Source organism: Sminthopsis crassicaudata, chromosome 3 (assembly GCF_048593235.1).
Source record: "Sminthopsis crassicaudata isolate SCR6 chromosome 3, ASM4859323v1, whole genome shotgun sequence".
In the NCBI taxonomy this organism is placed as follows: Eukaryota; Metazoa; Chordata; class Mammalia; order Dasyuromorphia; family Dasyuridae; genus Sminthopsis; species Sminthopsis crassicaudata.
In genome coordinates this window covers 651,136,683-651,239,659 of record NC_133619.1, presented here as the reverse complement: position 1 = coordinate 651,239,659, position 102,977 = coordinate 651,136,683, and the positions used below count along the sequence as shown (strand labels likewise).

General features: G+C 50.7%; 5 protein-coding genes across 14 annotated transcripts; all 5 read left to right on the top strand.

The window, feature by feature from the left end:
- The first annotated feature begins 29,500 nt into the window (after positions 1-29,500).
- Positions 29,501-34,632, top strand: MYADM (myeloid associated differentiation marker). Of its 8 annotated transcripts, none has more exons than XM_074308108.1 (4): positions 29,527-29,665; positions 30,441-30,653; positions 32,444-32,521; positions 32,830-34,632. In XM_074308108.1, exon 4 carries the CDS (start codon positions 32,832-32,834, stop codon positions 33,795-33,797), a length of 966 nt encoding a protein of 321 aa, XP_074164209.1. In that variant the 5' UTR covers positions 29,527-29,665; positions 30,441-30,653; positions 32,444-32,521; positions 32,830-32,831; the 3' UTR covers positions 33,798-34,632. The 8 variants fall into 8 exon arrangements, with proteins under 8 accessions (XP_074164217.1, XP_074164216.1, XP_074164209.1 ...); XM_074308111.1 differs by having other exon boundaries at positions 32,441-32,521; XM_074308109.1 differs by having other exon boundaries at positions 29,639-29,665; positions 30,452-30,653.
- Positions 34,633-37,486: 2,854 nt separating this feature from the next.
- Positions 37,487-52,785, top strand: PRKCG (protein kinase C gamma). The gene is made up of 18 exons (XM_074308107.1): positions 37,487-38,345; positions 38,660-38,691; positions 40,154-40,236; positions 43,412-43,523; positions 43,751-43,882; positions 44,070-44,226; positions 45,473-45,607; positions 46,314-46,401; positions 46,561-46,590; positions 47,366-47,512; positions 47,634-47,822; positions 47,905-47,996; positions 48,086-48,148; positions 48,306-48,444; positions 48,655-48,735; positions 48,815-48,922; positions 49,635-49,775; positions 52,013-52,785. The coding sequence occupies exons 1-18, from the start codon at positions 38,176-38,178 to the stop codon at positions 52,211-52,213; spliced, it is 2,100 nt and encodes a 699-aa protein (XP_074164208.1). The 5' UTR covers positions 37,487-38,175; the 3' UTR covers positions 52,214-52,785.
- Positions 52,786-55,231: 2,446 nt separating this feature from the next.
- CACNG7 (calcium voltage-gated channel auxiliary subunit gamma 7) lies at positions 55,232-60,867 on the top strand. Of its 2 annotated transcripts, none has more exons than XM_074307377.1 (6): positions 55,232-55,996; positions 56,649-56,879; positions 57,294-57,380; positions 57,489-57,629; positions 59,625-59,770; positions 60,469-60,867. In XM_074307377.1, the coding sequence occupies exons 2-6, from the start codon at positions 56,684-56,686 to the stop codon at positions 60,724-60,726; spliced, it is 828 nt and encodes a 275-aa protein (XP_074163478.1). In that variant the 5' UTR covers positions 55,232-55,996; positions 56,649-56,683; the 3' UTR covers positions 60,727-60,867. The 2 variants fall into 2 exon arrangements, with proteins under 2 accessions (XP_074163478.1, XP_074163477.1); XM_074307376.1 differs by having other exon boundaries at positions 55,232-56,107.
- Positions 60,868-67,509: 6,642 nt separating this feature from the next.
- Positions 67,510-72,183, top strand: CACNG8 (calcium voltage-gated channel auxiliary subunit gamma 8). The gene is given in 5 exon segments (XM_074307380.1): positions 67,510-67,858; positions 69,625-69,708; positions 70,031-70,171; positions 71,438-71,971; positions 71,974-72,183. Coding segments are annotated over 5 exon segments (1,140 nt in total). The 5' UTR covers positions 67,510-67,677; the 3' UTR covers positions 72,174-72,183.
- CACNG6 (calcium voltage-gated channel auxiliary subunit gamma 6) lies at positions 71,298-80,542 on the top strand. 2 transcript variants are annotated; one of them, XM_074307379.1, is made up of 5 exons: positions 71,298-71,531; positions 74,062-74,359; positions 78,548-78,622; positions 78,889-79,026; positions 79,464-80,542. In XM_074307379.1, exons 2-5 carry the CDS (start codon positions 74,167-74,169, stop codon positions 79,715-79,717), a joined length of 660 nt encoding a protein of 219 aa, XP_074163480.1. In that variant the 5' UTR covers positions 71,298-71,531; positions 74,062-74,166; the 3' UTR covers positions 79,718-80,542. The 2 variants fall into 2 exon arrangements, with proteins under 2 accessions (XP_074163480.1, XP_074163479.1); XM_074307378.1 differs by lacking the exon at positions 71,298-71,531 and having other exon boundaries at positions 72,472-74,359.
- The last annotated feature ends 22,435 nt before the right edge of the window (positions 80,543-102,977 follow it).

Genomic DNA, 102,977 nt, shown 5'->3' with positions numbered 1-102,977 from the left:
GTGCCAGGGCCCCGGTCCGGCTGGTTCTCAGGAGATAGTGGGGGTGCCAGGGCCCCGGTCCAGATGGTTCTCAGACTATAGTGGGGGTGCCAGGGCCCCGGTCTGGCTAGTTCTCAGGAGATAGTGGGGGTGCCAGGGCCCCGGTCCGGCTGGTTCTCAGGCGATAGTGGGGGTGCCAGGGCCCCGGTCCGGCTGGTTCTCAGGAGATAGTGGGGGTGCCAGGGCCCCGGTCCAGATGGTTCTCAGACTATAGTGGGGGTGCCAGGGCCCCGGTCTGGCTAGTTCTCAGGAGATAGTGGGGGTGCCAGGGCCCCGGTCCGGCTGGTTCTCAGGCGATAGTGGGGGTGCCAGGGCCCCGGTCCGGCTGGTTCTCAGGAGATAGTGGGGGTGCCAGGGCCCCGGTCCAGATGGTTCTCAGACTATAGTGGGGGTGCCAGGGCCCCGGTCTGGCTGGTTCTCAGGAGATAGTGGGGGTGCCAGGGCCCCGGTCCGGCTGGTTCTCAGGCGATAGTGGGGGTGCCAGGGCCCCGGTCCGGCTGGTTCTCAGGAGATAGTGGGGGTGCCAGGGCCCCGGTCTGGCTGGTTCTCAGGAGATAGTGGGGGTGCCAGGGCCCCGGTCCGGCTGGTTCTCAGACTATAGTGGGGGTGCCAGGGCCCCGGTCCAGATGGTTCTCAGGAGATAGTGGGGGTGCCAGGGCCCCGGTCCAGATGGTTCTCAGACTATAGTGGGGGTGCCAGGGCCCCGGTCCGGCTGGTTCTCAGGAGATAGTGGGGGTGCCAGGGTTGGTTTAAGAGTACAGGATACCCAGAGGGTACATAAAGGGGAAGGTCCCTGGGAGTCCCGTAACTGGACGTCGATAGGAGCTGGTCTGAGCTGGCCCGGCCCAGCAGACGGATTTGGGGCTCGAGAACACTGCAAAGGGTTTCCGGTGCGCTCAGCTGAGGGGACGCTCAGTCTCCTTTCTGCTTGGCCAGTCTGACCACTTCCGGGGATTCGGGAGCTGGAATAAATCGAGGGAGTAAAAGTCCCCGTCCACCACACTCTCCTGACCTGAGAGGTCCCGGCAGACTGGGGGGGGGGCACCGACATTTTTCATCTCTGGGCCTGGGTGGGGCCAAGATAAACTAGGGAAGTATTGGGAGGCAGAGATGAGAGACCTGCCGCTGAATGGCAGGCCAGCAAGAGAGCCTCCGCGCCGTCCCTATTGGCCAAAGCCCCCCTTCGGAGGCGCCGGGTGTCCAGTGCGGCAAGACCTGCCCGCACTGGAGAGAGCCCCTCGTCCCTGGAGGGCCGGGTCATCCCTCGGGCAGGGGTCCGCGGCCCATCGGTCTTTGAATCTTCAGCTGCTGCTCAGAGTAATCGGGGTCTTGGTGAAAAGGCCACGCAGGGCTGCGGCTGGACAGGACCCTCTCCCCCCATTCCCACCCGGGCCATTGAGTGGGATACAGACCGGCCCACCCGGAGGGCTCCCCATGGCCAGTTCAGAGAAGGGAACGAGAGAGTGTTCATCTGCATTGTCTCTCCCGTTATTTCTCAGGATGTGGATGGCAATTTCCTTATCTTTTAGAATTGTTTGGAATCTCCTGAATCTCCTTGTGGAGAAGAGCTAAGTCCATCAGAGTTAATGATCACACCGTGTTGTTACCAGGCAGAAAGTTTTCCTGGTCAGGTCCCATCTGAGGTGTGGCTAATCTTGACTTTTTTCGGTGGCATTTTTAGTACTGCTGCTACGACAACTATTAATTACTACTGTAAAAATCAGTACTATCGGTATCAGTATATAAAAATATTAACAGCTCAGGAACTTTTTTTTCCAATAGTATCTTGGGTTTTTTCCCTAATGACATGTAAAGATACAATCAAAATGTATTTTTGTAAGATTTTGAGTTCCAAATTTTTCTCCCTTTCAGCGTGGCGATCAGATATAGGTTATACATGCACAATCATGTCAAACATAGTTCCACAAGAGTTATGTAAAGAATCAGAAAACAGGGAAAAACCACAAGAAAAAAATTTCAATGAAAATAATCTGCATTCAGTCTCTCTGGTTATTTCTCTGGATGTGGATGGCGGTTTCCACAAGTCTCTTAGAATTTTGAATTTCCTTATTGAGAAGAGCTAAGTCTATCATAGTTGATCATCACACAATGTTGCTGTTACCGTGTAGAAAAGTTTCCTGGTTGTTCTCATTTCACTCAGCATCAGTTCATGTAAGTTTTTCTAGGTTATTCTAAAATCTGCCAGCTCATTTTTTAAAAATTAAAGCTTTTTATTTTTCAAAACACATGCATAGAGAATTTTGCAACAGTAGCTCTTTTAAAACCTTGTGTTCTAGTTTTTCCTCCTTTCTCCCATCCCCTCCCATAAATGGCAAGTAGTTCAATATAGGTTAAACATGGTAGAAATATGTTAAACCCAATATATGCATACATAGTTATATAATCTTGCTGTACAAATAAATCAAACCAGAAAATAAAATGCAAGCAGAGAATGCTATGTTGTGGCCCACACTCAGTTCCCACAATTCTCTCTCTGAATGCAGATGGCTCTCTCCATCATTAGATCATTGGAGCTGGCCTGAATCATCTCATTGTTGAAGAGGGCCAAGTGCATCAGAATTGATCATCATATAGTATTGTTGAAGTGTCTAATGATCTCCTGGTTCTGCTCATTTCACTCAGCATCAGTTCCTGTAAGTCTCTCCAGGCCTTTCTGAAATCCTCCTGCTGGTCATTTCTTACAGAGCAATAATAGTCCATAATATTCATATACCATAATTTACCCAACCATTCTCCAATGGATGGACATCCATTCATCTTCCAGTTTCTGGTCACTACAAAGAGGGCTGCCACAAGCATTCTTGCACAGGTAGGTCCCTCTCCCTCCTTTAAGATCTCTTTGGGATCTAAGCCCAGTAATAACACTGCGGGGTCAAAGGATATGCACAGTTTTATAGCCTTTTTGAGTATAGTTCCCTATTGCTCTCCAAAATGGTTGGATCTGTTCTCAACTCCAACAATGTATCAGTGTCCCAGTTTTCCCGAATCCCCTCCAACATTATCTTTTCCTTCATCTTAGCCAATCTGAGAGATGTGTAGTGGTATCTCAGAGTTCTTAATTTGCATTTCTCTGATCAATAGTGATTTAGACAATTTTTTCAGAAATGGTTTTAATTTCTTTGCCTGAAAATTGTCTTTTCAAGTCCTTGAACCATTTATCAATTGAAGAATGGTTTGAATTCTTATAAATTTGGATCAATTTTCTATTTAAAAAATGAGGCCTTTTTTTCAGAACCTTTGAATGTAAAATGTTTTCCCAATTGTTTCCCTTGTGCATTAGTTTTGTTCTTATAAAAATTTCTTAATATAATCAAAATTATCCTTTGTGATCAATAATGATTTTTAGTAGTTCTTTGGTCCCAAATTTCTTCCTCCACAGGTTTGAGAAATAAACTATTTTATTCTCTTTAATTTGTTTATAATCTCATTCTTTGTCTAGATCATAACCCACTTCTACTTTTATCTTGGTATGCAATGTTAGGTGTGGGTTGATGCCTAGTTTCTGCCATACTAACTAGTGCTTTCTTATCCCAAAAGTCGGGGTCTGTGGGTTTGTCAAACACTAAGTTGCTATATTATCTTATCCTGCGAACCTAACCTATTCCACTGATCAACTAGTCTATTTCTTAGCCAATACCAAATGGTTTTAGCGAGTGCTGCTTTTATAGTTTTTGATCAGGTACAGCTAGGCCACCTTCATTTGATTTTCTTTTCATTAATTCCCTTGAAAATTTTGATCTTTTCTTCTGGAAAAAGAATTTTAATTTTTCTAGGTCATTGAAATAGTTTCTTGCGAGTTTGATTGGCATAGCACTAAATTAAGTAGATTAGTTTAGGCAGTATTGTTATTTTATTCACCGGACTTATCCAAGAGCATTTGATATTTTTCCAGTTTTTATCTGACTTTGTGTGGAAAGTGTTTTGTAGTTATGTTCATATAGTTTTTGACTTTTCCTTTCTGCCTTCTCATTTCTTACAGAACAATAGTATCCCATTACAATCATACAGCACAGCTTGTTCAGCCATTCCCCAATGGGTTTCCCCTTGATTTCCAGTTCTTTGCCACCACAAAATAGCTGCTAGGCATCTTTTTGTCAATGTGGGTCCTTTCCCTTTTTTATGATCTCTTTGGGAAACAGAAGTACTCATGATTTTCCTGGATTGAGGGAAGCACACAGTTTTGTAGCTCTTTGGGCATAGTTCCAAATTGCTCTCCAGAATGGTTGGATCAGTTGACCATCAATGCATCATTGTTCCAATTTTTCCATATCCTCTCCAATGCTTATCATTTCCCTTTTCTGTTATCATAGTCTTATAGATGTGAGATGGTACCTCGGAATTTTTAAATTTATGTTTCTCAAGAGTGATTTAGAGCATTTTTTTAGATGACTGCAGATTGCTTTAATTTCTTCACCTAAAAACTTCCTGTTTATATATATATATATATATATATGTATATCCTTTGATCATAATTTATCATTTGGGTGTGGGGATTAAAATCATCCCATCTATAATAAAATGCTGAGGTAGAGCTCTGAGCCAATGGCATTTTATTAGAGGGTTACCATGACAGATAAAGAGGGCCCTTAGTTAACTTCCTGAAGTTAAGTGAACCAAGAACCTGCAGCTCACAGCTTTGATATGATTTTATCAAATTGGTTAAAACTGATTTAAATGGAGTAGGGATCCAAATGAATTACTTCTCACATGGGGAATGACTTGTACTCTGTTAGATTTGACTCAGTTCTCTCTTCATTTGAGAAATGAGACTTTCATCAGAAACATTGGCTGTAAAAATATTTTCCAGCTTTCTACTTCCCTTTTACTCGTGGTTGCATTGGTTTTCTTTGGGAAAAAATTTTTTTTAATGTGATCAAAAATATCCATTTTAGATTTCATAATATTCTCTTTTGTTTGGTCATAAATTCCTCCCTTCTCCAAAGATCCGAGAGGTAACGTATTCCTTTCTCTTTAATTTGCGTATAGTATTACCTATTATGTCTAAATCCTGAACCCGTTTTGATTTTATCTTGGGATAAGTTGTGAGATGTTGGTCTGTGTCTACTTTCTGCCATACTAGTTTAATTTTCCCAGCAGTTTTTGTCAAATAGTGAATTCTTATCCCAGAAGCAGGGGCCTTTGGATTTGTCAAACACTAGATTATTATAGTCATTGACTATTGTGTCTTGTGAACCTAACCTGTTCCTCTGATCCACCACCATATTTCTTGGCCAGTACCAAGTGGTTTTGAGGACCACTGCTTTATAAGACAGTTTCAGGTCTGGTTTGGCTCTTAGCCTGTGGTGGCAGGGGGGAAAGGCCAAAGCCAAAACAAAGCAGGCAGGAACATTTGGTGAGGGGGTCAGAGGATGCAGAAAGGGTAGTCCCAGATGTTTCTCATCCGGTCCCCAGATATCTCTTCTTAGACAATATGCTTGTTTTGTTTCTCGGATTCCAAATCTGGACATTCTGACTGAAACTAATATAGTCACTTCAATTTCGGTCTCTAATTTTGATCCTTCACAAAGAATTTCAGTTCCTATTCTTACCTAAAGCCTGTCCCTGATATGTTTGAGAGAATATACTTCTAAATCTGTCTTGTTTTAGTGCTTTTTTGGTAGAAAACTCACTTTTGACCTGTTCTTCCATTTTAAATGATCAATCTGTGGATAGTTCTTAAAGAAAATATATTAGTCCTCCTGCTTTTCCCACATTTTCTGAAAATTCATTATTCCATTTCATTAGAAATTTTTTCACATTGCTTTGTGAATTCATCCTTCAGAAGAGATATTTTCTATATTATAATTTGATCACAAATGCAGGTTAAGATTATAAGGTGTTTATGCTTGTGTCCTATTAAAAAACTCAAGAGATGTTCAGTGTCAATCTATGAGTTAATAGATTTAGTATTGTACTTTGTAATTATAGAAATTTACTATGAAGGAATAGTGACATAAGGGAAAGATTTCCTTATTTTGATATCAATTCTAGACAAAAGTGGTATAGATGACCAATGGTACTGACCAAACTTGTCAGGCAGGTGGAATATATCATGTTGGGGAAACTGAGTCAGAATTCTACCTCAGCTCATGTTAACATGAAACAGGCTTTTCCATGAAAACTCTACCTACTCTATATGTATATAAAACCCCATAGAGTTGCTGAAATCATGGACCATTGGTGCAATAGCATTCCTTGATGAGCGTACCTAAAATCAGACTCAGAATAATATCATTTACCAATTCCATAAGGTCTTTTTTCATTTAAAAATTATTTAGTACTTTTATTTACCCCCAGTTAAATGCAAAAACAATTCTTAACATTTGCTTTCAAAACTTTGGAGTTCCAAGTTCTTTCTCTTCCTCTCTCCCCACCCCGTTCCCACTGAGAACGTAATCAATTCAATAGAGGTTATACATGTGCAGTCATGAAACTATTTCCATAATAGTCATATCGTGAAGGAAAACATAGACCAAAACTTAAAAAATGCTCAAGAAAAAATTTAAAGTATGCTTCAGTGTGCAGCAAGCCCATCAGTTCTTCCTCTGGGTATGGGTAGTGTTTTTTGTCACACGTCCTTCAGAGTTGGCTTGGATCATTGTATTGCTGAGAACAGTTATGTCATTCACGGCTGATCATCTTACAACGTGGTGTTATTATTCACTTTGTCTCAACTCATGGACCTCTTTTGGGGTTTTCCTGGGAGCTTCCTGCTCATTTCTTCTTGCACAGTAGTATTCCATCATAATTACATACATAGTTTATTCAACCATTCCCTTTGATAGCCCATTGATGAGCATCCACTCAATTTCCAATTTTGACTCCCCACTCCTCCCTTCTAGTCTGATCATCCTTAACCTCTTCCCTCCCTACCATCCTACAGATTTATTTCCATACATTCTCTCTTTCAACAAATTCAGAACTGAATAAGGTTCACTCACTACCTCTTATTTTCCTCCTCTTCCCCACCAGTGTAAAAGCTTGTTCTGGCCTCTGTAATCTTTGATAATTTATCCTATTCTACCTCTCACTTTCCCTTTCTCCCACTAAATTTCTCTCTCATCCAGTAATTGAATTTTTTAGATATCTTTCCTTTATATTCTCATGCCTCCTATTTATACATACACTCCTTTGAAGTGTCCTAATGATGAGAAAGTTCTTATGAGTTACAAGTATCATATTCTCATGTAGTAACATAAGCAGTTTAACCTTATTAAATTCCTTATGATTTCCCTTTCCTGTTTTCCTTTTTATGCTTCTTTAGAGTTTTGTTCTTGAAAATCAACTTTTCTGTTCAGTTCTAGTCTTTTCATCAAGAATAAGTCTTTTCCCCGGAAGGATTATACTCAGTTTTGTTGGGTAGGTTATTCTTGGTTGTAATCATAATCCTTTTCTCCTCTGGAATATCATATTCCAAGCCCTCCAATCCTTTAATGTAGAAGCTGCTGAATCTTGCATTATTCTGACTGTGGCTCCACGATATTTGAATTGTTTCTTTCTGACTGCAGTATTTTCTCCTTGACCCGAGAGCACTGGAATTTGGCTATAATATTCCGGGGAATTTTCATTTTGGAATCTTTCAGTAGAGGATCAGCGGACTCCTTCAATTTCTATTTTACTCTCGTTCTAGAACATGAGGGCAATTTTTCCTGGATCATTTTCTGAAAGATGATGTTTAGGCTCTTATTTTGAGCATGGCTTTCTGGTAGGCCGATATATATATATATATATATATAAATTAATTTATTTTTTTCAATTTATTAATTTTTATAATTATAACATTTTCTTTGACAGTACATACCATAGGTATTTTTTTTTTTTTTACATTATCCCTTGTACTCCCTTCTATTCCAAAATTTTCCCCTCCTTCCCTCCACTCCCTCCCCTAGATGGCAGGCATTCCCATACATATTAAATATCTTATAGTATATCCTAGGTACAATGTATATGTGCAGAACCGAATTTTGTTGTTGTTGTTGTTGTGGCAAAGGAAGAATTGGATTCGGAAGGTAAAAATAACCTGGGGAGGAAAACAAAAAATGCTCACAGTTTACACTCATTTCCCAGTGTTCCTTTTCTGGATGTAGCTGATTCTGTCCATCATTGATCAATTGGAATTGGATTAGCTCTTCTCTTTGTTGAAGATTTCCACTTCCATCAGAATACATCCTTGTACAGTATCATTGTTGAAGTGTATAAGGATTCCCTAGTTCTGCTCGTTTCACTCAGCATCAGTTGATGTAAGTCTCTCCAGGCCTCTCTGTATTCCTCCTGCTGGTCGTTTCTTACAGAGCAATAGTATTCCATAACCTTCATATACCATAATTTACCCAACCATTCTCCAACTGATGGACATCCGTTTATTTTCCAGTTTCTAGCCACTATGAAAAGGGCTTAGGCCGATATTTTTTGAATTAAGTCTCCTGGGTCTAGTTTCAGGATCCAAAGAGATGCTTCCCCTTGTCTTCTGTTTTTTCATTCTTTTCATTTTGTTTTATTGTTTCTGGATGTCTCATAAAGTGTGAGCTTCCATTTGTTCAGTGAACATTTACACCTTCTTTTCCAAGTTATCCAATTCTACTTTTAAAGGAATTTTTTTCTGTTTTTTTTCCCCCATCTGTTCAGTTCTGATTTTAAGGCATTCTCTTCATTAGCTTTTTGTCCTTCCTTTACCAGTTGGCTTAGGTTATTTTTTAAGAAGTAATTTTAAAAAATCATTTTTGACATTTACTTTGATAAGATTTTGATTTTCACTTTTTTTTCTCTTTCCCCAAGATGGCACTAAATCTGATCTAGGTTATACATGTACAATCATATTAAACATATTTCCACATTATGTTGTGAAAGAAGAATCAGAAAAGAAAAAAAACCCAGAAGAAAGAAATAACAAAAAAGTGAATATAGTGTGCTTTTATCTATATTCAGACTCCATAGTTATTTCTCTGGAGGTAGGTAGCATTTTCCCACCATGTGTCTTTTAGAATTATCTAAAATTGTCTTTTAGAATTGTTCATTGTATTGCGGGGAAGAGCAAAGTCTATCAAAGTAGACAGCTGTTATTTACTATGTTCTCCTGGCTCTGCCCCTTTCACTAGCCATCAATTCATCTAAGTCTGTCTAGGCTTTTCTGAAATCTTCCAGTGTAAAGATCTTGTTTGGTTTTCTGGAGGTCTTGAGGCAGCCTTCAGTAATCACAAGAATAGCCAGATGTTAAAGTCCAAAAGTCTACTGTTTCCTTGCCAGGGGCTGAGCAGCTTTCTGGAGAGCCTTTCAGAGGGTCCTGGGTCTCGGTGGGGGAAGCAGCCACCAGGGTGGTGTGAGATGAGGTGAATGAATCTGGCTCTGCCCCTTCCGAGTCTGTGTCTTGCCCTTCTGAGTCTGTCTCCGGCTCTGACCCTGAGTTTGTCCCAGCTTAAATGCTCTATTATAATTAGATCATTTACAGTATACTGAGTACAAACCAATCATATCACTAGGAAACCATTATTTGTGGTAAGATTAAATCAATCATACTGAACTAGAGAACTATTAATCACCACGCTAAACTAGATACCCATTGTCTCATCAATTCCACTGAGTTAACATCTTGTTGTAAGAATCCTTGTTTCACGTTTCAGAGTTCTGGTCCATAACATTCCAGCTTATTTCTATAGACCAATAGTATTCCCTTGTATTCATAGGGCACAGTTTGTTCAGCCATTCCCCAATTGATGGGCATCCCCCATTTCCAATTCTTTGCCACCACAAAGAGAGCTGCTACACATTTTTGTATATGTGGGTCCTTTCCCCTTTTGTATGATGTCTTTGGGAAACAAACCTAGTAGCAGTATCACTGAAAAAAGCAGTTTTCTACCCTTTGGGCACAGTTCCAAGTTGCTCTCCAGAATGGTTGGATGGGTGCAGAACTCCATCAGTGATGCATCAGTGTACCAATTTTCCCATATTCTTTTCAGTATTTATCGTCTTCCTTTTCCTTCCTCTTAGCCAATCTGATAGATGTGAGGGGGTACCCCAGAGTTATTTTAATTTGCAGTTCCCTAATCAATGGTGATTTAGGGGATTTTTTCAGATGACTATAGATTGCTTTAATTTCTTCATCTGAAAAATGCTTGTTTATAGCTTTTGACCATTTATCCATTGGGGAATGACTTTCGTTATTTTCAGTTTGACTCAGTTTTCTCTATATTTCAGAAATGAGGCCTTTATCAGAAATACTTTTTGTAAAAATTGTTTCCTAGCTTCCTGCTTCTCCTCTGTTCTCGTGTTCATTGGCTTTATTTGTGCAAACCCTTTTTAATTTAATGCAATTGAAATGATTCATTTTCTGTTTTATAATGCTCTTTCTTTTTTGGTCATAAATTCTTTCCTTCTCCAAAGATCTGAGAGGTAAATTCTCACTGGCTCTCTTAATTTGCTTATAAGTGTCATTTTTCATGCACATTAACTCATGATCCCATTTTGACCTTATCTTGTTATAGGGTGTGAGATTTTGGTCTATCCCTAATTCCTGCCATGCTATTTTCCAGTTTTTCCGGCAATTGTTGTCAAAGAGTGAGTTCTTATCCCAGAAGCTGGAGTCTTGGGGTTTATCAAACTGTAGATAACTCTAGCCATTGACTATTGTGTCCTCTGCACCTACGCTATTCCTCTGATCCACCACTCTTTTTCTTCGTCAATGATGACCACTGCTTTAAATACAGTTTTAGGCCTGGTTTGGCTCTTAGCCTGTGGCGGCAGGGGGAAAAGGCCAAAGCCAAAGCAAAGCAGGCAGGAACAACAGTTGGTTAGGGGGACAGAGGATGCAGAAGGGTTAGTTCCAGATGTTTCATCTGGTCCCCAGATACCTTTTCTTGGACGATATGATTTATTCCCAGCAAAACTCTACCTACTTCTCAGGTTCCACATCTAGAGGTCCTGACTTAAACTAATACAGTCACTTCATTTGGTTCTCCAATTTTAAACCTTCAGAGAATTTCATTTCCCATATAACCTGCTGTTTCTGTTCTTACCTAAATCCTATACGTGATATACTGTTTGATAGAAGATACTTGTAAGTCTGTCTAGTTTTAGTGCCTTTTTCATAGGAAGCTCATTTATGGAATGTTCTGCCATTTAAAATGATCAATCTGTGTGCAGTTCTTAGAGAAACAGTCTAGTTCTGCTGCTTTTCTCAAAATTTACTATTCCGTTTAATTAGAAATTTTTCACATCCCCTTGTCTAAGGGGAGACCTTTCGGTGGATATTATCCCTACATTATCATTTGATCACAAATCAGACTGAAAGTATAGGGTATTTATGCTTACATTCTATTATAAAAGCTCAGAGATGATCCCGTATCAATCTCTTATTTATTTAGTGTCGTACTTATAGAAAGCTGTATGATTATAGACATTTTCCATAAAAGAATGGAGACACCAGGAAAATGTTTCCTTATTTTGATGTCAGCTCTGGACAAAAGTGATATAAATGATCAAATGTTTTGACTTAAGTCAGCCAGGTGGTATATTGATATGTCATGTTGGGGAAATTGAGTCAGGAGAATCCTATCTCTGCTCATGTTAACAGTCATTCTCCCAGCCTTTCCCATGAAAATTCTACCCACCCTTTATGTATGTAAAACCCCATAGGGTTGCTGGAGTTATGGATCATTGATTTATGGGATTCCTTGATATTCAGATTTAGAATAATCAATCCCATAAGATCTTATGTATAAAAATATTAATATAAATATAAAGATGTTTTATTTTTCCTCCGTGAAATGCAAAAATAACCTTTAAAATTCACTTCCAAACATAGTTCCAGATTCTTTTTCTTCCTCCCTGCCCACTCCACACCCCTCATTGAGAATGCAAGCAATTTGATGTAGATTATACATGTGCAATCATGAAAAAAACATTTCCATTACAGTCATGTGATGAAAGAAAACATAGACCAAAAAAGAACAAACCCTCAAGAAAAATTTATTTAAAACGATGCTTCAGTTGCACCCAGATACAATCAGTTCTTGCTCTGGGTATTGGTAGCATTTTTCACCATCAGCTCTTCAGAGTTGTTTTGGATCATTGAATTGCTGAGAAAATGTCTTTCACAGATGATCATCTTAACCACATTGTTGTTACTTTGTGCACAGTTCATTTCACTTTGCATCAATTCATGGAAGTCTTTCCAAGTTTTTCTGAGAGCATCCTGCTCATCGTTTCTTACGGCACAATAGCATTCCATTATAATTACATACAACAGTTTATTCAATCATTACCCTTGAGCCCCATCTACTCAATTTCCAATTCTGACTCTCCACTCCCTCAATCTGTCCTCCCTTCTCTTTCCTCTTTTCCTACTATCTTATAGGGTAAGATAAGATTTCTACGGCCAACTGAGTGTGTGTGGTATTCCCTCTTTTGGCAATTTCAGAATTGAGTAAGATTCACCCATAGCCACTTAACCTCCATCTTCCAATGTAAAAGCTTTTTCTTGCCTCTTTAATGCTTGATAATTTACCCCATTCTACCTCTCCCTTTCCCTACATTTCTCTTTCACCTATTAATTTTATTTTTTGGATATCAGTTCATCCCATTCAACTAATACCTGTGTCCTCAGTCTACACATACTCCATCTGTCTTAATAGTGAGAAAGTTCTTATGAGTTACAAATATCATCTTTCCATGTAACAATGTAAACACTTTAACCTTATGAAGTTACGTAGGATTTTTCTTTCCTGTTTTCCTTTTTATACTTCTCTATAGTCTTGTAACTGAAAGTCAAATTTCTATTCAGTTCTGGTCTTTTCATCAGGAATGCTTGAAAATCCTTTAGTTCCTTGAATATACATTTCCCCCTGAAAGATTATCGTCAGTTTTGTTGGATAGGTACTTCCTGATTCTATGCTCTTTTGCCCTCTAGAATATCGTATTCCAACCCCTCCACTCATTTAATGTAGAAGCTGCTAAGTCTTGTTTGATCCTGTAGCTCCACAGCACATATTCCATTTTTTATTTTATTTTTTTTTATAACATTATCCTTTGTACTCCATTTTTCCAAATTTTCCCCTCCCTCCCTCTACTCCCGCCTCTCGATGACAGGCAATCCCATACATTTTACATGTGTTACAGTATAACCTAGATACAATATATGTGTGTAAATCCAATTTTCTTATTGCATGGTAAGAATTGGATTCCTAAGGTATAAGTATCCTGGGTAGATAGACAGTAGTGCTAACAATTTACATTCGCTTCCCAGTGTTCCTTCTCTGGGTGTAGTTGTTTCTGTCCATCATCGATCAGCTGGAAGTGACTTGGATCTTCTTTATGTTGAAGATATCCACTTCCATCAGAATACATCCTCATACAGTATTGTTGTTGAAGTGTACAGTGATCTTCTGGTTCTGCTCGTTTCACTCAGCATCAGTTCATGTAAGTCTCTCCAGGCCTCTCTGTATTCCTCCTGTTGGTCATTTCTTACAGAGCAGTAATATTCCATAACCTTCATATTCCATAATTTACCCAACCATTCTCCAATCGATGGACATCCATTCATCTTCCAGTTTCTAGCCACTACAAAAAGAGCTGCCACAAACATTTTGGCACATACAGGTCCCTTTCCCCTCTTTAGTATTTCCTTGGGATGGATATAAGCCCAGGAGTAGCACTGCTGGGTCAAAGGATATGCACAGTTTGATGACTTATGGGGAATAGTTCCAGATTGCTCTCCAGAATGGCCGGATTCTTTCACAACTCCACCAACAATGCATCAGTGTCCCTGTTTTCCCACATCCCCTCCAGCATTCATCATTATTTGTTCCTGTCATCTTAGCCAATCTGACAGGTGTGTAGTGATATCTCAGAGTTGTCTTAATTTGCATTTCTCTGATCAGTAGTGATTTGTTTCACTCTTTCATATAAGTGGAAATAGTTTCAATTTCATCATCTGAGAATTGTCTGTTCGTATCCTTTGACCATTTATCAATTGGAGAATGGCTTGATTTCTTATAAATTAGGGTCAGTTCTCTATATATTTTGGAAATGAGGCCTTTATCAGAACCTTAAACTCTAAAAATATTTTCCCAATTTGGTACTTCCCTTCTAATCTTGTTTGCATTAGTTTTGTTTGTACAAAAGCTTTTAAATTTGATGTAATCAAAATCTATTTTGTGATCAATAATGATCCCTAATTCTCCTCTGGTCATAAATTCCTTCCTCCTCCACAGGTCTGAGAGGTAGACTATTCTCTGTTCCTCTAATCTATTTATGATCTCATTCTTTATGCCTAAATAATGGACCCATTTTGATCTTATCTTGGTATAGGGTGTTAAGTGTGGGTCCATCTAATTTATCTGGCTGCTTATTCCAAATTGCTCTCCAGAATGTTTGGATCAGTGCAGAACTCCACCAATGATGCATTAGTATTCCAATTTCACCATATTCTTTTCATTTATCTTTTTTTTTTCTGTCTTCTTTGCCAACCTGCTAGATGTGAGGTGGTATTTCAGAGTGGTTTTCATTTGCATTTCCCTAATCAACAGTGATTTAGAGCATTTTTTTTTCAGCTGACTGTAGATGGCCTTAATATCTTCATCCACTGATCTACCACTCTACTTCTTATCCAGCATCATATTGCTTTATGACTGTTACTCTATAATACAGTTTTAGGTCTGGTTTGGCTAGCCCCCAACATTCTCCTAGCTTGTAGTGGCAGGGGGGAAAGGCCAAAGCCAAAACAGCACATGCATGAACAGTTGGTTTTGGGAACAGATATGCAGAAGGGAAAGTCCCAGATGCTTCATGTAGTTATTTGATCTTTAGATATCTTTTTCTTGGACAAATCTGTAGTTGTCCTTTATTCTCGGCAACAAACACTCAGTTGGGTTCCAAATCTAGAGAGTTTAACCTTCTAATACAATCACTTAAATTTGGTTCTCCAATCTTGAATCTTCAAAGAATTTCAGTTGCTATATAAATTGCTGGTTTTATTCTTACTTAAATCCTGTACCTGATATGCTGTTTGATAGAATATACTTGTAAATCTATTTCTAGTGCTTTTTAAAGGAAGCTCATTTATGGCCTCCTTTTCTGCCTTTTAAATTACCAATCTGTGTGTAGTTCTTAGAGAAAACAGTCTAGTCCTGCTGCTTTTCTCAAAATTTGCTATTCTATTTAATTAAAAAAATTTCACATTGCCTTTCTAATCATTCTCCTCTTTGGAAAATATTGTCCCTATATTATATTTTGATCATAAATGCAGATTAAAACTGTATGGTGTTTATTCTTGCTTGCTATTGTAAAAGCTCAGAGTTGTTCCAGTACCAATCTATTATTTATTAGATTTAGTATTGTACTAATAAAACTTTAAATTTTCCTTAAAAGAATGGGGACAGGAGGAAAATGTTTCCTTATTTTGATGTCAATTCTGGGCAAAAGTGATATAGATGGGCAATTGCATTGAGTCAGGCTTAAGTCAGCAAGATAGCATGTAGAAATGTCATGTTGGGGACACCGAGTCAGAAGAATCCTACCTCAGCTCATGTTAATAGTCATTCTCCTAGCCTTTTCCATGAGCGTTCCACTTACCCTTCATGGATCTAGAACTCCATAGAGTTGCTGGCATCCTGGATCAATAACATTCCTTGATTATCATATGTAAAGTCAACCTCAGAATAATATCAGTTATCAATGTCACAAGGTCTTTTTTATTATAAAAATTATATTTAGTGTCTTATTTTTCCCAGTTAAATGCAAAAACAATATTTGAAATCACTTTCAAAACTTCTGAGTCCCAGATTCCTTTTCTCCCTCCCCACTCCACACCCCTCATTGAGAATGCAAGCAATTTGATATAGATTATACATGTCCATTCATGAAAAAAACAAAAAACAAAAAAACATTTCCAGTCATGTGGTGAAAGAAAACATAGACCAAAAAAGAACAAACCTTCAAGAAATTTTTTTTTTAAATGTGCTATAGTCTGCACCCAGAAACCATCAGTTCTTCCTCTGGGTATAGATAGCATTTGTCATAAGTCCTTCAGAGTTGTCTTGGATCATTGTACTGCTGAGAATAATTATGTCATTCACAACTGCTCATCTTACAATATTGCAAAAACAGCACAATAGTATTTTATCATAATTACATACAACAGTTTATTCAATCATTCCCTTGATGTCCATTGATGGGCATCCATTCAATTTTCAATATTAATCCTCCTCAATCTTTCCTTCCTTCTCCCCTTGCCTTTCCCCTCCTACTATTCTGTAGGGTAAGACAGATTTCTATACCACTTGAGTATGTATGGTATTCCTTCTTTGAGTCAATTCAGATGAGATTCACTAACTTTTAACCTCCCTTCTGTTCTCCTCCAGTGTAAAAGCTTTTTCTTGCCTCTTTTATGTGTGTTAATTTGTCCAGTTCTACCTCTCCCTTTCCCTTTTTCCTACTACTTTTTTACCTGTTAATTAAAAATTTAAAATTTTCCTTCACATTTCACCATCACCTGTACCCCCCATGCTCCTTATAACTGCCCTAATAACAGGAAAGTTCTAATGAGATATGTCTTCCCATGTAGCAATGTAAATAGCTTTTTTAATCTAATTAAATTCCTTATGATTTCCCTTTCCTGTTTTCCTTTTTATGCTTTTTCTAGAGTCTTGTATTTGAAAGTCAACTTTTCTCCAATTGATAAATGGTCAAAGGATATGAACAGACAATTTTCAGATGATGAAATTAAAACTATTTCCACTCATATGAAAGAGTGTTCCAAATCACTATTGATCAGAGAAATGCAAATTAAGACAACTCTGAGATACCACTACACCCCTGCCAGATTGGCTAAAATGACAGGAACAAATAACGATGAATGTTGGAGGGGCTGTGGGAAAACTGGGACACTGATGCATTGTTGGTGGAGTTGTGAAAGAATCCAACCATTCTGGAGAGCAATCTGGAATTATGCCCAAAAAGTTATCAAAATGTGCATACCCTTTGACCCAGCCATACTACTACTGGGCTTATACCCCAAGGAACTACTAGAGAAGGGAAAGGGTCCTGTATGTGCCAAAATGTTTGTGGCAGCCCTTTTCATAGTGGCTAGAAGCTGGAAGATGAATGGATGTCCATCAATTGGAGAATGGTTGGGTAAACTATGGTATATGAATGTTATGGAATATTACTGTTCTATAAGAAATGACCAACAGGAGAAATACAGAGAGGCTTGAAGAGACTTACATCAACTGATGCTGAGTGAAACGAGCAGAACCAGAAGATCATTATACACTTCAACAATGATACTGTACGAGGATGTATGCTGATGGAAGTGGATTTCTTCAACATAGAGAAGAGCTAATCCAATTCCAATTGATTAATGATGGACAGAACCAGCTACATCCAGAAAAGGAACACTGGGAAATGAATGTAAACTGTTATTTTTACCTTCTGAATCCAATTCTTCCTGTGCAACAAAAAATTCGGTTCTACACACATATATTGTATCTAAATTATACTGTAATATATTTAACATATATAAGACTGCTTGCCATCAGGGGGAGAGGGTTGGGGGAGGAAGGGAAAAAATCTGAATAGAAGTAAGTGCAAGGGATAATGTTGTAAAAAATTACCCATGCATAGGTACTGTCAAAAAATGTTATAATTATAAAATAAAATAAAAAAATTAAAAAAAAAAAAAAAAAAAAAAAGAAAGTCAACTTTTCTATTCAGCTTTGGTCTTTTTATCAGGAATGCTTAAAAATCCTGTATTTCACTGAATATATATTTTTTTCCCTGGAGGATTATACTCAAGTTTTGTTGGATAGGTTATTCTTGGTTGTAATCATGGCTCCTGTGCCTTCTGAAGTCTCATATTCCAGGACCTCCAATCCTTTAATGCAGAAGCTGCTAAATCTTGTTTTGTGGTTCCATAATATTTAAATTTTTTTTCTTGGCTGCTTGTAATGTTTTCTCCTTGAGTCAGGAGCTTTGGAATTTGGTGATATTACTGGGAATTTTCATTTTGTGATCTCTTTCTAGAGATGATCAGTGGACTCTCTCAATTTCTATTTTACTTTCTGGTTTTCCTAGACAATTTCCTGAAAGATGATGTGTAGGTTTTTATGACTTTCAGGTTGTCCAATAATTTTTTAATTATGCCTTGTGGATCTATTTTCAGGCTCACTTGTTTTTCCAATGAGATGCTTCCTATTGTCTTCTATTTTTTCATGCTTTTCATTTTGTTTTATTGTTTCTGTATTTCTCAAAGTCATGAACTTCCATTTGCTCAATTTTAGTTTTTAAGAAATTCTTTGTTTAGTGAGATTTTTATCTCCTTTTCCATTTGCCCAATTCTACTTTTTAAAGGAGTTGCTTTCTTAAGTGAATTCCCCGCCCCCCCTCACAATTTGGCCAACTTAGCTTTTTAAGGCACTCTTCTCATTAACATTTTGTACTTACTTTACCATTTGGTCTAATCTGCTTTTTAATGTGCTATTTTCTTTAGGGGTGTGTGTGTGTGTGTCTGTGTGTGTGTGTGTGTGTGTGTGTGTGTGTGTGTGTATCTTTCCCCAAGTACTGACCTATTTTTCATTATTTTCTTGCATCATTCTCATTTTTCTTCTCAATTTTTGCCCTTTCTTGATTTTGAAAATCCTTTCTGAACTCTTTCATGACTTGAAACCAATTTATATTTTTCTTGGAAGCTTTGGGTGTAGGAGATTTGATTTTGTCACCTTCTAGTTATATGTTTTGATCTTGTCACCAAAATAACTTTTTATGATTAGAATCTTTTTCTGCTGCTTGCTCATTTCCCTAGTCTATCCCTTCACCTTTAACTCTTTACTAAAGTTGGATTCTGATTCTTGGGTGGAGAGTACATTGTCCCAAGCTTCAGGAGTTTTGTGAAGTTTTCAGAAATCCTCCTAGGGACCTGTAAATTTTCAGTTTTTCTATATATTTTTAATGATAGGAAGAACAACCCAGCAAAAGACCACATTACTGATAGCACCTCAGTGCCTAAGTGGCTCCAGAAAGGGATACTGAGTTCTTGTTCCTAAGTGAATTTGAATTTATTGTACTGACAGAATTACCTTGAACACAATTACTGTATACAGTCATTAGGAGGCCACAGTAAAAATGACATACCCCAAGCTAGAAATCCCTTCTTGGGTTACAACAGCAATACAAGCTGTTCTTCTGTAAATGGATAAAAGAGAACCCATCTCCCAGGATTATTTAGAAGATCACACAATTGTAAAAGTGCTTAGTGTAGGACAAATACTACATGAAAGTTGCCATTTTGGGATATTTAACTGCTTTATACTTGATAACTTTATATGGATTTTTAGATTACCAATTTATATTGATTTTTTTTAGTTTAATTTGGTTTAGATAGCCAATTTATAATAGCGATGTTGAGGTAAGGTAATTGTGTGTGTGTAAGGTAATTTGGAAGTACAGGCAACTCACTTAAAAGTCACCTGATCAGTAATTAATGGAATCCCCAAATCTGGGCTTCTGTGGACTAAACAGATAGTGCATAAAGGCAAGAGCATCTCTTTCTCTTTCTCCCCCCGCCCTTTCTCCCTCCCTGACTGTAACAAGGGTGGGTGGTTAGGAAAGTGAAAGAAAATCAAGAGGCAGGTCTGTTAGGTTGGGGGGCTGTCAGTGAAAATTTTAGGGTGAAAGCCTCACTTTAGAATAAGAACTGACCCTTAAATCCCAGCTCACAAAAAGAGAAAAGTTCTTTGTGAATTGGGAAACAACCAAAAGGTAATCAATTTTGATTGGAACATTTAGCTAGAATTTAGGCTTCTTACAAACCAAAGTTAAGTGCTAGTCAATTTTAATATAGCTTATAAAATTGGTGTATGTTCTATTTCAAAGTCCAATTCTTTTTGTACAGCAAAACAATTATTTGGACATATATACATATATTGTATTTAATTTATATTTTAACATATGTAACATGGTCAATCTGCCATTTGGGGGAGGAAGATGGGGGGAAGAAGAGGAAAAATTGGAACAAAAACATGGTCAATCTGCCATTTGGGGGAGGAAGATGGGGGGAAGAAGAGGAAAAATTGGAACAAAAGGCTTGACAATTGTCAGTGGTGGAAAATTACTCATGCATATATCTTGTAAATAAAAAGGTATAATAAAAAAATAAAATTAAATTTTAAAAAATTGGTGTATCCTGTCAGATTGGCTAAAATGACAGGAACAAATAATGATGAATGTTGGAGGGGATGTGGGAAAACTGGGACACTAATACTTTGTTGGTGGAGTTGTGAAAGAATCCAGCCATTCTGGAGAGTGATTTGGAACTATGACCCCAAAGTGATCAAACTGTGCATACCCTTTGATCCAGCAGTGCTGTTATTGGGATTATATCCCAAAGAAATACTGAAGAGGGGAAAGGGACCTGTAAGTGCCAAAATGTTTGTGGCAGCTCTTTTTGTTGTAGCTAGAAACTGGAAGTTGAATGGATGTCCATCAATTGGAGAATGGTTGGGTAAATTGTGGTATATGAAGGTTATGGAATATTATTGCTCTGTAAGAAATGACCAGCAGGAGGAATACAGAGAGGCTTGGAGAGACTTATATCAACTGATGCTGAGTGAAATGAGCAGCACTAGGAGATCATTGTACACTTCAACAATGATACCGTATGAGGATGTATTCTGATGGAAGTGGAAATCTTCAACATAAAGAGCCAACTCACTTCCAGTTGATCAATGATGGACAGAAATAACTATACCCAGAGAAGGAACACTGGGAAGCGAATGTAAATTGTTAGCACTACTGTCTATCTACCCAGGTTACTTATACCTTCAGAAGCTAATAATTAATGTGCAACAAGAAAATGGTATTTACACACATATATTGTATCTAGGTTATAGTGTAACACATGTAAAATGTATGGATTACCTGCCATCGGGGGGAGGGAGTGGAGGGAGGGAGGGGATAATTTGGAAAAATGAATAAAAAAAAAATTGGTGTATGTTATTGCAAACTTGATCATAACTGCTATGGCTCTTATTCATGTTCGTGATAGATCATTGTATCCAGATTTTAAGGATTGCCTTGTTTTCTCTCTTAAACAAAAGGGAACTCAATTAAGGAAATGGGAATGGGGAACCCAAGCCCTTCTGAGAGCCCCCAGAATTGCAACAGGTTGGAAAAAGAAAATCCCACCAATTTGATCCACTACTGAATGATGAGACTTAGTAAACAGTAATTGACAAGTAATAGGTGGGTTCTTTCTGAATGTAGAACCCAGATTTGGCTTGTTATCCAGCAACTTGCATGTTATGAACTGAACTAAAAGGTGGAATCTGTAAAACCTGTTATCAGTCCTGCTAACTCCGTTTAATAGTGTTTTGTAGCTGTGGTTTTAGGGAATTGGATATTTTCACCTTTGCTTGTAAGTTTAGAGCAACTTATAACTAAGAAAATTTGACTATCACTTATAAAAATGGCAAGATTCTTAATTAAGTCACTTGAAGGTATTGTCATAATGTTAAAATCTAAAATTGGTGATTTCTGCTTATTCAAAGTATTTGCCTTAGTGGGTAAGGATGTACCACAGAAGTATTGTCTTCTCTATTCCACTTCACGGGGTCAAAGAGCACAGACCCTAACAGCCCGGAAGACAGATAGGGTAAGCAGGCAAAAGCAGCAAGCTTAGCCCCTTCTCCAGAGCCCCACTGATACCCTTTCATTTGTAAGCTTTCCAGGTTTCTTGCAAGCAAGGTCATCAGCTGTGGGGAAAAAAAGGTCTCTTATAGGGGATGAAATTCCCAAAGGATGGATTTAATGAGGATTTGAAAGTCTGCTTATTATATAGAAGTGATTTCTAATGATTGATTTTTATACAAGAATGAGTTTAAACTTAAGAAAAAGTAAAAACAGGGCAGCTAGGTGGCGCAGTGGATAGCGCACCAGCCTTGAATTCAGGAGGACCCGAGTTCAAATTTGATCTCAGAGACTTAATACTTCCTGGCTGTGTGACCCTGGGCAAGTCACTTAACCCCAGCCTCAAAAAAAAAAAAAAAAAAAAAAAAAAGTGAAAACACGTTCATCTTGTGTGTGAAACCTGGCAAACTTTGTTATTGTGATAAGGCTAATTTAACTAGTATTTTTCTTGGTGGCTTATAAAAATCTCCCTATTGTAAATACCATTTGACTATAAAGAAAGATGGCAACTAGGTTGTTGGTTATTGAACATCTTAAAGCAAAATTATTTGTGTAATGTTGAACTTAGAGCTAGATATCAAGATAAAGTGGGAATTTTCTTGTAAAGAATCTCTGTTACCAAAGGTCAATCCTATTTAGGGGATGTGATCCTTTAGAGCTGAACCTACCTGAAACTGTGATTAGTGAAACTCGCCATTTGAAATAAAATCTCTTGGACTAAAACTTATATTGTTTTGAGTTCTGAAGTCCGGTAGGGTTATCTGCTGGATTAATCAGTAACCGCCATTCGAACAAAGCTCGCACAGAAGCTGCTGCTCAGAAGGATGTGATCCTGAAGTGTTACAGGTGAAGGTCTGCATCTGAGCAAAAGCTGGGGAAACCCCCTGTGGCTTCACTTCAGGTGGGAACCTTCTGGCTCAGTTTCCCACGTGTTACTGGGGTTTCCACCTGATTATTTCTAACTATGAGGTGATGTTATTGCATTGTTGTGAACTTTCACTCTTACCTGAAGGCAAACAGAGCTAAGGATGCTTGATGCTGCCATGTGTGTTCCTTTAGGCTTAAGCCTGAAGAACCAGTTTGCTGCCTTTATAATCCTGTCCCTGCTTCCTCTTTTAGAGCAAATTTCCATAATCAGAGCAAATAGTCAATTGAATAAATGAGCAAGTATGCAATATCTCGCTGATTTCAATCTGAAAATATGTCATATCACAATCAGGTAAATACTCATATATATATATGAAATAAGGTCCTTAATGCTTCAAAATGTTACATTATTTGACCTAGTCAATAACATACCTATTTATATATATATGAAATAACGTCCTTAATGCTTCAAAATATTACAATATTTGACCTAGTCAATAACATACCTATATATATATATATGTGTATATATATATGAGAAATAAAGTCCTTAATGTTTCAAAATATTACAATATTTGCCTAGTCAATAGCATACCTATTTATATATATATATATGAAATAAGGTCCTTAATGCTTTAAAATATTACAATATTTGACCTAGTCAATAACATACCTATATATATGTATATATATATATATATGAAATAAAGTTCTTAATGCTTTAAAATATTACAATATTTGACCTAGTCAATAACATACCTATTTATACACACACACATGTACAGGAAATAAAGTCCTTAATGTTTTAAAACGGTACAATATTTGACCTAATCAGTTATATACTTGTTACTAATATATAATCTGTATGAAATAAGGTCCTTAATGTTTCAAAATGAGGCAAGAATAATTGGATATAGGCAGCTAGGTGGTGCACTGGACAGATCACCAGCCCTGAAGTCAGGAGGACCCGAGTTCAAATCTGGTCTCAGATACTTAACACGTTCTGGGTGTGTGACCCTGGGCAAGTCACTTAACCCCAATTGCCTCAGCAAAATAAATAAGAATAATTAGGTATTGATAGTTCTCTTTGTGGGACCTAGTTATTGTTCTCTTGATTACTGAAATTAGATCAGAAACAAATTCATTGTTGTTTGCAGAACATATTTTTTAAAAATATAGTTGGAATAAAGTCAGCTCTTTATAAGTGAATTCGTTTATCCAATGATTGAACCTAGGGGTGGAAAGTCTCTACCTACAAGTATTGCTATTCCTGTTTCCATGCCAACTGGACTCTCCCCATCCCCAGCTCATTATCCTCTCCACCCAATGTCTAAACTCCTTTAAACACTTTGGCACGAGTACCTTGGCCACCCACCCTTTACCGGCTCTCTCCCTTCTCTCTGGATTTGTCTCCTCTCTGTTCCAGCTGACACTTTCCTATGATGGCCAACACTACATACCGTATTATTTCTCATCCTGACACTGGCCACCCACCGGCTGCGGCTTCAATCAGCTTCCAGGTCCCCAAACTCATTCTCCAGTGGGCCCGTAAGGCCGAGCCAGGCCTCTTCCCAGTCCTAGCAGGAAGAAGCTTCTCGACGTAAAAGATTTGGGGTTCCTTTGCTTGAATGACGAGTTAAATGGATCCAGCAAAAGACCATGTCCCTGGTAGCAGTCCAGTGTCTAGGTGGGCCCCAAGGAAGGCTGCTGGTAGGCTGATCCTGTCCCTAAGTGGGCCTTTGTGGAACTCACACACTTAACAGCTACAGTTATTGTACAATCAGGAAAGAATGTGGAGCCCAAAGCCCAAGACTGATTTGTAGAAACTCACCTTATTCTCCAGTTCAGTTTCCGAGGTAAGGGCTGCTGGAGACAGAATACCTTGCTTTGAGTGCTTCCAGATGGAAGATCCCACTCAGAATTTTCTGGCCCAGAACCTCCAGGAGGGTCCCTGCCCCACTGCAGCTGCAAGCTCTGGTTGGCTCGAGCAGCTCCTTGCTGGATCCGAGTATGGAAAAGCAACATCCTCAGAGCTGACAGAGCCCCTCAAACATCCTCCCAAACAGTTATTTGACCCTTTACCATCTGCGGGCTGCGAGTTCGAAACGCTGATGTTCTAGGTGCCCATTCGGCGGCTCCTACAGTCTGATCCCATTGTCCTCCACTTTCATGTGGGTGCGATGGACCTTTCCTACAGACCTAAGTTGTCCCAGGCTGGAAAATTGCTTCACTCCATCTTTCTGGGGGTTCTGATGCTCTAAAATTTGCTTAGAGTCACCGTTTCCAAGTACTTGGAGGTGTTGGCGGGACAGCTCACAGACTTCCCGCCTTTACTTTGCCAGCTCGGCTCTGCTCCTCCCTCCCAAGGTCTTAAATAGCAAGCATAAAAACTCTAGAAAGTTCAGAGTCCTGAAGTCTCACCAAAAGCAGCAGGTGTGGACATAATCATTATCAGTCTCAGATAATTTTTTCAGTAAAGTCCCTTACAAATGAACATTTAATAGGCCACCTAAACTCACACAAAAGTTTTTTACAAAAAAAATTTTTGTAAACTGTAATGTTCTCTTCTCTAAAAATATAATCATTCTCTGGGAGCAGGTTTCCTGGGGAGCTTCTGGAGGCAGCCTTAGTTTCAGTTCAGTTCAATAATCCCAAATGGAGCCAGGAGTTAAAAGTACAGATCCTTTATTGTGTCCTTCAAAATCCTGAATCTTTTCCTGGGCCCGATTAGCTTTAATAGAGGCCTAGCTCTTCCAAAGTCTCTGAATCCAAAGGTTTGTCCCTCAGCCTCCAGCCAGCACAAAGGTGGAAAATGGAATGAACTCTGCCTCCAAAAGAGTGGGCTTCTGGGTTCTCTGTGGGCTTGTGGGAGCTCCTCCTTATATATGCTCTCTTAAAGATGTGAATCTTGTGGAATTCTAGTAAGTACATTACTGAACTAGAGAACTGTTAAGTACCAAGCTAAATTAGATAATTATGCCTATCCATTCCAATGCCTTAGCACCTTGTAAGAGTTCTAACAATAAACATTTCTTCCTAAAAATATTTCCCCTTTTCAAAAAGTTTAAAGTTTAAAGAAATAATCATTTATTTCGCAGTGGATAGGGAGAAGCCCAGAAGTCGGGAGGACATGAGTTCAAATCTGGTCTCACACTTAATCCTTCCTACCTGTATGACCCTGGGCAAGTCACTTAACCCCAATTGATTCAGCCAAAAAAAAAAAAAAAAAAAAAAAGGAATAATCACTAAGTTTTTGTGAAGTAAATTAATTGGGAATCTTTAAAATGACAGATTTAGTTCAAGCACTTTTTCAATTTTAAAGCAAAAATATATCTTTAAAATTGGAATTTATCAAAATTAAGTTGGTATAATATTTTAAAATAACATCAATTAATCCCCAAAGTATTGTGACAAAATAAATTCCTAATTATTACAAAATTCCTAGTTACCTTCCTTTAATCAAAATGTGTTTACAATGGGGAGGAAATTAAACTTTTATAGATGAAAAAGAAAAAGATAACCATTTAAATTAGCCTTATCACCATAACAAAGTTTGCCAGGCCTTTAAACATTTACTCAATCTTTTTCTTCTCTTTCTCTTTAAATATATCCACTGTACATTAGAAGTAGGCCTGAAAATTTTAGTCCCATTTTGTGAAAGGATCCTCATTTTGTATCTCATTTACTTTTAACAGGAATATAGACGACCCCTATAAAGAATTGATAAGAATTCATGAATAGATGGTTCTAGGAATCCTTGTAGGCTTATAAAGGAGATTTTATAATGGGAGCTTTCTTTCTAATTGTACAAATGACCAGTTTGCCCTTTCAAAATACCTATGTATTAACTAAGCTAAACTAATTACACTAAAATTAACTTAACTAAAACAATAACTCCAAATACCTATGTATTAAACTAAACTAAAATTAGCTTTTTAAAAAAAATTATTTTAATTTTTTTTCCTAATAGCTTCTTAAGTCATTTATTCTTTTATCAAATTATACAATATAAAAATTTTAGAAATACAATACTAAAACCAATATTATGTATTTAAAACTTGAGACACATTCATTACTAATCAGGTGACCTTAATTTAGTTAAATTTCCTTCCATATGATCTTCCACAGAAAATAATTCATCTCAACATTGGTATTATATACTAATCACATCTAAAAACCCATCTAAAGTTATCAAGTTTGAAGCAGCTACATTCAATAATAAGAAAATTTAAAAGTTAACATTTGTTAACCCTTATACATTAGAACTACCTATAGTCTGAGGTTTTGGACATGCATCAAATAAGTGATAAGTTATTTTTAGTAGAAATATTATCTGTTCTATAACTAAATATAACTCAAATTTAAGTTTTCAAATATCTATTTTAAAAATCACATTTTTTTAAAGGCCTAATTCATACACAACAACATCCAGATGAAAAGGGAAGTTCTGTCTAGTAACGTTTCTGGTTTGCAATGGTCTTTTAAATTTCACAATAAAGATTTAGAAATCCAGTACAATGTAGAACTAAGAACACAAGCAATAAACTTAGATACCAATTGCATTTCCAAATGATCACATAGAAAAATCATTGATTTACCTTTGGGCATTTTAAAACCACTTTAGAGATATCAGGTATGTTATAAGTAAATTCAATTACATAATGTAATACACAGCATACACTAACCACAATGATAAACATTTTAACAGGAATAGGGCTGCAAGTCAAAGAGACAGACATGGAAAGTGTGAGATGAATAGAGAAGTAGGGTCCATGGATTTTGTTCTCTGGGCAGCGTGAAGCCATTATCAGTCCTAGAGCTAAGGAGGTCTTGGTGGTGCATTAAGTACAGGGGGAAACACTAGTAGCACTAGTAGAAGGGGCAAGGGAGAGAGGAAGTGGGGCTGTTGAGGAGGGATGGATGGGGATGCTATGGCAGCTTCTCTTAAGGGAGGAAGCCTCTTTCCTCAAACCAGGGGTGGAAACACCCCTACTCTGATTTAGACATCATATAGGCCTTTTGACTTAATTTGTTTTAAAGATAAACTAATTTGGACTGATCATAAAAATTCCAATGGGGCCAGCATGATTCAGGGCTCTTTAGTCAGCTACCGCCATGCTGGCCATATGGTCATCAGACTGATACAGAGGAGGGGATTTGGCTAGCCAGATTTCTAAAGGGCAAACTTGGGAGCTAATATTTGCCCTAGGGCAATAGGGAGCTGGGGAGCTCCTTAAGCAGGAGAGGGGTGAGGTCAGACGAATGCTGGCGGACTTCGCTCACTTTGGCAGCCAATTTTTTTGTGGTTATATATGTACATTTATTTTTAAAGAAAAAAAACCTCACAATTCTTTATGAATCATGTTAGAAGAAAAAAATCAGAACAAAAGGGAGAAACTATGAAAGGAAAAAAGTCAACATAGCACGTGTTGATTTACATTGCCTTCATATTAATCTCTCTGAATGCATAGGGCAGGCGTTTTCCATCCCAAGTTTATAGGGACTGCTTTGGCACTGAGCTACTGAGAAGAACCAGATCTTTCATAGTCGATCAATGCACAATCTTGTTACTGTATACAGGGTATTCCTGGTTCTGCTTGTTTCACTCAGCATCAGATCATGTAAGTCTTTCCAGGCCTTTCTCAAATCAGCCTGTTCATTTTTTATAGAACATTCCATTACTTTCATATAACTTATTCAGCACTTTTTTGGCCTCTATAAAAACCTGCTAGAAACATTTTGTGGTCCTTTTCTGGTTTCTGACTTCCTTGGGATACATACCCATTAGTGACACTGCTGCATCAAAGTATGCTGAGTTTGACAGCCCTTTGGGCATAGTCCCAAATTGCTCTGCAGAATGGTTGGATCATCACAACTCCACCCACAATGCATCAGTGTCCCAGCTTTCCCACATCCCCTCCAACTTTTTCCTGTCATCTTAGTGGTATCTCAGAGTAGTTTTAATATGCATTTCTCTAATCAATTTAGAGTATTTTTACATGACTCTAGATAGCTTTAATTCATCTGAAAATTGTTCATGTCCTTTGACCATTCTCAGCTGGGGAATGACTTGTATTGCTATAAATTTGACACAGTTTATGTTTTGGAAATGAGGCCTTTGTGAGAAACACTGGCTAGTAAAATTCCCCCCCCCCCAAGCTTTATGCTTCCCTTTTAATCTTATTTGTGTTGATTTTGCGCAAAACCTGCTTAATGTAGTCAAAGTTGTCCATTTTGCATTTCCGAATGTCCTCTAGTTCAGGGAGGTGAACCACCCCTTTTGGCAGCCATTTTTAACTGGGACTACCTGAGGACAGGCTCTTTGGTGTGGGCCGGCCCAGGGGGGAAGGAGATGAGTCCTGGGCCAGTCAGAGGAAAGCGTTAGTGGGAGAGCTGGGGCGAGGGGTAGAAGCCCCTGGGCCTGGGGAGCACTAAGGGAGATCTGTCTTGTTCCTCCTTCCCTGTGCAGGAGTGTTCAACCCCAGAGCGCCTGAGGCCTGCTAACGGGAGCCAGGGCTCCAGACACCCCTAGGCCCCAAATCTGGGGGAAATGGGCAGGAAGTGGCAGAGGGCCAACAAGGCTTTATTCAGCCCCAGCCCGTCCAGGCTCTCCACAGGTGCCCCAAGGGGAGCCTCGGAGTGTGGGCTGGGGTCCTGGGGGGCTCCTGACATGTGTCTTTGCGGGGTCTCTGCCCGAGTTTGCCCGGGAGGTGCTGAAGCCCCCGCTTCTCGGAGTCTCCTCCCCTGCTCTGCTCCCCCGCCCCCCAACATCACCAGCGGTATTCTGCGGCCCCTCAAGTCCCGCCCTGGCCCCAGACTCCAGACATCTGCAGGCTGACCCCGTTCGGCCGGGACGGGCAGGCAAAGCCACCCAGACAACGGCCCTTGGCCGCCTCAGCGGAGGTGAGCGGAGGGGCGGGGCGGAGAGGCGGAGCCGGTCCAGTCCTGGTGTCTCGGTTGGCTCCACCGGGCTCAGCACTCCCTGCTCCAGCCGCAGCCCCCCTCCCAGTCCCACCCTCCAGCAGGGCCAAAGCGAGGCCCAGACGTGGGACCCGAAGGCAGCGCAGTAAGTGACTGGGATTGGGACAGGGAGGGCAGGACTCGGGCAGCCCAGGCCGCCGCCCCCCCCCCCATCCTGTCCGGAGGACCCTTTAAGCTCCGCCCTTCTCCAGGACCCAGGTGTCCGGTTCTAAAGCCCCGCCTGGCTCTAGGGCCAGGCGTGCTCTTCCCATCCCCCCTTTCTCCGGAACCCAGGTGTCTGGCTTTAACAAGCCCCGCCTTGCTGAAGGACCCAGGCGTGCTCTTCCCAGTCCCCCTTTCTCTGGGCTCCGGGCAGCCCCGCGGGGACCCGGGCCAGGCCTTCCCCACCAGCCTCGCACGCAGGCGTCCCTGCCCCGACATCCCTTTAGGCAGAGCGGAGGCATTGGGAGGCTCGGGCCTCTGGACTGGCCCCCCCCCCGCCTCCCCCAGCCTTGGCTTCCTTTGGGATCCAGGTGGCTCCGGGATCTCAGGGCCTTTAGCCCTCTAGCTCTCGGAGGATGAGACCTGAATAGTAGGGGACATCATTCCCAAATAAGGAGTAAATACGCCCGTTGCTATAGCTACGCCCCCGCCCACCCCACCCTCACATTCCGGACTCGAGGACCCCCCCCATCCCCCTCCCATCTTCCCCTTCTGTTGTCGCTTCCTGTTTGTCGTCACCATGGAAATAGTGACTTCAGTCTCCCCCTTCCCTCCCCAGCTTGGGCTGGGGGAGACGCCTGGTGGGGGCGGGGCGTGGCCAGCAGAAGGAGTGGGGAGGTTCCCGAGGGGCGGAGATTGGGATTTTTACTTTGCCTCAGTGTCCCCATAGGAGAGTCTCTCTAGCTTGACCCGCCCGCGGCTAGGGTCTGGGAAAACCCTAGCGTCCTCTCGGAGAGTTCCCGGGGCCGACCCCGCCTCCGCCTTGGGCCCGCCCCAGAAGAGCTCTCACTCCCTTCCTCCCACCCCAGCCCCAGACCTGGGCTCTCCCACACTCACCACAAGGACCCGAGAGGGAACCCGTGGACCTCGAGGTGAGCCGCCCCCGGACCTGGGCCCCGTTTAACCCTTCAGGGTCCAAGCTTGGGGACTTCTTTAGCTCTCTGGGACCGCGGGCTCTTGGGGGGCTCTGAGGTAGATGGAGGGGACGCCTGTGTCTCAGTCCAGGACCCCCTAGGAGGGCTTGTGCCTGGATCCCGGAGGGGCAGGAGACTCGAACCGTCTGCCTGAGCCCCTGAAGGGCCCTGGTGCCTTTTAGCCGGAGGAGGACTAGGGGTGCCCTGGGAGAGCGGGACCACGGGGGCCCTTGGGTGGTGAGGGGGGTCCGAGATGTCAATGGGAGGGGGGGCCTGGGGTTCGGATCTGGCAAAGATGCTATCTAACGGACTTCGGAATGCGGCTGGGGAAGCCCCGGCCCGAAAGGGGTTAAGGGGCGTTTCCCCCGGCCCTCGGGTCTCCCCTCCCTCCAGCTGTGCATTCCAGAGCCGTTACCTCAGGCGGGGGCGGTGCCGCCCCCTCCCTCCCTCCCCCGCGTCCGTCCGGGACACCTAGCTCACGTCCTCCTCGCCGCCGTTGGAGGAGTGGATCGGGAGGAGGCGGACCGGGCTGGTGACCCAGGCATGGATGCCCCTCGGCACGTGGGAGGGCCGGGGAGGCCGCGGGCTAGGCTGGGCAGGACGGCCACTTACCCGCCGGGAGCCTCCTGCCAATGTGGTTTCCAGCGGGCGTGGTGGGAAGCGGAGGGTAACCTGACCCCGGGCCGGGGAGCCCGCCCAGATCCTTGTCTGGCACCCCGGGGTCTGGTCCCCCGAGGGGATCCCGCCCCCGCCGGCCACAGCCCCGGGAGGGGGAGGGGCGGCAAATCCCGAGTTTAAGACGGCCCTTATAAGGACCTTATAAGGCGAGCTCTGGCTGCTGGCCTCCTCTGCGGCCCACTCCCTGGTCTGAGGCTCCCGCCTCGGTCCCTCCGGCAGCCACGCCCTTAACCCTTCCGCTGCCACGCTGGCCCCTCCACAGTTCCCCTCTAGGATGAGGGCGGGCCCTGAGATGCGTGGGGGCCGAGGCTTTGTGCCTGGCAGGGTCCCAAGTGGCCACTGGGTGATCTTCCCACCCCCTGTAGCTTCGCAAAGTAGCCGGGCTGTCACCTGTGTCCATGGACAGTGTGACCCCAGATTGCAGCTGGGGGGGCCCCTATAAACCCCAGTGCCTCCCGGGGCTGGAGCCTGGACACACTCACATATACACACGTGCACGCTGATACACACACGGACACACTGACACATACACACACACTGATAGATGCACATGTACATACACACTGACACACATGCACACTGACACACACTCACACACACACATGCACACTGACACACATGCACACTGACACACATGCACACTGGCACATACTGACACACATACACGACATACTGACACATGCACACTGACATACATACACACATTCACATATACACACATGCACACTGACACACATACAGGTACATACACACTGACACACACACACTGACACACTCACACATGGACACACTGACATGCACACACAGACACACCAACATATGTATATACACATGCACTGACACAAGCTCACACACGTACGCATAAATACACACACTGATAAACATGCACACATACACAGACACACGTGCACACTCACACTCTCCCTCTGAGAGGAAGTCCAGATGTCACTTTGGAGACTTTCTGGGCCAATGGGCTGAGGTAGCTGCCTGTATAGACAGCAGCCCAGCGTGGGCCGGCCCGCCCCCGGGTGACCTTCCCATTGTCTCTCTCTGTCCCTTCCTCCCAGTAGCTTAGGGAGCAGCCAGGCCACCACCTGTCCGTCCATCGGATCTGCCTGCCCTGGAAGGAGTGTGACCGGAGCTTGCAGGTAGGGGGGCCCCAGCACGTGTGAGGTGGGGGCTCTACAAACCCGGAGTGGCTCCCAGGGCTGGAGGCTGCACACACCCACACCCACACCCACACCCACTCACACAGGAAGTCTGGATGTCAATGTGGGGACTTTCTGGGCTGCCTGAATGGACAGCAGCCCCCCCCAGGCAGGGTGGGGCCCCTCCTGAGATGAGGTCACCTCTAAAGTCCAGTCCAGCTTCCCCAGGGCGGGATCTCTCACACACTGGGGAGGGGAAGTGGACTGAACTGGCCAGCCTCTTATCTGATCAGCCTCCTGTCCCCCAGCCATGCCGGTGACTGTGACTCGGACCACGGTGACCACCACCACCACCAGCTCTGGCCTGGGCTCCCCCACCATAGTGGGCTCTCCTCGGGCCCTGACATCCAAGCTGGGCCTGCTGCGGCTGCTGCAGCTGCTGTCCACCTGCGTGGCCTTCTCCTTGGTGGTCCACGTGGGGGCCTGGGTCGGGGTCATGGGCAACTGGACAATGTTCGCCTGGTGTTTCTGCTTTGCCATGACGCTGGTGATTCTGTTGGTGGAGATGGCCGGCTTACAGCCCCGGTTCCCGCTCTCCTGGCGCAACTTTCCCATCACGTACGCGTGCTACGCCACCCTGCTCTGCCTCTCGGCCTCCATCATCTACCCCACCACTTACGTGCAGTTCATGAGCCACGGCAGAAGTCGGGACCACGCCATCGCGGCCACTTTCTTCTCCTGCGTGGCCTGCCTGGCCTACGCCACCGAGGTAGCCTGGACCAGGGCCCGGCCCGGGGAGGTCACAGGCTACATGGCCACCGTCCCCGGCCTCCTCAAGGTCCTGGAGACCTTTGTCGCCTGCATCATCTTCGCCTTCATCAGCGACCCGCCCATCTACCAGCGCCATCCCGCCCTGGAGTGGTGCCTGGCTGTCTACTGCATCTGCTTTATCCTGTCCGCCGTGGCCATCATCCTGAGCCTGGGCGACTGCACGGGCCAGCTGCCCATCCCGTTCCCCACCTTCCTCACCGGCCTGGCCGTCCTGGCGGTGGCGCTCTACGCCTCGGCCCTGGTGCTCTGGCCCCTCTATCAGTTCGATGACCGCAGGGGGGGCCGGGCCCGCAGGCGGGAAGACTCGAGCTGCCCCTACCGCCACGCCTACTTCGTGTGCGACTGGGATCGCCGCCTGACGGTGGCCATCCTCACGGCGGTCAATTTCCTGGCCTACGTGGCCGACCTGGTGCATTCGGCCTGGCTGGTTTTCATCAGGGTGTGAGCCGGGCACCGGCCTCTCCACTTCACTCCTCCTCATCCCGTCCCGTCCCCCGCCTGCTTCTCTCCCCACCGCCCTCTCCTGCTCTTGGCCAGCTCTCCCCGACTCTGCCCTTCTGCCTGCCCCACCCCCTTCTAAGGTGCTGAGCTTCTTAGCCCTGGCCATCCCACCAGAAGCTACTCGGGGTTAGGGCCACACATCGCCCCCCCCCTCCCCGGGCCACGGGTTCCTACTGCCAAAGCATGTTGGTCCGCCCGCTCCCCTCCCCAGTCCTGTGTGCCTTAGCCCGCGTGAATGTTGAAAGAGCTGGAAAAGGCCGTGGCCGCCTTCTCCATCCTCTTCCCGCTTGACTGGAGGCGCCGGGGCAGCCTCTCTGTGCCAAATGCACCTTCGCTTCCACGTGCGAAATGTATTCTTGGAGGTGTGTAGGATTCTCCCGTGGGAGGGCCCAGATCCAAGCCCTGCTCCACCTTGGGCTCTGTCATCCCAACACCTGCTGCAGCTCTTCCCCCAGAGAGTCCTCGTCCTCCCAGGGAGGCAGCAGGGGAGCACTGGGCTCCCCATCTGCTCGCACGGTTTCCTTCAGACTGTGGGGCAGTGGGAGGGATCTGGAGGAGCCGAGAGAAGGGAGCAGAGGGTCCTTGCTTGCGCCCCGTTGCTGTGTGTGTGTGAGAGGGTTCTGCCGCCCCTTCCGAGCGCCCCACATTGCTTTATCTGGGGGGTCTGCTGTGTTGGATGTGATGCTGTTACATGCTGCCCCTCCTCCTCCCTACACATCTGCAATTAGTATCTGCAATTTTTTTTTTTTTTTTACCTCACTATAAAGGCCACATATGAAGTGTTTGTTCTGGTGGATTCTTTGGGGTGAGAGGGAAGGGGCAGCCCCCAAACTCCCGAGGCTCTTAGGCACTGGCTGGGAGGAGGAGGTTGAAAAGGCAGGAAGTTGGGGGGGAGACGTCCTGGCCTGGGACTTGGGCCCCTAGCACCCCACTTTCTGGCAAGTTTGGGCTTCCTCAGTTTTCTCATCTTTAAGATGGGGATGGGGTGGAGGAACAGGAGTCTCAGCTCTAAATCCTATGGATTCCATCTGGGCCGGCGTCACAGGGCAGAAAGTGGATTCCAATCCCGTTTCAGATTCTTAGAAGCTCTGGCCGGCAGGCCAGGCCAGTCCTTCCGGGCCTCGCTTTCGTTTGCCAAATGGGGATAAGGGCACCTCCCTCCCAAGTGAAGGGGAGGATCGGCGAGGTTCCAGTTCCGCCGAAGGGCCGACTCCTCTGGGCCGCTCTAGGCCTACTTCCTCATTTGCAAGGTGAAACCAGAGAAGGGAAGGAACTTGCCCAACCCGCCGGTAGCGGAGCCCCCGGATTTGAACTCGGGTCTTCAGGCTGTTTTAAAGCTGGGGGGGATTTGCCCCTTGCCTCAAAAGTTGGCCCCAAGACTTATCCCCTCGGCTTCCTGGGGCACTCCCCCCCCCCCCCCACGGAGAAGACGCTGCCTCTTCCTTGGAGACCCGGGAGGCCTGGAGAACTGAGTACATTCTGCCTCAGATACTTTGTAGCACACACTGGCGCCTCCATTGCATCATCTGGACAATGGGGCGAACCCTTATTTGCCTCATGTCCCTCACCGGGCGGTTTGCCAGTAAACCCCAGAGAATCGGGGCCTGGGGACCGTCATGGCGTCAAGTGGGTGGGGGAGCTGGGCTTGGGGGTCCAGCCCTCCTGCCTCCCGGGCCCTGAGGCGCCCGAGGCCCGAGCCGAGCAGGTGGTCCCCAACAAGGGCTCCACCCTTGGGCTGCCCGGCGCCGCTGCTGCTGTCCCCATTTCCCAGCTGGGATTGATATCCAGTGGCCCCGGACTCCCTGGAAAGCGCCCGGAAGCGGCTGGAGGCTTGCCCCGCCCCCCCTCCCCGGAGAACTCATGCCCAGAGGGCTCCGGAAGCGGGCCACGTGCCCTGATGCTCAGCCCCAGGCAGCCTCGGCCCGAGGGCAAATCCTGCGGGAGAAAGGGAAAGTGAGACCTCGCCCCGGGCCCAGGCCGCTGGGCGGGGCCTCGGAGCGGACTGGTCCCGGCTGGGGGGAGGGGGGCCGATCAACCCACTCCTCCCCCTCCCCACCTTAGGGTTGGATCCTGAAACCAGACATTCTTAAAGCCCGGCACAGAGCCCCAAGGGGGCTCCACAACGACGCGAGAAGGAGCCTGGGAGGGGCCCCGCCTCCGGGACCAGTTCTCGAGCCTGGGCCGGAAGCATTGATTAAGCTCCTAGTAGGTGCCAGGCGCGACTACGTGCTGCAGACGGAGGCGAAGCACGGACCCTGCTCTGCAGGCCGCCCGATCCAGGGGTGGGGGATGGGCAGCCCCAGGCCTAGAAAGGCACCGGAGACGCATTTCCCCTCAGTGGGAAGGCACCGAATGAAGAGGGATGAGAAAGGCTTCTTGTAAAGGGGGGGGGGGGCTGAGATGGGGAGGAGGACGTTGCAGGCGCCGGCTTGGGCCGGCCGAGCCCGAAGGGGAGGGGTCCAGGTCTCGGCAGGAACACGCGAGACCGGCGTCACCGCCTCGAAGCGTGTGGGGGAGGGGGGTAAGAAGGCCGGAAAGACAGACCGAGCTCTTCCCTAATCCACGCAGGGCAGGTGATTGACATAAAGACTAACAGACAGACTCGGAGAGACACCGAGATGGACAATCGGGGAGACAGAGACCTAACCTGCTGGCGCATGGACACTGCTCTGCCCCTGGTGCTGCTGGGCGGCTCCGAGCAACGCCTTGGCTCCTCGGAGCCTCAGTTTCCTTTTCTGTCAAGTTAGGGACTAAAGGGTTTCAAGGTGCCAGCTCGGACACTGCGATCCCGGGGGAGGGGCTGGCAGGAGATCGAGAGGCAAGCCTGGAGCCACAGAGCCCCGGAGGGTCGAGGGGCTGCTAGGGAGGTCCCAGGCCCGGGCTGGGCTCAGGCTCCCGACTCCCCAGCCCGGGAGGGCTGCAAGGCTGTTAGGGGCCGAGCTGCTGCGAGGCATGCTGGGGGCTGTAGTTTCCAACTCCGCCCAAGGCGCCCTCCGAGGCTACAGCTGGACTACATTGTCCACAATGCATCGCGTTACCTTCGGCTTCGGGCGGTGAGGGGCGGCGGATGGTGCCCAGGGCAACGGGGGCGGGACCGGGAGAACTGAGACAGACTGAGTCAGACCCAGAGATAGTGAAGAACAAGTGGAGACGGAGAGATGGGGGGATAGAGACGAGAGACAGAGACACACCCCACAGAGACGACGAGACAGACTCAGAGAGAGGCGGGGAGGCGGGAGATGCTGGAGAAGAGAGCTGGGAGGGTCTGGGTGGGACGGGGAGAGACTGAGTCAGACGAGGAATTTTCGGGAACTGGGGGAGGGGGGGCAGGGAGCTAGAGCTAGTCCGTGGGGGTGTGAGAGGGACGGACAGATAGATGCACAGACTGCCGGGGGTGGGGTTGGGGGGCACCTTTAAGAGGAAGTCCCGCCCTCTCGGTCGTCACGGTTAACACCCCTTCCCCGGGCCCCCACTTTTCAGCAGGTGCCCAAGAGCCTCCTCATAGCGCAGCTCAGCCCGAGCAGCGGGTCCTGGCTCGCCGCGCCCTCCGGCCCCCCTCCCGGCCCCTCCCCGGCCCCGGGACTCCCTCCCCACCCCTCTTGTCTCCTCCTCCTCCTCCTCCTCCTCCTCCTCGCCTCTGCCTTTACCCACTTCTCTCTCCCTAGCTGCCTCTGCCCATTTCTGCCTGGGCCCCTCCCTGTCTCCGGCGTCCCTTCACTTCTCCCGGGTCCCGGCCATCTCCGTCCCCGGCTCGCTCCCTCTCTCCTCCCCGCGCTTCTTCCCATCTCTCCCTCCTCCTTTCCCCTGCCTCTCCACTCTTCCTCTTCCCACATCTTTCATCTTTCCTCCTCTTCCTTTTCCACCTCACTTCTCTGTTCGCCTTCCCCCCCCCTCTCTCTGTCTGTCTCTCTGTCTCTCTCTGTCTGTCTCTCCCTCCGTCTCTCTCTGTCTCTCTCTGTCTCTCTCTGTCTGTCTCTGTCTCTGTCTCTGTCTGTCTCTGTCTCTCTCTCTCCCCCCCCCTCCTTCCCACCTCTCTCGGTTCTTCTCTCCTCTTTCTTCTCCGACTCTTCCTCTTTTCCATTTTATTTCTTCCCTTCTTCTCTGTCTCTTGCCCTCCCCCCCTCCCCTGGCTCCCGGGCCTCTCCCTGGGGATCTCTGTCTTTCATCTCTCCCAGTCTCTCCTCATTTCTTCTCTCTTCCCTCCCGGATCCCTCCCCCTCCTTTCCCCGCCCTTGCCCGTCTGCTTCCCCAGCCCCTCCACCTCTCCCAGGCCTGAGATCTCGGGGTCTCTCCCGGTTTCCCAGGCAGAGAAGGCTTGGGACATGGCTGGGCTGGGCCCGGGAGGCGGGGAGGTGGAGGGTGGCCCCCGGCCCCTGTTTTGCAGGAAGGGGGCTCTGCGCCAGAAGGTCGTGCATGAGGTGAAGAGCCACAAGTTCACAGCCCGCTTTTTCAAGCAGCCCACCTTTTGCAGCCACTGCACGGACTTCATCTGGTGAGGGAGGCAGGGCTCTGGGGCCCTAGGGGGCGGGGCTGGGGGAGGGGGCTTTGGGACCCAAGCGGGAGGAAGCCGGGAGACAGGAGGGGGAGTCGGGGCAGCAGCTGGTAGGGAGCTCTGTGGCTCAAGGGGAAGGGGCTCCCCAGGGGTCTCCAGAAGTCAGGCTGGAGGAGGGGCTCCTGTGTCCCGAGGGCCCAGGGCTGAGGGCTCTGAGAGAAGGAGCTGGGAACTTGAGTGCTTGCTAGGGGCAGGGGCCGGGAGAGTCCCCCCTCTCTTACAGCCCACTGACCTGAAAGTCTGCCTCATTTCAGGGGGATCGGCAAACAGGGCCTGCAGTGTCAAGGTGAGAGCTGGGGCTGCGGAGGCCGGGGTCTCTGGAGAGCAGAGGGCTCTGCGTGTCCCGGGGGAGGGGCCCACGTGTTCGTGTGGAGCAGAAGCTGAGCTTCTGAGGACTAGGATGGGGCCAGGCCTGGGAGGAGGAAGGAGGAGTGTGGGGGCCCCCGCAGCTCCAGGTGGGGAAGGATCTTTGGGAATCTGTTACCATGGGAACAGCCAGTGAGGGGAGAGGGAGAGTCAGAGATACCCGGGGAGTCGCCCGGAGATCGACATTCAGACAGACAGACAGACAGACAGAGAGGAAGGCGGGCAGAGATCAAGACCTAGTTCAACCAGGTGTGTGTGTGTGTGTGTGTGTGTGTGTGTGTGTGTGTAGGAAGAGAGACAGAGACAGAGAGAAAGAGAGAGGAGAGAAGAGAGAGGAGGGAGACAGACAGACACAAGGACACACAGAGACAGAGACTGTGTGTGTGTGTGTGTGTGTGTGTGTGTGTGTGTGTGTGTGTGTGTGTGACAGAGACATACAGAGAGAGAGACAGAGACAGTGTCTGTGTGTGAGATTGAGAGAGACAGAGATAGATAGTCAGGGACATTGTGTGTGAGAGAGAGACAGAGAAAGAGATAGAGAGACAGAGACAGAGAGATAGTCAGAGACATTGTGTGTGTGTGAGAGAGAGACAGAGAAAGAGATAGAGAGACGGAGATAGAGACTCTGTGTGTGTGTGTGTGTGAGAGAGAGAGAGAGACAGAGAGACAGAGAGAGAGTCAGAGACAGTGTGTGTGTGTGTGTGTGTGTGTGTGTGTGAGAGAGAGAGAGAGACAGAGAGACAGAGAGAGGCCTGGTCAGGGAGAGCCAGAACAGGAGAGAGGGGGTCAGGCGGGCTCCCCTTGGTCCTTCTTCTGTTTCCATAGCAACCCCATCTCTTCATTAGGGTTTCCTCAAGGCGGGGTTTGGGGAGGGAGAAGGGTGGTTGCCCAAGTGGACCACAGCTGTTTCTGGGAACACAGTGAGTCAGAGAAAGGGTGGGAATTGACAGAAGGACCCCCCATTCGATCCCCATGTTTTTATTCCTTTCTGTATATGTGTGCTCCTTTGGGGAATCAATGGCTCCATCTCTTGCCTAGATCCTCCTTCTGCCCTTCTTTGGGTGTCTCTGTCTCTATCTTCCTCTGTGTCTCTGTCCCTGTCTCCCTCCGTGTCTCTGTCCCTCTGCAATGTCTGGTTCTTTCTCCTTTGCTCCCTTTTTCTTTTTCCTTGCCCTGCATCTTCCCCTCCCTGTATCCCTCTCCTTCTATCTCTGGTCTCTCCCTCCATGTCCTGGCCGTCCTCTGCTGTCTCTGGTCTGAACGGCTCTGGCTCTGTCCTTGTCTCCATTTTTCCATCTCTCTCCTGGCCTCTCCCCTTCCCTGCCTCTGCCTTTCTCATTCTGGCTCTCCGGCCTCTGCCCATCCATCGCTCTTTCTGCCAGTCTGCAGCTTCGTGGTTCACCGACGATGCCACGAATTCGTGACCTTCGAGTGTCCGGGCGCGGGGAAGGGGCCCCAGACAGACGTGAGTGCCCCCTGTGCCCGGGTCTCTGCAGAGGCCCGGCTCGCTCCCCCCTTCTCCAGCTCCCCCTGGATGCTTGGCCCAGTTTCTCCAGCTATTTTTATGGGAGGGGGGAGGAGGGGGGGGCTGGAAGCAGTGGCTCCTGCCCCACATTCTCTGCCCTTGGCCTGGAAATCTAGGGAGGGGGGAGGTGATACATGGGACTGGAGGGGGGAGGGAGGAGGGGCGATGGAGGTGGAGGTGGGGCTGGGGGAGTTCCAGGATCTAGGAGGACAGGAGAGGAAAAGAAATGGAGAGGGGGACGGACCCGGGCAGGGAGACGGACCCGGGCAGGGAGACGGACACTAGGGGCAGGGATATTGTGGGAGATGGCATGGGCAAGAGACACAGTGATAGTGGGCAAGAGGTCCAGAGAGATCCTGAAAGGCAGGACAGCCCAAGAGATGGGGAGCCAGAGGCGGACATATCCTGGAGACGAGGGATCCATGAGACAGAAGAAGGGCAGAAGCCTATCTCGAGCCTTTACAGTCTCCGAAACGTGGAATCACTTTATAAAGCCGAAAGCGTCGTTGTATTCCTTTATTATTAGTTGGGAAACCGAGGCTGCTAGAAGGGAAGTGACTATCCAAGGTCGTGACGAGGCAGGGACGGGCGATTCGACGCCAAAGTGGCCTCAGTCTGGGCTCAATGGGCTGGCCCTTTCTTGTGGGGGTTTTCTGCCTCCTTGTCAAAGCCAAGGAGAGAGCGAGTGAATATCCCACAAACCAGAAAGAGATGGAGTAGGAGAGACATCAAGGGAGGGAGAGATTGAATGGAGGAAGTAACTGGAGAGGCCCTGGGGGTCAGGAGTGCAACTCTCTTACTTTATATAAGTGAGAGGGAAAAGGGAAGGGACTCATCCAAGAAGACAGAGAAGAGCTGAAATTCCAGCTGCGGCTGCCTGACTCCCACCGCCCGCCCATCTCTGGTCAGAGGGCACGGAGACAGTGCCTGGCGGAGCCAGCCGCGCCCCTCGGTCACCAGTGTGCCCCTTCCTGGACGTGGGGCCTCGCCCTCGGAGTCTCAGTTCTCTTATCTGTAAAGCCTGGGGCCGCCTCCTTGGCCGCCGCTGTGAGGAAGGAGCTTTGTAAACCCCTAATGAGAGCCCCCCCTTAGGAGGGGAGACGCTACAATCAGAGAGGTGGCGGGCAAAGGCAGAGACGGGGGGGAGGGAGACAGAGAAGTACCCAGAGAGACAGGAGACGCAGCAGGCTGATGACGGAGCCCCCCATTTAGAGGCAGGAGGCCGGGCACTGTCTGCAGCCGTGCCGCCCTGGGAGAGTCTCTAGTGCTCAGTCTCCCTCTGTAATACGAAGGGGCCAGACTGCATAACAATTACTGCTCACATTTCTAGGGCACCTTACACATGCTTTGTTTGATCCTCACTACAACAATGGGAGATATGTGCTATTATTATCACCGTTTTGCAGGTGAGGACACTGAGGCAGAGAGGCTGAGGGACTTGCTTAAGGTCACGTGTCTGAGATGAGATCTGGGCTCAGATCATCCTTACTCTAAGCCCACTCATCTATGTGCTGAATCACCTCCTGCCCAGCAGCCAGCAAAGCTCCCTTCTGGTCCAGAGCTGAGAATCAGCCTCCTCTCCCCAAGGGCCAGCTGCCTCGGTCCGAAATGTAGGAAGCCAGAGACACGAGAGGCAGAGGGATGGGGACGCAAAGTCACGGAGGCCGAGTGCCCAAGGGGGACAGAGACAGAGATAGAGAAAGGGAGAGACAGAGATAGAGAAAGGGAGAGACAGAGACAGAGGAAAAAAGAGATGGGGAGACAAAGTCGCGGAGGCCGAGTGGCCAAGGGGGACAGAGACAGAGACAGAGAAAGGGAGAGACAGAGACAGACAGACTGGAAACAGAAATGGAGAAAGGGAGAGACAGACAGAGGAAAAAAGAGATGGGGAGACAAAGTCGCGGAGGCCGAGTGGCCAAGGGGGACAGAGACAGAGACAGAGAAAGGGAGAGACAGAGACATGGGAGGCAGAGAGATGGGGAGACAGTCACGGAGGCCGAGTGGCCAACGGGGACAGAGACAGAGATAGAGAAAATGAGAGACAAAGATAGAGAAAGGGACAGAGACAGAGGAAAAAAGAGACGGGGAGACAAAGTCGGGGAGGCCGAGTGGCCAAGGGGAACAGAGACAGAGACAGAGACATGGGAGGCAGAGAGATGGGGAGACAGTCACGGAGGCCGAGTGGCCAAGGGGGACAGAGACAGAGATAGAGAAAGGGAGAGACAGAGATAGAGAAAGGGACAGAGACAGAGGAAAAAAGAGATGGGGAGTCAAAGTCGGGGAGGCCGAGTGGCCAAGGGGGACAGAGACAGAGATAGAGAAAATGAGAGACAAAGATAGAGAAAGGGACAGAGACAGAGGAAAAAAGAGATGGGGAGTCAAAGTCGGGGAGGCCGAGTGGCCAAGGGGGACAGAGACAGAGATAGAGAAAGGGAGAGACAGAGACAGAGGAAAAGGGAGATGGGGAGACAAAGTCGGGGAGGCCGAGTGGCCAAAGGGGACAGAGACAGAGATAGAGAAAAGGAGAGACAGAGACAGACAGACTGGAAACAGAGATAGAGACAGGGAGAGACAGAGACACGGGAGGCAGAGAGATGGGGACACAAAGTCACAGAGGCCGAGTGGCCAAGGGGGACAGAGACAGAGATAGAGAAAGGGAGAGACAGAGACAGAGGAAAAAAGAGATGGGGAGACAAAGTCGGGGAGGCCGAGTGGCCAAGGGGGACAGAGACAGAGACAGAGAAAGGGAGAGACAGAGACAGACTGGAAACAGAAATGGAGAAAGGGAGAGACAGACAGAGGGAAAGGGAGATGGGGAGACAAAGTCACAGACACGCTGTGACCCCGAAGACAGACACAAAGACCGATGAGAGTCACACAGACAGAGACTGAGACCCACAGAGCCAGAGGAAAAGGGATGAGCTGGGGAGAGAGTCAAGGAGCGGGGGAGGCCAGGGGAGACAGAGGCAGACGGAGCGGAGGGACAGAGTTGGGGAGCCCGGGCGGGCGCCGTCTCCGAGACCGCGGCCGGGCAGGCAGGGGCAGCCCGTGGGGGCCGGAGCCGGCAGCTGCAGGGGGGGTGAGGGACTCCCGTGACCCTCTTACTGCCCTCCAGGACCCGCGCAACAAGCACAAGTTCCGTCTGCACAGCTACAGCAGCCCGACCTTCTGCGACCACTGTGGCTCCCTGCTCTACGGCCTGGTGCACCAGGGCATGAAGTGCGCCTGTGAGTACCCGGCGGCCCGCTGGGGGCGGGGCTGCCGCTAGAACCCCAACACGGGGAGGGGAAGCCCCCTTGGGGGCGGGGCTACTCATCCGGCTCAGAGGCAGAGGGATGATGGACTAGGGAGACCTGGCAGGGAGGGAGGGGGCTAGTTTGGGGAATCCCAGGAGGCCCTGGGACCCCTGCCGGCCTTCTGTGAGGGATGCTGAGTTCCCGGGCGCCCCCTGCAGGCTGCGAGATGAACGTGCACCGTCGCTGTGTGCGAAGCGTGCCCTCTCTGTGCGGGGTGGACCACACAGAGCGGCGCGGGCGCCTGCAGCTGCGCATTCGGGCCCCGACCGGCGATGAGATCCACGTCACAGGTGAGGCCCCCGCCCCACGTTCTCGTGGTCGCCTTGGGTCCCCTCGGGGCGGGACACTGGGAGAGAGGGAAGGAAGGGGCATTTATTAAGCACCTAGTGTGTACCGAGCACTGTGCTAGGACTTAACATTCCGGTGGCCCTGGCTGATGTGGCCGCGCTTGCGGGCCCCGTGTCCTTCCCTCCTCAGTGGGCGAGGCTCGCAACCTCATCCCCATGGACCCCAATGGCCTGTCGGACCCCTACGTGAAGCTCAAGTTGATTCCGGACCCCAAGAACGTGAGCAAGCAGAAGACCCGGACTGTGAAGGCCACGTTGAACCCGGTGTGGGACGAGACCTTCGTGTTGTGAGTCTGGGGGGCAGCGGGGCGGGGTCCCGTGGGGGCCCCCCACTGGGCCTGAAGGAGAGGCCTCGTGGGGAACGGTGGGGCCGGCCTTGGCTCTGAGCAAACCTGGGAGCTCAGCTGTGGGAAGCTCCCCCCTTTCCACCTCAGTTTCCCCATCCCTACTTGCACCAGGAGGGGCTTTTCTAACCTGCGTGTTAGAGGGGATTGAGTCCCTGTGGTGTCCCAGGCTCCGCTCTGGGAGATGGAGATCCAAAGACAAAAAGTTCAGCTCCTCATCTGGGGGAGACGGGAGGCTCCCCTTCCCCTCCTGCACTCCTCTCCCCCTTCCCCCAAGCCTGGCTCTTGTGCTAGAATACTCCCTCCTGCTAGCCAGCTCTGAGTCCCCAAGCTCCTTTCAAGCTTTGCCTTCTCCCATAAGGCCTTGCTCATCCCTCTGGCTCCTAGTGCTCTCCGTTACCTTCTCTATGTGCTTGTCTCCTGGCAAAAGTGTGAGCTTCTTGAAGAGAGGAACTGTGACTTTTGTCTTGCCAAGGACGGAATAGATGCTCCCAGAGTGCTCTGTTTTCAATAAGCCTGTGCACATGGGGCAGAGAGCTGGAGATTCTCAGCCTGGGGCCAAGTAGACTGAGAGCCTATTGACTCTCACTGTTGGACTTGGGCAAATCACCTAACTCTGCTTGCCTCAGTTTCCTTATCTGTAAAATCTGGAGAAGGAAATGAGAAATCACTGCGGTATCTGCCAAGAAAATGTCAAATGGGGTCACGAAGACCTGGACACAACTGAGCGACACAAATTGGAGATAGGCTCAGGGGATGCTCTAGATTAGAAACAGAAGAGACTGTGATGGGGGGAGAGACAAAAATGGAGGCCGGGATGGGAGGAAAGGGGCAAGAGACAGAGATGGGGGGAGACAGAAAAGAAAAGAAGGGCAGGAAGGGAGGAGGGAGGGAAAGAGAGAAACAGAGAAACAGAAATAGAGACACAGACAGAGACAGTGACAGAGAGCCCTAGATTAAGACTGACACAGAGGGAAAGGGAATGACCTGGACAGAGAGAGGAGACATGGAGGGAGAAGCCAGCCTGGTAGAGACAGACACTGACAGACACAAAGGAGGTGTCCAGACATCATGAGCAGGAGAGGAGTAGGGGTGGGTAGGGGTGGGTAGGGCCCCCTGAGGAGGGGCGGGAGTGTGAGCACAGATGTTGGCCGTGAGGGGGCCGAGCCGACCCTGGTCCTTCCCGCAGCTCCCTGAAGCCCGGGGATGTAGAGCGCCGCCTGAGCATCGAGGTCTGGGACTGGGACAGGACGTCCCGTAACGACTTCATGGGAGCCATGTCCTTCGGCGTCTCGGAGCTGCTCAAGGCCTCTGTGGACGGCTGGTGAGGCTGCTCTGTCCCCGGGGAAGGGTGCCCGCTCTAACCCGGCCTCCTCCTCTGTCCTCAGCTCTGCCATGATGCTCCCAGCCCAGCCCAACAGCCCCTCTCTTTCTGTTCTGTATTTCTGAGGTCAGGACATCTGGAGTTTCTCTGGTCTATCACTCCTGTCCATGTCTGGGATGCTCTGGGGGACCTCTCCTCACTGGCATCTCTCTCTGAGCCCCCCCACTGCTGCCTTTCTCTGTCTCTGGGTCCTCGGTCTCCCCACATGTCCCATTCCTCAACCCCTGTGGGTCCCCGTATTTGGGGGACGTTCACATACACAGCTTCTCCCTCCATTGTCTCTTTCCGTCTGGAGGATGTGGGGGTCTGTCATTTACTACTTGCAACTCTCGTGGTCTCTGGTTTCTCTGTGTATAGGTACGGGGCTGGGGCCGTGCCTCTCTCCCTCCCCTCCCCCTCTGAGCTCTCTCTGCCCCTCTGACTCTGGGGGGCTCTGCTATCCTGGGCTTACTTTTCCTTTTTCTCTGTGGGTTCTCGCTCCCTTTGTGTCTGGACCGTTTCATCCCTGTCTTGGGTTTGTATTGGTCTGTGCCCCCTTCTGCTCTTGCGATCTCTCTGTGTGGTGGGGCGTCTCTTCCTGTACCCCTGGGTCTCTGTCTTCCCTCGCCCCCATGTTTGGCCCCTCCCCGGGTGGTGTGTGTGCCAGGTACAAGTTACTGAACCAGGAGGAGGGGGAATATTACAATGTCCCAGTGGCCGACGCTGACAACTGCGGCCTTCTGCACAAGTTTGAGGTATCCTTCTCCATTCAGGGTTGTGGACTCAGGCCCAACAGCCTTTGCACCACCTCCGGGCTCCCCGTAGCTCCTCCTTCCTTTGGTCCTGACCCTACGGGGACTGAAAGCCTGAGCTGGGCTCTGGTCTAAACTTGCCTCTCCTGTTCTGCCCCACAGGCCTGTAACTATCCCCTGGAGCTGTATGAGGTGAGGAGGGGCCAGAGTAGCTGAACTGGGAGCTGCATGTAACCTCAAGAATGGGGGGCTTCTTCCCTCTCCCCAAACCTGCCTCACTCGCGCCCTCTCAGTCTCTGTTCCTACTGGTGCTGTCTGCTTCTCTCTTCCACAGGGCCGCTTATAGCATGTCTATCTGTCTCTGGGGCCTTCCTTTGGCTTTTTATATGATTTCCCTCTCCCTTCTTTTTTCCCTTTCTTCTTTCTTCCTTTCCTTCTATCCCTCTGTCCTTCCTTCCCTTCCTCCATCCCTCCCTCCTTCCTTCCCTTCCTCCCTTCTTTCCTTCCCCCTCCTTCCTTTCCTCCCTCCTTCCCTTCATTTTTTCCTTCCCTTCCTTCCTCCTTCTCTTCTTTCCTCCCTCCCATTTTCCTTCCCTCCCTTTTTTCCTCCCTTCCTTCTTCCTCTTCCTCCTTCCTATCTTCCTACTTTCCCTCCCTCTCTCCTTCCTTCCTTCCTCTGTGTCTCTCTGGCTCACATATGACAAGGACATTATTGCATTCTGTGGGGTCCAAACCGTTTCTTTCTTTTCACCAATTCTAAGCCAGACGAGTCAGGGATAATTAGGGGGGGGGCAGTTAGGGACTCTGCTGCCCTGGCCCCCAGCCTGTCCCTTAGGCCTCCGTGCTCCTCTGTGGAGGTCCTGTGTCCGTTTGGGTGGCCTGGGTTGGGGAGTCCGGGGAAGCTCCTGCCGGCTCCCGCCCCTCATCTCTCCTTTCTGTCCGTCCCTGTCTCCTTCCCTCTGGGCAGCGGGTGCGCCTGGGCCCTTCGCCCTCCCCCTCCCCCTCCCCCAGCCCCACCGACTCCAAGCGCTGCTTCTTCGGCTCGGGCTCGGGCCGCCTGCACATCTCCGACTTCACCTTCCTCATGGTGCTGGGAAAGGGCAGTTTTGGCAAGGTGAGGGCCGGGGGCTGAGGGGCTGAGGTGGGAGTGGGCGGGAAGAGGGGAGCTGGGGGTCATCGGCAGCCTGACGGGGGGGGGGGGCGTGGCCGGACACCTGGGTCCCTCCGGCTCCCAGGTGATGCTCGCTGAGCGGCGGGGTTCCGAGGAGCTGTTCGCCATTAAGATCCTGAAGAAGGACGTGATCGTCCAGGACGACGACGTGGACTGCACGCTGGTGGAGAAGCGCGTGCTGGCGCTGGGGGGCCGCGGCCTGGGCGGCCGGCCGCACTTCCTCACGCAGCTGCACTCCACTTTTCAGACCCCGGTGAGCGCGGGGGCGGGGGCGCAGGGGGCTCTGGGCGCCCGGGGTTCGGGAGCTCCCCCGAGCCTGGTCCTCCCTTCCCCAGGACCGACTGTACTTCGTGATGGAGTACGTGACGGGCGGGGACCTCATGTACCACATCCAGCAGCTGGGCAAGTTCAAGGAGCCGCACGCCGCGTGAGTGTCCGAGGGAAGGGGGGGCGCGGCGAGGGGGCCCGGCGCTGACCCCGCTGACCGCCTGGTGTTCTGTGTCTCGCCCCACGCAGGTTCTACGCGGCCGAAATTGCCATCGGCCTCTTCTTCCTGCACAACCAGGGCATCATCTACAGGTGGGGGCCCCGCCCCCCGGTCCCCGCCCCTTCAAGCACTCCAGGCCCCGCCCTCCTAGCCACACCCCCGCCTCGGGCCCCTCGGCACGCGTGGCTCCGGTCCCTTCGGTTCGGGGCGCCCTGATCCGGCCCCCTTTCCTCTGCCCCTCCCCCGCAGGGACCTGAAGCTGGACAACGTGATGCTGGACGCGGACGGACACATCAAGATCACGGACTTCGGCATGTGCAAGGAGAACATCTTCCCGGGGACCACGACTCGGACCTTCTGCGGAACCCCGGACTACATAGCTCCCGAGGTGCCGCTGCCTCCGGGAGGGGGAGGAGCTGGGCCTGGAATGGGGCGGAGCGTCATGCGGGGCCTGGAGGGCTCGCCTCCTGGGGGTCCGGAGGGGGCGGAGCGTCATGGGGGTCGGGAGGGGGCGGGGCGTCAAGGGGCTCCGCCTCCTCGGGGTCCGGAGTGGGCGTGTCCTGGCCTGCTGGCCTAAAGCCCCTCCGGGCCCGCGCAGATTATCGCCTACCAGCCGTACGGAAAGTCGGTGGACTGGTGGTCCTTCGGGGTGCTGCTCTACGAGATGCTGGCGGGGCAGGTGAGGCGGCGGGGCTGGAGAGGCCGGCGCGAGCCTGGGGCCGGCCCCGGGAGCGCTGAGTTGTGGTCTCCGTCCCCAGCCTCCGTTTGACGGCGAGGACGAGGAAGAGCTGTTTCAGGCCATCATGGAGCAGACGGTGACCTACCCGAAGGCGCTGTCGCGGGAGGCCGTAGCCGTGTGCAAGGGGGTGAGCCCCGCAGCCCCTTCAGCTCCTCCCTCCCCCCCGGGGGCTCGGCCCCCCTTTTCCGTGCTCGTCCTTCCCTGCCCGGGCTCACCTCTGCCGGCCTCGGGGCCGCTAGGTGGCGCCATAGCGCTCGGAGCGCGGCCTGGAGGACTCCACTTTTCGAGTTCCACTTTGGCCCCAGACCCTCAGAGCCGCCCTAGTGCCCCCGAGCAGGTGACTGAAGCGTGTCTGGCCGGTTCCTCATCCACCCAATGGGCTGGAGAAGGAAACGGCGGAGCAGCCTCTCTCCCAAGGAAGCCGGACCCAAGTGAACCACGCGGGCCGTTCCCGGCCTTCGCGATCCCTCTGGCTCGTGATCCCAAATCCTTTCCTCGGCCCGTCGGCCCCTTTGCTGTGCCTTCACCTCCCCTTCACCCACTGTGTAGCTCGGTGCATCCCCCGCTCTGCCCCGTGTCTCCGTCTCGCGGCTCTAGCTTCGGCAGGAAGCCCCTCGAGGCCTTCCCTCCGGAGCGGCGGCGGGAGCCGGCCTCACGTGCGGACGGAGGGCCGCTAACCGGGCCGATCGGGGTTCTCTGAGAGTGCCTCCCTTCTGCCCTTTCTGAGACTCGTTTCACTGTTTCCCCAAGCCCGGCTTTTATCTCGCGCTCCTCTCTCCTTTCTCCGACCCTCCCCGTCTCTGCTGCGATTTTCCTTGTTTCTACCTCTTCCGGTCTAGTTTCTCACTAAACACCCAGGGAAGCGTCTGGGCTCGGGGCCTGAAGGCGAGGCTGCCATCCGGGGCCACGGCTTCTTCCGCTGGATCGACTGGGAGCGCCTAGAGAGGCTGGAGATCGCTCCGCCCTTCAGGCCGCGGCCAGTCAGTATCTTCCTCGGCCAGTGTGGTGTTTGTGGTCTGTGTGTAACATGAGTTGTGTGCGAGGTTTGTGGTCTGTGTGTACCACGTGTGTGGTGTATGTGGTGTGTGTACCACGTGTGTTGTATGTGGTTTGTGTGTACCACGTGTGTGGTGTATGTGGTCTGTGTGTACCACGTGTGTCTTGTGTTGTATGTGGTCTGTGTGTAACATGAGTTGTGTGCGAGGTTTGTGGTCTGTGTGTACCACTTGTGTGATCCGTGTGTACCACGTGTGTGGTGTATGTGGTCTGTGTGTACCACGTGTGTGGTGTATGTGGTCTGTGCGTACCACGTGTGTCTTGTGTTGTATGTGGTCTGTGTGTACCAGTGTGTGGTGTATGTGGTCTGTGTGTATCACGTGTGTCTTGTGTTGTATGTGGTCTGTGTGTACCAGTGTGTGGTGTATGTGGTCTGTGTGTACCACGTGTGTCTTGTGTTGTATGTGGTCTGTGTGTACCAGTGTGTGGTGTATGTGGTCTGTGTGTATCACGTGTGTCTTGTGTTGTATGTGGTCTGTGTGTATCATGTGTGTGGTGTTTGTGGTCTGTGTGTACCACGTGTGTGGTGTATGTGGTCTGTGTGTACCACGTGTGTCTTGTGTTGTATGTGGTCTGTGTGTAACATGAGTTGTGTGCGAGGTTTGTGGTCTGTGTGTACCACGTGTGTGGTCCGTGTGTACCACGTGTGTGGTGTATGTGGTCTGTGCGTACCATGTGTGTCTTGTGTTGTATGTGGTCTGTGTGTACCACATGTGTCTTGTGTTGAATGTGGTCTGTGTGTATCACGTGTGTGTTGTATGTGGTCTGTGTGTATCACGTGTGTCTTGTGTTGTATGTGGTCTCTGTGTATCACATGTGTCTTGTGTTGAATGTGGTCTGTGTGTATCACGTGTGTGTTGTATGTGGTCTGTGTGTATCACGTGTGTCTTGTGTTATATGTGGTCTGTGAACCACGTGTGTCTTGTGTTGTATGTGGTCTGTGTGTACCACGTGTGTGGTGTATGTGGTCTGTGTGTATCACATGTGTGGTGTGTTGTATGTGGTCTGTGTGTACCACATGTGTGGTGTGTTGTATGTGGTATCTGTGTGTAACATGAGTTGTGTTGTATGTGGTCTGTGTGTAACATAAGTTGTGTACCACGTGTGTGTTGAATGTGGTCTGTGTGTACCACGTGTGTGTTGTGTTGTATGTGGTCTGTGTGTAACATAAGTTGTGTGCGGGGTTTGTGGTCTGTGTGTACCACGTGTGTGGTGTATGTGGTCTGTGTGTACCATGTGTGTCTTGTGTTGTATGTGGTCTGTGTGTACCACGTGTGGCTTGTGTTGCATGTGGTCTGTGTGTACCACGTGTGTGGTGTATGTGGTCTGTGTGTACCACGTGTGTGGTGTGTATGTGGTATGTGTGTGGTGTGTGTGTAACATGAGTTGTGTACCACTTGTGTGTTGAATATGGTCTGTGTGTACCACGTATGTGTTGTGTTGTATGTGGTCTGTGTGTAACATAAGTTGTGTGCGGGGTTTGTGGTCTGTGTGTACCACGTGTGTGGTGTGTTGTATGGGTCTGTATATAACATGAGTTGTGTGCGGGGTTTGTGGTCTGCGTGTACCACGTGTGTGGTGTATGTGGTCTGTGTGTAACATGAGTTGTGTGCAGTGTTTGTGGTCCGTGTGTACCACGTGTGTGGTGTTTTGTATGGGTCTGTGTATAACATGAGTTGTGTGTGTTGTATGTGGTCTGTGTGTACCACGTGTGTGTTGTATGTGGTCTGTGTGTACCACGTATGTGTTGTGTTGTATGTGGTCTGTGTGTAACATAAGTTGTGTGCGGGGTTTGTGGTCTGCGTGTACCACGTGTGTGGTGTTTTGTATGGGTCTGTGTATAACATGAGTTGTGTGTGGTGTATGTGGTCTATGTGTACCACATGTGTGGTGTATGTGGTCTGTGTGTAACATGAGTTGTGTGCGGTATTTGTGGTCCGTGCGTACCACGTGTGTGGTGTTTTGTATGGGTCTGTGTATAACATGAGTTGTGTGCGGTATTTGTGGTCCGTGTGTACCACGTGTGTGGTTTGTTGTATTTTGTTGCATGTATGGTGTATGTGCACCATGTGTTGTTTGTGTGGTGTACGTGTGCAGCCTATGGGAAGGGCCTTGGGAGAGGAGCAGGGGCCCCCACTGACCTCCCCCGTCCTTTCCTCAGTGTGGTCGGAGCGGTGAGAATTTTGACAAGTTCTTCACCCGAGCGGCCCCGGCACTGACGCCCCCCGACCGCCTGGTCCTGGCCAGCATCGATCAAGCCGATTTTCAGGGTTTCACCTATGTCAACCCTGACTTTGTGCATCCCGATGCCCGCGAGCTGCCCAGTCCCGGGGCCGGGGCCAGCCCCGTGCCCGTGCTTTGAGCGCTCCGCTGCTTCGCCCTCTCCTCGGCCGGGTGCGGCTGGGGGAGTTCTCCGATCTGTTTATTCTCTCCCCCCTTCCCCCACCTGGGACTGGCATCCTGCATATGATAACCTCATTCTATTCTCCATTACTCTGCCCTACCTTCCTAATTCTAATTCCCCATCAATATTCTAGTTCCCCCCCCCCCCCCCCGTCCTAGTACCCCTGGCCCACAGCTCTCCTAGGTCCCTTGTCCCGAGCCTACCTTCAATTTGAAGTCCAGTGGGAGGCTGTGCCCCCACACCCCGGGACCCCAGAGGAGAATGGAGAGGGCCCCCAGCCGGGGCCCAGCATCCAGATCTCCTAATCCCCTCTGCCCCCATCTGGTGTTCTCCACCAGCTAGTATTCTAGAGCTTCCCACCCCCATCACTGCCAAACCCCTTTCCTGCTGCCTGTGTGATTCAAGTCTCAGCTTCATGGAGCCCTGGATTCACCTTTCTGGGCCCCTGAGGCCTCTCTCAGTCAGGCTCCCCCATCCGTCCCCACCCCCACCCCTCAGGGCTGGGAAATAAAGTTGGGGTTTTGATGCTGGCTAAGCTTGTGTTTGCTTGGGTCCCGAGTGAGGGAGACGTGGAAGGAAGAGACAGCTGAGGAACAAACAGAGCTCAAGGAGAAACAGGGACAGTGGGAAGAACCGGATAGAAAGACGTTAAATGTTAAATGGATTGAGATGTAGCCCTTTCACTGAAGCTTCAGAAAATCCTTGAGACAGGCGGGTGCCACAGATCCGGTTCCGGTCCAAAGGAAGGTGGGGCTCAGATTGGCTGGCCAATTTATTAAGCATCTCTGAAGAGCTGGGCACCGGTCTGGGGGCTTACAACCCAGAGGTGAACTTAAACACTCCCTGCCCTCATGCATTTTACATTTCTTCTGGAGGCAGCTGTCCTGAAGGAGACTCAAGCATCGGGAGTCCAGAAGACCCGAGTTCCAATCCTGTCTGCCTTTAACTCAAACTCTTAGACTCCTCTTATTTAACTGTAAATTGGGGATAATAATAGCATCTGCTTCCCAGGAGGGTGGTGAGGATCACATGATGTTTGGAAGACACATTAAGTGCCACAGAAAAGGGAGGTGGTGTGATTGTTATGGGAGAAGATAATATCCACAAACATACAAAATAAAAACAAGGCAACTTTTCTGGAAAAGGGGAGAGCTGGAATGGTAGCTCGAGGCTGTCAGATGTCAACCAGGAGCATTTATGTTTGCTCCTTAGAGGCAACAGGGAGATCTGGACCTCTTCCAGCAGGACTGAGACATGGATAGACCTGTGTTTTATAAAGGAAAAGCACTGGCAGCCATGGACGGTGGGCTTCTGGGCTCTATACACTTTGTCCGTCTCAAGTTAGTTTTCCCATTAAATTGTAAGCTCCTTGTGGGCAGGGGCTGTTTTGCCTTCTACTGCATCCCCAACACGGAGCACGGGGCCTGGCACGTGGTTGACATTTAACAAAGGCTTATTGGCTGGTGGGAAAGGCTAGTGGGACTTGAAGTCTACTCTCTAAATAGCAGATCAAAAATCAAAAAGTGTAGGAAGGAGGAGAGAGAGGAGGGAGAGAGAGAGAGAGAGAGAGAGAGAGAGAGAGAGAGAGAGAGAGAGAGAGAGAGACAGAGAGAGACAGAGAGAGACAGAGACAGAGACACAGAGAGAGAACAGAGAAACAGAACAGAGAGAAACAGAACAGAGAGAGGGAGAGAGAGAGAACACAGAGAACAGAGAGAACAGAGAAAAGGGAGACAGAGACAGAGACAGAAACAGAACAGAGAAACAGAGAGAGAGAGAGAGAGAGAGAGAGAGAGAGAGAGAGAGAGAGAGAGAGAGAGAGAGAGAGAGAGAGAGAACAGAGAACACAGAGAGAGAGAGAACAGAGAGAGAGAGAGAACAGAGAGAGAGGTGAGGGAGGGAGGGTGGCTGGGAGGGAGGAATAAGCCAAAAGACAAGAGGTGGAGGGGAAGAGGCTGAGACAAGGACAGATGGAGAGACAAGATCAGAGATGGGAAGACTAGGATAATAAGAGACAGAGACATGCTGAGCCTGGCACGGTGAAACACTGAGAGACACCTACAACTGAGAGAGACAGAGACAATGACAGAGAGAGTCGGAGATGATGAGAGAGAATCAAAGATTCAGGCTCAGGGTGAGTGAGAGACCGAGGGAGGGTCTGAGGGGTCACTTTTGGACTCGTCGCTACTGTCACCCCCCCCAAAACCGCCTCCTTTACACCCAGACTCTATTTCCCATAAGCAATTGCGGCCAGCTCCCCTAATCCTGTCTCCTACCAGCCCTTGGTGGAGGAGATGTTGGGGGGGTTACCTACAGGGGGCTGCTGGGAAATGTAGTCCTAAGGTGGGGGAGGGAGCTGGGGAGCAGTAGCCGACCCCTGAATGTGCAAGTCCCCTTGGCTCAGTGCAGACACTGGGCCCCTGTTACGGTTCGGCAAAAGGGAGGGTGCTCTTGGTTCCCCTCAAGGGGCGGAGGTTGAGCCTCGGAATCCCTCAGAAGATGGGATGTGGGCTGGCTTGTCCCAGGAAGCGGGCTGGGGGAGGGGACGCCTGAGTGCCTGAGGGGATGGGATTGGGAAAAGAGATGTCTGGGTCCCCAAGGGGCGGGATCCCAGACTCCTGCGTCCGTCGGGAAGCGGGACTAGGGAAGGGATCTCCTGGGTTCTTGAAATGGAAATGTTCATGAAAAGGAAGCCTTCGCGCCTCCCCCTCCCCCCAGGAAGGGCTAGTTTCTAGATCCTTAAGGAGGCTGGATGAGGGAGTTTGGTGGGGGCTGAGGAGGGATCCTAAGTCCCCGAAGGGGTGGGACAAGTGCAGAAGTCCCTGGGCCTCTCAGGGTCATTCCGGAGTCCCCCTTGCCGGGCCAAGCGAGAGCAGCTTGGGACCCTGTGCCTTTAAGAGAGAAGGGTGGGGGGAGCGCACGACGGCCCGCTGACATCACGCTGGGGCGGGAGGGGGGTGGGGGGGCTCACTCAGGCTCTGTGAAGGCTGCAGGACCCGGCCCGGCCTCGGCTCCGTCCACCCAGCGCCCCCCGCCCGGCCCCTGCGGGCCCGGCCTGCCGTCCACCCGGCCTGCTTTTTGCTGCTCTGTCCGGGGTCTGCGTCTGCCCGGCTCGGCCCCTCTCCCCCGTATCTCTGTCCCGTGAGTGTCTCGGTCTGCATTTCCTTCTCTCTCTCTTCTCTCGGCTCGTCGGCCTGGGAAGCGTGCCCCCCTCTCTCACCCTGGCTCTGGCTGTGGCTCCCTCTGTCCGCACCGCTCCTCGCCGGCTCCCTCCTCTCGCCTTCCCTCAGCCCCTCCGCAAAGCTCCTCGTCCCCCTCCACCGCTCTGAGTCTCGTCCGTCTCCCCGTCCTTCTCCCCGGCTCCCCGGCTAGGTCTCTTTGTCCCTGTCTGTCTCTGTGTCAGCGTCTCAGTCTCTCTCCATCCCCATCCTCTGCGTCCTCCCTGCTTCCCTCCCCTCCTCCTCGGCAGCCAATGAGAGACCTGGGCTCCCTGCTCCCGTCTCCGTCCGACGAGGAGTGAGGGAGGGAGGGAGGGACGGAGGAGGCTGGGCCCGGGGCCCGAGAGCAAGCCGGAGCCGGGGCCGGAGCCGGAGCGGAGGCCAAGGAGGAAGAAGCGGCCCAGGGGGGCGGGGGCCGGGACGCCGGGGGCCGGGAGCGGCGGGGCCGGTCCGGGGAGGCCGCGGGGCCGGACATGCGGCTGCGGAGCCCGGAGCCCCGAGCGTCCGCCCAGCGTTGAGCGAGGTGAGACCGGCCGGGCCGGGGGTCCCTAACGGGGCTGGGGAGCCTGGGATGCTTGTGTCCCCGAGGAGAGTGCAGCTGACGGAAGGATGGAGAGGGAAGCCCGGGCCCCAGGTGGGAAGCGGGATCCGAACGCCCGGGTCCTGGGGAGGTGGCGGACAGGGCCGGGGGAGGGAGCAGGACTCGGGTCCTGAGCGTTCAGAGGGGGGAGGGGCAGCCGGGCACACGGGGACCCCCGAGTCCAGGCTTCGGGCGGCGAGTGGCCCACAGGAAGGAGCTGGCGGAGGGAGCCCCGCAATGAGGAAGGGGTTGGGTGCCGGGGCGGGAGGGGGGCGGCCGGGGGCCGAGCGCGCTCCGGAGGCACGAGGCAGGCCGGGATCTCGAGGGCCCAAAGGGGGAAGAGTGCAGGGGGCGGGGGCGGACACCCGGAGCCTGTTCCCCCGGGACCGGCACGGGAGAGGTCTCGGAGCCCCCTGGAGGGGCTGGGAGACGGGAGGGAGGGCTCGGAGCCCGCTGCGGGGGGCGGGATGCGGTGGGGAGGGCCTCCCGGGCGCGGGAGAGCAGGAGAGCAGGCCCCCGCCGGGGCTGGCGCGCTCTCCAGCCCGCATCCCCGCGCTCCGCCTCTCCGTCCGCCCGGCCGCCTGTCTCTCCGCAGGCCCCGCGCGCCTCCCGCCCGCGGCCGCCGCCGCCATGAGCTCGTGCAGCAGCCGCGCGCTGACCTTGCTGAGCAGCGTGTTCGGCGCCTGCGGCCTCCTCCTGGTTGGCATCGCGGTCAGCACCGATTACTGGCTCTACATGGAGGAGGGCACCGTGCTGCCCCAGAATCAGAGCACCGAGGTCAAGATGGCGCTGCACGCCGGCCTCTGGAGGGTCTGCTTCTTCGCAGGTAGCGGACCCCGGCCGCCTGCCCCAGCTCCGGGCCCGCCCCCTCGGGGACCCCGGCGGGGGTGGGGCTGCCGCCGGCCCCTCCCCCTCCAGAACCTCACGGGACCTGCTCGCGGACCCCGGAGACCCTCCCCTTCTGACGACTCGCCCCCATCCCCAGGCCCGTAGGGACGTTGCCCTCATCCCCGGACCGTCGGCACCCTTGTCCGGCTTCCCTCCCTCCCCCTGCCCCTCGCCACGGCGTTCCCGCCTCCGTTTGCGGCCTCGGCCTCCCTCGTGCCGCCGGGAGCCCAGTTCTCCTCCGGCCCCTCCCCCGCCCGGGCCCGGGGAGCCTTCCTCGAGGCCCGCGGCCCCCGGAGCCCCGAGCGGCGCCCACCACCCGGGCCGAACTTGACCGATCGCCCTTTCCCCACAGGCCGGGAGAAGGGCCGCTGCGTGGCCTCGGAGTATTTCCTCGAGCCCGAGATTAACCTGGTGACCGAGAACACCGAGAACATCCTGAGTGAGGGGGGAGGCTGTGGGGAGGGGCGAGGGCGGGGCTTGTGGGCCGAGGGGCGGAGCTTGGGCTCAGGCTCCCAGGCTCACCCCGCCCCTCCCCCGTGTCCCCCAGAGACCGTCCGCACCGCCACCCCGTTTCCCATGGTGAGCCTTTTCCTGGTCTTCACGGCTTTCGTCATCAGCAACATTGGCCACATCCGCCCTCAGAGGACCATTCTGGCTTTCGTGTCCGGCATCTTCTTCATCCTCTCAGGTGAGTGCTGGGGGCCCCGGCTGCTCCCCTTTGCCCCGGGCATGCCCTCTCTGGGCCCTCCGGGGCGCCCGGACAGCCGCAGCCTCCGAGAGAAGCCAGCCGCAAAGCTTGGGGGCCTGCGCCCGACCCCTGGCTGGCTGCGGGAGACCCCTGAGGGCCGGGGGACGCCCAGTGCCGTTGGCTGTGGGTCCGGAACCCTCCTGGTCCATTTCAGCAGCCCTCTCTGTAAAATGAAGGTGGGGGAGGAGCAGGTGAGGGAGCCTTCCAGAGAAAGGCTCGTCGGGACCCCCTTTTCTGCCCTGGGTTTTGGGGAGCTTGAGCTTCCTGTGTGATCTAGAAGGCCCTTTCTTTCTTTGGACTTCACGGCAGAGAAAGGGACCCACTAGAACAAGATTTCCTCCTCAAGGCTCGGAGCTACATTGCAGGGAATCCATGAACGTGGATGGGGAAAAAAAGGATATTTCTATTTTCCTAAACTCTAACTGAAATTTAGTATTTCCTTGAATTATTTAAAAACTTCTCAGATTCTCAGAAAGGGTCTGTGGACTTGGCAGACTGCCAAAGGGTCCATCACTCACACACACACAATCACACACACACTCATACACAGACAATCACACTCACACACACACTCACACATACAATATGTTCACACACAATCACACACACAATCACACTCACACTCATACACAGACAATCACACTCACACCCCCCCACATACAATATGTTCACACACACACAATCACACTCACACACTCATACACAATCACACTTACACACACACTCACACATACAATATGTTCACACACACACAATCACACTCACACACTCATACACAATCACACTTACACATACAATATGTTCACACACACAATCACACACACACTCATACACAGACAATCACACTTACACCCACACCCACACATACAATATGTTCACACACACACAATCACACTCACACACTCATACACAGACAGTCACACTTACACACACACTCACACATCAATATGTTCACACACACAAACATACAATATGTTCACACACACACAATCACACTCACTTATACACAGACAATCACACTTACACACACTCACACATACAATATGTTCACACACACACAATCACACTCACACACTCATACACAGATAATCACACTTACACACACACCCACACATACAATATGTTCACACACACACAATCACACACACTCATACCCAGACAATCACACTTACACACTCACACATCAATATGTTCACACACACAAACATACAATATGTTCACACACACACAATCACACTCACACTCATACACAGACAATCACACTTACACACACTCACACATACAATATGTTCACACACACAATCACACTCACACACTCATACACAGATAATCACACTTACACACACACACTCACACATACAATATGTTCACACACACACAATCACACACACTCATACCCAGACAATCACACTTACACACACACTCACACATCAATATGTTCACACACACACTCATACCCAGATAATCACACTTACACACACACCCACACATACAATATGTTCACACACACAATCACACACACACACTCACACATACAATATGTTCACACACCCACACTCTCACAGACACACAAGATTTAGAACCCCTGAGCCAAGGGATCTCTAAGATGTCTGTCCAATTCTATCATTTGATGACTCTCTACTGAGCTCCCCTGCCTCTTTCCAGCCCAGTGCTGGAGGGTAGAATAGGGGTGATGAAGAAAGGGGGGCCAAGCCTTATGCCAGGGGGGAGTGTGTGTCTGAATATGACTGGGGAGGGAGGAGGGTGGAAGGAGCTCCCTTCCCAGGAGGGGGGGTACCCTGTAACTAAGGTAAATGGGGTGGCTGTTTGGAGCAAAGTGCCCACCAGGCCCTGGGGATGCTGGGGGACCCATCAGGGGTGCCTCCCGGAGCCACCTCTGGGACAGCCCTCTGAGCAGCCCCCTCCTTCCGGCAGGCCTCTCTCTCGTGGTGGGCCTAGTTCTTTATATCTCCAGCATCAACGACGAGGTCATGAATCGGCCCAGCGGTTCGGAGCAGTACTTCCACTACCGCTATGGCTGGTCCTTCGCCTTTGCTGCCTCCTCCTTCCTGCTGAAAGAGGTGGGAAGGAGCTGGAAGCTGGGATTTCTGGCGGCCTGGAAGCCCTTTTCCCGACCCCCCCCCATACTACATATGTGGGGTCCTAAGCCGGAGAGGCAGGAAAGGGCTTGGAGGGATCCCTGAGGATCCGAGAGAGTGGGGCTGGAGCTGGAGCTGGGGAGGAGGGAAAGGGTTTTGGGAGGGGATTCTGGGTCCCCGAGGGGTGGGGCTAGAGTTGGGGAAGGGAAATGGGTTTTAAGAGAGAACCTAAGGATCCTCGAGGGGGCGGGACTAGAGCTGGAGAAGGGGGGAGGCTTGAGGAGAGGAGGGGTCCCTGGGTCTCTCGAGGGTTTGGTTCTAAAGTTGGGGAGGGGAGAATGGGTTTTGGGAGAGGATCCTGGGTCCTCGAGGACATGGGGCTAGAGCTGGGAGGGGGAGGGGTTTGGGGAGAGAACTTTGGGACCCCCCAAGGGGCGGGACTAGAACTGGGGAGGGAAGGAGGCTTGAGGAAGGGAGGGGTCCCTGGGTCTCTCGAGGGTTTGGTTCTAGAGTTGGGGAGGCGGGAATGGGTTTTGGGAGAGGATCCTGGGTCCTCGAGGAGACGGGGCTAGCGCTGGGAGGGGGCCCTGGGTCTCTTGAGGGTTCGGTTCTAGAGCTGGAGGGGGAGGGGTTCTGGAGAGAGCCCGGGGGCCTTAGTCCGGGATCTCGACTCCCCACAGGGGGCCGGCGTGATGTCCGTCTATCTGTTCACCAAACGGTACGCGGAGGAGGAGATGTACCGGCCGCACCCGGCCTTCTACAGGCCCAGGCTCAGCGACTGCTCCGACTACTCGGGCCAGTTCCTCCAGCCCGAGGCCTGGCGCCGAGGCCGCAGCCCCTCGGACATCTCCAGCGACGTCTCCATCCAGATGACACAGAACTACCCTCCCGCCATCAAGTATCCGGACCACATGCACATCTCCACCTCGCCCTGCTGAGGGGCTGCGCCGCCCCGCCCCCCAGTCCCCGGCCCCTCTCCCCTCCCCCGGCCCTTCCCCCGCTTCTCCTCCACTTTCCTGAGGCCCTCCCTTCTGGCAGACTCCCCCCTTCGGCCTCGTCCTCCCAGTCCCTCGCACTTCGCCGCGGTCCCCTTTGGTCCTTTCCCTTGTCTCCTCCCCTTCCCAAGCCCCCCTCCTCCGCTCCTGTGACTCCTCCCCTATTTCCCCCCCCCCAGTCCCCGGCCCCTCTCCCTCCCCCCCAGTCTCCCCCCTTCTCCTCCACTTTCCTGAGGCCCTCCCTTCTGGCAGACTCCCCCCTTCGGCCCCGTCCTCCCAGTCCCTCGCACTTCGCCGCGGTCCCCTTGGGTCCTTTCCCTTGTCTCCTCCCCTTCCCAAGCCCCCCTCCTCCGCTCCTGTGACTCCTCCCCTTTTCCGCCCCCGCCCCGTTTCTTGGGCATCTTCAATGTCAGGCAGCTCCTCTTAGAACAAGACTGCAGGCCATCCTCAGGCCTACGGGCCTTTCTCCCCCAGCACTCACCCCCATTTCCCGCGTCCTTCCAGCTGTAGGCCCCTCCCCCGGCGCCCCTTCCCCTCGCCGGCCTCCTATCCGGTCAGGAGTTGGGGGGCGGGTTGCTAACCTTGACCTTAGCCCCCTCATTCCCCGTGCCCCTGGGCCATCTCCCCCCCCCCAGGTCTGTCCCTCCCTTATGTTACTCGGAATCTGTGTCTCTCTTTTCTGCCGCCTTTCTTTCTTTCTTTCTTTTCCACACCAGAGGCCCCCCTGGGATGGGGAGAGAAGGAGGCTGCCGGGCTGAGCCTGCCGCCTGGGTCCCCTCCTCCTTGCTCCTCTCCCCCAAGGCAGGGGCAGTAGCGGGGCCTCATGGCCCCCCAAACCTCCGAGTCTTCCGCCTCCGCCTCCTCGGCGCCGCCCCCCGCCCCTTGCTGCCCTCCAGCCCCTCGTGGGGGTCTGCTCTCTGGGGGCAGCGGGGGCAGGGGCCGGGGCCCAGAGGGGCCCAGTTATGTACTCTGAACCAGATGGCCCCCGGTGGTGGGGGCCAGGGCTTTTAGTCTGCATCTTGGGGGGGGAGGGGGGAAAGCAGGGGCAGGGCATCGTTAACCCGCCATTATGCCGCGGGTTTTTAATGAGGCTTGGGGGGAGGGGGCCCACGTGGGCCGGGGAGGGGGGTGGCTCTGTTACTTACTATGTATCATATGTAAATACCAACAGAAACTTCAATAAACTCTATTTCAAACACTGGCGGTCTGCATGGAGGAGGGGGCGGGAGTGAGTGGGGGCGGACCCTGGCTTTGGGGAAGGTCATGCTGACCCTCCTCTCCAGACCTCAGTTTCCCCCTCTGGAAAGGGGAGGAACGGCGCTGACATTTGAAGTGTTCTGGGGGAATGGCCCCGGGCTGTCCCTCCACCTCCCTGAGAGGGCAGATACAAAGCTTGGGTCTCCTCCTTTTTGCTTCCGCACCTCCCTCTGCATCTCCCCTTTGCCCCTCCCTGCCTGGGCTTCACTTCCTTCCCCTCTGAGACCCTTGCATGGGGCGCACCAGTGAAAGGGCAGAACGGGCCGCGTGTCCCCTTCGTGGGCTGGCGCTTCCTGTGCGGAGCTTCCCTCCCTCGGGAGATCCTGGAAGGCGGGCACTGGCTGCCCTGCCCCAGCCCAGCATCACAGGCACTTAATCAACCTTGAGGAAAGCAGGGTGGCGCAATGGATAGAACACCTGTTCCCTTGGAGTCAGGAAGCTCTGAATTCTAGTCGCTTCATCCCTCTCAAGGGGACGCACTGGGGATGGAAATGGCAAACCCCTCAGGTCTTTATTAAGAAAATCCCAAGGAGTCACACAATGAACAACAAGAAATGAAGTTTATTGATACACTGTGCCTCAGTTTCCCCATCTGAAAAAGAAAGGTTTGGATTTCACACTGTCCAAGGTCCTTCTAATTGTTTTTTGGTGATACTCTGAGATTCCGTGATCACAGTCCCTACAGGGTCTCATCCCTCTCACCTTTTGCCTCAGTTTCCCCCTTGGGAGAAGGAGGGGGCTGAGCTGAGCGCCCACAAAGCTTCTCTCCTGTTCTCCCATCCTGGGACCTCCCCATTGCTCTTCCCTCCCACCTCCCATAAGCCCAGTGAGGCAGCAGGGGGCTGCAGCACGGCCTGGGGCCTGGGGGGGCTGGGGGAGGCTGGCCACAGAGCTCTCCAGGAGCCCTGCTTTCCCGGGAAGTACAGACCCTGAGAGCAAAGGAGCTAAGCTTGGTCACTTTAAGAGCGACATGCCTCCCTTCCTCCTCCCCCTGCTTCCCTGCCTTCTTTCCTGCTGAGTCTGGGGGTCCTGCAGTGGTCGGGGAAGGAGCCCCCACATCCATTCTCTGCTCCTGGATTCAAGAGGATGAGGAGAGGGTTTGGAGCAGCGGCTGGGGGAGGGTAGAGGGAGATGTAAGGGGGGGTCCTCCTTTTAAAGGGCCCCCACTCTGTTTCCGGTTGAGGCCTGAATCCGGTTGCCATGGGGACCGGAGGAGGTGGAGGAAGGGAAGGAGGGATGTTGCTACAGGGGAAGAGAGAGATGGGGGAGGGGGCCTTGTGCCCCCTTCTCCCCTCTAGTGACCTTGGCCACTTCCCCATGGGGAGTTCCAGGGGTCCGGCCCCCCCATCTGCTTTAGGCAGCGGCCGCTGCAGCCCCTCTTCCTGTCTCTCTGTCCCCCTCCCCCGCTTGTCTCTCCTGTCTCTCGCTTCCTGTCTCATTTCTTCCTCAGTCTCTCCCCATCTCCTTCCCATCTCTGTCTCTCGGCCATCTCTCCCTCTCCCTCCACTGTTCTCTCATCTTTCCCCCCTTCCATGTGCTGTCTCTCGTCTCCCTTCTTTTCCATTTCCCTGACTCCCTTCATCTCTCCACCTCTCTGTTTCATTCATTCCCTCCCCCCCCAACTCTGGTCTCCCTCCCTTCTTGTCACTGTCAGTCTCCCCCAATCCCCGAGTCTCCCTTTGCCTTCGCCTTCTCCGGAGCCAGACCTTACCCCCTTCCCCCATCCCCAAATCCTCGCCCTCCCCCCCTCCCTGCCTCCCTCCCCCTCCCTCCTGTGTTCCCTCCCTCCCTCCTTCCCTCCCTCCCTTCCTCCCCTTCTCCAGCTCTTCCCATCACCCAGTGGCAGCAGAACAGAATTCTCTCCTCCCCCGGTTCTCGGGCCGGATCAGCCAGGCCCCCTCATCCCCTGGCCCCTCATCCCAGACTCCTTGGTCCCTGGGCACCCGCTTCAGCCGCTGCCGATCCCAGGCACCTGGGTCCCCAAAGCGCCCAGCTCCCCCTTCCTTCGGCACTGAAGCTCAGCGGCCGGGGTTCCCTGGTCGCTCCTTCCCCCTTCCCCCATTCCGGAGGCTTAGCTCTCCAGACTCTGCATCCTCTAGTCCTCCACTTTTCTGAACCCCAGCCCCCAGGCATCTGGCTCTTTGACCCCCAACTCCTGAGGCTCAGCCCCTGGGCTCTCCCGGCCCCCCTTCCGGACACCTGAGTCCCCTCCCCACCTTCCTCTCCATCCTCCATCCCAGAAGCTCAGCTCTCGGACGCGGGGTCCTCCAGCACCCCACTCTCAGTCTCCCCATCCCAGACACCTGGGTTCTCATCCCCCAAAGCCTTTGACTCAGCTCCCGGACACCTGCGTCCTCTGGCAGCCGGGGAAGGGGCTTCTTCCTCGTGCCCAGCTGCCAATCTCAGCGGAGGCCTGACTACCGGGAGCTCCAGGTGAGGAGGGGGCATTGTCCGGGAGGGAGGGGCGGGGGGGGGGGCAGGGCCCCGGGCCACTCAGAGACACTTCCTCCAGGCTCTGGCCCGGTGGGTGGAAGGGGGCAGGGGATAGGGGCTGGGAGGCCCCCTCCTGGCAAACCGGGACTACAAAAGAGTGTGTGGGGGGACGCCCCGGGGTCTGCCTGGAGGCAGATCGGAGGGACTGGTGTGTGGGAGGAAGAGGATGGGGGAGGAGAAGAGGCCTCTTAAAGGCCCCGTTGCCATGGTGACCACCTCCCCTACATCCGGCCCCTCTTTAGCTAATAGGAGGAATGGGGGAGAAACTGAGGCAGCAGCCAAGGTTACGGTGCCCGAGAACCTAGGCATTCTAGGTTCTGAGAGAGATCTGGGGGAGGGGGGAGGAGTCTGAGATTGGGGGTGCTGGGGGGAAGGGAAGAAGTAGCAGGAGGTGGAAATGAAGTGACTGTCAGCTGAGTAGAAGCTGGGGGTCCAAGGAGGGAGTTCTGTAGGGCGGGGGTTCTAAACCCTCTTATGCTTCATGTCTGTCAGCTCTCTGAGTGTGGGGGTTGTGAGTGCCAAGGGAGAGAGTGGTTAAAAAATGTTCTTTTTCCTCCCCTGTGCCTCAGTTTCCTTCCCTGTAAAATAAATCTGGACCAATAATTTTTTAAGATTCCTTTATTTTCCACTGAGCTATGAATCTAGGGTTCTATAAAATTGGAGGGGACTGTTGGAAGTCCGGTTGAAGGGGCGGAAGAGGATAAAGTCAGGGGTTTCTTTGAGCAGCAGGAAACGAGAGAGTGGGTGGGGATGAGGGTAAGCCAGAAGAAATGGTGGTCACCAAGGAAAGCCTCTGGGAACGGTGGGGGGGGGGAGAGAATTCTTTCGTCATGGTCCCCACCTTCTCTTCTCTCAAGATCCCCACTCTAGGTCTCTGTGAGACTGGGGGGTTATGCTCAGGATGAGGCATTTTGGAGCTAGAAGACAGAGGTAATGGGGCTATGGGGTCAGCAGTGGGCCAAGGAGTGCTGGGAACCAGCAGCTACCTAATACAGGGACCGGACAATAAGCCAAGAGGGGCATGGCTACTGACAGGGGCTTAGGGGGCAGGAGATATGTGAAAGGGGGTCTCTTCTTTCTCATCCTTGTGCTTCTCTTCCTGGCCTCTGGGACAGAGTGGAAAGATTGGGAACTCAGGTGGCAGCGGGAGGAGGGGAGAATCCGAGTCCCTTGTATGAATTCATTTTCTCCCCCACTAAATGAGGTGGTTAAACTCTGATCCCCAAGATCTCTTGGTTTGAAAATTTAGGATTCTATGGCGAGGGGGTCAACAGTGAGGAACCATGATAGTCAAGGTCACGATGGGGCAGAGGTTGCCATGGGAGGAGGAGATGTGACAGAAGGTGGAGATGAGGGAAGAAGGCAACAGTAATCCATGGATGCTGATCCACAGCCCAGAGGGCTTGAGAGGGAGGGCTTTGGGCAGGGGGTCCTGGTCTGTTTCTAACCCCTCCCCCCAATATCTGAGATGAGAAGGCTGGGAATGGCCGAGGGAGAAATTTTAGTCCCTTATCGTCTCCAAGCCTCAGTTTCCATTTCTGTTAAACGGCCAAGATATCCTCTATAATAATGCATCAGGGGAGGTTGTCTAAGTCATAGAATCAGAGGTTTAGAGCCCCCAAAAGACCCCAAAGGTCATTTTCTAGCCCAAAACTTGCATTTGACACATGAGAAGACTAAAGGACAGGAAAAAGGCATCATTTGTCCAGGGCCACAAAGCTAGTGCTGAGCAGTGTGTGAGCCCCGAGCATCCTTACTCCGAGGATCCTGTGGGCAGAAGCAGATGTAACAAAATATGAAGACACATGGGTGAACTGGGAGTGGGGGGAGAGAGTAGCATCTGCGTGTTGAACTTGGAGACTAGAACTCCTGTTCTAGCCTGGGTCTAGTCACAATCACTTTCAAGCTCAGTTTCCTCATGTAGAATAAAATGCATCCCCATATGTAAACGAGAGACCTCCCTCATAGAGTTTGTTATGAGGATCCAATGAGATAAAATATTTAGAGTGCTTTTCAAACCTGGGAGAGCTCTAGAACTGCTAGCTCTTATTATTATTATTCTGGGAAGTATTCAGGGAGGGCTCGTTGGGGGTCTGAGTGCTCGCCCCCTCTCTCCTTCCTCCAAGCTTTAATTCTTTCCTTTTCCTCCTGGGTTTAGAACTAACTGCAGGCTTTGGGATAGTCAGGACGAAAGAATAGAATTTAACCCTTTTTCCTCTCTGGACCTCAGTTTCCCCATCTGTGAAATGGGGCGGTTGGACTGGAAGATTTCAGAGCTCCCTTCTAGCTCTAATTCTTCTAATCCTATGAGCCTGGAGATGCTGGCCTGGGGTCAAAAGGACAAGCCGGAGAAGCTATGAAGGCCATGTGGGTTACTAAATACCATCAAGGAACATGCATTTATTAAGCCCCTACTGCGTGCTAGGCAAGGAACTGGGGACATGGATATAAAAACGAGACCATCGTGCTCTCAGGGCCCGGCACTCTAGGAGGCGGATATCCTGTTCTCCAGTGGGTGGGACACGATATGTACAGAATAAATGCGCAGTGATTTGGGGAACGTTAACAAAGGGGGGAATCGGGAAGGGGCTGGCAGGAGGAGTCTGAGGGGCGTCGGGTTTTAAAGCGAGGCGGTCAATGCCGGAGAGGGTGTGTGCAGGAATGGGGCGCCATGGAGGGCCTCTGGGGTGCTTGGGTTTGACTGGAGCATGATGGGGGATAAATATTGGGCAAATGGCCGGGAGAGATTGCTGGGCCGCAGAGCCCACACCCTGGGAGCAGGACGGAGCGCTGGGGCTCTGGCCTCTGAGAGGATCTGGGGGAGGCGGAGCGCCCTAATCCCTGTCTTCCTCTCTCTAGCCACTGACCATGGCGGCCCGCTGACCCCCGTGCTCGGCTGCCCCCGTGCCTCTTCGCTGCCCGGCGCTAGCCCCCCGGGGGTGTCCCTGTCTCGCCTGAGCCTGCCCAACCCCCGCCGCAGGCACGGCCCCTCCCCCGCTGCCCCGGTGGTGGCCGGCGGCCCCCCGGCTGCCAGCCTTCAGACTGGAGTCCCTGAAGCGCTGGACAGAGGCTCGGGGCCTGTGGTGTGAGAAGGGCGTCCAGGTGCTGCTGACCACGGTTGGTGCCTTCGCCGCCTTCGGCCTCATGACCATCGCCATCAGCACCGACTACTGGCTCTACACCAGGGCCTTCATCTGCAACACCACCAACCTGAGCGCCTCTGCCTCCGAGGACCCCCCAGCTCGAGGGCCCGGCGGGGTGGCGGAGAAGAGGGACCCCGGGGGGCTGACCCACTCCGGCCTCTGGAGGATCTGCTGCCTGGAAGGTACAGCGCGCTCCTCCCAGGGCCCGCCCAGCCCATCCTGATGCGCCTCCCCCGGGCTTCTCCGTGAAGTGGGAGGGTCCCGCTCCAATCTTTCTGGTTAATGTCATCCCAGCCCTTTTCTCCCATTCTCAGACTCCCTCCCAGGCGTCCCGGCACCCTTCCGGAGCGGGAGCCGCGCTGGCCCACCCTCAGGGTCTCTGAGCTTTCCCGGCTGGCTCTGACTCTGGAATTCTCTGGCGTTGTTCATTGCCTGGGGAGGAACAAGCAGTTATATAGTGCCTACTGTGTGCTAGTCCCCGCGCGAAACCTGACAGTTACTATCTCATTTGATTCTAACCCCGAAAGAGGTGCTATTTATCCCCGTTTTACAGGAGAGGAACCTGGCAGACAAGGCAAGGCCACTTGTCCAGGGTCTAGGGAGTGTCCGAGGCTGGGTCGGAACTCACATGTTCCCAACTCCAGGCCTGGTGTTCTATCCCCCCTAAGCAGAGATGCCTCCTCTTCCTGTCCTTTCCGAGCCTCAGGCTCCGCATCTGTTCAATGGGAGTTTTATGTTTGACCCAAGACACATGCTGGTCATTGAGCATCTTCCCACTTTGTGTGTTTTCATGGGTTCTTTCCCTTCTTGCTTCTGTCTCTCCCATGTTCCTTTCTTCCTGAGGTAGAGGAGCTGGTCATCCTCTTCAACTGCAAAACTTTGAGCTGAGAACAAGAGCTCTCCCCATCCTTTTATACTCCCCGCATTTAGCACAGTGAACGGTATACAGTAGGTACTTATGATTGAGTCTCCTTAAGAGCTCCCTCCCAAGGTCAGAAAAGAAAGAGCAAGCTTTTAAATGCCTACTATGCGCCAGGCAGGATGCTAAGTGAGGGGCTCCTAAGGAGCTCACAGTTTTACACTCCTCCTCTCTCCTCCCTCTTTTCTGGGAAGTGGGAAGGGTCTGCTCGTTGGGGCCCGGCCCAGCCCTTGCTCCGGACTCCGGGCGTCGTTCCTCTGCTTTCTCTCTGCTTCTGGCTCTCTCATCTTGCTCTTTTCTCCCCCTCTTGCTTCTGCCTCATTGCCCCTTTTCATCCATCCTCCCAGCATATTGTAGCTATTGTAGAACGTTGGATGGGAACTCCTTCCTGCTTCCCTCACCTCCCACTGTCACTTTGCAGGGACAAAAATGGAGGTCAAGGGAGAGAATCGGACCTGCTTAAAGCCATATGGGGTGGTGGGCCCCCCACCCCCAATCTAGAGTTATTCCCATTCTCTGAGAGACAGACAGACAGACACACACACACACACAGAGTCCGAAAGACAGAGATCAGTCAGAGACTGAAACCCTGGGAGCTTAGGCTCACCGACCTCTGGAGAGCCTGTGTGGGGAGCCTCCCACTTAGTGAAGGAAACTGGATGGAAGACCTTGGGCCAACTTTCCCCTTCCTTTCAACCCCAGAACCGCCCTCTGTGAGATGGGGGTGGGGGTGATCTCTCTGGAGCTTCCAACTTGAGCATTTTCTGATGCAAGGACACGGACACCCCCAAGGTAACTGCCTCCCCTCCCGCTCGTGCACCCTCCCACGGTTCTCCTCCCTCAGTCTCTGGGACTCCCGCCTCTGAGACCGGGGAAGGAGGCAGGGCAGTGGGCTCCCCTTGGCAGGAGGCCAGAGCCGAGTCCCCCGCCCGACTGAAGGAGAGGGAAGAGGGAATGGTCGGCGAGGCAGAGGGGCCCGGTCCCGGACCGGGTCCCCCTCCTGCTAATCTCCATCTCCCCTCTCCCCAGGACTGAAGCGGGGTGTCTGCGTGAAGATTAATCACTTCCCAGAAGACACAGATTACGACCATGACAGTGCAGAGTACCTACTCCGTAAGTAGGGGCTGGGAATTGGGAGTTGCCCCCCCCATCCTAGAGGGTGGAGCCTCGGATGCTCATCTTTGAAGCCCATTGGCTGGGATCCCCTGGCTTTTGATTGGCTGGGCGGACTCTCCGAGCTCGGGGAGAATCGGAGTATTCCGATCAGCCAGCCTGGGGATCCAGGACTGGGATTGGCCCCTCCCTTTGGGATGTCGAGGACTCCCTTCTGATTGGCTCCTTCTTACTCCGAGTGGATCTCGAAGCTGAGAAGTCGGCCCCGGGTCTTGGGGAAGGGGGGAGGGCTGCGTGTGACCTGGTCCTGGTCCTCCGCCAGGTGTGGTCCGAGCGTCCAGCATCTTCCCCATCCTCAGCGCCATCCTCCTGTTGCTGGGGGGCGTGTGTGTGGCTGCCTCTCGCGTCTACAAGTCCAAAAGGAACATCATCCTGGGGGCCGGCATTCTCTTTGTAGCCGCTGGTGAGGGCCGGACGGGGGACGGGGGCGGGAGCCCGGAACATCGGGGAGGGCAGAGAGGCCTAGGATCTCGGGCCCCGGTTCACAGAGCGAGGACGCGCTAGCGAGGGCGGGACTCAAGGTCAAGCCTAGGTCAAGGGCAGAATCGGGACCTGGGGAAGAGCTCGGAAGGTCCTGCAGAGGGAGCTTCAGAGAGAGGCCGGCAGGGGGAGCCTTAGACAAGAAGGGGGCAGTTAGGTAGGAGCTGGGACGGAGGCAGGGATTTAGCACCCCGAGTGGGACAGCAAACGGAGGATGGGCAAGAATTTAGGGAATGGGGGGAGCTCCTAAGGGGCGGGGCTTGGGAGAGACAGGGCTTAAGCGGAGGGGCGGGGCTTATGAAAGGAAAGGGCTCAGGAGAAGGGCCAGGGTCTGGAAGGGGGAAGGGCTCAGGAGAAAAGGCGGGGTTTAGGAGAAGGGAGCACTTGGAAGAGAGGGGCGGGGTTTTGAAGGGGCAGGGCTAAAACGAAGGGGCGGGGCTTATGAAGGAAAGGGCTCAGGAGAAGGGCCGGGGTCTGGAAGGGGGAAGGGCTCAGGAGAAGGGCCGGGGTCTGGAAGGGGGAAGGGCTCAGGAGAAGGGCCGGGGTCTGGAAGGGGGAAGGGCTCAGGAGAAGGGCCGGGGTCTGGAAGGGGGAAGGGCTCAGGAGAAGGGCCGGGGTCTGGAAGGGGGAAGGGCTCAGGAGAAGGGCCGGGGTCTGGAAGGGGGAAGGGCTCAGAAGGGCCGGGGTTTGGAGAAGGGAGGACTTGGAAGAGGGGGCGGGGCTTGAGAGCACCCGAGGGAAACTGAGAAGGGGGAAGTCTTAGAAGAGGAGGAGCTGGAGTCAGGGGGAGGGAGTCCGGTGGCTGCAGGCGGGGTCACGAGAGATGGGGAGAGGTTTCGGAAAGGTGGAGGGCGGGGCTTAGGCCAGGAGGCCGCCGAGTTTAGGAAAGGAAAGCTTAGAGAGCTCGCTTGGAAGGGGAGGACTTGGAAGGGCCGGAGGAGGGGAGGGGCTTAGAGAAAGGAGAAGGCTCTGGAGAGCCGGACTCTGGGGAGCCCTGGAGGCCTTGGGCGAGGGGGCGGGCTCGGGCAGGAAGGAGGCGGGGCTTAGGCGAGGGGGCGGGGCGGGGCGCCGCGGCGGCTGTGGAGGCTCTCCCAGGCTGACGGTTGCGCCCCTTCCCCGTCCCCCTGGTTGTGTCTCCCTCCCTCCCGCCGCCCGTCTCTCGGTCCCTGGGTCCCGCGCGGCCGGGCAGGGCTCAGCAACATCATCGGCGTGATCGTGTACATCTCGGCGAACGCGGGCGAGCCGGGGCCCAAGCGGGACGACGAGAAGAAGAGCCACTACTCGTACGGCTGGTCCTTCTACTTCGGGGGGCTCTCCTTCATCCTGGCCGAGATGATCGGCGTGCTCGCCGTGAACATTTACATCGAGAGGAACCGCGAGGCTCACTGCCAGTCCCGGGCGGACCTGCTCAAGCCCGGCGGCCGGGCCGGGGGCGGCGGCGGCGGCGGGGGCGGCGGCGGCGGCGGGGGGCCCCCCTCGGCCATCCTCCGCCTGCCCAGCTACCGCTTCCGCTACCGCCGCCGCTCGCGCTCCAGCTCCCGCTCGAGCGAGCCCTCGCCCTCTCGGGACACGTCGCCGCAGGGCTTCCCCTCCACGGACATCTCCATGTACACGCTGAGCCGAGACCCGTCCAAAGGCAGCGTGGGCGCCGGGCTCGGAGGGCCGCCCGGAGGAGGCGGCGGCGGCGGCGGCGGGGGCGGGGGCGGGGGCGGGGCGGGGGGTCCCTACGGACGGCCGAGCGGGAGCGCTCGGGCTCGGGCTTCCTGACGCTGCACAACGCCTTCCCCAAGGAAGCCAGCGGGGTGACGGTGACCGTGACCGGGCCGGGCTCCGCCCCCGGGGCCGCCGGGACCCTCAGTAAAGAGGCGGCAGCCAGCGGGGCGTCCAACACCAACACCCTGAACAGGAAGACCACGCCGGTGTAGGGGGCGGGCCGGCCGGGGTGCTGGGAGGGGGTGGGGGCCCGCTGGCGGGCGAGCGGACGAGCCACGAGGCGCCGAGAAGGGGGCCGGCAGCCGACGCTCGGCCCAGCCTGGACGTGGGAGGCTGGGGATCCCGGCCCACCCACCACCCACCGCGGCAGGGACACGACGGGATCCAGACCGGGGACGTGGGGGGCGGGGGCGGGGCTGGGGGGGCTGTAGTGTTTTTTGCAGTTTTCAAATTGTATTTTTTTTGCTGTTTGCATGGGGGGGGCGGGAATGGGGTTGGGGAGGGTCTTACCTGGCCCGGTCCAGGGAGCACAGGGGACCCTGACACACAGAATGGGAAAGCCAGAGGGAGGCAGAGCAAAGAGGGTGGGGAAGGAGAGGCCCAGAATGGGGGAGACTCCGAGACGGCCGCTTGTACATTTACCCACAATGCCATGCTCCTCTCCCTCGGAGGCCGACGGAAGGAGACTTTGGGGGAGAGGAGGAAAAGTAGGGAAAGCCAGCGCGTGAACCCGCTGCTTAGCACCGAGCCCGGGGCACGGGAGGAGCTCACAGACAGAGGAGGAGCCCGGGGAGGACAGGCAGATGTAGAGAGGGCAGAGGGTGCCAGCCGAAGGACAGTCAACCAGCAAGCAAGGGAGGGACAAAGACACGAAAAATCAAATTACTATCAAATAATCAAATCACTATAAAGTAATAGAGGGAAGAGAATCTGTCTAGGCCGGGGACAATCAACCAGCAAGCAAAGGAGTGATAAAGACGCGAAAAATCAAATTACTATAAAATAATAAAGTGAGGGATGCAAAGGAGTGACAAAGACATGAAAAATCAGCATCAAATGACTAGAATAATAAAGCCCCCAAAGGACACAGCGCTCGGAACAGAAGAGACAGCAGACATTTCTGTGTGTGCGTGTAAGTGTATACACGCACCCGCGCGTACACAGACACGGCATCAAATGCAGAGTAGATGAGCCCAGAGAGCCATGGGAGGGCAGAGGGACAAAGGCTCCTACTGAGCTCTGCACAGATACGCGTCACCCCTGGAGATGAGACAGTGACCCAGAGACAAGGGGACACACCGGAGGGAGAGAGGTACAAGTAGGGAGGCCCGATGGGAGAGACAGGGAAGGCTTAACGGCTGCAGAGAGATGCTGAGGGCCAGCGGCCAGAGGGAGGGGCTGAGGAATCTGGGATAGGGCGAGCCGAAGGGCATCCGGTCAGCTGTTGTCACCGGGAGGCAGGATCGCAATCTGCCTCCATCCCTGCCTCCCTGACGGGCCTGGCTCCGGCGCCTCACCCTGCGGATGTCCCGGTCCCGGTTGCCGGCTGGGGCTGCAGGCTCGGGGCTGGGCTGGCACGGACCACCCGGTGAGGGTGTCCTGTCTAATAAAGTTGATGAAGAGAACGGTGTGGGCTGTTATTCCAGCTGGGCCCCCTTCCTAGGGGAAGGCCAGATTTCATCTCTCCCTCCCTTGGGAGGACCCAGGCATCCCTTTCCCCCAGTCCCTGCCCTCTCCAGGGCCCAGGCATCCAGGCTCCAGCTCCTCCCACCCCAGCCTCCCTCCCTCCACTTGTTCCCTTAAAATACCCACAACAGGTGCGGGTGTTACTTACATGGTGGGGCCCAAAATAGCCCCAGAGGCCTCGCTTGGGGGGAGGGCCGCCTGCCTGTCTGTGTGGGTCAGGGGGGAGGCCACAGTCGGAGCAGAGCGTGCTGGGGGCAGCGGTGCCGGGGACCCCGAGCGGCCGGGGAGAGAAGTGGGGCTGGGGGCCGAGCCTGAGCTGGAGGCCCGGCCAGCCACCTGGGGCCTGGGGGAGCCCGGTGGGGCTGGACCCCTTCTCCCCCAGCCACCATGATGTGGTCTAACTTTTTCATCCAGGAGGAGGAAAGACGCCGGGCTGACGCAGCGCGGAGGAGAGCCCAAAGGCCCGGCCTGGCCCGGGAGCGCCGCGGCCCGATCAAGCTGGCCCTACTGCTGGCCGGCATGGGCACGGCCCTGGCGGTCCTGGCCGTGGGCACTGAGTTCTGGGTGGAGCTGGGCACCAAAAGGGGCAACGGCACGAGTGGCGTGTGTGAAGCTGCCCACCTCGGGCTGTGGCGAGTGTGTGCCAAGAGGCTCTGGCTGGAAGACCTGCCCCCCAACAGGGAGACCTGTGGCCCTGCTGAGTTACCTGGAGGTGAGGACCGCAAGGGTGGCCCGGGGGGATGGGGAGACCCTGAGAGAGGCGGACCCAGGGGGAGGCCCTAAGGGTCTCCGAGTCCGCTGGGACGGACCCCGCCTTTTACAGAGAAGGAAACTAAGGCTCAGGAAAATCGGGGGCTCCCAGGAAGGAGACAGTGAGTCAGGGACTCTGAGGCAGAGGAGAAGGGCTAGAGGGAGACCGAGGCAGAGATCCTGGGAACTCGAGGAAACAGGAGGCCCGGACTTCGATGGGGTGGGCTCGGCTGGAAGTAGGTTAGGGCCGCCTAGACCTGCCGAGTGCTCTGGGGGATGGGGACATGGTCCAGACGGGGGATGGAGACACAGCCGGCTTTCGGACTGACCAGCTCAAGGGGAAAGGGATGATGACGATGGCAGGCCAGCCAGAAAGGACGCAGAGATGCTTTCAGCCCCGGACCTCCTGGGGAGCCACCGGGGGCAGTGCAAGCTGTTCCAGGGGGAGGGGACAGTCTAGAGCTGCTCTGTGGGAGAGCTCACTCGGCGCCCAGAGAGCCCCGGGGGAGCCGGAGAGACAGCCAACATCTCCGGCTTCCTGGGGAGACCTAGCGGCGGCCCAGGACGCCTGTCTGCTCCTCCCCCGGGAGGACCGCCGATCTCTCCAGGAAGACGTGGCGGTCCCGGCTATGTCCGAAGTACTCGGAACTCTGAGATGGGACAAAGAGCCGGACCTCGAGGGCTAGGGAGAATGCAGGGGCTGCCCACAGCTGAGAGACCTGAGAGCCGAAGCCTGAGGCACCTCGGGCTGCGCCTGAGCTCTCCAGAGAACCCTGGCACTAATACCCCTGAGCTCCCCGGGAAGCAGGCCTGCCGCCCAGATCTGGCCTGCCTTGGGGAGATAGACATGACCGGGCCTCCGAGCTCCCTGGAGATGATGGACAGCCCAGACCATCCAGGGAGGCGTGGCGCTGAGCTCCGACCCAGCTGGATCAGAACCAGTTAGACCCCCATGATCCTCACTGAGCTCCAGGGGAGTCACGGACTGCTCACTGCCATTGTCCCAGGGACACGGAGGACGCTCGGAGCTTGCACCCCTTGCCCCGGCTCTGGCCCGAGAGACTTAGAGAGAGGCGGGCAGCCGTGGGGATTGAGCCGGGCCTCTGATGGTCCCAGCCTGGACCAGGGCAGAGCTCCCGGGGAGGGCCAGGCCCCAGGCTGCCTCGGGAAGGGGCTGGAGGGGGACAGCCCCGACTTCTGAGTGGAGACGGCCTCGATGTTTGGCGGCCCGGGGGGACGGAGTTGGTGCAACCCTGCAGCTCTCTGGGGGACGTTAAGATGATCCTGAGCGTGCCAGGGACAGTGCCGGGGATGCCAGGCTGAGAAAGCTAAAGACAAGACCCAGAACTCGGCCAAGCCAAGGGGCACCGAGTGGCCTGGACCTTTGGCTGGCCCAGGAAGCTGAGAGGGGTCACTGGCATGAGCACGCTGGGGAGAGAGCACCGGTTTACACATCAACCCCCGTGAGAGGGAGCAAGGTCCCCCCTTGGCCGAATCCGAGGCAAGGCGATGCTAGGGAGATGTTCCGGGGAGCGACCCGGCCCCTAACTGATCCAGGGAGAAGGATCTAGAACCCCCCCCAGCTGCTCCCCAAGATGGCTGATTCCGCCTGCCGCTCCTGGGCTTTGCGAAGATGCCCTACTCCCCTTACTGACGGGGGGCTGCAGAGATGAGTTCTGACTTAAACTGGGAGATGCCGATGCGTTCCTGACCTCTGCCTGTTCCCGGGAGCCCGGGAAGGAAACGGGCAGGTGACCCACAGCACCCTGACCTCAGCTCAGCTCTGGGAAAAGTCCTCGAGACTTTGTGGGGATCCTCCAGACCGCTGGCTCCCCTGGGGGGCAGAGACAGTCCTGGGCCACGAGTGCCCAAAGACGGGGAGCCAGCACACACCCGGCTGCCCCAGGAGGACCGGCTGGAAGGTTCTGGGAACCCCACAGTCCAGCAAGGTTCCTGCCTAGGCATAGCTGGGAGCAACTGACAACCAGCCTCGGAAGCTCACCCGGCTAAGGGAGGAAGGAACCGCTGGCGGCCCCAGGGACATGGGGAGACATCCTCCAACCTAGGCTGGACCCTGCGGGAGGGAGGGACAGAGAGGGAGAGAAAAGGAGAGGGAGAGAAATACAGAGAGTCACAGAGAGGGAGAGACAGAGACAGAGAAAAAAGAGGGGAGAGACACAGACAGAGAGAGAGGAGAGACAGAGAGAGACAGAGATGGGAGAGACACAAAGGGAGAGACACAGAGAGAGAGGAGAGACACAGAGAGACAGAGATGGGAGAGACACAGAGGGAGAGACACAGAGGGAGAGACACAGAAAGAGAGGAGAGTCAGAGACAGAGAGAGACAGACACAGAGAGGGAGAGACAGAGACAGAGAAAAAAGAGAGGAGAGACAGAGACAGAGAGAGAGGAGAGACAGAGAGGGAGAAACAGAGAGAGAGGAGAGTCAGAGACAGACACAGAGAGGGAGAGACACAGAGGGAGAGACACAGAGAGAGAGGAGAGACAGAGACAGACACAGAGAGGGAGAGACACAGAGGGAGAGACACAGAGAGAGAGAGGAGAGACAGAGACAGACACAGAGAGGGAGAGACACAGAGGGAGAGGAGAGACAGAAAAGGAGAGGGAGAGAAATACAGAGAGACACAGAGATAGAGAGGGAGAGAGACAGAAAGAGGGAAAGAGTCCAGTCTTGGGGCGACAGAGAGAAGCTTCTTTGGAAGGCAGAGACAGGGCCCTGACCTCGGACTGGCCCCTGGAGAACAAGAATTGACAGAATTAACTTGTTTGCGGAGAAGGACGTTGAAGGAGCTGGGAATTCTGACCCCTGGGAAGGGAGAGAGAGATGCTGATCCACCTGGACAGGTGTCAAACCTCAGACTCCTGAGCCCTCCATCCAGTTGTAGAAGAGGTCAGGGTAGCCGTCTGATCAAAAACATAGAAGCCCCAGACTTCCTCAAGCTAGGAGGCTGGGACGCACCTAATAAGATAAATGTCAGCCAATAATTTTATATTCTTAAGCCTGAGTTTAAAAAGAAAGGTAATGAAGAAGGCAGACAGCAGTGCAGCTGAAAAAAAAATCTGGAGGTCTCAGTGGACTGCAAGCTCAGTGGGAGGCGAAAGCCGCAGTGGGATAAGGCGGCCCACTTGGCTAATGGGCCCAGCTTCCGGGATGGGCGAGTCTCACATCCTGGGTCTTCACCACAGCTTTTAGTTCTGGGAGGGAGTTTGAGGATATTGATAGGAGGGGAATAGACAGGAGGGGCCTTGAATCTGGTCATATGAGGCTCAGTGGAAGGGCTCAGAATGTGGAGCCTGGAGAAGGGAGGACTCATGGGGAGGAGGGAGGGGACAATCGAGAGCCAGGCAAGGCTCAGCAGACGCCTGCTTCGGGAAGGGCTGCGCTGGATCTCTCTGAATTTCCCGATCGCCCCTCATTGGTGACTCAGAGGGTTTGCCCAGACTTCTCTCTGTAAGCCAGAGAATAGATTCAGGAAAGTGGGAGGTGGAGGCGGCGAGATTCAGACCCTCCTGGAGCTCCCGGAAGCCCCCCTCCCCCGCGGGGCCCACGGCAGCCGCGGCCTGCTGGGAAAAGGGGCCGGGGCCTCTGGGGGCGCAGCGTGACCCCAGGGCCACGACGGCCAGCCCGACGCCTTCCCTGCGTCCCTCAGGCGCCACCTACTCGTCTCGGTACTGGGGCACAGGGCGGCGGGTGCTCGTTATTCCCATTTCTCAGAGGAGGAAGCAGATACACATGGGAAGATCGGCCGAAGTCCTCGGTCTTTATTCTTGGTCTTTAGGGGTGGGGGTGAAGGGAAGGTTCGCAGGCTCTCCATGACCTCCCTTCTCCTCGTCTACAGCCAAAGGGACCCCGGCTTGTCTTCCTCCACCCCTAGTCTGTCCCACAATTCTCTGGGCCATTTTCCGGCCTATGCTAATGGAGTATTGTCCAAAGGGTAAAGAGCCTCGGTGCATGGGCTCAGAGCCCTTCACGCACACAGAGGACGGTGACTGCTCCAGGATCAGCTGGCTGCAAGAGCCAGAGCTTCCTCTCCTCCTTTGTCTTCCGTCCCCTTCTCTTCCTTTCCCTGACTTCAGGCCGCTCCCCGTGTCAGCATCCCTCCCAAGTATCTGTGTCTTCTTCCCACAGAGGCGAACTGCTCTTACTTCAGATTCTTCACCACAGGGGAGAACAACCGGATCCTGCAGCGGACGACGAAAAAAGGTAGGTCCTCCTCGCCCTTGGGTCTGGTGTCTGGGGGGCCAAGGTTCAGGCCCTCGCGGAGCCTGAGGGAAGTCATCTGGCTCCACTCCATTCTAAACTCCCTCCCCCATTGAAGCGAAGGGACTTCCCTAGAGTTGCCTGGGCAGCCAGGGTGGGCTCCTGCTCCCACACGGCCACCGCTTGCCTTCCTCAGGTAGGCCGGGACGGAGCTGTCTCTAACGTTCCTTCCTTCCCCACCTCCCTCTGCTGCCCTCCCCCCCTCCCAGAGCTGGGAGTAGCTGCCGCCATCACTGCCACTCTGGCCCTGGCTATCACGGTCCTAGGTTGCATCTGTGTCATCATGGTCCTCAGCAAAGGCGCCGAGTTCCTGCTCACCCACGCGGCGGTCTGCTTCAGCCTCTCAGGTAGGGATCTGCCTGGCTCCCCACACTCTATGCTGGCCGGCCCGGCCCCAGCCTGACCATTTGCATCATTCAGCACCGTTGCATGCTGGAAGCTGTGACTTCCAGAGACAGTGTTAGGGTTACTAGGTGAGTTCTCACCTTGTAATGGTCCAGACAACCTGAGTTCTCACCTAGTAATAATGTATTGGGAGTGGAAGTCTCCAAGGACCGTGGCCCCCTGGGAGTTGTAGTTCTCAGAGCCTTAGCCACTCAGCGCTAGCACACAGTAGGCGCTTATAAATGGTCGATGACTTGCTGGCGCTGCAGGTTGGGAGTCATAATTCTTGATGCATCCTGAGATTTGTAGACCCCAGAAGCTGCCCGCCAGGAGCTGAGACCACTGGGCCTGGGCGGCTGAGTGGGGCACTGGGCTCCCTTTTCCCATTCTCTCCCCACAGGACTTTTGCTGCTGGTGAGCCTCGAGCTGTTCCGCCAGGGCGTCCGCGAGCTGCTGGCCAGGACTGGGCCAGGCCCGGCCCCTTGGCTGGGTTACGAGTACTCCTGGTCGGTGGCCTGTGCTCTTGCGGCTGCTGCCCTGCTGCTCCTGGGGGGGGGCTCCTTCCTGCTACTGGCTCTGCCCTCCAGCACCTGGGGGATGTGCTGCCCCCAGCGTCCAGGTGATCGTGGGGCTGGAGGAGCGGGAGCCACCTAACAGCCAATTCCCTTCCAAAATGGGCAGGCTTCTTTGGGTCCCCCGAGATCCCCTGTGACCCCCTGCCCAGCCTCATGCCATGGAGCTGCTCAGAGATCTCCCCAGCCTTAGAGAGTGGGATCTCCTCGGACCTTAACCCAGCCTCAGGGACAGCATAAGCTCTCCTGGCACCGTAGGAGCGGATCCTCTTGGTTGCCAGCCGATGCCAAGGAAGGGGTCCCATTGGTACGAGTGAATAACCTCCAGTTTCCGTTTGGGCCTCCGTCACTTGCTGAGTTGCAGAGAGCAGACCTCTTCCTCTCCCCGTGTGTCTCTGAGGAATAGATTCCTTCTTCTCCCCTCTCTTCCCGCCCTGGCCGCCAACCCGCCCCCACCCCCCCAAATGCAGGGAGCAGATAGATCCCTTGTGGCTCCTCCAGCCTCTCCCTGGACCCAGGGAGCGGATCCCTTGCTACCTCTGCCCATCCATGGAGAGTCGTCTGTGCCTCTCTGACAACTCTTCATCTTCTCCCTGTTCTGGGTCCTTTTTCTGATCCTGGAGACCACTGGCTCCCCTCCAACGGACCATCCCCTCTCCCTCCCTTTGTATATATGTCGCACTAAACCTTGGAGTATAGGGGTGGGTTCTTACAGACGAGGGTCCCTGCGGAGGCAGATGGGGACCTGATAGGGGCAGGGAGAGATCACAGGGGATTCCTCTCCTTTGCCCTAATTTATTTATTGGGGAATAGAATGTGCTTGGAACACGGGCAAAGTTGTGGACTGGGACCGCTTGGGTTCCTCCTCCACCTTCTGCAGCCCAGGATTAAAGCTTGGGAATTGAAATGATCTCAAGTGTGTCCCTTTCTTCACAAGTGGATGGGGTGGGGGATCTCTAGGAGGGTATACTGCCCCACACATGCCTCATGTCTCCCCCAGGGCCACAGTTACACAGAAAACAGCCTGCGTCCCTGGCAGGAAAGACTACAATAGGGGAATTCAGCCCCACTGGAGCGGACAGAGAAGTATAGCCACTAGTGGTTTTTGTGGACTTGGAAGGAGGTCTCCTGTGATGTGGCGCAGGTTCACATTTTTAATCAGTTACTTAGACGAAGGTAGAGAGAGCACGCTCTTAAATTTGTAGCTGCGTGAAGTGGTGAACACACCGGAGGAAAAAAACACATCTTCATAGGTGAGAGCATTGGACTAAATCTAATCTGATGAAATTGAGTAGACATGGATGGAAAGTCTTACATTTGGTCTTTAGAATTCAACATTATAAAGTGTAACATAGGGAAGAATTAGGGTTACCCAACAATTCGTCTATTTTTTTTTCCATGAGGCACTTGGGGTTAAGTGACTTGCCCAGGGTCCCACAGCCAGGAAGTGTTAAGTGACCGAAGCCAGATTTGAACTCAGATCCTCCTGACTTCAGGGCTGGTTCTCTATCCACTGCACCAACCAGCTGCTCCAAAATTTTGGGTTTTTTTTTTTTAAGAAAAAAGATTTTAGTGGGCCCTAATAGAAAGATGAATGGATAATGTGACAGGACAGCCTTAAAGAAGAGGCTACATTGAAGGGAGGTCGAGTTTGCCATCATCATCATCACCATGTGCTAAGAACTTTACAGGCATCTTACTTGATCTTCACAATGAGTCTGTGAGGGAAGCTCAGTTATCATCTCCATGCTAAGTGGGTGGCTGTGATGACTGCGTTGGCATCCTGCATATCTTAGGAGTCAAGATAAGCAAAAGTCTACTTTAGTGGTAGAAGTGAAGGGAATGGCTGCATAGGGTCTTCACAACCTCACCCCCTCATGTCCCACCAGAGTGATTCTGGCTCATCTCTCTCCACCTCCTAGTCCCTCCCACAGTTCTCTGCATACACCAAATGACTGGGCCAGGATAGGGGGAAGGGCCATTTTCCAAGCATATTCTTATAGCGTAATGTCCAATTGGTAATTAGCCTCACGTGCTCGATTGTCTGTCCTCAGTGCATTGACTCAAGAGTTTCAGCCCTTTACATCTCCCACTTTCCTTTGTTTTAGAACACAGGTGGTCACGCCATTCCTGACTTCTCAGGAGGGGAGATGAAAAGCCCCAAAGGGAAGTGGGGATTTGCTAGCGGATTTCTGGGCTGAAGGGTCTTATTAGATACAGGTATGCACAAACCCATCAGCATGGGAGGTAGCACATAGCAATAACGCAGAGGCTATTAGTGGTGACTCTCCCCACAGTCAGTGCAGGCTCGATGTGGTTTAACAAACAGGAATTGTACATGCAAGTAGTGATATAACAAAATATAAAATATATAAATATAAAATATAAATCAACACGGTCTTGTAAAAGATTTCCAGAAGTCCTAGAAGGAGGGTATGTAAACATCAGTCACACATATGCCTTCTTCAGCAGCCAAGAGATAGTCCAAAACCAGTCTATTGTCCATTGCTTCATGTGTCAGGGAATCCATGATCCCTGCAAGTTTTGGAAGTCCTACAACAGTCTTTTTATATGTTAGGGAATCCAACGGTCCCTACAGGTTTTGAAATCCTACAACAGTCTTGTCATGTCTCAGAGAATCCATCGACTCCTGAGGGTTTTCAAGTCCTACAACAATCTTTTCATGTCTCAGGGATTCCAATGATTCCTGAGGATTTTGAAGTCCAACAATTTTTGATGTCCATGAGTCAAATGCCATAACGGCCAGGCTCTTTCAGTGGTGGGCACAGTCAGCAACGGAACCACCCGATGTTTCTTGGGTCTTCTTCTTTTCAAGGGTGTGCTCTGTCTCTCTCTGAAGGACAAGGCGAATAAGGCTCGTTGGCACCCATTTGATTCCTTCTCCATCTGTAGAGATACAGAGGCACCCATAGCAGTCCTTCATCAAGGAGACAGTTAACATATCCCCCCAAGCAGTTAACCTACGGGTCCATTCCATTCATTTCTGACTCTCTCCACATGACCTGGCGATTATCTAGAGATAGTGGAGCTGCTCTCACTGGACCCTGCCCTTCCAGGGAGTTATAAAGCCTGTCTGCCGGAGCCAGTGCATCTTTATCAAAAATCAAGAAGTTAATAGTATAAAGAGCTAGATTTAGAAGTTCTCTAGGGTTACTGTGGCTCCCCCTTTTTTTTGTTTTTGGAGGAGTGTCTTAATATCTCTTTCTCCTCTCTACTGTTGCCTGTCCTTGAGGATTAAAAGGTATGCCAGTAATATGTAAAATCTTATACTGTGCACAAACGTGTACAATATGTTTAGAAGTATATGCAGATCTATTGTCTGTTTTTATTGTTTGTGGCACACCCAAAGTTACAAATGCTTGTGTAAGGACAGACCACTCGGGCTGTCTCTTTTGCTGCTGGTATTACAAAAGTGAATCCTGAAAAGGTGTGTACCACGACATGGATAAAAGATAGACGACCAAAAGATTTATAATGGGTCACGTCCATTTGCCAGATTTTATTAGGTCTCAAACTATGAGGGTTCTTCACTGGAGTGAGTGTAGGAGCATGGAAAGGAAGGCAAGCTGTACAGGCTTTTACTATGCTCCTAGCTTCTTCTCGTTATTCCAAACTGCAAACGTAAAGCTCGGGCAGCCTGATGATATTTAGAATGAGATTCTTGGGATTCTTGAAATAAAGGAGTACTGGCCAGCATGGTTAGAAGACTATGTTATCATCAAAAATAGGACCTGGACGGCCACTATGAGAGTGGACATGCAAGATATAGATCTTACCTGGATGCTTTCTCACTTGCTCTTGAAGTTCCTTAAAGAGCTGATATATATTGGAGGCTACAAATTTTATTTGGGCTGTGGCAATTCTTTGTACCATACCTACTGAATAGGCCGAATCAGATATTATATTTATATCTTCTGGATGATAAGTAAGAGTTAGAATGATTGCATACAATTCATTTTACTAAGTGGACTGAAAAGGAGTTCTGACTACTCTCTTTATAGTTAAGTCACAAGAGTATACAGCACAAATATTATGTTTGGCTGCATCTAAAAAGATAGTTGGTCCTGTAAGAGGAACTTTAAAAACCTTTTCTTCAAGAATCCATCACCAATTATGTAGCAGTCTGGTTATCTTTAATGGAGACCCGTGTGTAAAATTTGGAGCCAGGGCTAATAAAATTTGCCACTCTGGGATGGTTTCACAGCACACATTAACTTGTGCATTAGTATAAAAGGTATATATCTTGTTAGGTCTAATCCCAGATAATTGTACTGCTCGTTTAATGGCCTTTAATAAAATTCTAGCCACAAGCACTGGGTAAGGAATAAGGCTTTGTTCTGGTTGTTCTGGGAGGTTCACCCACTCTATCACACTGTCTCCTTGATGAAGGACTGCTGTGGGGGCTCTTGTGTAGCAAAAACTGATATTTCCAAGGGTTTTTGAGTGACTCTTTCAACCACATTGGAGAAAGACAGTTCAACTTCTCTTAAGCCTCTTGAGGTTCTTTTGTAAGCTGGCGTGGTGAATTTAAAGCACTGTCTCCCCTTAAAATGTCATATAATGGTTGCAATTGACAGGTAGTCAAGCCTAACACTGGACACATCCATTGGATATCACCTATCCAATGTCATTTAAGGTGTTTAGCTTCTCTGTTCTTAAGGAAAGTTTTTGTACTGTAAGCACCTTAGGGTATACTTCATATCCTAAATATTGAAAAGGAGCATGTCTCTGAATTTTCTCTGGAGCTATGTGCAATTTGTAGTTCCTCAGTGTTTCTATGGTTTTTTGTAGACATGCTTCTAACATTTTTTCCTCAGGTGCACATCCCAATATATCATCCATATAATGTAACAATATTACTTTTGGAATGGCTTTTCTTACTGAAGTAAAAGCAGCAGCAACATACATTTGGCACATAGTAGGGCTGTTTTTCATTCATGCAAAACTGTCCATTCATATCTTTTATAAGGCTCAGCTAAGTTAACCCTGGGCACTTAGAAGGCAAATCTTTTCATATCCTCCTTATCTAGAGGGATAGAATAGAAACAATCCTTAATGTCTATAACCCATAGAGGCCATTCTCTAGGCAACTGAGTAGGAGATGAAAGTCCAGGGTGAAGAGTTCCCATAGTTTCCATCTGTTCATTTACCTTTCTTAAATCAGTCAACATCCTCCATTTCCCAGATTTCTTTTTTACAACAAATACTGGGGAATTCCAAGGACTTAGAGAAGGCCGCAAGTATCCTTGGTCAAGTTGTTCCTGTACTATGTCCAGTAAGGCCTGAATTTTATCGCTACCTAAGGGCCACTGTTCTATCCACACTGGTGTATCAGTTTTCTATTGGATAGGAACAGGTGAAAGTGTTGGCAGGCCTTCAACAGCAGCCCTGCCTAAAAAACCGAAGTACTCATTTTTAACCCTAATTGTTGTAAAATGTCTCTTCCCCACAGATTGATGGGGATTTTTTCAACTACAAAAGTAGTAAAAATTGTTTCACTTTCAAATATCCATCTCAAAGGGGTAGCACTAACTTCAGCTGCTATTGATGCTCCTACCCCAGACATGTGGGTGTCTGCCTTAATTTTTGGCCAGTGACTGGGCCAGTTGGCACCTCTAATGATTGTATGATCTGCACCTGTGTCCACCAGTCTTTCTAATGGTATGCCATTTATATAGATAATGAACATAGGTCGGTCAGCTGTCACGGCTGCTGTCTAGAATATTCCTGAATTTTGTTGCTTGGAGTCAGAACATGGGTGACTGTCACCAGATTGCTTATTAGGAGTCTGTACCAGTAAATTTGATGCTACTACTTCCCCTGGTTGATAAGTCACACATTGTCTACCTGTGTTAGTGACTGGGATATTATCTATACATTCCCCAGTTTCCCACATCAGTGTATGAATGAACACTGTCTTGTAAGTACTCTCAGGAGGTGAAATGGTCAAGCCTACTGTGCCTGGAGGCAAGGGATCGGTAGGTTGGAGAGGAGCAGATTTCACCTCTCCAGGGGGTATCTCAGTTGTCCCAGCTGCATACAAATCTGTCCTCCCTAATTGTAGTCCCTTTCTCCCATCATGTTGCTTCCTGGCTGACTGATTGTGTAATCCCTTTGTCCCATCAGATGGCTTCCTGGCTGATTGGTCATGTCTGGGTATTGGACTTGGAGGCACTCTCTGGGTGTGGCATCGGCTGTCATCATGCCCCAAGTGTTTTTTCCCTGGTGTCCTAGAGCTGGGCCCCTCATCCCGTTTCCCTGAATCAGTCTACATTCTGATGCCCAGTGGAAGCCTCTGTTGCATTTTGGACATGGGGTATTGGGTCTTGTTCTCCCAGCCTGTTTTCTCACTCTGTCTCTATGCCAACATTGAGCTTTTGGGTGCCCTACTTTACCACATTGAAAGCATTGACGAGTCTCTCTGGAAGTCCCTTGCCAAAAGGGACCCTGTCTTCCTATGTTGGGATCTTGGGAAGTCTGCACCATAGCCTGGCTATAAAAGGTATTTGTGCCCACTGTGGCACAGCGTCTTATAATCTCCTCTAAAGGAGCATCCTTGTGTAGTCCTAGTATAATTCTTCTACAAACCTCACTAGCATTTTTTTTTAGCAAGTTGCCTTATCATGTCTGTTACTATATTTTTACCATTAGTTTGTATGACAGCTGTCTGCAAATATCCCACAAAATCAGCAAAGGGTCCATTTGGCCATTGTACAATTTTTGTGAAGGCCTCTCCCTTGTCATTTTTACTGGGGAGAGAAGCCCATGCTTTGATAGCAGCAGCAGCAATTTGCTCAAATGCTGCTATGGAGTAATTGATCTTTACTGAAATGTCTGCATAAGAACCTACACCAGTTAGTTGGTCACAGGTGATTGGAGCATTAACTCCACTATGACTATTTTGTTGGGCTTATATCCTACAGAGCTCACTATATTCAGAAAACCACAACAAGTTTTGTCCAGGTTCTAAGCATGTCCTTGCTATACATTTCCAGTCACTAGAGATTAAGACTTCATAAGCCAAATTCTGTAATAACATCTTGACATAAGCTGATGTAGCTCCATAAAGAATGCAAGCCTTTTTCAGGTCTTTGAAGGTTTCTATATCAAAAGGAGCCTAATCTTCTACTTTCTTGACCTGAAGAGTTAAACTGTTGAATCACAGGATACATATTGATTTTCAAATCAGCTAAATCCTAGCCTTCTTCTGTGGCTTTGAGTAGTACCTTTTGCAATCTAGTCATAGGAGGGGGTGATTGCTGGAGGGGAGGTGCTGGTGATATTGACGCCCCTCCCACTACTCCTCTTCCCTCCATCCCAGAAGGTGAAGTTGATGTGGGCATGTCAAGAACTAGTTCCTGTTTAGGTGGGGTTGAAGCTGCCTGGTCAGAGCTAGAATCACCACTCCCTTCAGCATGCCCTTGATCATCACTTAACTCCACATGTCCTCTAGTGATATTGATATTAATCCCTTCATTGTCTTCCTCTTTCTCCTCACACTTCCTCATCTGGCTGTTCTTAAAACTTTTATTTTTTCTGTAACTTGCAGGATTCTTTCAGGACAATTGTATTATGTTGTATACATAGAATGTTTCATTGGAAATTGAACCAGGACCTTTATCATTGTAGTATTCACATAGTTGATCTCCTACTAGTTTCCAATGATCTGGCCCTATTTCTTCTTCCTTTAGAACCAAGGGAGCGTGAGTTCTAATGTACCCAAAAGTCCAGGGATCTGCAACCAAGTTATAATTAAACCTTGTCCCTTGATCATCTTAAGCATGCTTTCTATAGTGCCCTTCGGGGTGGAGCTAGGGGAGAATCTTTTCCTAGTACCTGCCCCATTTCAGCTAGAAAAGGTTACTAGTTTAACCCTTAACAAAGTAACTTCCCTGTTTGTCTATTAAAATACTCATCCTATTTTCTGGTCCCTGAGGGCTTCAGTGAAATTAGGGTCCTTGGTCCCATGTTGGGCACCAAATGTGACGACCGTGTGAGCACTCCAGGTACCTTAGAATCAGCTAGAGTCATGATAAGCAAAAGTCTTTATTCTTGGTCTTCAGCAGTAGAAGTGAAGGGAATGGACTCACAGGATCTCCAAGACCTCACCTCTTCGTCTCCCACCCAGAGCGACTCTGGATAGTTTCCCTGCACCTCCTAGTCTGTCCCACAATTCTCTTTATATACCAAACTATTGGGCCAGCATAGGATAGTGGTAAGGGCCATTTTCCAAGCATATTCTTATACAGTATTGTCCAATCAGTAATGGCCTCAAGTGCTCAATTGTCCAACCTCAGTGTATTGACTCAAGAGTTTTAGCCCTTTACAGGCAGTTCTTCAATCTTGCCCTAGTCAGACCTGTTTGCAGAAATATGGGAATTTCTAGATCCACATTTTAGGAAGTCAAGCCAACAAGCATTTGTCATAAACCAGGTGCTCCGCTATATATTTTATTTTTTCAATAATAGCTTATTTTTCAAAATACATGCAAAATACAATAAATTTTTTTCAAAATATATAGTTTTCAACATTCACCCCTGCAAAACCTTGTGTTCTAGATTTTTCTATCTCCTTCCCTTCCTTCCCCCTCCCTTATTCAGCAAGTAATCCAATATAGGTTAAATGTGCAACTCTTCTGAACATATTTTCACATTTATTCAAACTGCACAAGAGAAATCAGATTAAAAAGGAAAAAAATGAGAATGAAAAAAATCTACATATTTTAGAAAGAACATCTGTGAGCAAGGGGCTTTCCAGATGGTGAAGGGCCCCATGTACAATGGGACAAAGATTGTTTGAAGGTATCGGGGAGGTTTAGTTTGGAGAAGACAAGTCATAATCATGTTCAATATTTTGAGAGCCACAGAGAAGAGATTTTGCACCCATAACATGTGATTCAATGGTTTTATTGGATTTTTAAAAATTATATTATATTTGACCTTGAGAATAGACCCTGGAGCCACAAGGAGAAATTGTAGAAAGGGCACTTTGAGGTGAGATGACAAGGAAAACTCCCTAACAATTAGCAAGCTGCTGAGTCTCACAGCCTTGGGAAACAGTGGGTTCTCTCTCCTTAGAGGTCCTTAAGTAGAATCTGGACAACCCCTTGATGGTTTTTTTTGGTAGAGATTTTTATTTTGTGAACTTAATTTTTTAATATTTAAAATTAATTTTTAATTTAAAAAATCATTTAATCATTTTTAAAAATCATTAAATTTTTTAAATTAAAAAAAATAACTTATCTAAAAGGCAGCTAGGTGATGTGGCGGTTATAGTGTTAGACATGGAGGCAAGTAGATCTGAATTCAGATCCTGACTTATCAGAAATTTCCTGGCTTCCTGACTCTAGGTAAGTCACTTAACATCTCTTATTTTCTTCATCATTCATTCATCATGAAATGTGAACAATAATGTCACCTACTTTGCAGGGTTGCAGTGAGGATTGCATGAGGTCACATCTGTGAAACATTTTACAAGTATTAAAATGCTACATGAAATACAAAATGTTAATAGAAAAGACCCAGAGAGGGTAAGGGAGCTCCTTAAAGGCCCAGCAAGTCAGTGTCAGCAACTCCAGGTTTCCTCTTATGATAAGCCACCTGATGTTCAGTCTGAATGATTCAGGACCTTGGACCAAGGTGGGTAAGAGCCTCTATAGGACAAGGAAACAGCTGCCACAAAGCCCATGCACCTGGAGAAGGGACAAATAGATCCCACGCTGAGGCTGCAATCTTTTGGCAGAATTGAGTAGCTGACGGGGGATATTCCTTCATGAACTTGGCCATCTAATTTTGTAGGATTGGGAGCTGGAAGAACCCATTGGACAGATCATTGAGGTGATCTTTGTGCCATTTGACTGGGGGAAACTTGAGTTCAGGAATTTCTACATGCGTCTCTTCTTGACAACTAATGTTCCTCCCTCTTCTACTGTTTTGGTCACCTTTCTCAAAAAATAAACTAAATAAAACATAAAAATATTGGTTTTCCATCATGTTTCGCTCTTGCGTGAAGGTGGCCTGGCATGGCAGACATCCCACTGTGTGTGATCTCAGAAGTTAGGTTCAGATCCGGCTCTTTGGTAATAGTTAACTATGCAAGGATTAGTCCTTCTAGGGTCTCCGTTTCCTCATTTATAAAATTGAAATGTACTTGGTGTAAAGAACTCCAACAGTGAAGTCTATTAGTCAGCAAGCATTTATTAAATGCCAATTGTATGCTAGGCACTGTGTCATGTGCTGGGGGTACAAAGCAAAGTAAACTAAAGCCCCTGCACTCCAGGAGTCTAATGAGGAAGACAGCATGCAAATAACTAGGTACAAACCAGCTGCAGACATCCATCCTTGTTCATCCTTCATAGTCTTGAGGATGAATGACACGGGGTGGTCTTGACTTGTGCATGAATTAAACTGAAGTGAGGTAGAGTCTCATTCTCTCTCCCAGAATCACTGAAGTCCAATAGCAGGACGAAGGTCAAGATGACCTGGATGACCCAGGAAGCAGTGGATGACCTTGGTGTCCTTAATGTTTGACCGGCTGCAGCTACCTTCCTGGCAGTCAGAACAAGTGCCATTCTGCCAGAAGTCTTCCCATGCTTAGGGTAGACACTCACTTTGGGCTTGAGGGTTTTCCTCTTCCCAGACAGTTTACTGGGCCAGAATGTGGATGCTAAAGGCGGAGAAGCAGCCCTGAAAAGGACTTGGCAAGCCCTCCCCCCAGAAGTACTGGTCCTTCCTGAACACCCCAAAAGGACACAGGAAATAATTACCAGCAGGAAGGCACTGGAATCAAGAAGGATTGGGAAGGGCTGTAGAGCTTTGGGGGAGACTGGAAAGAAGCCAGAGAAGCTGGGAGGCAGGGATGGGAAGAGAGAATCCTGTGCTTGGGGACAGCATGGGACATGTCCAGAGTTTGGAGATGGAATGGGGAATGTCTAGTACCATGAACAGCAAGAGAGAATGTCACTGGATTTCAGAGAACACGGGGAGGCAAAAGGAGGAAGGAGACCGGGAAAGAAGGAATGGATCAGGTTGCAGAGGGCTTTAAAGGCGGAGGATTTTATATCTGAGCCTGGAGGCAATACAGAGACCTTGGGGTCGATTGAACGGGGGCATAGTGACATGGTCGGCCCTACGCTTTGGGAAGATCAGCAATGGGGAATGGGAGACCAGCGGCTCTTGGAATTGTCCAGGAATACTCGAGCTTGTGCCAGGGTGATGGTTGGGTCACAGACGAGACCCGGGCTAAACCCAGGTGTATGCAGGTGGAAACAACGGGATCTGGCTACGCATCGGTTCTGAAGTGTGGGAGAGGGAGCCAACAATTGAGGCTGACGCCTAGGTGGGAGCCTGGGTGGCTACTGGGCTGGCGACATTATTGACAGTAATAGGGAAGCTAGAAAGGAGAATTTTGTATTTAGTTTTGGACTTGTTGAATTTAAGGCGTCCCCGTAGGCAGTCTGGGATGTCCTAAAAGGGGGCGAAGACTCAAGATTAGAGGTTAGCAGAGAGGTTGGGGCGAGGATAAATAGATCTGAGAGTGGTCAATAGAGAGATGGTGGTTCAGTCTAGTGGAGCGGATGAAATCTCTAAGTGAAGCCGTGCAGAGGGAGAAGAGGAGACGGCCCGCGGCTGAGCCCAGAGAGGGGAAGGGTATCCTTCCCTGTGTCAGAGGAGACAGAGTGTTAGAACACAGAATGCAAAATGTGAAAAATAATTGTGCAGTTGTTTTCCGAAGAGTGTTCTGTTTGTCAACCCTTCCTCCCTGAAATGTGTGACTCATTTTGGGTTACACGTCTCGGTGAGAGACAGATGTCTGGAAGGATGCTGAGCTCACTCCCAGAGGAGTCTGGGGTCACCCAGGCTAGTTCAGGTAGGGGCCTTGGAGGTCATAAAGCCCACTTGTTCCATTTTACAGATGGGGAAACTGAAGGCTAGCAAAGTTATGGGACATTTTCCCAAACTCTCCTCTTATAACTTGTCCATCTTTTTCTTGTTGATCCTGTGGGTTCAATTATTTGATACCCAAACACGGATGATTCCAAGATCAATATCCCCAGCAATAATCTGTCCCTTGAGCTCCAATCCTGAATCATCGATTACCTGTTTGTCTCAACATCTTCATTTTATCATGTCCAAAACAACGCATCAGCTTTCTCCCAAGCCACCACACCACAGAAAAGATTGTATCTAGGGGGAGAAGGGGCTAACAGTGTCGAAGGCTACAGAGAAGTTAAGGAGGATGAGGAGGAGGGAGAAAAGACTGTTGGACTAAGAAGTCGCTGGTAACTTTGAAGAGATTAGTTTGGGAATAATGAGGACAGAAGCCAGACTGTGGATTTGGGAAGAGTGAGAGGAATGGAAGTGGAAGCCATAATCATGAGACTGCAGAGGAGACAGAGAGGAGAGATCTAGACAACAGCTAGAGGAATCGGTGAGGTTCCTTTTTGGGCTAGGGGAGATTTGGGTGCATTTGTGAGCAGCATCCAGGGAGAGGATTGGAGATGGAGGTGGGGGCAAATCTGCCAGAGGAGTCAGGCTGGAATGGCGTCCCTTGTGCAGGGGGGGAGCTTTGGCAAGAAGGGCTGAAGGAGCAGATGGCAGAGAGCCATCGGCTTTAGAAGAAGGAGAAGAGGGAGCCTTTGACCAACAGCCTTATTTTTTTGTCATTGAAGCATGATATAAAGTCTTTGGCAGAGGAGGAGCAGGAAGACAAGATTTGGAGCCACTGTTTTACTCAGGGGGATAAGGAAAATGTGTGTGTGTGTGTGTGTGTGTGTGTGTGTGTGTGTGTGTGTGTGTGTGTTTTCCTATTTGTCTAGAAGACATACTTTAAGCAATTGGGTGATGGAGTGATTAGAGGACCAGGCTTGAGTTCAAATCCAACTTCAGAAATTTACTGGCAATGTGATCCTAGGCATAGTGTCTCAGTTTCCCCATCTGTAGAATAGGGATCATCGCAGCACTCACCCTCCGAGACCATCATGAGGATCAGATGAGACAAATCTGAGCATATGTAATACGCTCAGCACATATAAGTGCTGAGGAAGTACAGGTAATTATTATTATTACTCTATTCAAGGGGAAGCTTTTGATGAGAACATTTCTCTCAAAAGCCCAGGGCCCACTCTCCCATAGCTGCGCCTCATCAGCTGAGAGAACGCAGAGGGATTGTGCATGGGAGGGTAGGTAACACCTCAGACCCTGACGTTCCCACTCGTTACTCTGTTTTTGTGGGTTCCCGGCTCTTCGGGCTCTCCCGGGATGTTCGTCTCCAGCTCATCCATCTTATATTCACTCTGCGAGGGTAGAGTAGCTGAAACCTGTCCCTGAGAGAGGTAGAGCGGCGGCTGCTTCGTCACCCTAGACACCTGGTCAGCCAAGGCCGGATGGTGTGCCCTGGGACTAGTCAGTGGCTCCTACAGCTCCGCCCCCTCCCTCTATTAGGCATTTCCTTCTGCTCTGGTCAACTCTGTGTGTTTTATTTAGTTGTGTCTGAGTTTTTGGGACCCCCTTTGGGGTTTTCTTCGCAAAAGTGCTGCAATGGTCTGCTATTTCCTTCTCTAGCTTGTTTCAGAGATGAGAAAACTGAGGCAAAAGGTGAAGCGACTTCCCAGGGTCACACAGCTAGTGTCTGAGATCAGCTTCGACCTCAAGAGGACGAGCTTTCTGGACTCCAGCCTGGTGCTTTATCCACTGAGCCCCCTGCTTGCCCCCTCCACGCCTCCAACCCCCCAGCTGTCTCGCCATGTCATCGCCATCCTCAGTGTCTCCCCTACCTACCCCCACTCCCCCCCTTTTTAAAAATTGCCTATTACTCTGTCAACAGGTGAAGCTGTAGTGCTTCGGTGCAGATTTGCCAGGGAAAATCTCAGTTTCCTGCAGGAGGAGAAACACGAGCATCCGCAGAGGGGAAGGCTGGATAGGGGAAGGACCACATGTCACAGGAAGAGCAGCGGAAGGACCTGGGCTTTTTCAGGCTAAAGTAAGACTTGGGGAGACCTGAGAGCTGCACGCAAGTGTCTGTCAGGGAGGAGGCACTGGCTTTGCCAGGCTCGGTCCAGAGACTGGAAGCAGGAGCAAAGGGTGGGAGTCACAAAGGGGACTGAACAGTCTGGAAGGCAGACTCCCCCCAAATCTGAGCTCCTCAAAGTAGAATCCTCCTGGAGGGGTGGGAGGGAACAGTGATACCTCTCATTTCTTCTTCCCTCCCTCCCTTTCTTTTTCAGATTTCAGTAGTGTTTTATGGCTTACAAAGAGCCTTCTTGACAACAATCGTATGCAGCAGGCAGTAAAATATATTTTTAAATTTTCACTTTATTTACTTTTAAATTTATAAGTGTAAATTTCATTTTTTACACACTTCCATGTGAGTCATACTGGGAGAAAAAATCAGAGTAAGAGGGAAAAACCATGAGTTAAAAAAGTATGTGTTGGTCCACATTCAATCTGTTCTCTGTCTGGATGCAAAGGGCATTTTCCACCCAGAGTTTACTGGGATTTCCTCGGATCACTGAATGGCGGAACACAAGTCTATCTTGTTGATCATCACATAATCTTGCCGGGAATCAAATTCCTGCTTCTGCTTGCTTCACTCAGCACCAGTTCGCGTCAATCTCTCCAGCTTTTCCAAAGCCACTCTGGTCCTGTTTCACAGAATGCCGTTCCATTGCTTTTGTGCGCCCCAGTTTGTTCAGCCATTTCCTAGGATGGAACGCACTCATCTCCCACTTCTTGCCACACAAAGCTGCTGCTACGTTTCTGCACATGTGGGCCCGGATCCACTCATGGCCCTGCTGCGCCCTTTGAGCATGGCTTCCAACTGCTCTCCAGCAACGAGGCAATAACGTCTCGTTTCCCGGCCTCTCCGGCAACATGTGTCCTTGTCATGTGAACTCACCCCACACTGCGAGGTGGCGCTTCCAGACTGTCTGAATGTGCCTTCTCTAATCGAGGGTTCGAGCAGCTGTTCATCCGAGGGGTTCGAGCAGCTGTTCTTCCGAGGGGTTCGAGCAGCTGTTCTTCCGAGGGGTTCGAGCAGCTGTTCTTCCGAGGGTTCGAGCAGCTGTTCATCCGAGGGTTCGAGCAGCTGTTCTTCCGAGGGTTCGAGCAGCTGTTCATCCGAGGGTTCGAGCAGCTGTTCTTCCGAGGGGTTCGAGCAGCTGTTCTTCCGTGGGGTTCGAGCAGCTGTTCTTCCGAGGGGTTCGAGCAGCTGTTCTTCCGAGGGGTTCGAGCAGCTGTTCTTCCGTGGGGTTCGAGCAGCTGTTCTTCCGTGGGGTTCGAGCAGCTGTTCTTCCGTGGGGTTCGAGCAGCTGTTCTTCCGTGGGGTTCGAGCAGCTGTTCTTCCGTGGGGTTCGAGCAGCTGTTCTTCCGAGGGGTTCGAGCAGCTGTTCTTCCGAGGGGTTCGAGCAGCTGTTCTTCCGAGGGGTTCGAGCAGCTGTTCTTCCGAGGGGTTCGAGCAGCTGTTCATCCGAGGGGTTCGAGCAGCTGTTCTTCCGAGGGTTCGAGCAGCTGTTCTTCCGAGGGTTCGAGCAGCTGTTCTTCTGAGGGGTTCGAGCAGCTGTTCTTCCGAGGGTTCGAGCAGCTGTTCTTCCGTGGGGTTCGAGCAGCTGTTCTTCCAAGGGTTCGAGCAGCTGTTCTTCCGAGGGTTCGAGCAGCTGTTCTTCCGTGGGGTTCGAGCAGCTGTTCTTCCGTGGGGTTCGAGCAGCTGTTCTATCGAGGGTTCGAGCAGCTGTTCTTCCGAGGGGTTCGAGCAGCTGTTCTTCCGAGGGTTCGAGCAGCTGTTCTTCCGAGGGGTTCGAGCAGCTGTTCTTCCGAGGGGTTCGAGCAGCTGTTCTTCCGAGGGGTTCGAGCAGCTGTTCTTCCGAGGGGTTCGAGCAGCTGTTCTTCCGAGGGTTCGAGCAGCTGTTCTATCGAGGGTTCGAGCAGCTGTTCTTCCGAGGGGTTCGAGCAGCTGTTCTTCCGAGGGTTCGAGCAGCTGTTCTTCCGAGGGTTCGAGCAGCTGTTCTTCCGAGGGGTTCGAGCAGCTGTTCTTCCGTGGGGTTCGAGCAGCTGTTCTATCGAGGGTTCGAGCAGCTGTTCTTCCGAGGGGTTCGAGCAGCTGTTCTTCCGAGGGTTCGAGCAGCTGTTCTTCCGAGGGGTTCGAGCAGCTGTTCTTCCGAGGGGTTCGAGCAGCTGTTCTTCCGAGGGGTTCGAGCAGCTGTTCTTCCGAGGGGTTCGAGCAGCTGTTCTTCCGAGGGTTCGAGCAGCTGTTCTTCCGAGGGTTCGAGCACCTGTTCTTCCGAGGGGTTCGAGCACCTGTTCTTCCGAGGGGTTCGAGCACCTGTTCTTCCGAGGGTTCGAGCACCTGTTCTTCCGAGGGTTCGAGCAGCTGTTCTTCCGAGGGTTCGAGCAGCTGTTCATCCGAGGGTTCGAGCACCTGTTCTTCCGAGGGGTTCGAGCAGCTGTTCATCCGAGGGTTCGAGCACCTGTTCTTCCGAGGGTTCGAGCAGCTGTTCTTCCGAGGGGTTCGAGCAGCTGTTCTTCCGAGGGTTCGAGCACCTGTTCTTCCGAGGGTTCGAGCAGCTGTTCTTCCGAGGGGTTCGAGCAGCTGTTCTTCCGAGGGTTCGAGCAGCTGTTCTTCCGAGGGTTCGAGCAGCTGTTCTTCCGAGGGTTCGAGCAGCTGTTCTTCCGAGGGTTCGAGCACCTGTTCTTCCGAGGGTTCGAGCAGCTGTTCTTCCGAGGGGTTCGAGCAGCTGTTCATCCGAGGGGTTCGAGCAGCTGTTCTTCCGAGGGGTTCGAGCAGCTGTTCTTCCGAGGGTTCGAGCAGCTGTTCTATCGAGGGTTCGAGCAGCTGTTCTTCCGAGGGTTCGAGCAGCTGTTCTTCCGAGGGGTTCGAGCAGCTGTTCTTCCGAGGGGTTCGAGCAGCTGTTCTTCCGAGGGTTCGAGCAGCTGTTCTATCGAGGGTTCGAGCAGCTGTTCTTCCGAGGGGTTCGAGCAGCTGTTCTTCCGAGGGGTTCGAGCACCTGTTCTTCCGAGGGGTTCGAGCAGCTGTTCTTCCGAGGGTTCGAGCAGCTGTTCTTCCGAGGGTTGACGCTCTATCCCGTCCTTTGACATTTCCCGATTGAGAAATGACTTTTATTCTTGTCCATTTGACTCGTTCTCTCCAGTTTGAGAAGCGAGGCCTTTAGCAGAAGGGACGGCCGCACACATTTCCCAGGCTCGCGGCTTTCCTTCTGTTTTCGGCTGCATTGCTTTTGTTTGTGCAAAACCTTATTCCTCTAAGGTAGCGATCCGCTGTCCTCTACGCCCCGCCGGCCCTAAACGCGGCCCTCTCCAGAGATCTGTCGCGAGCTCTGCTAATTTACTTCGAGGATCGCGGACTCTGTCCGATGTAGGCCTGGGCTGAGTCTCTGCCACGTGGTTTCCCAGAGTTCCCGGCAATTTTTGTCGAACAGAGTTCTTATCCCAGAAGCTGGGGTGGGGGTGAGGAGGGGGGAGGGGCTACAACGCTTATTTCAGCGGGCTCTGCCCTTGGAGGTGAGAGACTTTGGAACGTTCTGGCTCCTCGTGGGGATGTCCGAATTTAATAGCCGGGGAGGGGAGGGGTGACCCTGGGAGTTCACTCGGTCGCTCGGTCTCCGTGTGCGGAGCGCCCTCTGGTGGCTGCAGGAAACGCCTCGGGGTCTCCGCCCGCATCTAAGGCCCTTGGTGTGCTTGTGCTTTGTGAGCGCTGGTTCGCGTCCGGCGCGCTGGGTGAAGTGCGCAGGGTCGGTCCGTCGGTCAATCGGCGGACATTTACGAAGTGCCTACTCCGTGCCGGCACCGAGGGCACAGAAAGAGCCAGAAGGGGCCCTGCCCTCCTTTCTTCAAGGCCCTCCCAAAGCTGACGCCCCCTTCCGGAAGAACGGGCTCTCCTCCGGAGAGGGGCGGCGCCTCTGGGCCATGGGCTCGCGGGGCTGGTGCCGGGTGTCCCCCTCCTCAGGTGGAGCCCCTCCCCCCACGCCCCCGCGGGGAGGGACGGCAGCGCTCCGGGTGGTGTGGCGAGCAGTGGGAGCGGGACGGCCACCCGGCCACGTGCCGCGGGGATCCCAGGGGCAGTGCGGCGGAGCCGGCCGGAGGAGGCAGGAGGCTCTGCCCTTGACCTTGGGGGCTCCCGCACTCCGGGCCAGGGGCCCAGCTCTCGGGCGATGGAGGGCAAAGCCGGCGGGGGGGGGGGGGGGAGCGGCCCATAATCCTTCAGGGGGGGGTCCCACGTATGCGCCGCGTAACCGATTCATGAACAACCAGGCCTTTAAGAGAGGGACGGCTCTGTGGGCACCTCTGTCTTACACCAGTGGGGGCGGGGAGGGGGCAGACTGCGCTCCCGGGAGGAGGGTGCCCCTGGGCCGGCGGCTTCACAGCCCGTGAGGGAGTACTGAGTAAGGGGCCGCCCCCGGACTGTGTCCCGCACCTCCTTCTGGTGACCCCGCGGAGGCGATCCGCTCCGAGACAGCGCCCCCGTCCGCAGCAGTGGGGAGCGCATCCAGGGGGCGGGAGGAGTGATCCCCAGAGACGTGGCCTAGTCCTCCCTCAGCCCTGTCCCTGAGGGACCCGCCGAGGAAATGGGGGGGCGGGGCTGGCGTCTGCCCAGTTTTAATACTTGGATATTCATGTGAGAAATAATCACTTCTCTATTCCCCCATTTGATTCTATTGAAAGTCTCGGCCGATAAACGCTCCCCCAAGGGTTTCTAACTAGGGGCTTCCGAGGGGAGACCCCGGGAGGGGAACAGGGATTCAGGCGCTTGGACGAAATCAGAGCCAGCCCGTTTGAGAAGGGGACCTTGCAGATAAAAGGGGACAATGCCCAGTGAGATAAGTCTCCATCTGTTCGCGGGGGTCCCAGTGCTGTCGTTCAGGTCGCTTGTAGAGATCCTCAAAATCTACACAATTTGTCTTTTTTTTTTAATTTTCCTGAGGCTGGGGTTAAGTGACTTGCCCAGGGTCACACAGCTGGGAAGTGTTAAGTGTCTGAAGCCGGATTTGAACTGGGGTCCTCCTGACTTCAGGGCTGGTGCTCTGTCCACTGCGCCCCCTAGCGGCCCCCTGAATTTGTCTTAACTCCGAATTTACTCGGCCTATAACCTCAAATAATGGCAATGAATTCAAACCTTATGTCTCTAGTACCAGAAAACCGAATTTGGAACCTCTTAGACCAGGGAATTGACATTTTCAGGTGCCCAATTGCCACGTTGATACATGCATACATATACTACCTCATACACACACAATTTCCCCATTAGAAGGAAGAGATTGTGCTAAGGACTTAATTAAAAACAATCGACTTTTTATCAGATGGACTCTTATGCACAAATGAATTCATTTAGAAGTTGCCAGATTAACTTCACTTGTAACAAAAGGTTCTGGCATAGGATATGTGAATACATTGAATAATTAATTTTAAAAGTGCATAGCAAGTAAGTTATTTATAACATTTTCAACTTCTGGCCATGTGCAAATGAAGAACTCCTAACAAAAGTCGATGTCTCCTTGAGGCATTTGCAAAATAGACATAAGCCATCCTTTCATGTCCACCTTATAGGGCTGCTGGCATCTTGAATCCTGAGCCTAACAGCAATTTCTTGATGATCGAATCTGCAGGCAGACTGAGAACAATAATAGAGCACCATAAGATCTTAAATTAATAATTGAATTAAATTAAATTAATTAAGTTCCAATAATCAAAGCTTCCAGTAACTTGGCTCTCAAGGATCACATATACTAGATAAAAATAGTGACTATAATATCACATTAGTAATAGTATAAGAGATTCATCACAGAACAATCACAACTCAACTTGATATAATTAGTGATATAACATGCTACATAGATGCTTTTTCTTTCCTCTAATTGACATATATTTATGAATTTTATTTATCAATGAATATATTAATGAATTAATATTAATTAATAATACACAATTGCATGATACATTGTATATAATGTATATAATGTGTTAATGAATTTTATATTAGTTATAAATTATTATTCTTCACTAACATAACTGCCTGTATTGAAATTCTATTCCTTAAGTAACAAACTGGGAAAACATTTTTACAGGTAAAGGTTCTGATAAGGGCCTCATTTCCAAAATATATAGAGAATTGATTCTAATTTATAAGTAATCAAGCCATTCTCCAACTGATAAATGGTCAAAGGATATGAACAGACAATTCTCAGATGATGAAATTGAAACTATATCCACTCACATGAAAGAGTGTTCCAAATCACTATTGATCAGAGAAATGCAAATTAAGACAACTCTGAGATACCACTACACACCTGTCAGATTGGCTAAGATGACAGGAACAAATAATGATGAATGTTGGAGGGGATGTGGGGAAACTGGGACACTGATGCATTGTTGGTGGAGCTGTGAAAGAATCCGGCCATTCTGGAGAGCAATCTGGAATTATCCTCTAAAAGTTATCAAACTATGCATACCCTTTGATCCAGCATTGCTGTTATTGGGCTTATATCCCAAGGAAATACTAAAGAAGGGAAAGGGACCTGTATGTGCCAAAATGTTTGTGGCAGCTCTTTTCATAGTGGCCAGAAACTGGAAGATGAATGGATGTCCATCAGTTGGAGAATGGTTGGGTAAATTATGGTATATGAAGGTTATGGAATATTATTGCTCTGTAAGAAATGACCAGCAGGATGAAGACAGAGAAGCTTGGAGAGACTTAAATCAACTGATGCTGAGTGAAATGAGCAGAACCAGAAGATCATTATACACTTCAACAACAATACTATATGAGGATGTATTGTGATGGAAGTGGAGATCTTCAACAAAGAGAAAATCTAATTCAGTTCCAATTGATCTAGTGATGGACAGAATCAGCCACACCCAGGAAAGGAACACTGGGAAATGAGTGTAAACTGTTTGCGCTTTTGTTTTTCTTCCCAGGTTATTTTTACCTTCTGAATCCAATTCTTTCTGTGCAACAAAAAATTCGGTTCTGCACACATATATTGTATCTAGGATATACTATAACATATTTAACATATATGGGACTGCCTGCCATGGGGGGGGGGTGGAGGGAAGGAGGGAAAATTTGGAACAGAAGGGAGTGCAAGGGATAATGTTGTAAAAAATTACCCATGCATATGTACTGTTAAAAAATGTTATAATTACAAAATTAATTTTTAAAATTTTTTAAAAATTCTATTCCTTAAAACAAAAATATATAGATTTTTGACTTTAACCTGACAAATTAATAAATTTAGCTCTTTATTTCACAAATGTCTCTATCCATATCATTTTGAAAGAATGAGAAACTTCAGAAATTGAATATTATGACAAGTTTAGGCATTAATTTAACTCTTTCTGAGCCCCAAATCCAGATCAAAACAGCAAGATCTTTCCCACTTGCAGCTTATTATAATAATGCAGTTGCTTTAGTATTAGTCTAACTAATAGATTCAGTATTGCAAAAACAAGCTTTTGCTGTTAGCTTACCCTGATAATAGAAATTTTGCTGTAAGAGCTGTAAGCAGACACATGCTTCTAACAACATCAAAACTGGTCCTCAAGGCCTACGCCACTATAAATAGCCTAGCACATGGAACCAGGTAGACAGATTTCTCATATGGGAAAATAAATTAAGAAAAATCCAACCCTCTCTTATTCCCAGGGACAGATTTTCACAAGCCTTGGACGTTAGATACTGCTTCCACTGAGCTGCTGACTCTACGTTTTTGTCTTAGAGTACCCTTTTAAAACTGGTCCAAGGACACAACAAACCTATGAATGAAACTCAGAAAGAATATTCAAGGTCCTAAAAAAACTTTCTCCAATAATCTCACTAATTACAGTTTACAAGAAAAAAAAAAGGCAAACCATCAGACCTTCTAAAATCCACTCTCAAAAAATATACAATATTTTTATTTATTAAATATTCTTTCCTAAAAGTATTTGCTTTTCTTAAAACAGCTTAAAATTTATCATGATGTTAAAAAGATTATCACTAGATTTTCATGAAATAAATTAATTGGAAACCTCTAGTCTTATAGCTATCTTTTATTCAACCTTAAACCAAAAGTAAATCCTTAAAATTGGTATTTATGAAAGCTAAGTTGATGTAAATTTTTTAAGGATGATAAATACATCCCAAAAGTTCCATAAAAACCAAAATAAATCCCTAATCATCACAAATTCCTAAGTACCATCCTCCTCTCGTTAAAGGTGTTTTCAATGGGGAGGGTATTCAATTTTTCTAAGTCAAAAAAATTATACCCAATTAAGTTAATCTGATCACAATCACAAAGTTTGCTGCATATTTAAAATTTTTCTTTCTTTTGTCTTATTCTAGAATATAAACTTACTCTGATATAAAATATATCACTAGAATTTTTTTAATCATAGCTAATAGCTTACTGGATTGCATAATATAAGAAAATTTGGACAATATCAAAAATAATATCATGTATTTTAAACTTTAAACAAAACTCATTACCAATCAGGTAGCCTCAATTCAGGTAAGTGTGCTTCCATGTTACCTTATACAGAAAAACATTCATCTCATCACCATTGGCAATGTATAATGAACACATTAAAAATCCATGTAACATCAAATATAAAGCAATTACATCTAATTAAAGAGATAATAAAAACAGTCGACATTTATATAACTCTATGCTAAGCACTTTATAATCATGTGATCCTCACACTACCATGGTGCTATTATTCTCCTTTTACAGAACAGTAAACAGAAGTAAAGAGATATAAGGTAACTTTTGTGGGGTCATATAACTAACAAATTTCTTAATGCCAAATAAGAAAAGTCTTTTGTGTTAGGTTCTAATTTACTATAATTATCCTGTTAGAAGAGCACATTCAGACCCTGTTTTTATTATTTCCTTCAGGACAGATTTTGGTTTAAATCAAATCAAATCCAGATTTATAATTGCTAATGGTAACATTTTAATTTCCAGGGTCCAGCATTCTTAGCACTTCAAAAGAAAAATATTATTCATAAATTCATGTATTTCTTTCCCCCATCTCCACATAAGCTTTTCCCTTGCTTCCTTAAGGAACTTGATTAATTCTCAAACCTTTGCCTCTTTTAAGTATCTGAAATTTATAAAGCGAGGAGCTGCCTGAAGCATTTTAGCTTTGCATTCCTAGGATTTCAAACTAGATATGCTAGGAAATTGATAGGATATAGCTTCTAGGGGAAATATAGCAGTAATCCTGAGGTTCCTGACCTTGGAGTGCTGTTGTTCTAACAGTCTGTCTGTCAATGATCCTAAAATCTTCTGACCTTGGGACTATAATAAGGTAGTTATATTATTTCTTTCCCTA

Excerpts from the sequence above, each read along its gene's own strand:
- MYADM (XM_074308116.1), top strand. The coding sequence starts at position 32,832 with ATGCCGGTGACTGTGACTCGGACCACGGTGACCACCACCACCACCAGC.
- PRKCG (XM_074308107.1), top strand. The coding sequence starts at position 38,176 with ATGGCTGGGCTGGGCCCGGGAGGCGGGGAGGTGGAGGGTGGCCCCCGG. Across the intron at positions 38,692-40,153 it reads ACAGGGCCTGCAGTGTCAAG|TCTGCAGCTTCGTGGTTCAC; the intron begins GTGAGAGCTGGG and ends TCTTTCTGCCAG. Across the intron at positions 46,402-46,560 it reads GCCTTCTGCACAAGTTTGAG|GCCTGTAACTATCCCCTGGA; the intron begins GTATCCTTCTCC and ends TCTGCCCCACAG.
- CACNG7 (XM_074307376.1), top strand. The coding sequence starts at position 56,083 with ATGGAGAGGGAAGCCCGGGCCCCAG. Across the intron at positions 56,880-57,293 it reads GAGGGTCTGCTTCTTCGCAG|GCCGGGAGAAGGGCCGCTGC; the intron begins GTAGCGGACCCC and ends CTTTCCCCACAG. Across the intron at positions 57,381-57,488 it reads GAACACCGAGAACATCCTGA|AGACCGTCCGCACCGCCACC; the intron begins GTGAGGGGGGAG and ends CGTGTCCCCCAG.
- CACNG6 (XM_074307378.1), top strand. The coding sequence starts at position 74,035 with ATGATGTGGTCTAACTTTTTCATCCAGGAGGAGGAAAGACGCCGGGCT. Across the intron at positions 74,360-78,547 it reads CCCTGCTGAGTTACCTGGAG|AGGCGAACTGCTCTTACTTC; the intron begins GTGAGGACCGCA and ends TTCTTCCCACAG. Across the intron at positions 78,623-78,888 it reads GCAGCGGACGACGAAAAAAG|AGCTGGGAGTAGCTGCCGCC; the intron begins GTAGGTCCTCCT and ends CCCCCCTCCCAG.